We start from the raw sequence: 131671 nt of genomic DNA on the forward strand, positions 1-131671 counted from the left end.
GAAAAAGTCCAAAACAAAAGTTGTTTCTAAAGACAAAACCTTCAATTTGAGACGGAGAACGGTGATCTAACTCAATTTTCAAAAATGGGTACATGAGCCCTCATAATAAGAGGATTTTGGCTGAAATTTTTTTTGCTAACATCTTTAAAAAGCTCCTGTACATCGGAAACGCAAAATTTAGAAAAAGTCCAAAACAAAAGTTGTTTCTAAAGACAAAACCTTCAATTTGAGACGGAGAACGGTGATCTAACTCAATTTTCAAAAATGGGTACATGAGCCCTCATAATAAGAGGATTTTGGCTGAAATTTTTTTTGCTAACATCTTTAAAAAGCTCCTGTACATCGGAAACGCAAAATTTAGAAAAAGTCCAAAACAAAAGTTGTTTCTAAAGACAAAACCTTCAATTTGAGACGGAGAACCGTGATCTAACTCAATTTTCAAAAATGGGTACATGAGCCCTCATAATAAGAGGATTTTGGCTGAAATTTTTTTTGCTAACATCTTTAAAAAGCTCCTGTACATCGGAAACGCAAAATTTAGAAAAAGTCCAAAACAAAAGTTGTTTCTAAAGACAAAACCTTCAATTTGAGACGGAGAACGGTGATCTAACTCAATTTTCAAAAATGGGTACATGAGCCCTCATAATAAGAGGATTTTGGCTGAAATTTTTTTTGCTAACATCTTTAAAAAGCTCCTGTACATCGGAAACGCAAAATTTAGAAAAAGTCCAAAACAAAAGTTGTTTCTAAAGACAAAACCTTCAATTTGAGACGGAGAACGGTGATCTAACTCAATTTTCAAAAATGGGTACATGAGCCCTCATAATAAGAGGATTTTGGCTGAAATTTTTTTTGCTAACATCTTTAAAAAGCTCCTGTACATCGGAAACGCAAAATTTAGAAAAAGTCCAAAACAAAAGTTGTTTCTAAAGACAAAACCTTCAATTTGAGACGGAGAACGGTGATCTAACTCAATTTTCAAAAATGGGTACATGAGCCCTCATAATAAGAGGATTTTGGCTGAAATTTTTTTTGCTAACATCTTTAAAAAGCTCCTGTACATCGGAAACGCAAAATTTAGAAAAAGTCCAAAACAAAAGTTGTTTCTAAAGACAAAACCTTCAATTTGAGACGGAGAACCGTGATCTAACTCAATTTTCAAAAATGGGTACATGAGCCCTCATAATAAGAGGATTTTGGCTGAAATTTTTTTTGCTAACATCTTTAAAAAGCTCCTGTACATCGGAAACGCAAAATTTAGAAAAAGTCCAAAACAAAAGTTGTTTCTAAAGACAAAACCTTCAATTTGAGACGGAGAACCGTGATCTAACTCAATTTTCAAAAATGGGTACATGAGCCCTCATAATAAGAGGATTTTGGCTGAAATTTTTTTTGCTAACATCTTTAAAAAGCTCCTGTACATCGGAAACGCAAAATTTAGAAAAAGTCCAAAACAAAAGTTGTTTCTAAAGACAAAACCTTCAATTTGAGACGGAGAACCGTGATCTAACTCAATTTTCAAAAATGGGTACATGAGCCCTCATAATAAGAGGATTTTGGCTGAAATTTTTTTTGATCAATTTTTTTTGCTAACATCTTTAAAAAGCTCCTGTACATCGGAAACGCAAAATTTAGAAAAAGTCCAAAACAAAAGTTGTTTCTAAAGACAAAACCTTCAATTTGAGACGGAGAACGGTGATCTAACTCAATTTTCAAAAATGGGTACATGAGCCCTCATAATAAGAGGATTTTGGCTGAAATTTTTTTTGCTAACATCTTTAAAAAGCTCCTGTACATCGGAAACGCAAAATTTAGAAAAAGTCCAAAACAAAAGTTGTTTCTAAAGACAAAACCTTCAATTTGAGACGGAGAACCGTGATCTAACTCAATTTTCAAAAATGGGTACATGAGCCCTCATAATAAGAGGATTTTGGCTGAAATTTTTTTTGCTAACATCTTTAAAAAGCTCCTGTACATCGGAAACGCAAAATTTAGAAAAAGTCCAAAACAAAAGTTGTTTCTAAAGACAAAACCTTCAATTTGAGACGGAGAACCGTGATCTAACTCAATTTTCAAAAATGGGTACATGAGCCCTCATAATAAGAGGATTTTGGCTGAAATTTTTTTTGCTAACATCTTTAAAAAGCTCCTGTACATCGGAAACGCAAAATTTAGAAAAAGTCCAAAACAAAAGTTGTTTCTAAAGACAAAACCTTCAATTTGAGACGGAGAACGGTGATCTAACTCAATTTTCAAAAATGGGTACATGAGCCCTCATAATAAGAGGATTTTGGCTGAAATTTTTTTTGCTAACATCTTTAAAAAGCTCCTGTACATCGGAAACGCAAAATTTAGAAAAAGTCCAAAACAAAAGTTGTTTCTAAAGACAAAACCTTCAATTTGAGACGGAGAACGGTGATCTAACTCAATTTTCAAAAATGGGTACATGAGCCCTCATAATAAGAGGATTTTGGCTGAAATTTTTTTTGCTAACATCTTTAAAAAGCTCCTGTACATCGGAAACGCAAAATTTAGAAAAAGTCCAAAACAAAAGTTGTTTCTAAAGACAAAACCTTCAATTTGAGACGGAGAACCGTGATCTAACTCAATTTTCAAAAATGGGTACATGAGCCCTCATAATAAGAGGATTTTGGCTGAAATTTTTTTTGATCAATTTTTTTTGCTAACATCTTTAAAAAGCTCCTGTACATCGGAAACGCAAAATTTAGAAAAAGTCCAAAACAAAAGTTGTTTCTAAAGACAAAACCTTCAATTTGAGACGGAGAACCGTGATCTAACTCAATTTTCAAAAATGGGTACATGAGCCCTCATAATAAGAGGATTTTGGCTGAAATTTTTTTTGCTAACATCTTTAAAAAGCTCCTGTACATCGGAAACGCAAAATTTAGAAAAAGTCCAAAACAAAAGTTGTTTCTAAAGACAAAACCTTCAATTTGAGACGGAGAACGGTGATCTAACTCAATTTTCAAAAATGGGTACATGAGCCCTCATAATAAGAGGATTTTGGCTGAAATTTTTTTTGCTAACATCTTTAAAAAGCTCCTGTACATCGGAAACGCAAAATTTAGAAAAAGTCCAAAACAAAAGTTGTTTCTAAAGACAAAACCTTCAATTTGAGACGGAGAACCGTGATCTAACTCAATTTTCAAAAATGGGTACATGAGCCCTCATAATAAGAGGATTTTGGCTGAAATTTTTTTTGATAATTTTTTTTTGCTAACATCTTTAAAAAGCTCCTGTACATCGGAAACGCAAAATTTAGAAAAAGTCCAAAACAAAAGTTGTTTCTAAAGACAAAACCTTCAATTTGAGACGGAGAACGGTGATCTAACTCAATTTTCAAAAATGGGTACATGAGCCCTCATAATAAGAGGATTTTGGCTGAAATTTTTTTTGCTAACATCTTTAAAAAGCTCCTGTACATCGGAAACGCAAAATTTAGAAAAAGTCCAAAACAAAAGTTGTTTCTAAAGACAAAACCTTCAATTTGAGACGGAGAACGGTGATCTAACTCAATTTTCAAAAATGGGTACATGAGCCCTCATAATAAGAGGATTTTGGCTGAAATTTTTTTTGCTAACATCTTTAAAAAGCTCCTGTACATCGGAAACGCAAAATTTAGAAAAAGTCCAAAACAAAAGTTGTTTCTAAAGACAAAACCTTCAATTTGAGACGGAGAACCGTGATCTAACTCAATTTTCAAAAATGGGTACATGAGCCCTCATAATAAGAGGATTTTGGCTGAAATTTTTTTTGCTAACATCTTTAAAAAGCTCCTGTACATCGGAAACGCAAAATTTAGAAAAAGTCCAAAACAAAAGTTGTTTCTAAAGACAAAACCTTCAATTTGAGACGGAGAACGGTGATCTAACTCAATTTTCAAAAATGGGTACATGAGCCCTCATAATAAGAGGATTTTGGCTGAAATTTTTTTTGCTAACATCTTTAAAAAGCTCCTGTACATCGGAAACGCAAAATTTAGAAAAAGTCCAAAACAAAAGTTGTTTCTAAAGACAAAACCTTCAATTTGAGACGGAGAACGGTGATCTAACTCAATTTTCAAAAATGGGTACATGAGCCCTCATAATAAGAGGATTTTGGCTGAAATTTTTTTTGCTAACATCTTTAAAAAGCTCCTGTACATCGGAAACGCAAAATTTAGAAAAAGTCCAAAACAAAAGTTGTTTCTAAAGACAAAACCTTCAATTTGAGACGGAGAACCGTGATCTAACTCAATTTTCAAAAATGGGTACATGAGCCCTCATAATAAGAGGATTTTGGCTGAAATTTTTTTTGCTAACATCTTTAAAAAGCTCCTGTACATCGGAAACGCAAAATTTAGAAAAAGTCCAAAACAAAAGTTGTTTCTAAAGACAAAACCTTCAATTTGAGACGGAGAACCGTGATCTAACTCAATTTTCAAAAATGGGTACATGAGCCCTCATAATAAGAGGATTTTGGCTGAAATTTTTTTTGCTAACATCTTTAAAAAGCTCCTGTACATCGGAAACGCAAAATTTAGAAAAAGTCCAAAACAAAAGTTGTTTCTAAAGACAAAACCTTCAATTTGAGACGGAGAACCGTGATCTAACTCAATTTTCAAAAATGGGTACATGAGCCCTCATAATAAGAGGATTTTGGCTGAAATTTTTTTTGATCAATTTTTTTTGCTAACATCTTTAAAAAGCTCCTGTACATCGGAAACGCAAAATTTAGAAAAAGTCCAAAACAAAAGTTGTTTCTAAAGACAAAACCTTCAATTTGAGACGGAGAACGGTGATCTAACTCAATTTTCAAAAATGGGTACATGAGCCCTCATAATAAGAGGATTTTGGCTGAAATTTTTTTTGCTAACATCTTTAAAAAGCTCCTGTACATCGGAAACGCAAAATTTAGAAAAAGTCCAAAACAAAAGTTGTTTCTAAAGACAAAACCTTCAATTTGAGACGGAGAACCGTGATCTAACTCAATTTTCAAAAATGGGTACATGAGCCCTCATAATAAGAGGATTTTGGCTGAAATTTTTTTTGCTAACATCTTTAAAAAGCTCCTGTACATCGGAAACGCAAAATTTAGAAAAAGTCCAAAACAAAAGTTGTTTCTAAAGACAAAACCTTCAATTTGAGACGGAGAACCGTGATCTAACTCAATTTTCAAAAATGGGTACATGAGCCCTCATAATAAGAGGATTTTGGCTGAAATTTTTTTTGCTAACATCTTTAAAAAGCTCCTGTACATCGGAAACGCAAAATTTAGAAAAAGTCCAAAACAAAAGTTGTTTCTAAAGACAAAACCTTCAATTTGAGACGGAGAACCGTGATCTAACTCAATTTTCAAAAATGGGTACATGAGCCCTCATAATAAGAGGATTTTGGCTGAAATTTTTTTTGCTAACATCTTTAAAAAGCTCCTGTACATCGGAAACGCAAAATTTAGAAAAAGTCCAAAACAAAAGTTGTTTCTAAAGACAAAACCTTCAATTTGAGACGGAGAACCGTGATCTAACTCAATTTTCAAAAATGGGTACATGAGCCCTCATAATAAGAGGATTTTGGCTGAAATTTTTTTTGCTAACATCTTTAAAAAGCTCCTGTACATCGGAAACGCAAAATTTAGAAAAAGTCCAAAACAAAAGTTGTTTCTAAAGACAAAACCTTCAATTTGAGACGGAGAACCGTGATCTAACTCAATTTTCAAAAATGGGTACATGAGCCCTCATAATAAGAGGATTTTGGCTGAAATTTTTTTTGCTAACATCTTTAAAAAGCTCCTGTACATCGGAAACGCAAAATTTAGAAAAAGTCCAAAACAAAAGTTGTTTCTAAAGACAAAACCTTCAATTTGAGACGGAGAACGGTGATCTAACTCAATTTTCAAAAATGGGTACATGAGCCCTCATAATAAGAGGATTTTGGCTGAAATTTTTTTTGCTAACATCTTTAAAAAGCTCCTGTACATCGGAAACGCAAAATTTAGAAAAAGTCCAAAACAAAAGTTGTTTCTAAAGACAAAACCTTCAATTTGAGACGGAGAACCGTGATCTAACTCAATTTTCAAAAATGGGTACATGAGCCCTCATAATAAGAGGATTTTGGCTGAAATTTTTTTTGCTAACATCTTTAAAAAGCTCCTGTACATCGGAAACGCAAAATTTAGAAAAAGTCCAAAACAAAAGTTGTTTCTAAAGACAAAACCTTCAATTTGAGACGGAGAACCGTGATCTAACTCAATTTTCAAAAATGGGTACATGAGCCCTCATAATAAGAGGATTTTGGCTGAAATTTTTTTTGCTAACATCTTTAAAAAGCTCCTGTACATCGGAAACGCAAAATTTAGAAAAAGTCCAAAACAAAAGTTGTTTCTAAAGACAAAACCTTCAATTTGAGACGGAGAACGGTGATCTAACTCAATTTTCAAAAATGGGTACATGAGCCCTCATAATAAGAGGATTTTGGCTGAAATTTTTTTTGCTAACATCTTTAAAAAGCTCCTGTACATCGGAAACGCAAAATTTAGAAAAAGTCCAAAACAAAAGTTGTTTCTAAAGACAAAACCTTCAATTTGAGACGGAGAACCGTGATCTAACTCAATTTTCAAAAATGGGTACATGAGCCCTCATAATAAGAGGATTTTGGCTGAAATTTTTTTTGCTAACATCTTTAAAAAGCTCCTGTACATCGGAAACGCAAAATTTAGAAAAAGTCCAAAACAAAAGTTGTTTCTAAAGACAAAACCTTCAATTTGAGACGGAGAACCGTGATCTAACTCAATTTTCAAAAATGGGTACATGAGCCCTCATAATAAGAGGATTTTGGCTGAAATTTTTTTTGCTAACATCTTTAAAAAGCTCCTGTACATCGGAAACGCAAAATTTAGAAAAAGTCCAAAACAAAAGTTGTTTCTAAAGACAAAACCTTCAATTTGAGACGGAGAACCGTGATCTAACTCAATTTTCAAAAATGGGTACATGAGCCCTCATAATAAGAGGATTTTGGCTGAAATTTTTTTTGCTAACATCTTTAAAAAGCTCCTGTACATCGGAAACGCAAAATTTAGAAAAAGTCCAAAACAAAAGTTGTTTCTAAAGACAAAACCTTCAATTTGAGACGGAGAACGGTGATCTAACTCAATTTTCAAAAATGGGTACATGAGCCCTCATAATAAGAGGATTTTGGCTGAAATTTTTTTTGCTAACATCTTTAAAAAGCTCCTGTACATCGGAAACGCAAAATTTAGAAAAAGTCCAAAACAAAAGTTGTTTCTAAAGACAAAACCTTCAATTTGAGACGGAGAACCGTGATCTAACTCAATTTTCAAAAATGGGTACATGAGCCCTCATAATAAGAGGATTTTGGCTGAAATTTTTTTTGCTAACATCTTTAAAAAGCTCCTGTACATCGGAAACGCAAAATTTAGAAAAAGTCCAAAACAAAAGTTGTTTCTAAAGACAAAACCTTCAATTTGAGACGGAGAACCGTGATCTAACTCAATTTTCAAAAATGGGTACATGAGCCCTCATAATAAGAGGATTTTGGCTGAAATTTTTTTTGCTAACATCTTTAAAAAGCTCCTGTACATCGGAAACGCAAAATTTAGAAAAAGTCCAAAACAAAAGTTGTTTCTAAAGACAAAACCTTCAATTTGAGACGGAGAACCGTGATCTAACTCAATTTTCAAAAATGGGTACATGAGCCCTCATAATAAGAGGATTTTGGCTGAAATTTTTTTTGCTAACATCTTTAAAAAGCTCCTGTACATCGGAAACGCAAAATTTAGAAAAAGTCCAAAACAAAAGTTGTTTCTAAAGACAAAACCTTCAATTTGAGACGGAGAACCGTGATCTAACTCAATTTTCAAAAATGGGTACATGAGCCCTCATAATAAGAGGATTTTGGCTGAAATTTTTTTTGCTAACATCTTTAAAAAGCTCCTGTACATCGGAAACGCAAAATTTAGAAAAAGTCCAAAACAAAAGTTGTTTCTAAAGACAAAACCTTCAATTTGAGACGGAGAACCGTGATCTAACTCAATTTTCAAAAATGGGTACATGAGCCCTCATAATAAGAGGATTTTGGCTGAAATTTTTTTTGCTAACATCTTTAAAAAGCTCCTGTACATCGGAAACGCAAAATTTAGAAAAAGTCCAAAACAAAAGTTGTTTCTAAAGACAAAACCTTCAATTTGAGACGGAGAACCGTGATCTAACTCAATTTTCAAAAATGGGTACATGAGCCCTCATAATAAGAGGATTTTGGCTGAAATTTTTTTTGCTAACATCTTTAAAAAGCTCCTGTACATCGGAAACGCAAAATTTAGAAAAAGTCCAAAACAAAAGTTGTTTCTAAAGACAAAACCTTCAATTTGAGACGGAGAACCGTGATCTAACTCAATTTTCAAAAATGGGTACATGAGCCCTCATAATAAGAGGATTTTGGCTGAAATTTTTTTTGCTAACATCTTTAAAAAGCTCCTGTACATCGGAAACGCAAAATTTAGAAAAAGTCCAAAACAAAAGTTGTTTCTAAAGACAAAACCTTCAATTTGAGACGGAGAACCGTGATCTAACTCAATTTTCAAAAATGGGTACATGAGCCCTCATAATAAGAGGATTTTGGCTGAAATTTTTTTTGATCAATTTTTTTTGCTAACATCTTTAAAAAGCTCCTGTACATCGGAAACGCAAAATTTAGAAAAAGTCCAAAACAAAAGTTGTTTCTAAAGACAAAACCTTCAATTTGAGACGGAGAACCGTGATCTAACTCAATTTTCAAAAATGGGTACATGAGCCCTCATAATAAGAGGATTTTGGCTGAAATTTTTTTTGCTAACATCTTTAAAAAGCTCCTGTACATCGGAAACGCAAAATTTAGAAAAAGTCCAAAACAAAAGTTGTTTCTAAAGACAAAACCTTCAATTTGAGACGGAGAACCGTGATCTAACTCAATTTTCAAAAATGGGTACATGAGCCCTCATAATAAGAGGATTTTGGCTGAAATTTTTTTTGCTAACATCTTTAAAAAGCTCCTGTACATCGGAAACGCAAAATTTAGAAAAAGTCCAAAACAAAAGTTGTTTCTAAAGACAAAACCTTCAATTTGAGACGGAGAACCGTGATCTAACTCAATTTTCAAAAATGGGTACATGAGCCCTCATAATAAGAGGATTTTGGCTGAAATTTTTTTTGCTAACATCTTTAAAAAGCTCCTGTACATCGGAAACGCAAAATTTAGAAAAAGTCCAAAACAAAAGTTGTTTCTAAAGACAAAACCTTCAATTTGACAAAACCTTCAATTTGAGACGGAGAACCGTGATCTAACTCAATTTTCAAAAATGGGTACATGAGCCCTCATAATAAGAGGATTTTGGCTGAAATTTTTTTTGCTAACATCTTTAAAAAGCTCCTGTACATCGGAAACGCAAAATTTAGAAAAAGTCCAAAACAAAAGTTGTTTCTAAAGACAAAACCTTCAATTTGAGACGGAGAACCGTGATCTAACTCAATTTTCAAAAATGGGTACATGAGCCCTCATAATAAGAGGATTTTGGCTGAAATTTTTTTTGCTAACATCTTTAAAAAGCTCCTGTACATCGGAAACGCAAAATTTAGAAAAAGTCCAAAACAAAAGTTGTTTCTAAAGACAAAACCTTCAATTTGAGACGGAGAACCGTGATCTAACTCAATTTTCAAAAATGGGTACATGAGCCCTCATAATAAGAGGATTTTGGCTGAAATTTTTTTTGCTAACATCTTTAAAAAGCTCCTGTACATCGAAAACAAAATTTAGAAAAAGTCCAAAACAAAAGTTGTTTCTAAAGACAAAACCTTCAATTTGAGACGGAGAACCGTGATCTAACTCAATTTTCAAAAATGGGTACATGAGCCCTCATAATAAGAGGATTTTGGCTGAAATTTTTTTTGATCAATTTTTTTTGCTAACATCTTTAAAAAGCTCCTGTACACCGGAAACGCAAAATTTAGAAAAAGTCCAAAACAAAAGTTGTTTCTAAAGACAAAACCTTCAATTTGAGACGGAGAACCGTGATCTAACTCAATTTTCAAAATTTGGTAAGAGAGTCTTACTATGAAATTAAAAAAGTTAAAAATAGGTCAAAAATAGGAGTTTTTGAGCGTTCCAAAAATCAAAATATATATAAAATGGTATCACTTTGACAGAATTTTTATATATTCTGAGCTTTTAGACTTTAATTTAGAGCAAGAAATTTATGAAAAAATAATGTTTGTTTTTTTTTTTTGGAAAATAAAAGAAAAATGGATGAGTGAACACATAAAAACTTATTTGACTTTTGACTTAATATTAAGCTCAAGCCTAAGATAAGTCAATTAAAATGTTTTGACTTAAGCTTTTACTTGAGCAAAAGTCTAAAGTTTTTACTTAATAAGCTTTTTACTTAAGCTTAAGTCAAAAGTAAAATTCATTTTGACTTAAGTTTAAGTTTAAGTCAAACTTTTTTAAAAGCTTAGAAGTTTAAGATTAAGTCACTTAAGTTTTTGAAGCTTAAGTTTAAGTCATAAGTTTTTGCAGCCCTGGTAAGAAGATCGTATTTTACAAAATTAAAAAAAATATATATAAAAATATTACAAAGTCGTGAAATTTAATGAAATTTTCCAAAAATATTGAAATTTACAAAAAAAAAAGATTTTTTGAACAAATTAAACGACTCGGAAAACATTTTTAAAAATTGTAACGTCCTGATCTTCATTTCAAAAATGTAAATAAAGAACTTATTCCCGCTTAATCCTGTAAATTTCGAATTTTAGACGTATTACTTGTAATATTATCCTCAAAAACTCGTGAAACTTGCAGAAAAATATATTTTCAATCAAAAATGGATCCCATTCTAGCTGCCATAGAATCAGAAAATGTAAAATTAATGAAAGTTTGTGAATTTCAAAATTTGCATTCATTTTTTACAGATTTTTCTTTTATTTGCAGGAATTGATTACCTCACCAGACATCATTGAGGGAATTTGGTCTTTGCCTTTGCCTCTAAAGCAGAAATGCTTTTTACTTTACCTCAAAAATGAAGATCATATGAACGATTTACACGAAATTTGAAATAAAACTTCATTTTTTCAACACTTACAAGAATATATTTTTATATTTTGCAATTTTCAGAAGGAAAAAGTACATTTTTTTTAAATCTCTTTCTTGTCACTTTTCGCTACATCTATTTGAATCCATCTAACACTACAATCAAAATACTTTTATTTATTTTTATTTTAATTACAATTTGGTATTTTTTTTTATAAGTTAATTTTTTTTTGTTTTTTTTTTCAATCACAAGAGTTTACATTAAATATTTTTTTTTTTGCTTTCTTTTTGTCATTTTTAGCGACTCATGATGTGTTTAACTAGAAGATATTAGGAACGAAAGGAAAAAAATTGACAAAAATCATCTTAAAAGCACGTTTTTCGCACAGGACTTCGTTATGTGCGAACAAAGTGAAAACCGAAGCTTTATAAGTACATTTAACAACCTTTTTAAAATTGAAGATTATCGATATTTTTATATTTTTACTGATAAAATGACTATTTTTTCATCATTAATTGGCTGGCTGGCACATTTTTTCATTTTTTTTTAGTTCGGTGCATTTAATTTAATCGATGATAGTCTTCGTTCAACGCTAAAATTTAAAAAAAATATTAAATTTCGTTAAAAATTCGGGAATTTCTTACATTTTGAAGCATTCATCGACATCCTGAAAGAGTTCGCCGAGCCAAGCGATGGCAATACAGTAATGCTGGAAGAGCTGCACCAGCAATTCTCCCTCATCGAGCATCTCGAGTTTCTCAATTCGCTGTCGTTCTTGCGCCGGTATGCTATTGTAGACTTTTACCATGTCCCAGGCCCGTGCGCCGGTCCAATTTGAGCTGAGGAAGCGCGCAACTTGCGTATCGAGCGTCAGACATGCCTCGACGCCCGCCAAACTGCATCCGCGACTCCGTAAATTTTGCAACATTACTTCGCCGAAGCGATCGTTCATGTTAACTTGTTCGTAGTTGACGAAAACGGCAGACTTGAAGTTCGAGGCGATCCACGTGAGCAGGTTGGAAGAATTTTGTGGTTCAATGTACACGAGCACGCATTCGGCGAGGAAAATTGTTGGCACAGCAAAGTCAATTTCGGATTGTTGCAACTTGTTGGCGAGCTCGTCGATGTTTCGCAAGTCGACGCCGACAATGTGGTAGTTGCCCGCATGCAAATCTGTCGACGATAAGCGAACTTCGTCATCTAAAAGTTACGAAAAAAATTAAATTTTCATAAAAATCATTAAAAAAAATCATTTTCAGACCTTCACTGTGAATTTTTTCCAACAAGGATTTGTTCCGTTTTATCTGATAGCACTTTCGTGAGGTGACCGATGGGAAATCTACTTCTACGAAATTCTGTATGGCATGTCCAGCATCCCTCAATCGGAAGAAAAGTGTGTCGAAGCCGCATCCCAAGTTAATAAATTGACACTTGTCTCCAGTTTTCTGCGGAAAAAAAAGGGAAAATTCAACGCACATATCACACACAACATGCAAGAGAGATGATAATAAGAGGTCAAGGTGATGTCACACGACACGCGACGACCATGGACTACTCACCTTCAGGAAACGCTCGATGCACATTTCGACACCTTTGACGCGCGCATAATAGCCTCTGTTGATTTCGGGCGCCTTCCGATCCGGATTTTTCACGAAATAACTGATGTACTCGTCGCGATAGTAGCCACGGAAAACGGCGGATTTTTTGCATTCTGACGCGTCGTCATTCGTGTTCATGACACCCTCATCTTGTCCCATGAACGAAGAGTGCTCCATAATTGAACAAAGCGGATTTCTGTGGATTTTGCAGGTGATTCGGGGACCTTTTTATCTCAAGGGGCACTGATTGTTTTGATTTTTTTCAGTCTAACTGTCTTGCGGCGATGCAAAAACTCCGTGTTTGACGTTGTTTTCTGCGGAAAAATTCGAGACGACTGAAAATGACGAAACATTGATTGAAAAAAAAACATACCAAGTCTGTTTTCCTCTGCATTTTCTACGAATTTTCGCGTGATTTAAGTCAAAATTGCCAATAAAACCCGTAAATTATGTTGCGACTAGCGAAATGCAGCCAAAATCTGTCAAAATCCGGTCTAATCGGCATCTTAAATGCGCCAAATTTGCGGATTTCGGGTGAGAAATTTTTTTCAGCCTCGCTCATTAGCAATGTTGACATTTGTTTTGTAATCAAGTAATCATTTGAAATTTTTTCGCCCGGCTTTCTTGCAGGAACCGTGACAAAACGAACCTTTCTCGTGAGTAGCACAGACTGCAGCAAACGAAAAAAGGTAAGCACTGACCTGAATCAAAGTGTGCTCGAGCAGAGAGATGACATCGGTGTGTCTTGCAAAAAATCTCCCGTGTGTAATGACCCAAAATCGGCAAAATCAAGTCCTAATTTGCACTTTCAAGCACCCAATATGACTTTAAACAAAAATTCCAATCCAAATCTTGATGAAAAAATTTGTGTTCCGGATAAGGTTTTTGAATTTTTCTGTAAAAAATTAAAATTTAATGATTTTTTTCATGTTTTTTAGCCTTTTGACGGAACAAACTACAATAAGGAAGTTTTAAAGTCCCATACAACAACTACCTCATGTCATCCCGTACGTGAATTATCATCACAACCGCCCTCAGGGCACGACGACAATAAATCAAAGTACTTGTTAGCTGCTTTAGTTGCCGGTATTGGAGGTATAGGGCTCGCTTATTACCTCAATGGAGATGATTCGACATCGACAACGACTCCCGTGTCCGGCGCCAAGACTGATATTCCAGCAGTGAAACGCGTGCCTGCCTCTCCCGACGACATTCCGAAGGAAGTTCCGTATCTCCTCATTGGCGGCGGCACTGCGAGCTTCACGGCATTCCGTGCAATCAAATCGAACGAGCCAAAGGCAAAAGTGCTCGTAATTTCGAACGAAGCTGCCATGCCATACATGCGCCCGCCTCTCTCGAAGGAGATGTGGTTCAATAATGATCCCGCCGTCAGCGAAAAATTACGTTTTAAGCAATGGAATGGCGCCGAACGCAGTTTATTCTACGAACCCGATGACTTTTATGTCGATCCAAAGGCATTGATGACACAGGAAAATGGCGGAGTTGCCGTTTGTCGCGGATATCAAGTTGTTAAATTAGATATTCCGGCGCACAAAGCGATTTTGGATGACGGCACGGAGATTCGGTATGGAAAAGTACTGATTGCGACAGGAGCTCGTCCTCGTAACTTGGAAGTTTTCGAAAAAGCATCACCGGCGGTCAAACAAAAGCTCAGTTATTACAAAAGTGTCTCGGATTTCAAGAATTTGCAGAAAATTGTCGACAAATCGAGCAGTATTGCCGTTATTGGAGGCGGATTTCTCGGAAGCGAATTGTCTGTTGCGCTCTCTCATTACGGAAAAAGCAAAAAATTGAATGTGCATCAAGTTTTTACGGAAAAAGGAAATATGGGAAAAGTCCTGCCCGAATATCTAAGTCAATGGACAACGGAACGCGTGAAAGAAGAAGGAGTTGATGTACTTGCGAGCACGGAGATCAAGTCAGTTGAGGTTCAGGACAAGAAATTAAAAATTGAATTGAATAATGGACGAACGCTAATCGTGGATCATGTAAGAAAATTATTATTTTTTTATTTTTTGATCTAAAATTTAAATTTTTTTTCGATTTTTTGTTCTATAAATTTTATTTTTTTTTTTCAAATATTTCTAAAATTTTAATTTTTTTAATTTTTTTTTTTGTTTAATTTGATTTTTCTCATATTTTTTTTTAATTTTATAAAATTTGAATTTCTTCATATTTTTTTCTAATTTTCTAAAATTTGATTTTTTTCAAATTTTTTTTCTTTAATTTTTTTTTTTTTTTTAAAATTTTATTTTTTTTTATAAAATTTTAATTTTTTTTCTTAAATTTTTATTTTTTTTTTTTTATTTTTTTTTCAATTTTTCTAACTTTTGTCTAAGGTATTTCTTCACGCTTTTTGATTTTTTTTCAAATTTTTAATTTTTTTTTCTTAAAAATTTTTTTTTTCAAATTTTGTTTTCTAAAATTTGGATTTTTTTCAAATATTATTTCTAAAATTTATTTTTTTCTCTAAATTTTTATTTTTAGGCAATTGTTGCTGTCGGTTCGGAGCCTAATACAGACTTGGCAAAGTCCTCAGGACTCGAAGTCGATAAAACTCAAGGCGGATTCGTGGTAAATGCTGAATTGGAAGCCCGTCATGACGTTTTTGTCGCGGGAGACGCTTCATGCTTCTACGATATGAAGTTGGGACGACGAAGGGTTGAACATCACGATCATGCCGTTGTATCGGGAAGACTTGCGGGAGAGAATATGGTTGGATTGCGTAAGAATTTTAAACTTTTTATTAAATTTTTTGATGTTTTAATTAATTTTTTGATATTTTAGACAAACCATTCACGCACCAAAGCATGTTCTGGTCAGATTTGGGACCAAAAGTCGGCTACGAAGCAATTGGCATTTGCGACGCTTCGTTACCAACGACAGGCGTTTTTGCCAGAGAAAGCCCTTCTGATACTCCAGCAGCTGCAAATATGGAAGATAAATTACAGTAAGCTCAATTTTTAATTATTTTTAAAAATTTCATCAAAAATTTCACATTTTAGAGCAACGACGGAACAATCGGATAAACCAACAACGGACAAAAAACCTGAAGCAACTCCCGCTAAATCAACGACGCAAGAAAAACCCGCGGAAAAAGACGATTTCGGTAAAGGAGTAATTTTCTACTTGAATGAAAATGATCGTGTCGTTGGTATTTTACTGTGGAACGTATTTAATCGCATCAGCATCGCACGAAAAATTCTCGCACAAGACACGAAATACGACGACTTGAACGAAGTGGCAAAACTCTTCGATTTGTATGATATTCAGGATCAAGGAACGCAATAAATTTAGCATTTATTTCATGGAAACCCATTTTTTATGTTTATATTTACCCCAAAATTAACATGCGCTTATGTAATAATTCGAGATTTTTTTATTTGTTGAAGCAGCTTGAGAAAAAAAAAATTATTTGCAGACGATGTACTCTAATAAAATGAATAAAATTAATAATTTGTACACATTTAACATTTTTTTTGTTGATAATTAAAAATTTGTAATAGATTTTAGAAGTTAATAAAGAAACAATGTAGTTAAATCGTAATTTTTGATTTTTTAAGGCCGCTCCAAATTTTTTTTGAACTTTTTGTCCCATGCCCCATTTCAAAAGCCGAAAATCCAATGGGGCAAAATAAAAAAAAAGTTAAAAATTTCATAAAAATTGACCATTTTTTGGCATATTTTTATGATTTTACAAGAAACTTTCAAATGAATATTTAAATTTTTTAACCTTTTTGTATTGAACATGATATTTCATCAAGAATTTTTTTTTCTAAAAATTTTTTTCAAAAATTAGGGAACTGATGTTTTCAAAATTTTTTTAATTTTTTTTTTTTTTTTTTTTTGTAAAAAATTATTTTTCAAGGTTTTAGTAATTGCTCTGAAATTCATTTTAAATAAGGAATTCTCAATAAAGATACGTTAAAAAAAAATTATTGGTAAACGGACAAAAATTCATTGAATATTTGTCATTTTGCATGAAAAAGTATTTCAAATTTTTTTTTTTGGCTTCCCCCATTTTGAAAAACAGAGTTTTTAACAAAAAGTTCGAAATAAATTTGGAGCAGCCTAAATGAAATTGGAAAAAAATTGAAAAATTGTAATGTCCTTATTCCCTTATCATTTGTCAGTCAAATGTGAAATTTTGGAGGCAAAAAGTGTTTTTATTGTGAAATCGCGTAGAAAAATTAAGAAATTCAGAAAAAAACTGATAAAAAATCGATAAATGATGGATTCATCACTCTTAGATCGGATTTTCGGGAGACTGAACCAACGATTTGAAAATGAAAGATTACAATCCATAAACGAAACCATACAATCTGGAGACGCTAAAGCAGTCGAGGTTAGCATTTTTTAATAATTTTTTTTAAAATTATTCTCACCGATTTCAATAAAACTTTAATTTTTAGAAATTATTGGAAAGTCCTGAGGACGAATTTATGACGAAAGTAACAGAACTCGCAATAAAATCCGAAAATCTCGTAATAATTGACACTGTCTTTGGTTTCTACGAACAACAAATTCTTCGTGAAAGATTCAATAGAATCCAATTTTTCGAACATACTCTGTCATTGGAAGTGAATCCGGATAAAAAATGGGAAATAATACAAATTATTTTACGTTACACACTCGCAGTACATCCGGATAGCGCTTCCATGTACCCAATTACGTATATTTTCTACGTGATTTTGTGTTGCTGTTTGAATCAAAAAGAATTGCTGACAAAATTCTTCGACATTTATTACCAGGAAGAGCGAAACAGTCTCTTTCCATTCATGAAAAGCCTCGAAGAAACTGTTGATGGATCTCATTTTATTACAATTTTGCTCCATGAGGACCTTGATCTGTCAAAAATTGCAGATGGCTTACCTTTGCGTACTGTGGTTAAAATGATCTCTTACATTACTCGACATATAAAACGAATTTTTGAGACTTTTATGAAGTTAATTCAAAAAAACACAAAAGAAAGTATGGAATTGGCGGTAATGGCATTTAAAGAACTTCTTTTCAAAGATTTTTACAAATATTACGTTTTAAATTCTATGTACGATTTGGGAAAATTACCTCGAATAATGGAGGATCCGTTGACCAAAAAATTATGTTTCCAATTCATCTATTATTTGATGGAGGTAGAATGGCAAGATGACGTTTACAAATTGATCAAATTTTGGTTAAGAGAATGTTACCCTGAAACGAAATTTTATCGCCATGTTTTCGAAATTATACGTCCTTTTGTGCAAAAACCGAGTCCTGTGGAAAATTTGTTGGAAAATAATGATTCGGAAGAGGAAAAAAGTGAAGATGATCAAGACGAAGAAGACGAATTTAATCCATTTGACGATGAAGAATCAATTTCAAGCAAGAAAATTAAACTTGAAAACGATGAATGTCAAATTCGATCCTTGCAAGAGCTCTGTCGGGATACAATTCGTTCTAAAATTGCTAAAAACGTTGCAGATATGAAGACTTTTTTCGATAATATTTGGTCATTGAACATACCAAGCTCCGTCAAATGTAGCTTGCTTTACATTCCAGATGCCAGTTGGATGAATGATTTATTCGAATTTTGACTTTAATAAATATTTTTTGAGAAAATAAAGAAATTTTGATGTAACATGAAACGTTTTTGATACTTGGAATGTCCTAAGTTCCGTTGTTTCTTATCAGTTGAGAGTCAAATTTGGAGGCAAAAGAGTTTTTGTTATGAAATCTCAAATAAAAATTAAGAATTTTAGCAAAAATCGGACAAAATAATCAAAAAAATCGTTAAATATGGAAGCAAACGAGGAAAATTTGGACGAAGTTAATCAAAACTCGAGAGATGCGGTAATTCAAAGTGTTAAGGAAGTCATAAAATTCGGAAATGTAATTGCTCTTCAGGTTAGATTTTTTTTTCTAATTAATTTTTTAATTATTTAAATTAAATTTTACTTTTAGAAATTATTAAAATCGAATGAAGAAAACATTTTTATGGAAATAATAGAACCAGCAATAGCTTCAGGAAAACTCGAAATAGTTTCAACTGTCTTGGATTTCTACAGCAAACAAATTTTTAACGATAGCAGCCTCAATAAAATGGAATTTTTTGAACAAATCCTGTCGTTGCACGTGGATCCCGATGAAAAATGGTTTATTTTACAGGCGATTTTATATTACACGTTTCCGCAACATCGCCCCCTCATGTACCGAATTATGGATATTTTCTATCTAATTTTGAGCTCTTGTCTCAGACAAAAACAGTTGCTGAAGAAATTTTTCAACATTTATTACAAGGAGGAGCACAACAGTCTCTTTCCGCTCATGAAACGCCTCGAAAAAGCTGTTGATGGCTCCCGCTTCATTTCTGTCTTGCTTCACGATGACATTTATCTTTTCAGAATCATGAGTTTCGTACACACCGATTCCATTTCCAAAATGAAATTTTATGTTGCTCGACATGTAAAACGAATTTTCGAGACTTTTGTGAAATTGCTTCGGAAAAACACGAAAGAAAGTATGGAATTAGCTGTTGAGACGTTCAAAGAACTTATTAAGAAGGATTTTTACTCTTATGTTGTCAATACTTACAATACCAATCATTTCGGAGACTTGACAGTGACCTTGAACGATCCGCTGACCAAAAAATTGTGCTTCCAATTCCTCTATTATTTGCAAGAGGGTGATTGGCAAAGTGAGGTGTATACTTTAATCTTGTATTTTTTGGATTGTTGTCCGTCGAATTTGAAAATATTTTATGAAATTGCCGAGATTACACTTCCATTTGTACAAAAAATAAGTTTTCTGGATAAGGAAGACCCGGAAGATGCTGATCAGAGTGAAGCAGAAGAAAATGACCAAGATGATGACGAGTGGAGTGATATAGAAGACGAAGATTGGAATGATACAGATGAGGAAGAGGAAATTGTTCAAGATTACGGACAAGTTCAATCGTTATTGGAGATCTGTCGGGATGCAATTCGTTCGATTGTTGCTAAAAACGTTGATGATATGAAGTCATTTATGGATGAAATTTGGGCTTTTAATGTTCCACAGACCGTTAAATGTAACTTGCTTTACATTCCAGATGCCAGTTGGATGAATGATTTATAAAAATGTTGCCTTAAAGAATATTTTTTGAGAAAATAAAGGAATTTCGATTGAAACTTACGTGATAAGAAGCATCTTTGATGATCGATTTCTGAAGAAGATTTCCATTCATATTTGGTCAATTTTCGATCAAATAAAATTTAACTCGATTTTATCTTATGCTCACTTAAAATTGAGTTTTTCTCAACAAGTAAATTTTTGATCGATTTCAAGCCTAAAATTGAATTAAAAGTCATTCTGAAGATGATTTCGGTCAATTTTCGATCAAATAAAATTTAACTCGATTTTATCTTATGCTCACTTAAAATCGAGTTTTTCTCAGCAAATCAATTTTTGATCGATTTCAAGCCTAAAATTGAATTAAAAGTCATTCTGAAGATGATTTCCATTCATATTTGGTCAATTTTCGATCAAATAAAATTTAACTCGATTTTATCTCATGCTCACTTAAAATCGAGTTTTTTTCAGCAAGTCAATTTTTGATCGATTTCAAGCCTAAAATTGAATTAAAAGTCATTCTAAAGATGATTTCCATTCATATTTGGTCAATTTTCGATCAAATAAAATTTAACTCGATTTTATCTTATGCTCACTTAAAATCGAGTTTTTTTCAGCAAGTCAATTTTTGATCGATTTCAAGCCTAAAATTGAATAAAAAGTCATTCTGAAGATGATTTCCATTCATATCTTGTCAATTTTCAAATAAATAATTTTGAGTCTATCAAATAATTTTAATTAACTAGGTATTTCAACTTTTATTTTGAGCTATTAAAACTCAATTAACATTCAAATGAAATTAAATCCAATTATTCAAAAATTTAATTTAACATTTTTAACTTAAAAGTTTCGTCCTTATTCGCCACCGTAACTCCGAATGATCATTTTCGCCCGGAATATGTTGCTTATGTCTTTCCCATTCTCTGGCATATTTATGATACAACTCCACGGGATCATTTTTGTGATTCATTGGCTTCGGTCTCGTTGTGCGAATCCCTAAAAAAATATTTTTTTTTAAATTTTTCTTGAATTTTACCCAAAATATTTCAAAAATACTTACACATTTTACACCGTTCTTCGTTATCAGTTTTGACATCGTAAGTTGCCTTTGACGAAGTTCTCGAACACGGTCTTGAAATGTTTTCTTTGTTGATTGGAGGAGGTTCAGGAGTTGGTTGAGATTTTTTATTCTCATCAATTTCCTTGACTTTGATGTGATCGGTGCTCACTCCTCTTGAAACTCTCTTGGGCGAGCTTTTTTTCTCGATTGGTTTTTCCGCATTTTTTGTTACTTTTTGTTGATTTTCTTTCGAAGAGTCACTCGGATATTCCGGAATTTGAACGTTTGCATCTTTTTTCGCTCCGGCAGTCAAAGAGTGGACACATTCCTGGACAAAATTCCGATTTGGCCTTTCACATTTGGCTATTTGCGCTTCATATTTGATCAATTTGTGCAGATCTGGAACACGAAAAATATGGAAATTAGATTATTGAATCAAAACCTTGAACTAAAAACATTGCCATGGTGTTCGTCAAACATTCCAAAAAACAAGAACTGACCTTTCATAAATTCTTTCAATTGTAGCGCCGTGATGTTTCGGTATCCCAACTGGTTGAGGTAGGACAAAACGACGCGAGGATCGATTTCCATTATTTTTGATTGTTTAACTAATGAAATGCGTTAAAAATTAGAAGAAAGGAGATGTTTGACGACTTTTTTGTTCGTTGTTTATATTACTCGTTAACCCTTAGTTTCACAATATCCAAATAAATTTTGAAAATTAAAAAAAAAATATGTTTTTTGATTTTTTTGTTTTAAAAATTTAGAAGGAAAACTTTTAATTTTTACATAGAAAATGACGGAAATAGTCAAAAAATTGTCAGAAAATTAATAAAAATAAGTATAAAACGATAAACAAAATGAAGTACTGAGGGTTAAAAATGCTAAAGGAATTATTCACTGGGATACCGTCTGATTGGTTGAATGTCTTCATTCTCATTGGTTAAAAATTCAAATAATATTTTAAGGATTTTTGATGAAATATCGTTAAAATCGACAATTTTGTTATAAATTTAATTAAAAATTTAATCCAATTTATTTTATTTAAAATGCTTAAAAACAAATCTTTAGAGATCTAATTAAAGTTTGTTCAATTTTTTAATTCTATTCTAACATTTTTTTTAATTCTATTCTGTCGAATAAAATAAAATAAATAAATAAAATAAAATAAAATATAAAAATAAAAATAAAAATAAAAATAAAAATAAAAATAAAAATAAAAATAAAAATAAAAATAAAAATAAAAATAAAAACAAAAATAAAAAAATAAATAAAATAAAATAAAATAAATAAAAATAAAAATAAAAATGAAAATGAAAATGAAAATGAAAATAAAAATAAAAAAAAAAATAAAAATAAAAATAAAAATAAAAATAAAAATAAAAATAAAAAAATAAGAAAAAGAATAAGAATTAAAATATAAATGAAAAAAAAAATAAAAATTTAATTGAAAAAATAAATTATAATCAAATAATTAAAAAATTAATTTTATTAAATAAACAAAAAAACAATTAATTTAATAAATAAAAAATTTTTCTCTTTACAAAATTTGTTATTGTTTATTTTTTTCAATATTTTACCGGCTTTATCACACATTTATTATTTACCATAAAAAGGTGTAACCAAAAATAAATGCAAATAAATATTTGTGCATCCAAATATCCATCTAACAAAAACTGGTATCTTTGTCAATTCTTGTAGTCATTTCTTCTTTTATACTCTTCAATATTGTTGTCATTATTTAACAGTAAACACTAAAGTTCGTGTCTCGAATGCCAATTAGCGATGTTTTAATAAAATTCTCCGAGTAAAACTCAGTTTGCGATTGAATTTCTTTCGAAACGCACCAAAATGTCTCTCGATTTTTTAATTCCATTAATTATCAGCTTTTTCACCGGACTTTTCGTCATTGCTGGACTGTACATCGCTTACGTTCGTTTTTATTGTCACACTTTTTGGACGAAACGCTACCAAGTGCCTCAAGTAGTACCATGCAACATTTTCGGGAATTACGGAAAAGTGCTTTTTCGAAAGAGAAATCTGAAGGAACAACTCAAAATATTTTACGAAAATATTCCTCATCCATTCATTGGAACGTATTTCTGTGCAAATCCAGTGTTAATAGTGCGAGATCCCGAATTTTTCGATTTCGATGACGATGAATTGTTTGAAATTCCACTCGAATCGTCGCAAAATTTGAAATTACGTGCAGTTTTGCGACAACTTTCGTCATTTTGTACGCCAAAAACTCTCGAAGGAATGCACAAAACTTTGCAAAAAACGGTCTCGAATCTCATAACTTGGCTCGACACTGAAATTAACGGAAATTTAAACAACAAAATTTTTGCCAAAGACGTCATTTCGCGATACAGTGTCGATTTTGTGGGAAATATAATTTTCGGGTCAGAAATGCATTCAATTTTTAACAATGACGCTACTTTTTACAAGATGACAAGGAAATTGATGAAAATTCATGAGCAGAAAAAATTGGCGGAATATTCGAAATTAAGTGATTTCTGGTTCATAAGCGACGAACATCAAGTTCAAGAGTATTTTGAGTCGTTTGTGAAGCTTGTCACGAGTCACAGAGAGAAAAATCGTGTCGAGAGAATGGATTTGTTGCAAATTTTGCTGCAACTGAGAAATGGAAATAAACTTCAAGATGGTCGATGGAAATTGACTGTGGAACAAAAAGGTAAGAAAGTTAATTTTTTATGATTTTATATCTGAAAAATAAAAAATAATTATTTTTTTTAGAAGAAAACAAAAATCTGTCCGTTAAGGAGATGACAGTAGTTTTAAAGGACATTACAAAGGCAGTTTTGGATCAAATTACGTCGTCGTTAATTGCATGTATAGTTGAACTTGAGCGTCATCCTTTTGAACAACGGCAGATACAAAATTTATTGAGGACTGGAAATGGAAGTTATGAAGATTTGAACAAAATTGAAGTTTTAGATAAATTTGTTAGAGGTAATTTTATGAATTTTTGGCAATTGGGAAATTTCGACCTTTTTTGCAAATTTTTCAATTTTTCTTAATTTTTTCGAACATCACTTTTTTAAGTTTTCTCGAAAAAAAAAATAATAAAAAACTAAGAAATCTGTTAAGAAAATCTTTTCGACAGACTTTAAAAAATTTCTCAATTTTGAAAAAAAATTCTAAAATATTTTTTTTTTTTTACAGAAACCCTTAGACTTCATCCTCCTTTGTCACACATTGAACGTAAAACACGTGTCCCGTTTGTCCTTCCCGGCACTTCTGGAAGACCATTACCACAGGGAACGACCATATTTGTTCCTGTTGCTGCGATAAATCGTGATCCGAAATACTATGAAACTCCTGATGAGTTTATTTTAAAACGAGAAAAGGCTCCTTTCGAGTTTTCGGCGTATGGTAGAAAATTATCATTTTTAGAAAAATTAATAGAAATGAATATAAAAACAGTATTGAGTGAGATTTTAAAGAAATTTGAAATGAAAAACAATATTTTTGATCCAAATAGGTCCCCGATCCGCGGTGAAGTCACTTTTAAACCTAATCTGACCTATAAATGAAGATTTTTATTCTTAAATTTGTTTTTAATTTTTGAATTAAAACTTAAAATAATTAAAATTAAAAAAAAAATCCCAACGTTTTTTTTTAATTTTAAACTATAACCCTAACTCCAAAAATAACGGTAGTCATAGCAACAATTTAACGAAAATAAATAAAAATAAAACAACAGTAATGTTTACATAACAAACAAAATGTTGCGACAAGGATCAGAGTCTCAAATCGAAAGTCAAATTAAATTAATTTCCGAACGCGTAAAAAATATCGAAAAATTTTCCTCGCAACTTCGAACAGCTTTTGCAGAAATTGCCCATCTCGAAGCTGAAATACGCGACAAATACGATGAAGTGTCTCGAATAAGCAAGGATTTGGCAGAAACGGAAGTCCTTGACCTTTCTTTGGTAACAGCACTTCATGCGGTCTCCAATACCTTCACGATTCTCGCCGATAACAAAAATCTCGAGGCCCAACGTTTGGTCGTACATGTCGAATCGGAATTCGCTCAATATGGCAACATTTGTAAGAAAATAAAGGAAAGCTTGAAGGAATGTAACAAAGAGCCAATTGTACCACGCGTTCAACGTAGAACCGGAATGGAAATGGCAACGGTAGATTCGAAGCTCATCAAGTCGAGTGTTGATCAAAAAAGGATTCTAAATGAACTTTGCGACACCTTTGAGACTTTTGAGCAACGAAAGGTTCAGGACTTTAAAAGTATTCTGCATAATTTGTTGTTGATTTTGTTGAAGGCGAATACGTCATCGATCGATCCTTTGACGTACAGCACGAAAAGTGTCTTGGATGTCGATGAGGCACTGGATTTGAAAAAGTTGAAGGAAAGCTTTCAGAAACAAATTCCAGGAGGAAATACTCTTGCGAGACAGACACGTTTTCGATCGAGATCGATGAGTGCATTGTCTTCCATTTTTAAGACGGGAAAGAAACCAATGTTGACTCAAAGTACAACTTCCATTAATTCAAGTGAAATGTCGCGACACCCGGGAAGTGGAGGACGAAACCAAATGATGGAAAAGGATCGACATTATGGCGGGATGGAAGATGACGATGACGAAGATGAGGAGTCTGAAACGGAAACCTCTGTTAGTTCGGAACCAGAGGAGAGAAGCAGAACTCCCGTTAGAGGTAACATGATTGAAAAGGGACATATGAAATTTATGTAAGGAGCTCATAACTTGAAGTAAGAGAAGAATAAAGTATATTTATTTAAGTAGAAGAAATACCCAACGAATTTTTAATTCAAAAATAACAACGATAAAAAACGATAAGTTTTTAGTGAATGAAAGTGCGTGTAAATAACTTGCGCGCATTTTGCTTTTACTTTGACTCTGAATTTAAAATTTTTTCTCCTGTCGACTTTGTTAAGATTTCTATTGGTCACACTTTTTGTATTTTAATTTTTTCCTAATTCATTAATTTTAAAAAATTATTAAAGAACTATTTTTAAATAATATTTTTTTTATAAACAACTGTGAAAAAAACTAAATGCTTTATCAAAGTACCTCGATCGTCCTTTAAGGAACTAAAAATTTTGTTCTTTATTTCGGTTTTTATTCGATTTGTCAGATCAAAAAAGGCCATATCGGGCCATATAGTTTGAGTTATTATTGAGTATATCAATGAAGAGAATGTGCTTGCATATTTTTTTTTTGCAAAAAAGACTTCTTAATAGGACCGGAACAATCTTACTTGTCGCTAAGCTTTCTAATGCGATAATGGCACATGTCAGAAAATTGTATAATAGGATATTCGCCGGACATCCAAGTTTCACAAAGTCTGCTTTTCGAAACACCTTTAAAAGAGTTGCGACAGATGGTAGGTCGACGGTATTCCGGTAGTTGTTCAATTTGGGTGGGAAATGAGTAGTCTTAAGACCTCATGATAACAAGCATGGCCCCTTTTTTACCATTTTTATTTTATTTTCTTGCTTTTATCAAGGAGTTGAAGAATCAAAGTTATGTGCAAAAACTGAAAATAATTTTTTTCAAAGTTAAATTATTTTCAAGTCAAATTGTTGAAATACTTAAATATTTACGAAAAATGTTCAGCAACTTCCTCAGACAGACATTTAACTTTTGAAGACCAATTTTCCATCAAAACGCCTTTCAAGTTCCAACTGACTGGTCACTCACGTGAAACACTGTTGCTAGTTGTCGTGGTCTGTCGTTACGATGAACTTTATATATTCTATAAAAGGGAGTGGTGACCCGGCAAATTCGGCATGTCGATTAACACCTGTCGTCATGTGATAGAAAAAGTATGTCAATTAAACCCTGAAAGGAAAAAAAAATAAACAAAAGAAATAAATTTTACAATATCTTTCAATTAAATGCAACAAATTTCGAAGAAATACCAAAAGTAACCTTAAGTCAAGTTGAGTAACAACGACGAACGTTGAGTGAGTTTCTCATTCTTCCCACACCATTCTCCATTCATTCACATCGTAACTTCAATAACTTGCATTTGGGTACTTCTTGCGTATGAATTTCTGTATAATACGCGACTTTAACGTCGCAGTAAGTCGCTCGTTTCGTTGCCTCATCAAAAAATATTTGTTCAGTTTGTTTCTGTTTGTCGTGTCTATCGGTCGAATACTACTGTGACTCTCTGTGTTAATATAAAAAATTATAAAAAAATTCAAAGCAAGATGTTCTGGAAGCAACTTCTCGGATTAGGTTTACTTTTGGTGGCTGTCGAATGCCAAAAGGTGAGTTCAAATTAAAATAATAGTTTCACAACTCCCTTGAAGTTTAATAATGATAAAATTAAAGCTTTAATTACTCCGCGTTAATAAGTCATTGAAAACAAAAATAATTATGTGCAAAAAATTATCTTAAATCATCGCGAAAAATTATGTGGGAATATTTTTAAAGCTTTCTAATGTTAATAAAAAAATTAAGCTCTTAACCGGCTCTTTAATTGCCCGCAAGGTAGTAGACAGTCTCAATGAAGACTTAATAAAAGTGTCAAAAAACTTGTTTGAATAAAATGAAGTTTTTTCGGTGGAAACAGGTTCATGAAATAATCTTTGTTTGTCTTTTATTGTTATTTTGACCATCATGCGCTTGTACAGACATAAATTAGCTCGTCTCTTAGATACATGATGAGAAACAATTTCTCGGTAATAAAAAAAATATTACACGATTTATTTTTTTGAGAGTGTGTGTGGTGCGTTTCTGTGAACGTTTGTTGCATATAAAGTAGACGACCGCGGGTCAACAAAGTTCATTTGTGTCCAATTTCTTTAAGATTTTTAACGGATCAGATGAAAGTTTTGTTTCTTTCTTTTAGGGCGTCTCCTCGTTCATTTACTTTTCAAAATTTATCGGTAACTTTGTTTATTTTAAAAGTTCGTGCTTTAATGGTAATTTTTCACTCAAACGTGTTAATCAAATGAATGCAAATTGTTAGTGTTTCAATTGTTTTTTACACCCAACAACAATGTTTCTCATTCATCATCATTATTTGAAAAAAAAATAACAAAATGCTTGTCTCATAATATTTTAAATAAAAACAAGAAAAAAAATGAGTCATGTAATTGTTTGTCATCATTCTAATATTCAATCATTCAGCTGTGATAAACCACGATTGTTTTCCGATGATTGGTGTTGATTTTTTTTATTTTTTGCAAAAATGACTTTGAAAAGCGAGAGTTGAAAATATCAATCTGTCAAGCGTTATATTGAAAGTTTATTCCGGCAAAAAAAAAAATAATAAAAATAATTTGACGAAAATCGTCGAAAATATGCATAATTTGAGCGCATTTTAATTTAATTATTTATTTTTTTAATTTTAAGTTTTTAATTTTTATTATTTTTTTAAATTTATTTGACGTTTTTATTTATTCTTTAATTTAATAGATTTTTAGAATTATTTTGAAACATTTTTGATTATTTTTCATTTTTTTTTTAAATTAAAATTAAAAAAATTATAAATAAAAAAAATTATAAAAATTAAATTAAATTAAAAATTAAATTAAATTAAATAATTAAATTTAATTTAAAATTTAATTAAAATAATTAAATAATTAAGTTTAAAAAAAAAATTATAAAATTAAAATTAAAATTAAATTAAATGTATTAAATTAAATTAAATTCTTTTTTAAATTTAATTTTTTTTATATGGTATTCATATAATTTTTAAAAAATTTATCAAATAATATTTTGATAATTTTATATTCAGACAATCATTTCAAAAAGATTTTTTGACCCAAAAAATCAAACCTTATCTTAAAATAAAAAAATCTAATAAAATCAGAAAAACTAATAAAAGAAACAGGAAAGGAAGAAAAAAAAACAAACTTGTTTATGAAATCATCGCGAATCTCATTGATAAAGTCTGTGAGATAATTCGTTAAATAATATTCTGCTTATATGTATATAAACATTTCAAGTTCTGAGAAAAAAAAATGCACATAAACTTATAATTTGTATTCAGTACGAAAATCTATCGATATTGATCGACATCTCTTCACAAAGCATCTTGTAGGGACTAATGCAGTATAGGTGAGGTAGGTCTCTCTTGTATAATTAACTAACGATCGATTCCTAAATAAATACTGGTTTCGAAGCATAAAATGCATACCAATAATGAGACGTTGAACGTTCTACCGACATTCGCTAAAAATACCTCATAATAAAGCATTCGCGAATATATTTAGGATTAAAAATGTCTGCGAAAGGAAAAAACTGCTGTTTAGTATTCGACAATAATAATATGAAAAAAAAAAATAAAATGAATTGACTAAAACTCCTAAAATAAATGTCTGTTGCATATTTTTGGTTTTTTGTGCAAGTTTGTTTTTAGGTTTTTACGAATGGTGATGTCATGATGTTTGTTTGTTTTTTTTAAGGTGCCGCGCTTCTTTTTGTGCACCTTCTTAACTCCTTACAACGACGACTACAACAAGTTTTTGCAATAAAATCATGTATCAATTTATGTTTTTTAATCATGTGCCATTTTGCAAGACAATACCTTGGAATTGTTTAATGTTTTGCTACCAATGAGCTAGACAATAAATTTTTTATTGTAATAAAATAAATATTAATATTCAGGTATTATAGTGGCAAATGATGATGACGATGGCAATTGTCGTTACATAATATGTCTTTTTGTTTCGTGCGGTGTAAAATAAAATAATTGTTTTTACCACGACGTTTTTACTGTTGATTTGCCGCAAATATTTATTGAAGAGAAAAAGTTCTTGACGTTTTTTATTTATTTTTAATTTAGCATTAAATGTGAGGCTAGACGATTTTTCTATAAGCGTATTTTCAAAAATCGATTAAAAATGTTATTAAGAATTATTTATTAATTCACTTTTTATTAATTTTTTTTATAAAAGCAATTGATATGAATTGTGTTAATTTTTTTAATTGATATTAGAGAAATTCTTAGTAAGATATTAAATTCAAGGATGAAATAAAACCTTAATTGTACGCTTAATTGACTAAGTGACATCATTTTTATATTAAACTTCGTAAAAGTTAAATTTTAAATTAATAGGAAATTATTAATTGCCATATTTCCTCAGAACTTATTTTTTTTTCTTTCGACTAATTTAAAAGAAAAAATTAAACTTATTCAGACAGAGCCACAATTTTTCTCTTTTCTAACTGTTCTAATAAAACATACAAAACACCTTGTTAACTTTTGCATTGTCTTTTGTTTCTCAGAACTCAAAAGAATAGAAGTTCTTTGGCATAAAACTGTAAAAAAAATGTGCATAACATTAGCAACAAGACTAATTTAATTCATAAAAGTTCTGAAAACAAAACGTAATTTACATTTACTTGTACATTTTTATTGCATGACCAGTGAAAAAAGGTGATATTATAAGTATACGTTTATAAAAATATTAAATCTTCATCTAACGACATAATGATAACGCTTAAACTTATTATTATTTATCTATTCCATCATTAACAATGCCGGTCTGGAGATTTTTTCTTATCAAGATTTTATTTTTTTTATTTCAATGAAACTTTGTTTTTCAACGTCGAGACTTTGAATTTATTAAAGAATGTTAATGTAATTGTCCTTCTTTTGTAAGGACTTGAACGACCTTTCTTTGACACAATTTTCACTTTTCTTTCTCCTCTTTCGTTCCAAATAGTGGCTAATAAAAGTGTAAAACTGTTTTTAACACGACACTCACGAAAAAAAAACACAAAGGCATAAAATTACAATAAAATTGTGGCAATAAATAAAAGTGTGCCTCGTACAAATGTTTTCTTATCCTTTAGGTCGTTGCAAAAATTGATTTAAGTTTTTTGTTCTTTCCCCATAAATTTGAAGAGTGAGATTAATTGACATTTTAATGGTCATGAAAGATGGAAGTTTTTACGAATGTACGTTCAATTGACTAATATATAAAAATTCCCAAAAAATGAAAAATTCAAAGCCTTGTAGTAAGTCAGGATATTGCAGAGGGCATCAGGTTGACGATGTCGTTTATGTCGCCATCATATCTCAGTAATGGGCAATTGGACAAAATATAATTCATTGTTTGTCGAGCTTCTCTGCATTCGCAAGCTGGAGTGTTTTTAATCTTCGATTTGAACAGCATATCGGCTTCCAGTCAAAATTGCATTTTGTGGAGATGTTATTTAAAAAACGATTGATAAAAACGAATCAAAGCCAGTGCGCCAAGTGTTCAATTAAATTTGATTAGGACTTAATTACAAGGACTAAGAGTCAGAGTTGTTGATACATATATGTATTGCTTTTCTGGAATTATATGGATTTTGGATTTTTTTTAACATTGAAAGATGATTTTACCATATATTCTTTGTCAAAATCAACTATCATAAAGAGAAGACATATTTCCATTTTTTTTTACCCAGTTTGCGGAAAATTCGTGTTGAACTGTTAAATTTCTTAATTTACGTGTGGCAATTAAACCATCTAGATTTTTCATAATACTTTGTCTTCTGTTGTAACTTTTCACAATATGATTTCACAATACGATTCTTTAGACGGAATAGATTGTTAGCAAAGAATGTAGCGATTTAATATTCAGTTTGATAAAATTTTCACTACCTTCGATCAAATTTTGCATCAAGTATTTACTGATTAATATTCCGCTTTATTTGTTTTTATTTTTATGACTTTTGTCAACTTTTTGTTATTAACTTCAGTTTGACCTTCGCTTCAACAAAAGTTAGAAATTTATTTCATTGTTGATGGAAATATCTCCCTATTAATAATTTGCATACATATTTCCCTCCCCCAAAAAAATTCTAAATATTTATGAAAAATTTGCAACGGCCTTTTTACGCCGTTTTTATAGCCAAATTTCACAACATAAAAGGATATTTATGTAAAATTTTTCTCGACCTTAATTTCGCCTTATCTTGATTTTTGATTTAATTTTTGTGTCAAACGGACTGGACTCACGAAGACCTTATGTCAAGACAGTCTGTCTATTACACAAAAAAAAACTAAATTACTATATTTAGAAGTACATATAATTCAGCACTACATAATGAGCGAAACACGTTTTAGAAAGCAAAAACAGCGAGTATTTATCACCAACACGGCATTTTGCACCAAGTCGAAGAAAACTATTTCAGGTTTTGTGTTGATGCTATAATTTTGATAACATTGCACTCGGTTGTGCAATAATAAGGTAGTAGCTTGTTTCTGACTGAAAAAGGGAGTGTAATGGGTCGATGAACCACTTTCTACTTTTTTCCTAACAAAAATGTTCACATTACCAATTAACAACTTTTTCTTTGTTTTTTCTTCCAGTTGCCCGTTCAAGTTTACTACGAATCACTTTGCCCGGATAGCGCTAAATTCATCAACACCCAATTGGCGCCCATCGCGAAAGATCTCTTGCAATACGTAGAATTGATGCTTATCCCGTACGGCAAATCGAGTCACATCACCCAAGGCTCCGACGTTATCTTCACCTGCCATCACGGACCCAACGAGTGCTACGGCAACAAAATCCACGCTTGTGTCGTCGAAAATGTCAAAACTGACTCGTTCCGCAACGAAACGCAAGACGAACTCGTCCTGAACTACGTTGACTGCTTGATGAGTTTGTCGCGTCGTGATGCTGCCTTCCCCATTGAAAAATGCGCCAAATCTGTGCAATATAAGATGTGGGAAAATATCGAGGAATGCGCCAATTCGACAATGGGCAGCAAAATTTTGCAAAAATTCGGCGAAGAAACGATGCAATTCCAAAGTCCCTTGAAGAGTGTCCCGACTGTCGTTTTTGACAAATCCTATTCGGAAGAATTGCAGAACAAGGGTGTTGAAGATTTCCGCATGACTTTGTGTGCACAACTCCATAAGAAGAATGTTCATGCCAAGGAATGTCACGATCACTCAGCTGCTCCCGCAACAACTTTCAGCATGGTCTCCATCGTGTTTACCACACTTTTGGCCATCTTCTACCATTAAAAAGAGAGAAAAAATGATGATCTGCGAAAAATGAGTCCGTCCGTACAAAAAAAAAACTTAAATTAGATGCTAAGAAGAAGTTACTGTGCTTAGAATGTTAACGAAAAATGTTCTTTTATTAAGAAATAAATAGATGACGCTCCATTTGTGACGTAAAATTCATTAATGTTTTATTTAATTTTTTTTCTTCGAATCCTAAGATCGTTTCTCAAATTTAAAATATTAATTTTTTCAGAAAAAAAAATTATTTCATTCATATATTTTTCAAAAGAATTTAGACTGATTCTAAAACCCCAAAAACTTTGTTCAAAATTTAAAAAAAATTATTAGAAATTGCGGTAAAGCCAAATGACTGAAGTGTTAATTTTTTCAAAATTTTCTTCTGAAAAAAATAATAAAAAAAAAACAAAAATTGTTACAAAAAAAAAAAATTAAGTAAAAAAAAAATCATAAAAATTTTTTAACAAATAGGTATTTGAATTTTTTTTTTGAAGAAAAAAACTAGTCAAAAAAGTAAAAAACAAACGCAATTTTTGCTAAATTTTGAGATTACATTTTTTTTAGATCTTCACTTTTTTCATCTAAAATCGTAAAAAAATTTGTAAAATTAAATTTTTTTTTTAAATTAATTTTAATTTTAAAAAATTAAAATTTTTTGATTTGCTTGTTTAAATTTTATTTTATTTAAATTTTAATTGATTTTTAAAAAAAATTTTTTTTCAGCCCAGTTTAATTTTTAAGAGAAAATCAGATAATATGAAATGAAATTTTTCGTTAAAACTCGTTGGATTTTTTAAAAACTATTGGATTTTATTTTTAAGCATGAAAGTTTAAAAATTTCCCCATTTTTCCATTAAATTGTTTTTTTTTTTCTTTTAAGATCTTCGAAATGTTGTTAAAAAATTCCTTGAAATTGAATTTCTTTGTTCTGAAAATTATTCCACAATTTCTCAAAACTCTAATTTTATTAATTTAATCCACTTTTATTGCAAAAAAATTCTCTAAACTAACATCAACGACACCCCCTTCTACATGATAACGCACAAAGTCCCATCAATATCCGAAGAAGGCGGAATTTCTCCCTTCATTTCTCGCGACTTCATGTACAAATAAGATTTTTCATAGTCCTTGGAGATCGCCTCTGGCAACGGAGCACTCCAATTTTCCGGCGGTTTATCACGTCTGGTCCACACATCGTTCGCATAATGTCCCTTAAAGCGTTCTCGTCTTCGTTCTTTTTCACTTTCGATCAGTGCACGAGCTGCCTTCAGATCTTTCGACTTTAGGAATTTGGTGCAATTGTCATAATCGCGTCGCCATGGCATGCAATCTGTGGGTTCGCCATGCACAAAATATTGCTGAAAACGGGCTTTGATGCTCTTGCAGTCCTTGTATTCTTCGTAATAAACGTCACATGGTCGAATCTGAAAAGCGGTGAAGAAATTTTTTTTTTCTGAATTTTCATAGGGATTTTTTACTTACCTGCCACGTTTCCGGTAGTTCTGACACAAAAGTGTCACTCGAACTAATTTCTGGCATTTTTGGGAGGTGCCAAGTCTTAAATTCAATGAAAAATTAGAAAAATTTCGGGATTATCTAATTGGAAATTGATGTAAACAAAAGTACCGAAAATTCTGAATTAGCGTGTTGGCAATTTTAGAGTCCAATCTGTCAAAACATTCGAAAAAAAAACAAACAAAAAAGAGCTCCGGGAGGATAAATCATCAAAATCTCGACTAAAATGTATTAAATCAGTGGAAAAAAATGGACTCAACACCGGAAAATCCAGCAAAAAAGTGCCGAATTTGTCTGCAAGAGACATTCACAGGCATAATCTCGCTCCAAACGCCCGTTCCCTGCGAGACAGGCACTTATGCGGAGCTCTATGAGACTGTAACTGGCCTGACACCCGATCGGGGATCCCAATTCCTGTGCAAAACATGTACGGAAGACCTCCTCAGTTCGTACGAGTTCAAAAAACGCGTCGAGCACTGCGAAAAAGTCTGGGGCGTCGACATAAAATTGGAAGAAGTCGAGCCAAAAGTCACAGAAATTGAAGTGAAACCCGATGCAGAAGCTTTAGTCTTTGTTTCTACCCTGATTTCGGAAGCAGAAACAATTCCAGCTGTCAAAAGTGAGAGAATTCCCAACGAAAATGACTTTTCGTGGCAAGAAGACAGTTCCGACGAAACTTCTACGAAAAATTTCGACGATGAGGAAACTTGTCCGTACTGCAATGGCACGTTTAATGCCTCAAAATTACTGAAACACTGCAAAAATGTCCACAAAGGCGCAAAAATGAGTTGTCTCGATTGCCCGAAAGAATTCACAATTCCGTCACAGCTCGCGAAACATCGTCGTAAGAAACACGGAAGCAGCGATATTGACGGCAAATACGAATTAACGTTCCCCAATCGACGCGAATCTCCCCCACGAAGTACTGTCAAGCGAGAAAAACCAAAAACGTACGAATGTCCCTTTTGTTCGGAGATTTTTAACGTGAAACATCGGCTCGTGCAACACAAAAAACAGAAACATCCGGGTCAGAAACCCTCGAAGAGAGATCCGAATGAGCAAACAATCTGCCCGGAATGCGGAATTATGGTTTTTGTGCGTGCCCTGGAGCGACATCGACGCACGGCACACGATGCTAGTCCCCGAGAAACGTTCATTTGTGATTTGTGTGGCGCCAAACTCGTGTCCAAGGTAGGCATGAATATCCATATGCAGCTGAAACACTTGAATACGACGTTCTTTTGTCGACATTGCACGGAAAATTTTCCGACGCCGGGCATCAGGAGGACGCACGAGATTCGTTTTCACACGAAAAATTACAAGCATTTGTGCCATTTGTGCGATAAGAAGTTTATCACGGGCGTTCATTTGCGGAAACATTTGAATTCACACACGGGCGAGAAGAAATTTCCATGTGAGCAGTGCGGGATGAGGCTTTCCACGAAGGATGGGCTGAAAAGGCATGCAGCTACGCATTCAGGTGAGGTTCTGAAATACACGAAAATTATTTTTTTATTGACACAAGTTGAAATTTGTCTAAAACTTTTTTTGAGAAATTAATTTTTAGATTTGAAAGTAAAAAAAAAACAAAAAATTAGAGAATTTTAAAAAAAATTCATTCATATTTTTGTGGTTTTTGAAAATTTTAAAAATTAAATTTTTTCAAAAAATTATTCATAAGATAAGAAAAAAAATTATTTTATTAAAATTTGTATTTTTATAAACATTTTCCTAAAACTCATATTAATAATTTTATTTAAATTTTTTAAATATTTTTTTAATTTTTTTTTTTATTTTTTCAATTTTTTTTGTTATTTTTTTTTAATTTTTAAAATTTTTTAATATTTTTTAACAATTTTTTTTTTAATTTTAAAATTTTTCTTTTTACAAAGAAATTTTTTAATCTTTTTCTCATTGTAGAAATTTTCTCCAAAATTCTTACTTGAAAGCTTTTTTTACAAGTTAAAAAAAAATGGTTGGAAAGAAATTTTTAATTTAAATTTTAATTTCATTTTTAATTTTTTAAAAATATTTTTTTTTTCAATGAATTTTAAATCATTTGTTAAAAAAACAGAAGACATTCCAAATTAAAATATTTTTTTTTAATTAAATTTTCTTTGAAATTTTGTTTTAAATTTTGATTTTTCAAAAAAAATGACAAAAAATTTTAAAAATATTTTTTGTTCTAATTCATCAAATTTTAATTAAAAATTTAAAATTTTGAATTGATTTCGAAGATCAAAATTTAAAAATTTTATTTGGAAAAACTTATTAAAAAATGCTTTAAAAAAATGTGGAAACTGGTTTGAAAACTTTGACATTTAATTATGAAATTTATCCAAAGATTTTTATAAAAATTCTCTTAAAATAAAAAAATTTATTAAAAATTAATTTTATTTTTCTTTTTTTCCAGATGAACGTCCTTTCGCATGCGAAATCTGCGGATTGGGCTTCAAAACCGCTCATGTCATGCGAATGCACATGAAAAGTCACAAAGAATGGGATTACGGTAAAATTTTCCTCATTTTTCCCTTTTTTCCATTAAAAATTTTCATCTCCAACTCTCTTGTAGAATGTCCCGTTTGTGGCCAAAAATTCCTGGTAAACCAAGCACTTCGTATCCACGTGACACGAAATCATCCGGAATACCAACTTCCTCCGCCGGGCACCGTCATGAACAAAAGCGCCCTCAAACGCATCCAAGAAATCAAGGAAAAATACGGAACGGATAACGTCACAGTCGCCATGCTGGGCACAAATCGCGGCAATCGACGAAATCCGACGACGACGAATAATCAGTCACATCAAACTTCTACATCACAAAATACTTAAAAAAAATTAATAATAAAAAATATTTTTTTTATTTTATTTCTCGTGCACTTTCATGTGCGAATTTAGATAATTTTTAGTTTTGAACGTTGATTCGCAAATGGAACATTTAAAGGGACGATTGTCAGTGTGGATGTACATGTGATTTTTCAAGATGTATCGCCGTTTAAACTTTTTCTCACAAATGGCACACTGGAAATTGGCTTCTCCCGTATGCGTGGCAAAGTGATCCCTTAAATTTGTCGGATTGAAACACCTTAAGCCGCAAATGGAGCACACATGCTTGAACTCTGTGTGGGTTTTTATTTCGTGATATCGTCGCGAACCGACATTCGGGAACATTTGGTCGCAATGACGACACTTTATGGGCTTCCGTTCCATGTGCGCATACTTGATGTGGTTCGTTATGGAAATTTTTGTGGAATAATTGTTGCCGCAAATGTCACAAATGAAGCAGCCAGCAGCGAATTTCGAGTGTACGAGCTCGATGTGGATCTTTAACGAGGAAACTTTCATCGATTTGCCGCATTGGGGACACAATGTCGTCTCCTTGAGATGCGGATCCTTCTTGTTAACCGGCATCGGGATGCCATATTCCTCGAATTGATGTTTCCCCAGTTGACCACGTGTCTTGAAAATTTTGTTGCATTTCAGACATTGATGCAAAAGTCCCGTGCGACCATCGAGACGGCGCGTTACGATTCTTTTGTAGGTTTTGTGAGCGTTTTTGAGATGTCTCGCGATCTGGTAGTCGAAAAAGTAGGTGATATCACAACCCTCATGTGGGCAATTTTTCTCCTGATCCTTATGCGTTTCGTTACAATGCCCAACGAGAGCCATGCCATAACCGGAAAAATCGCGACAAAACGGACAAAGCATGGTTTTTACGGAATTTTTGCTGTGACATTTGATTTTGTGTTTGTACATTTGGAATTGCAACTCACATCTGAACCGGCAATCCTCCTCGTCGCATTCCATCTTTCTTCCGTCGTGTTCGTGATGAATGTGATCGATGATACTTCCAATAGTTTTGAAGATTTCCGTGCAAAAGGGACATTTAAATTTGTCACCTTCGATCGGATCCCAGGTATTTTGGCTCAAAAGTTCGTCTAATTTCTTTTTTCGTTCTTCATCTTCTTCCGATTTCGGTTCTTCTTCATTTTCCGACATTCTCTCGTCCTTCACGTCGTCAACTTCGTCGCTGCTGACCGAGTCACGATCATCATTTTCGCTGAAAAAGCTCTTCTTTTTTCATCGAATCCTCGTCCATGAACTCGGGAACGCAAATAATTGTGCTCGGCATTTGTGGTTCCTCTTCTTTTTCCCAAAATTTCTCTTCCGGCTCGTTTTGTTGCTCTTCGGCGACTTCCTTTTTCACTCCCGTGGGAAATCTTTCGTAGACTTTTTCGCTGCGCAGACATTTTTTCTTGAAATCAAATGCCACGGAAAGGTCAATGGAGCAAACGCGACACAAAAATTGAGGACCGCTCTCCAAAACTCGATGAAATCCCGTCACGTACTGATAAATGTCGGCATAGGAAATTCTGCCGAAAGGAACTCGTTCTCTCAGTGAAACGACATCTTTTTTGGCTTCTCGTCGACAAATTCTGCACTTTATGGCAGTGCCGACTTGCATTTCGAGCGGTTTTTACTGGAGTTTTACTGAATTAAATTATTTTTTGGGGTTCTGGGTTTTGTTTGTCAACAAATAAATGAATTATTAAGACAGGTAAGCAAAATTTAAAATATTTTAGTACTTTTCGTTAAAATTGCTTACAGGCGAAATGAACATAAAAATGCTTTCAGTTCAAGCAATTTTCAAATTCTGCAAATTTTTTATATTAATTTTATTTAATTTTTTATTTTATTTTAGGCCGCTCCAAATTTTTTTTAATTTTTTAAAAATTTAAACAAAAAAAAAATTTCAAAAACTGAAATTTTTGAAAAATAATTTTTTTTAAGAATAAATTTTCAAAAAAAATTCATTTTTATAAAAAATTCTTAACTTTTTTAAAAAATTAAAATTTCTTAAAAAAAAAAAACAAAAACATTGAAAATTTTTATTTTCCTTAAAAAAAAATCTGACCTTTTTTGAAATAATTTTTAAATTTTGCTTAAAAAAATATTTTTTAAAGTCTTAATTGAATGTTTTCCTTATTTTGACCTTAAAATTATTTTTATTTTCCTTAAAAAAAATTTTTTTTCATTAACGCTAAGTAATTTTTCATTTACAGATTGTTAACTGGTTCATGATATTTGCCTTAAAAACTTAAAAAAAAAGTTTCAAATTAATTGCCACTCAAACTGGGTGCCATTGAAAAAACCTCGTAATCCAGAATATTAAAATTATATTCGCCCAACAGACTGTTTTCACCGTTTAAACTGCTATAAGTGTGTCCCAGATTCGAGTACGAGTCTGTATTCAAGTTGCATTTATCGCTGATGTACAAATCAGCTCCTGCTCCAAAAATCGGTCCGCATCCGATGTGATAGCAAATCGCATAAAGTTTCTTCGCGATGTCATATTTCTTCGCCTGGCTGTTTTCATTGCAACTAAATAAAAATGCGTGATCCGAATAAATATATCCGCCTTTTTTGTTCGAAAATGGAACATCCGTAAATCCGCCGCACACAGATTTATCGTTTCCCTAAAAAAAAATTTTTTAATTTAACAAATTTTCTTTAAAAATTAATGAAAAAAAATTTTTACCATCACGATAATGTAAATCGGTGCAATTCCGTCGCACATTTTATGAAACATCGAGGCAGAAAAATCGTGTTGCGACGCTTTGTAAATTAGCTGCCAGTTTTGCTTTGGAGTTCCGAACCATTCGTTCAACGTGATTTGCAGCGGAAGTTTGTCATTTTTCAGAATTGTTGAATTTTGAAAAAAGTTGATGCTCATGCGAGCCCGTAACCGGTCACCTTCGGTAAAATTGCTGCTTGGATTGTTGCTTGAAGCGGTTTTACTTGCATTTAAAGCGGCGTGACGATAACGTTCCAGCACAAATTCCATGGGAACTGCTCCCGTGGGCTCAACTTCTTCAGCGAAAACTTTGCCTTTTTCGGAAATTGAGAAAATTAGGAAATAATTTTATGGAAATGACGAAATTTATACATACTGTCAATTAAAAGTAAGCGAATGTAACTCATCACTGGAGATAATTGTTGGCAAACTCGATGTCTTTCCTCGGCAGTCCAGTGAGCAAGTGGTTGGGTAACGCCAGCATTGTATTTTGCCCATCTTAAAACGCTCCTAAAATTAAAAATTTTAAATTGATCAAAAATCAAACTCTAAAATATTTTGAGAATTCCGGTTCAATGAATTTTTTAAAGTATTTTGGTCAAAAGCTGATTTTTTTTGCAGTTTCAATTTTTTAGCAGTTTTGAGTTATAAAATGATTAAAAATGATAAGTTAGAGACCCCTGACAAATTTTTATCCATTTAGAGCAAGATTTGACAAAAATTGCTTTGACACAGTTTTTGACATAGTTTTTGACACAGTTTTGCTCTTGATTTAGTTTTCAAATCAAAACTGTTTTTTAAAGTTATAAAATGATTAAAAAATTTTTATCCATTTGGAGCAAAATTTGATTTTTTTCAGTTTCAATTTTTTAGCAGTTTTAAGTTATAAAATGATTAAAAATGATAAATTAGAGCCCTCTGACAAATTTTTATCCATTTGGAGCAAAATTTGACAAAAATTGCTTTGACACAGTTTTTGACACAGTTTTTTTGCTCTTGATTTAGTTTTTAAAACAAAACTGTGTCAAAGAAAAAATTTTTTTTCAGTTTCAATTTTTTAGCAGTTTTGAGTTATAAAATGATTAAAAATGATAAATTAGAGCCCTCTGATAAATTTTTATCCATTTGGAGCAAAATTTGACAAAAATTGCTTTGACACAGTTTTTGACACAGTTTTTTTGCTCTTGATTTAGTTTTTAAAACAAAACTGTGTCAAAGAAAAAATTTTTTTTTCAGTTTCAATTTTTTAGCAGTTTTAAGTTATAAAATGATTAAAAATGATAAATTAGAGCCCTCTGACAAATTTTTATCCATTTGGAGCAAAATTTGACAAAAATTGCTTTGACACAGTTTTTTTGCTCTTGATTTAGTTTTTAAAACAAAACTGTGTCAAAGAAAAAAAAATTTTTCAGTTTCAATTTTTTAGCAGTTTTGAGTTATAAAATGATTAAAAATGATAAATTAGAGCCCTCTGACAAATTTTTATCCATTTGGAGCAAAATTTGACAGTTTTTTTGCTCTTGATTTAGTTTTTAAAACAAAACTATGTCAAAGAAAAAAATTTTTTTCAGTTTCAATTTTTTAGCAGTTTTGAGTTATAAAATGATTAAAAATGATAAATTAGAGCCCTCTGACAAATTTTTATCCATTTGGAGCAAAATTTGACAAAAATTGCTTTGACACAGTTTTTGACACAGTTTTGCTCTTGATTTAGTTTTTAAAACAAAACTGTGTCAAAGAAAAAATTTTTTTTCAGTTTCAATTTTTTAGCAGTTTTGAGTTATAAAATGATTAAAAATGATAAATTAGAGCCCTCTGACAAATTTTTATCCATTTGGAGCAAAATTTGACAAAAATTGCTTTGACACAGTTTTGCTCTTGATTTAGTTTTTAAAACAAAACTATGTCAAAGAAATTTTTTTTTTCATTTTCAATATTTTGGCAGTTTTGAGTTATAAATCGATTAAAAATGATAAATTAGAGCCCCTGTGTAAATTTATAAAACTACCTGAAAACATCTGCTTCATCCATAGCAAAATCGTCCGATGAAATAACTTTAATTAAAGTCTCTTTTTTACAATTGAGAAATGAATTACTTTTCACGCATTCAACGGCATTTTCTTCAATAAAATTTATACATTTTTCCATGAAAACAGAGTTGGAAAGTTTATTTGAAACCTACAAATATCGAAAATAAATAAAAATAATTTTAAAAATAACAGACAAAAATTTACCTCCATTGCAGCTTCAAACAACAAAAATGCATTGTGGACTGATAAGGTTGAGATAACGTATTCCTGAAAGAAAAAAAAATAAATTTTAGAAAAAAATTTAAATTAAAGGTTTTAATGATAAGTACCTCACATGCATCCTTTAGCTCATCAACTCCAAAATCTTGAGCACATGCCATCATTTCGAATACTTTTGAGTCTTGCAACCTAAAAAAAGGATGAAATTTTATTTAATTTTCTTAAAAATTGAATTTTAATGAAAAATATCAAAGAATCGTTTTAAAAAAATGTTTGCAAAAAAAAAATAAGAAATTGAATTTTTAGAGAAAAATTTAGAAAACTTTGGTTTAAAAATATTTAAAAAAAAAAATTCCAAAAAAGCCTAAAAAGAAGTAACTGAGGTTCTTTTAAGTGAATCACCTCTATAATACTCACATTATTTTCGCAGTGTAAACATATAAAATAAACTGCTTGAAAATGTCCGAAGTAATATGAGGCAATCTGATGCTAATTATGTTGTTATTAGCAATCGACACTGTACATCCTGCAAGAAAAAAAATCACGTATGCTCATCAAAAATTTTACATCCAAAAATATTTTTACCTGGTATTTTGCAAATTTCTGTTCTTTTTGTCGTTTGGAAGCTCTTGCATCTGGCTTGCATGATGATTTTGTGAGCATAAATTTTTTCCACAGATTCCTCTTCTCCCAATAGAAATACTGGAATTTAATCGAAAGTTAGGAGAAATTACGTGAATTTACGATGTAAAATTACCAATGTCTCCCGTTTTCTCCGCTGTTTCACTTAAACGACGAAAATCCTCGATTAATTTTAGTTGTGGACTTCCCACAACTTTGTCATTGATTCGAGGTCCCATTTTTGCACCGAAAAAGGATGAGTTTTTATATTTTTATTTTATTTTTTTATTAAATAAATGTGGAGTTGATGTTTGTGGTCCAAACAAATAATTCGCTTGTGTTTAGATGAATGAAGTATTCTTGTTCATTCTTTATTACATTTTACAAAAACCGGTTTTCTCACAAAGCGTAAAAGTGAACAGAATTTCAGCAGGTACCACAGAGATAAAAAAATAACCACAGAGTAACAGGTTGAATTTGAATAAAAAAAAAATAATTAAATTAAAGTTTTTTTTTAAAGATTTAAATTTTTATTTAATTCAATTTAAATATTTTCTTTAATAAGGTTTTGGCCTTGAGCAAAAATGTTTCAATATTTTTTTTTTATTTTCTGGACAAATATTGTTAAAAAATTACTAATATTTCAATAAAAATTTGTTAAAATAATTTTTAATATTTTAAAAAAATTTTCAATAAAATTTTAAATTAATTTTTATAGAATTTATATTGTATTTGCCCAAAAATATCCGTTCTCACGCGTTTTCGCAAAAACTATGCGTTTCCGAGCATATGTTTCATGGAGAAAAGTGATTCTTATGACTCAAGGAATGTTACATTACTCCTTCTTTCTTTACCACTAAAAATTTGTCAGCAGTTATATTTTTTATAGTTTTTGAAAACCGTGCTTAGCACTATAAAGTATGAAATAAAAAAAGATACATAAAAAAATAAAAAAAAAAAAATATTAAAAAAATATTAAAAAAATATAAAAAATAAAAAAATAATATTAAAAAATGTATCGTTTGAAGTTTTCAACTTCTAAAACAAATTTATATTGAAAAAAAAAAATAAAAAAAAACAAACTATAAAGTATGAAACAAGTTATTTAAGAGAGGGAGTTATATCAAACTTTGAATTTCTTGCTAAGTTCGTCAAACTTTTAGGGTCAAGATTTAAATATACCCCTGATTAAAATAATATAAATTTTGGGCAACAGACATTAAAATAACATAACATTTATTCGGAAAAGAGATTAATTCATATTCAACACAATTGCCCAAAATTTATATTATTTTAATCAGGGGTATATTTTAATCTTGACCCTAAAAGTTTGACGAACTTAGCAAGAAATTCAAAGTTTGATATAACTCCCTCTCTTAAAGAACTTGTTTCATGCTTTATATAACGTCCGAAGTTTTCAAAATAAAGTCGACCAACTCCGCGCTAAACTCCAATTTTTTGAAGTCGACTCTATCAAAACTCATGGAAATCATCTTCAGAATGACTTTTTATTCAGTTTCAAGCTTAAAATTGCTCAAAAATTGACTTGGTACAAAAAACTCGATTTTTTGTCAGCATGAGGAAGAATCGTGAAAAATTTTATTTGACTTGCAAAATTTATCACGATTTTAATTCAGCATGAGGAAGAATCGTTTGAAAAAAAATTCACGATTTTAATTCTTGAAAAATTTTATTTGTTCGATAATTGGCAAAATATGAATGGAAATCATCTTCTGAATGACTTTTTATTCAGTTTCAAGCTTAAAATTGCTCAAAAATTTACTTGGTACATTTTTTGTCAGATTTCAGGAAAATCGTGAAAAATTTTATTTGTTTGTCGAAAATTGAGAAAATATTTATTTGTTCGAATGGAAATCATCTTCAGAATGACTTTTTATTCAGTTTCAAGTTTAAAATTGCTCAAAAATTTACTTGGTACAAAAAACTCGATTTTTTGTCAGCATGAGGAAGAATCGTGAAAAATTTTATTTGTTTTGAGAAAATTTTATAAATCATCTTCAAAATTCATTTTTAAAATTTTTTTTTGTTTTAGCAAGGAAGAATTTGAAAAATTTTATTTGTTCGAAAATTGAGAAAATATGAATGGAAATCATCTTCAGAATGACTTTTTATTCAGTTTCAAGTTTAAAATTGCTCAAAAATTTACTTGGTACAAAAAACTCGATTTTTTGTCAGCATGAGGAAGAATCGTGAAAAATTTTATTTGACTTGCAAAATTTATCACGATTTTAATTCAGCATGAGGAAGAATCGTGAAAAATTTTATTTGTTCGAAAATTGAGAAAATATGAATGGAAATCAAAATTGCTCAAAAATTGACTTGGTACAAAAAACTCGATTTTTTGTCAGCATGAGGAAGAATCGTGAAAAATTTTATTTGACTTGCAAAATTTATCACGATTTTAATTCAGCATGAGAAAGAATCATGAAAAATTGAGAAAATATGAATGGAAATCATCTTCAGAATGACTTTTTATTCAGTTTCAAGTTTAAAATTGCTCAAAAATTTACTTGGTACAAAAAACTCGATTTTTTGTCAGCATGAGGAAGAATCGTGAAAAATTTTATTTGACTTGCAAAATTTATCACGATTTTAATTCAGCATGAGGAAGAATCGTGAAAAATTTTATTTGTTCGAAAATTGAGAAAATATGAATGGAAATCATCTTCAGAATGACTTTTTATTCAGTTTCAAGCTTAAAATTGCTCAAAAATTGACTTGGTACAAAAAACTCGATTTTTTGTCAGCATGAGGAAGAATCGAGCTAAATTTTATTTGTTCGAAAATTGACAAAATATGAATGAAAATCATCTTCAAAACGACTTTTTATTCAGTTTCAAGCTTAAAATTGCTCAAAAATTGACTTGGTACAAAAAACTCGATTTTTTGTCAGCATGAGGAAGAAGAAAGAATCGTGAAAAATTTTATTTGTTCGAAAATTGAGAAAATATGAATGGAAATCATCTTCAGAATGACTTTTTATTCAGTTTCAAGCTTAAAATTGCTCAAAAATTGACTTGGTACAAAAAACTCGATTTTTTGTCAGCATGAGGAAGAATCGTGAAAAATTTTATTTTACTTGCAAAATTTATCACGATTTTAATTCAGCATGAGGAAGAATCGTGAAAAATTTTATTTGTTCGAAAATTGAGAAAATATGAATGGAAATCATCTTCAGAATGACTTTTTATTCAGTTTCAAGTTTAAAATTGCTCAAAAATTTACTTGGTACAAAAAACTCGATTTTTTGTCAGCATGAGGAAGAATCGTGAAAAATTTTATTTGACTTGCAAAATTTATCACGATTTTAATTCAGCATGAGGAAGAATCGTGAAAAATTTTATTTGTTCGAAAATTGAGAAAATATGAATAAAAATCATCTTCAAAACGACTTTTTATTCAGTTTCAAGCTTAAAATTGCTCAAAAATTGACTTGGTACAAAAAACTCGATTTTTTGTCAGCATGAGGAAGAATCGTGAAAAATTTTATTTGACTTGCAAAATTTATCACGATTTTAAAGCATTCGTGAAAAATTTTATTTGTTCGAAAATTGAGAAAATATTAATGGAAATCATCTTCAGAATGACTTTTTATTCAGTTTCAAGCTTAAAATTGCTCAAAAATTGACTTGGTACAAAAAACTCGATTTTTTGTCAGCATGAGGAAGAATCGTGAAAAATTTTATTTGACTTGCAAAATTTATCACGATTTTAATTCAGCATGAGGAAGAATCGTGAAAAATTTTATTTGTTCGAAAATTGAGAAAATATGAATGGAAATCATCTTCAGAATGACTTTTTATTCAGTTTCAAGCTTAAAATTGCTCAAAAATTGACTTGGTACAAAAAACTCGATTTTTTGTCAGCATGAGGAAGAATCGTGAAAAATTTTATTTGACTTGCAAAATTTATCACGATTTGAATTCAGCATGAGGAAGAATCGTGAAAAAATTTATTTGTTCGAAAATTGAGAAATTATGAATGGAAATCATCTTCAGAATGACTTTTTATTCAGTTTCAAGCTTAAAATTGCTCAAAAATTGACTTGGTACAAAAAACTCGATTTTTTGTCAGCATGAGGAAGAATCGTGAAAAATTTTATTTGAATTGCAAAATTTATCACGATTTTAATTCAGCATGAGGAAGAATCGTGAAAAATTTTATTTGTTCGAAAATTGAGAAAATATTAATGGAAATCATCTTCAGAATGACTTTTTATTCAGTTTCAAGCTTAAAATTGCTCAAAAATTGACTTGGTACAAAAAACTCGATTTTTTGTCAGCATGAGGAAGAATCGTGAAAAATTTTATTTGACTTGCAAAATTTTCACGATTTTAATTCAGCATGAGGAAGAATCGTGAAAAATTTTATTTGTTCGAAAATTGAGAAAATATGAATGGAAATCATCTTCAGAATGACTTTTTATTCAGTTTCAAGCTTAAAATTGCTCAAAAATTGACTTGGTACAAAAAACTCGATTTTTTGTCAGCATGAGGAAGAATCGTGAAAAATTTTATTTGACTTGCAAAATTTATCACGATTTTAATTCAGCATGAGGAAGAATCGTGAAAAATTTTATTTGTTCGAAAATTGAGAAAATATTAATGGAAATCATCTTCATAATGACTTTTTATTCAGTTTCAAGCTTAAAATTGCTCAAAAATTGACTTGGTACAAAAAACTCGATTTTTTGTCAGCATGAGGAAGAATCGTGAAAAATTTTATTTGACTTGCAAAATTTATCACGATTTTAATTCAGAATGAGAAAGAATCGTGAAAAATTTTATTTGTTCGAAAATTGAGAAAATATGAATGGAAATCATCTTCAGAATGACTTTTTATTCAGTTTCAAGCTTAAAATTGCTCAAAAATTGACTTGGTACAAAAAACTCGATTTTTTGTCAGCATGAGGAAGAATCGTGAAAAATTTTATTTGACTTGCAAAATTTATCACGATTTTAAATGAGGAAGAATCGTGAAAAATTTTATTTGTTCGAAAATTGAGAAAATATGAATGGAAATCATCTTCAGAATGACTTTTTATTCAGTTTCAAGCTTAAAATTGCTCAAAAATTGACTTGGTACAAAAAACTCGATTTTTTGTCAGCATGAGGAAGAATCGTGAAAAATTTTATTTGACTTGCAAAATTTATCACGATTTTAATTCAGCATGAGGAAGAATCGTGAAAAATTTTAAAAATTTGGAGTTCGATAGAGCAGACTCAACTCTACTCAAATAATTATTAGAATCGACTCGGAGCAAACTATGAAAACTCCGGACGTTAGCTTTATAGTTTGTTTTGTTTTCACTCTCTTCGGTTTTACTTGTTTCATACTTTATAGTTTGTTTTTTTTTTATTTTTTTTTCAATATAAATTTGTTTTAGAAGTTTAAGACTTAAGTTTAAGTTTAATATTATTTTTTTATTTTTTTTATTTTTTTTAATATTTTTTAAAAAAATATTTTAATAAAATTTTTTTAAATTAAATTAATTTTTTAAAACAATTAATTTAAATAAATATTTTTGATTAATTTTTGGCTTAGCTTTCAATCGGTTAAATAAATATGAAAAATATAATAAAATATTTTTTCAAAATTTTAAAATTTTTGGTAAATTTTGATAAAAAAAAAATTAATTTTTAACTTAATGCAGTTTTTTTTTATTTTTTTAGATTAATTTAAAACTATGAAATAGTAAAATTTTTACAAAATAACGAATATAAAAATTTTTGAAACATTTTTGCCTAACACATTTGTCTAAAAAATAAGAATTAATGCTTTTTATTTTTTTTTTAGGATTGACTGACAACTTCTACAGGATCCTCAACACTCAAATTCTCCGTCAAATTACTCAACATATCAATCTTATTCGGCAACAAATGCTGCAACGGCTCCAAAATTTGTTTTTGTCTCAAATAAGTGAGACTTTCCTTTTGCAACTGCAACACATTGATGCCCAAATTCGTTGCCAGCACGTTTGGCGGAAAAATGAAGTGAATGCACCTCTGGATGTACGGCACGAGATCGTAGGCAAAACTCGTAATCAGCATGAAAAAGTGATCGCGTTCCGTTGGAGTAAACGCCTGCTGTTCCTGCTTATAAAAATTCAAAATATTCCTCGCCACCGTTTCGAGAGACACTTGCATGGTTTTCGTGACGGAATCTGCAATCGCGATCGGCGAACAAACCCGTAAATCGTTGAAAATTGTCAGCAGTCCATTCGTGTAAATGCCAAGTGGATAAAAATCGAGCAAAGTTTCCGGCGGTTGGTTCCCTTCCATCGTTTCTGTGGATGTTTTTCGTCGTCGCATCGCTCCTGCCGGCTTATTGATCAACGTATAAGCTTCAATATCCGCTTCAAACTGCTTCGTACAATGAAAAACGGCATCCGTGAATTTTTTGGTGATGGTCCGAATAAATATCGAAGCCATTAATCCACGAAAATCGGCTCCTACGCGACTTAGGGAGAGGCCAAAGTACATGCATTGACCTAAACAAGTCTCTAAGGAAGCAACTCCGCGAGCTAAATCCTGTTCTAGCGTCACAAGAAACTCGTCAATCTTTTCATGGAGCCACGAATGGAAGATTTTACTGGATTCGACATTTACTGTTGCTGCATCTGACTTCGTCAAAGGCTCATCTTCCAAGAAAATCGCTCGATATTGCGTGATAATGTTAAAAAGACAAACTCTGGTCACTTCCACAGTCCGTAAAAGATGCTGTTGGGGGTCATTTGTGGGAATTGCGTATAAAACTTCCTTCAAATAAGCATCTCGCAGTTGAAGGAACTTTAATTTTAGCTCAGCTTCCGTGAAGGCTTGCATTCGTTTGATGTAACCGATGATCTGTAGGCATTTCGGTAACTGAATATCCGTTTTTAGTTGTCCCAGCATCTGAGTGAGCATCGTATACCAAGATTCCTCAACCGCTGACACAATTTCCTACAAAGAAAATTTATGAAAAACGTAAAATTTTGAAAAATTCGTGAAATTTACATTAATAATTGGAATGTTGGAGCATTTCATTCCCATTCGTTGAACGTACGCCGACAAATCCAGCGCTTCCTCGTACTTTTCGTCGCGAATGCAGCTGTTCATGAGTTGCGGCAACTCCAAAATCTCCAATAACTGCGCGTTATTTTTGAGTGTCAGGCCATTAATGCGTCTCGCTTCCGTAATTTCCTTCGAGACATTCACAAATTTATCGCATTTTTCTTGAAATTCTGGGAGTTTTGCCAATAATTTGTCCAGTTTTTCTGTCGTTTGTTGGAATCCTTTGTGGATATCTCGCGAACACTCGGAAGCTTTGATGAAAGTTTTGTAATTGGAGATTGCAATGTCCTCTGTTTGGCTCACAATTTGCTGAGTTCCGTCTTCCAAAGAGGCTCTTTCCTTCTTCAATTGCGACAAAGACATCGAGCAAAGTTTCTGAAGGTATTCATGGTTCTCTGACGTGTCTGAAAAATATTTGCGAATAAAATTTTCGGCTTTTTAGGAGAAAATTTTGAGCTCACCGTCAAATTGACCCTCGGGAAGCTTTAAAATCTGCAGGACTCGATCGTTGTTATAATTTAAATCCATCTTACGTGGAGATTTTTGGGAATCAAAATAAAAACAGAGCTCGAAATGAATGATTTTGAGCTGTCAAATAAGTGTCAATTTCGAAAACAAAAAAAAATCTCGACAGTTTGAATTTATTAAGGCAAGTGCAATTTCAATTTCAAAGTACATTTGAGAAAATTTGAAAAACGTATATTTTATGATTCTTAAGCTTGAAATTGAACAAAAGTTATGAAAAATGCCTTTGGATGTCTTTTGGATGGTTCTTAAGCTTGAATATTGAAAAAATAAAAATAAAAAATACGTAATTTTCACTTTGAAAGCATATTTGATGATTTTTAAGCTTGAAATTGAACAAAAGTTATGAAAAATGCCTTTGGATGTCTTTTGGATGGTTCTTAAGCTTGAATATTGACAAATAAAAAATACGTAATTTTCATTTTGAAAGCATATTTGATGATTTTTGAGCTTGAAATCGATCAAAAATTACGTAACTTTGCTTTGGATGTATTTTGGATGGTTCTCAAGCTTGAAAAATAAAAAATACGTAAAAAATACGTAAAAAATACGTAATTTTCATTTTGAGAGCCCATTTGATAATTTTTAAGCTTGAAATTGAACAAAAGTTATGAAAATACGTGGTTCTTAAGCTTGAATATTGACAAATAAAAAATGTAATTTTTATTTTGAAAGCCCATTTGATACTTTTTAAGCTTGAAATTGATCAAAAGTTATGGAAAAGTGGCTTGGATGTCTTTTGATGGTTCTTAAGCTTGAATATCAAAAAATAAAAAAATACGTAAAAATACGTAATTTTTTTTATTTGAAAGCTTGAAATTGATTGCCTTTGATTTTTAGGCTTGAAATTGAACAAAAGTTATGAAAAATGCCTTTGGATGTCTTTTGGATGAGCCAAATAAATTTAAAAAAAATTATTAAAATATTTTTTTAACAAAAAAAAAATTAAAAAAAAAAAATAATTGAGTATATTGGGGTTGAATAAAATTGAATATAAGGAATTGAATAAAAAAAATAAATTAAGAAAAAAACACTTTCGGTTTGAATTCATTTAAAACTAAAATTTATTGATCAGTGATTAAATTTACTTCCAGTACACATTTAAAATTTTTCCTTACGATTTACAAGAGTCGAATGCGACATTTGGCGGAACCGCATTCGCAGTAGAGAATTTTGCCGTCGATGCTGCCAACCTCGTAGTTGTAGTCCCACGTGAGCTCCGTTCCTGCTTTTATGTAGCGCGACGAGAAGAACGCCACCCAGGGAAACCGCAAATCGTGCGTATCCACAAAAACGTTCTGCACAAACATGTTCGGATCGCAGCTGTGATTGAAATATCTCCCAATGTTTCCGCAGATTTTGGCATCCATCACGTAAACGGACTCATTTTTGCCGTACAACTTCCGCAGCGACGTGTACTTCGAGTTGACATTTTCTTCCGCATCCGGATCACTGTTCGGCATGAGACTGATTTTCTCACGCGAATCTTCGTCATCAGACCCAGAACGTGATGCAGGTTTACTATTATCTTTGACCTTTGCTCGTTCCATGAGTTGATCGACATTTTTAGAGCTGCGAGTACTGCGCACGGATCGCGTATTACCCGAAGAAACGCCATTCGACGGTCTAAAATCGCGATCGCCATCCATGGAATCCTCATTGGGGTCGTAATCGGATTCGGGATCTGTCATTTCAGGTGCGTCAGATTCATAGCCGTTCTTTAGCTGCTCCACGAGTTCGATATAATCCAAATCGGCGAAATATTCGTCGCCGTTATCGGTGTTGGCTTTTTCGTCGGTGAGCAAATAACCGGCGTAGATGCAGATAAAAGTCCCCTTGGGAATGTCTGTGGTAGCACGAAGGCCCCAACCCATGTTGAAAGTCTTAAACAACTCGATGCGGTTCTGAATGGGATGCTGGACCACACGATTGAGACACGTTTTTTTGCTGCACTTGCAATTCGGGTTGCATTCGTAGATGCCGGCGGCAATTTGTTCGTACAGACGTTTGTACTGGTAGCCCACTTGTTCAATTGGCGTCGTCGGATTGCTCCAACGGGCTCCAGCGAGTGTGAGATTCTGACAGGCGCACTTTTCCTTGTCGATACAGTCGTTCGTGCAATCACAACCGCACATAAACTCCGGGTCGGTGTTCAAGTTGACGCCTTCTGTCGGAATCCGGTTGGCAGAATATTCGCACGGAGGCGGTTTTGTCTCGTCATAACTGTTGACACACGGAATTGGCATGCCTTCACGCCCTTCACTGATATCCGGATTGTAATAAAATTTCTTGTTCGTTTGATATTCAGCCAAACAATGCAATTTCTCATCAAAGTCAAAACACTCGATGCCAAGCCGACATTTTGTCATCTTCAAATATTGATAGACTTCGTTGATGTTCCGCAATCGACGCCCGCATGGCGCTGTATACATAACAGTTCGTTTCAACTTTTGCTTGACTAGTTGGCGGTCCCAAGCGCAAATCAGCGGTTTTGCTGTCGGACTGTATTTCATCATGTTATGCGAAACCTTCAACAGACAATCGGGCGAACACGTGTGCGGTCGAAACGGTTGCTTTTCGAAATTTTTATTCACGGCAAAGTACACGACACGTCCCTTTTCCTCGGCATCGTCGTCCAAAATGATCGTATTCGAGTTCATAAATTTGATGTTTCGTTGTTCCTGGCGTTGCTTTTGCAGCTGCTGGATTTGCTGTTCGGTACGTGTGACGGTGTTGGAGGGCGGGCGAGCGGCGGAGCTCTTGCGGGCAACAGCTCGTTTTACGGGAGGCTCAGATCCGTCGGAGGGGGGAGGCGCAGGACGACGAGCGGAAGCGTCGTTCGATTCGTTCATGGAAACGTACTCGATGGAAGGGTCGTGCGAACGTTTCTTTGTCGCGGATTCGCGTTGCTTGAATAACGGCGCTAAACGCGTCGAGCCACGATAAATCCATTCCGTTTTCTTGGCATCGTGAAAGTAAACGCGAATGAGACTGGCATCGACTTCGAGGACTTTGGCGTATTCCCATTTGCCCTTGAATTCCGTGTTGATTTTTTGATTCGGTTTGGCTTGGACCTGAAAATTTAATGAAAAAACAAAATTATTATTTTATTTGATTTTCAAGGATTTAGCAAAAAATTGAATTGTTGAAATATTTTTCGAAAAAAATTTTAACAAATTTTTTATTTTTTAGAAATCTTTTAGACAAGATTTAATTATTTTAAAAGCGGTTGGGATAAAAAATTCGAAATTTCGAAAATTTGAAATATTTTTTCGAAAATTTAAAACATTTCTACAACGATTTTTACGAAAGAAAAATTGCTTGAAAATTTTTGAAAACCTGAAATGTTTCTTCGAAAATTTAATAATTTCCGAGAATTCATAAAAATTTTTTGAGTAATTTTTTGATAATTTTTAACACATTTTTTCGAAAATCCAAACCATTTTTCTTAAACATCAATTATTTTGTAAAAAAAAATTTTCCATAAATTAGGTGTTTTCAAAAATTTGAGAAAAATCTTGAACATTTTTTTTTTTAATTTAAGAGTTTCAATGAAATACCTTTATTAAGTTTAATAATTTTTTCGAACATTTTCGAAAATTTGAAAACTATCTTTTTATTACCTATTCATTAAATAATTTTCCAAAATTTAAGATCTTTTAGAAATTTTTTTCGAAAATTCAATCAAACTTTGCATTTTTTGTTAATTGGAGATTTTATTAAAAGAATTTTCGAAAATTCTAAACTTGAAACAGTTTTTCGAAAATCTTTTGAAAATTTATTGAAAATTTTCGATTTTTAAAGTTTTTCAAATATTTTTCCGAACTATTGAGAAATTTTTTAAAAAATTTGAAACATTTTTTTTAAAATTTTAAAATTTCCTAAGCTCGTAAGTTAAAAAAATTCTTTGAAGATTTTCGAAAATTTGAAAAAAATCTAGATCATTTTCGAAAATATTATTTTTTTTGCTATTTCGAAAAAATTTAAAATTTTCGAAGGATATTTTAAATTTTTGAAGGTTTTTAAGTTCTTTAAGGATTTTTCAGGTAAATTTTTGAATTTTCCTTTGATTTTTTACTTGAAAATAGCACCAAAAAATTCTTACCATAGGTCTCTCTTTCTTATAGGTCTGCAAATAGTTTTGAATAAATTCCTTCGAATGCGGATGTACATCTTCCCACACCGTCTCCGACACATCGTAGACCAATCTCACGTCTTGCGGCGTCACGTACTGCGCATATCCATCGTCGAAAAAGATCAAATATCTAAACATGTTGTACGGTTGCAGCGGTTCCGCAATAATTCCCGGATAAAAGTGACTCTGATGCGTGCCGCCGCCCATGGGTTTCGCACTCGGATTCATGTTAAAGTGCGCAATGACTCGCTCGCCCACAGATAATCGCGTCGTCGGTGGATGACTGTAAGCAATTTGCTTCGGCGAGACAACACGAACGTTATTCACCTTGCTATCGATGAACTGCACGCGAAAATGATGCGCTTTTGAGGCGTCTTCGATGACATCGAGTACTTTGCATTGACACCACGTCGAAAGGAGACGTTGTTTGACGGCATAATAAACGGATGACAGTGTGATGGGTGGTCGGAATGTCGGTCCCGGCAAAGGAAGATGATTTTTTTCCGTATACATGCGCCCGTCATTGGTTGACATGATTTCCAGTGCGGGCACGTTGTGATACTGCACCTCGTTCACGGCATACAGCTTGCGGTACATTGTCGTCGCCTGTTGCTCGAGCGCTTGTATCAACTTGTCATTCTCCTCGACGATTTTTTGATTGTTTTCCACTTGGGCGCGCATTATTTGCACCGACCAGTCGATTTGTTGCGAGGCTTTGACCTTTTCGAGGACGTCAGAGAGCGTTTTTTCCAGTTCGGAGCTCAGCAAGTCGAGCGTTTCCTGCGGAAGGGGTTCCTCGTCGGATGAATTTTCGTCATTGCTGTCGTCTTCGCCGTCACTCAGCAGCTCAACGACTTCCTCGTGCTTTGGCATTTCCATCAGCAGCAGCGGCTGTTGTTCCAGGAGCGTTTCCGTGTATCCGCGATACTTTTCGACAGCGAAATCGTAACAGGATGCGCACACAAATTGCTTCTTTTTCAGTTTCTCACTATTTTGTCGGAAATAATTAACAATCACCTTACGGGCACGCTGAAATTCGTTCGAACGCCGATCACAATTGGGATTTACGCATTCGTGATCGCGAGCTGGCTTAACTTCTTCCGCCTCTTTTGTCGTTTCTTCCGTTTCAGCGTTCTCCGGAGCTGGCGGCGGGGCATCTTCGTCATCATCCAAGAGCTCAACAACTTCATTTGTCGCCGTTTTTGGAGTTTCCGTGGAAGTTTCGTCTTGTTTCTTGGCTTTTTCAAGTGCAGCCAGGATTTGAGACGTCAAATTTGTGCTGAAACTATTTTCTTCTGTTTCCATTGGCTCTGTGGCGGGGACTGTGGGTTCCGTAAATGACACTTCAGACGGCGTTTCGATAGTAATTGCTTCATTTTCTGTCGTTTCTGATGGAATTTCTTTGTCTTTTTCGGCATTTTCGACTATTGGAGTGTCTTCAGATGGATTAATTTCAACTTCACTCGTTTCCATTTTCGATTCTTCGATCGTAAGTGACTCGTCAATGAGCGTAGTTGGCGTTTCTGGCTCCTTTTCTGCCTCATCCGGAGAAAGTTGCAGTGGTTCGAGGTCATCATCGTCGATTGTCATGATTTCGGACTCTTTTTCGTCCATTTCTTCCTCTTTTTCGACCAATTCTGGCTCTTTTTCGGGAAAAATGTCTGACATATCCTCCGTTGCAGCTGTTTCAACATCATTTTCAGCTTCAGGTTTTGCAATTTCTATCAATTCGGGCTCAGAATTGTTTAATTCTGACAAAATGGGTACCGAAGCGTCCTCTATTGTCATGCTTTCTGCCTCTTTTTCCTCAATTTCCAGATTTTCTGGCTTTATTGGTGAAAGTTCTGCTGGAATTGGCTCAGTGTTGTCCAATAACTTCTCTTCTTCCGCCGATGTATTGATTGAACTCTCCAAATCTATCACTTCCATCGATTCTTGCTCCTTTTCAGTCGCGTTTGGAGGATCCTGGCTGCCGGTTATCTCGTCAAGTACCAAATAATCGCCGCCACTGAGCTCGTTGACGTCAAATTCGCTTTCTATTTCGGGATTTTCCTCCTTTTTCTCGGAAATTGTCTCGTTTTGACCTGAAATTGGCGCATTAATGAGAAAAAATGTTTGGATTTTTAGCAAAGCACAACAAACCGGAATCTGTCTTTTGCGAATTTTCGTCCTCCATGATGGCTCCTCGATGAATAAATGCTTCTTTTGCTGCCTAATTTGCTAAATTTATCTATAACTATGCGATTTTACGATAAAATTTCGGATTTTTAGTTATTTTTCCATAAAATACAGAGAATTGCGATTTTTTTGTGGGAGCCCAATATCGCGCTTTTTTGACGTTTATTTGTTTACAAACACCAAACCGGGGGAAACGTCAAACTCAAAATCGGCAAAAAATTCTGTGTCTGTGTCGTCCCCGAAATCCGCGAAAAAGATGAGTTTTCCGTGGGATTTTAGTAAACCGCCGCCCGGATTTCCGTCTGTGCCGCACGTCGATCCAGCGCAGGCGACAGATTACGCACAAAATCCGTATTATTCGTATCAAAGCTACCCAGGATATGCTCCGGCACCGTATAACATGGGCTATCCAGAACCGTATTACGCTCCCACAGACTACCAAATTCCTCCGCCGCCGCCGCCAGGAACGTCACAGCTGCCACAAAGTGTTCCGTATCACGACAGAGGACGATCAGATCGCCCGGAGCGAGACTATAGGAGAGATCGGGAGAGTCATAGTCGCGATTATCGTTCGCAATCTAGAAGTCACAAGCCATCGTGAGTAATTTTTAAGAAATTTTCAAGCAAAAAATGATAAAAATTAATTTTTTAGGTACGAAAGAGACAGTCGATCACGCTCACATCGAGATGACGGGTACAGAGATTCAAGATATTCGACTGATCGAAGTCGACATTCCCCGAGATCTTCCTCGTATCGTGACCGAGACTCCAGAAGAGACAGAGAATCTTCATCTTCGAGGTCAAAAGATGTTAGAGATGATTCTTACAGGCATCGGGATCGTTCGAGGGGTGCTTCCATTGTCAGTAGTTCAGGAAAATCATCGGAAAATAAACCAGTAAGTATTGTTTTTCAACGATTTTGGTTGATAAAAAAATTATTTCAAAATTTTTGTTCATTAAAAACGTGGGATAGATTTTTTTAAAACTTAAAATTTCGTTAAAAATTTCTAATTATTTTTTGATAATTTTTTAAAAGATTTAAAAGAAATAAATTTTATTTAATTTCCACATTTTAATTGAAGAAATTTTGTTTAATTTCCAAATTTAAATTAAAAAAATTTTGTTCAATTTCCATATTTTTATTAAATGAATTTTATTTGTTTTCCACATTTTAATTGAAGAAATTTTGTTTAATTTTAAAATTTTTATTGAAGAAATTTTGTTTAATTTACTCATTTTTATTAAATGAATTTCATTTATTTTCCACATTTTAATTAAAGAAATTTTGTTCATTTTCCAAATTTAATTAAATAAATTTTGTTAAGTTTTCACTTTTTACTTAAATAAATTTTATTTATTTTCCACATTTTAATTGAAGAAATTTTGATTAATTTTCACATTTTTATTAAATAAATTTTGTTTAATTTCCGCATTTTTATTAAATAAATTTTATTTATTTTTCACATTTTAATTGAAGAAATTTTGTTTAATTTTCACATTTTAATTGTAGAAATTTTATTTAATTTTCACATTTTAATTAAATTAATTTTGTTTAGTTTTCACATTTTAATTAAAAAAATTTTATTTAATTTCCACATTTTTATTAAATAAATTTTATTTATTTTCCACATTTTAATTGAAGAAATTTTGTTTAATTTCCACATTTTAATTGTAGAAATTTTATTTAATTTTCACATTTTAATTAAATTAATTTCGTTTAATTTTCACATTTTAATTAAATAAATTTTATTTAATCTCCACATTTAAATTGAAGAATTTTTTTTTCTAATTTCCACATTTTTTTAATTTTTAAATTTTATTTTCTTGAAAATTTATCATTTTTTTTTTCATTTCAAACAGCAAACAGAACGCGATCGCATCCTCGCCAACTGGCGCAAAAATTTCTGCGAAACGGAAGACGACATCACACGAAAATTGAGCGAACTCTCCCAAATCACGAACGCCAAAGAAACGTGGATTCGCTCCTCTCCCGCCGACGTCTACTACAAACGCGTCAACGACAAAGAAGTCACCGCCACGCCGCGCCTCGAAGCCCTTTGCGACCTTTTCGAAGAAGAGCTGAGCAAACGCAGTGCCAAAGCGCGCGAAAAAATGGAGCCATATGTGCCGCAACCCCGCAAACGTGTCATAAAAGTTTGTCGTCACAAATCCGAAAAATGCTCGTCGTCCGATGACAGCGACAGTGACATCGACGAAATCGAAGATGATTGCACGATGGAGGAACTTTCGCGTAAAATTCAACATCCCTACCGCCTGCATCCAGATTTGTGGCATAACGAGCCGTTGGAAATGAACGATGGACCGCTTTGTCGTTGCAGCGCCAAGTCACGTCGCACCGGAATCCGTCACGGAATTTATCCGGGGGAAGTTAGTTACCCGAAATGCGATCCCAATTCCAATAACGCACACAAATTGCATCATTATCGCATCACAATTAGTCCTCCCACGAATTTTCTGACCAAAACGCCGACAATTATCAAGTACGACATGCACGAATTTTTATTTGAAGGATTTTCCTTGTTGTCTCACGAGCCAATTGACGAGTTGCCTACTTGCAAGGTCATCCGTTTCAACATCGAATACACAATTTTGTACGTGGAAGAACAAATGCCGGAAAATTTCACGATTCGCCAACTGGATCTCTTCGCCGATTACGTTTTCCAGGAATTATTGGAGCTCGTTGACTTTTCTCTGATGCCATCAAGTGCCACGCCGGAGAATTCGTGTCCTGCTTACCATTTTTTGCCGCGTTACGTGAGAGATTTGCCCGACAACGGCAAAGAAATTCTCGCCATGAGTGAAGTTATGCGATATTTACTCGACTCGGCGACGCCTCTCATCGATCACGCCACTCTCAACGACATGAACAACTTGAATCAGCACGAATGGCAGGATTATGTTGATTACGTGAAAGGAATGGTTGTTACGCGTCCCGGGATGCGCCCTTGCAGTATTCGTGTCGATCAAATTGATCGAAATGTCTCCGATTTGCCGGAAGTTGCGAAATCCGATGATGGGGTTCCGTTTCCGGTGGTTGTGCATTTCGGGATTAGACCACCGCAACTCAGTTACGCGGGAAACACGGAATATCAGAAAGCGTGGCGGGAGTATGTGAAATTTAGACATTTGATTGCGAACATGTCGAAGCCAAGCTTTGAGGATAAGAGAAAATTGGAGGCGAAGGAGAATAAATTGCAGGTAATTTTTATTTTTAATTTCAAATATTTTTAAAAATTTTGAGACAATTTTTTGAAGCAAAAAGAAAGTATTCTAATTTTTAATTTTTTTTAAGGCCGCTCCAAAAATTCCGTTTCAAAAGTCGAAAAATAAATATGCCCTATTTCAAAAAATATTTGCTGAAAATTTTTCAAAAAAAAAAAATTTTTTTTTTTTATTTTTAGAATTTTTTTTACTGAAAATCGTATTTAAATATAAATTTTCTTCTCTAAAAATATTTTTCATAAAATTACTTTTTTAAAATTTTATCAAATTTTTATTTTTAAAGTTGATATGGTCTGAAATCTCTTATAAATTTGAAAATCTCAAATTAAAAAACTACAAAAATAATTAAATAGGTTATCGACGGTCAAAAACTATTAAAAAATTATTTTGAATTTTTTTTTGTTTTATTTTTTTAAATTTAAAAACTTTGGATTTAATTCTTAATTTTCGTTCGAAATACTTTTTCACATAAAAATCATGCCAAAAAATGTGTCCAAAAAATATGATTTTTTAAAATGCTTTTAAATTTAAAAATTAAGAATTTTCCAATTTTTTTCTCTAAAAAAAAATTTAAATTTAAAAAAAAAAAATTTTATTTATTTTTTTAGGCCGCTCCAAATGAAACTAAAAAAAAATTAATTAAAATTGAAAAAAAAATGAATATCATAAAAATAACTGTCAATTTTTTTTTTTTGATAAAAAATATTCTTTAATTTTCATGAAATTATTTTTTAAAGAAAATTGAATGTCGAAATACGATTTTCAATACAAAAATTACTAAAAATTGAAAAATTTTCTTAAAAAAATTATGAAATTTTTAATTTTTATGATTTTTTATGGATTTTCGAATTCAAAATGGGGCATCGGACAAAAGTATTGAGTTTCATTTGGAGCGGCCTAATTTAAAAAAAAAAATATTTTTTTTTAACTTTGAGAATTTTTTTCATCGTATTGTAATCGTATTTTAATAATATAAATTTTCTTCTATAAAAATAATATTTATAAAATTACTTTTTCAAAATGTTTATTTTTAAGATGATATGGTCTGAAATCACTTATAAATTTGAAAGTCTAAAATTAAAAAACAACAAAAATAATTAAATAATCGGCGATCAAAAATTATAAAAAAATATTTTGAAAAATTTTTTTTTTAAATTAAAAATTTTGGATTTTGTTCTTGATTTTTGTTCGAAATACTTTTTCACATAAAAATCATGCCAAAAAAAATTGTCCAAAAATTTTCTCTAAAAAAAAATTTAATTTTTTTTTTATTTTCTTCAAATTTTTTTTTTATTTTTTTAAATTTTTAATTTATATATAAATTTACCGTAAATTATTTAATTACAGGAAATGCGAACCCAAGGAAGGATGAAACGCAATATAACGGTCGTTGTGACATCAAAAGGCTTCTATCGCACGGGAATTATGTGTGACATGGTGCAACATGCGATGCTGGTGCCTGTTCTCTCTGGTCATTTGCGTTTCCATCGATCTCTGAACATTCTCGAGGAGTCCATCGGATACAAATTCAAAAATCGCTACCTTCTCCAGCTGGCTCTCACACACCCGTCATACAAGGAAAATTTCGGCACAAATCCCGATCACGCACGCAACAGTCTCACCAACTGCGGCATCCGTCAACCCGAATACGGCGATCGCAAAATCCATTACATGAACACGCGAAAACGCGGCATCAACACTCTCATCAATATCATGTCGCGCTTCGGCAAGGAATACGAAACTGACAGCAATATCACGCACAACGAACGTCTGGAATTTCTCGGGGATGCAGTTGTGGAATTTTTGACGTCAATTCATCTGTTTCACATGTTCCCGGATTTGGAGGAAGGCGGTTTGGCGACTTATCGTGCGGCAATTGTGCAAAATCAGCATTTGGCGGTGCTGGCGAAAAAACTGCATCTCGAGGAGTACATGTTGTATGCACACGGATCGGATTTGTGTCACGAACTGGAGTTGCGACATGCGATGGCGAATTGTTTCGAAGCTCTAATGGGCGCTTTGTTGCTCGATGGCGGCATTAAAGTCGCCGATAAGGTCTTTTCGTTCGCTCTTTTTATGGAAAATGACGAATTACGAGCCACGTGGGAGAATTATCCGCCGCATCCGTTGCAGGAACAAGAACCGCTGGGCGATCGACAGTGGATAGAGTCCTATGAAATGTTGAAAAACCTCACGAAATTCGAAGATTCAATCGGAATTCAATTCAGACACATTCGATTGTTGGCACGAGCTTTCACGGATCGCAGTATCGGCTACACTCACTTGACATTGGGCTCGAATCAGCGTCTGGAGTTCCTCGGCGACACAGTTTTGCAATTAATTTGCTCGGAATATCTGTATCGGCATTTTCCGGAGCATCATGAGGGACATTTGTCGTTGTTGCGCAGCAGTTTGGTCAATAACAAGACGCAAGCGGTCGTCTGTGACGATCTCGGAATGACCCAATATGCCGTTTATTCGAACCCGAAAGCGGATCTCAAGACGAAAGATCGCGCGGATTTGCTGGAAGCCTTTTTGGGAGCACTTTATGTTGATAAGGATCTCGAGTACTGTGAGACTTTTTGTCATGTGTGCCTGTTTCCGCGATTGCAGGACTTTATTATGAACCAAGACTGGAACGATCCGAAATCAAAGTTGCAACAATGCTGTTTGACGCTTCGCACAATGGATGGAGGCGAGCCAGATATTCCCGTTTATAAGGTGACGGAATGTAGTGGACCTACGAATACCCGAGTTTACACTGTGGCGGTTTATTTCAGGTAATTTAATTTTTAAAAAATGTAAAAATGCCGTTTTATAGCCTATTTTTAATTTTTTTTTTTAAATTTTCAATTTTTTTAATTTTCATTTTTTTTTAAATTGAGAGACGTAATCTCTTTAAATTACTGAACTTATTTTTTTAAATTTTTAATCAGTAAATCTCAATAAAAGTTTAAAAAAAAAATTAAATAAATTTAGAGAAAAAATTTTATTAATTTTTGAATTTATTTATTTTTTTTATATAAAAAAAAAAAAAAATAATATTATACTCAAAAATAATTAAATTAAAAAAAAAATCCTTAAAATAAATTTTTAAAATTCATAAAAATGTTCTTAAAAAAATAATTCATTTTCATTTAATTTTTTTTTTTTATCTAAAAATATTTTTTTTTTAAATTTATATTTTTTTTTAAATTTAATTTTTCAATTTCAAAATTTTACCATTTTTAGGGGAAAACGTTTGGCATCCGCTACGGGCCACAGTATCCAACAAGCTGAGATGAATGCCGCTAAACAAGCACTTGAAGACTCCAAAGGTCTCTTCCCGCAACTGGATCATCAAAAACGTGTCATTGCACGAAGCATGAGGAAGCAAAAAGTCCCGATCGAAAATGACACGAAAGAAGACAAAAAAGATCATCGGGACAATTCATCAAATGACGAATCCAGCAAACTTCCCATGCAATATCGCAAACGTGCTCAAACTTCCTCCGATGACAGTGACAAAAGTGAAAAATCTGACGCCTCGTCGGTGAAATCAGTGAAAAAACGGAGCAAACGCAAAAAACGTCGAATAAGATCGCCAAAAATTCGTGTCACGCCACCAAATGCGCCCTCCGACTCGCACAAAATGGAGAGTTACAGCTCGTTGTCGGACAATAGTTTGCCATCAGCAGACGATGACGACGACATGTCCATCAAGAAGAGCGACATAAAGCAAATGGAAAAGGATTTGTGTGAATTGAATGACAGCACGAGCAATGTGGCAATTGGAAAAGTTGAAGGCACGGAAGAATTGTCCTCAGATGCGGAGTCGGGAGAAATTTTTTAGTGAATAACTAACATTTAGTAGATCAATAAAAGCAATTTTAGTCTTAAAATTGAGAGTGAAAGAGAGTAAAAATAAAAAGTGAAGTTTTAACAAACTTTTGATGGGTTTCAAAGCTAAAAGTTAATAAATATTCATTCTAAAGTTGATTTTCATTGATATCTGATCGATTTTTGATGAAATAAAAAAACAACGATTTTATCATATGAGGAGCAAAAACCGTTGTTTTTTCTCAAGTCAATTTTCAACCAACTTTTGATGGGTTTCAAAGCTAAAAGTTAATAAATATTCATTCTAAAGTTGATTTTCATTGATATCTGATCATTCTAAAAAAAAGTACGATTTTATCATATGATTTTTTTTTCATGATGGGTTTCATAAAAGTTAATAAATATTCATTCTAAAGTTGATTTTCATTTATGATCGATTTTTGAAAATAAAAAAAAGTACGATTTTATCATATGAGGAGCAAAAATCGTACTTTTTTTCTCAAGTCAATTTTCAACCAACTTTTGATGGGTTTCAAAGCTAAAATTGAATAATTATTCATTCTAAAGATGATTTCCATTGATATCTGATCGATTTTTGATCAAATAAAAAAAAGTACGATTTTATCATATGAGGATCAAAAATCTTACTTTTTTTCTCAAGTCAATTTTCAACCAACTTTTGATGGATTTCAAAGCTAAAATTTAATAATTATGCATTCTAAAGATGATTTCCATGCATATCTGGTCAATTTTTGAAGAAATAAAAAAAAACGTCACAATGATTTTAAGTCAATTTTCAACCAACTTTTGATGGATTTCAAAGCAAATGAGGAGCAAAAATTTCCATGCGTAAAAAAAACAACGATTTTTATCAAGTCAATTTTCAACCAACTTTTGATGGATTTCAAAGCTAAAATTGAATAATTATGCATTCTAAAGATGATTTCCATGCATATCTGGTCAATTTTTGAAGAAATAAAAAAAACAACGATTTTTCATATGAGGAGCAAAAACCGTTGTTTTTTTCTCAAGTCAATTTTCAACCAACTTTTGATGGGTTTCAAAGCTAAAATTGAATAATTATGCATTCTAAAGATGATTTCCATGCATATCTGGTCAATCTTTGAAGAAATAAAAAAACAACGATTTTTCATATGAGGAGCAAAAACCGTTGTTTTTTCTCAAGTCAATTTTCAACCAACTTTTGATGGGTTTCAAAGCTAAAATTGAATAATTATGCATTCTAAAGATGATTTCCATGCATATCTGGTCAATTTTTGAAGAAATAAAAAAAACAACGATTTTTCATATGAGGAGCAAAAACCGTTGTTTTTTCTCAAGTCACTTTTCAACCAACTTTTGATGGATTTCAAAGCTAAAATTGAATAATTATGCATTCTAAAGATGATTTCCATGCATATCTGGTCAATTTTTGAAGAAATAAAAAAAACAACGATTTTTCATATGAGGAGCAAAAACCGTTGTTTTTTCTCAAGTCACTTTTCAACCAACTTTTGATGGATTTCAAAGCTAAAATTGAATAATTATGCATTCTAAAGATGATTTCCATGCATATCTGGTCAATTTTTGAAGAAATAAAAAAAAACAACGATTTTTCATATGAGGAGCAAAAACCGTTGTTTTTTTCTCAAGTCAATTTTCAACCAACTTTTGATGGGTTTCAAAGCTAAAATTTAATAATTATGCATTCTAAAGATGATTTCCATGCATATCTGGTCAATTTTTGAAGAAATAAAAAAAACAACGATTTTATCATATGAGGAGCAAAAACCGTTGTTTTTTCTCAAGTCAATTTTTAACCCATATTTGATGGATTTCAAAGCTAAAATTTAATAAATATGCATTCTAAAGATAATTTCCATGCATATCTGGTCGATTTTTGAAGAAATAAAAAAAACAACGATTTTATCATATGAGGAGCAAAAACCGTTGTTTTTTCTCAAGTCAATTTTCAACCAACTTTTGATGGGTTTCAAAGCTAAAATTGAATAATTATGCATTCTAAAGATGATTTCCATGCATATCTGGTCGATTTTTGATGAAATAAAAAAAACAACGATTTTTTCATATGAGGAGCAAAAACCGTTGTTTTTTCTCAAGTCAATTTTCAACCAACTTTTGATGGGTTTCAAGAATAAAAGTTAATAAATATGCATTCTAAAGATGCATATCTTTGAAGAAATAAAAAAAACAACGATTTTTCATCGATTTTTGAAAGAAAAAAAAATATGCATAACGGTTGTTTCTCAAAAACCGTTGTTTTTTCTCATTTTGATGAAGCTAAAATTGAATAAATATGCCACAAAATTAACATTTCGAATAAAGTGAAACTTTTTGCAATAGCCTTACCAATATTTTATTAAATAAATAAATATTTATCGAGCCTGAATTGATTTTTAACAATATTAATATTTTCTTTATTTATTTCGATCTTTTCCGTTTTTTTTAAGTGTTGTCTCCCTTAATAAGTGTCCGAAAAAAAAAATTGCAAAATATTAAAAAAAAAAGTACATAAATAGTTGTAATAATTAATTAATAACAGATAATTCATAAGAGAAGAAAAGCTTATTGTTCGAGAACTACTGTGACTTCAATATTTGGTATGAATCGCCAAACATGCGTTGCTGAGTTACTTGCTGAATTATTTGCCGCAAACGCTCCCATGATAAGAGGCACTGCGGTATGAGATGCAGAGGTAGACGAAGCCGAACGACATTGAATGTCTGCCTTAAATCGTCCTGGCGTAAAGAAAATTAGGGAGCACTCGTACGATGCCTTTGAATTTTGTTGTAAATGGGGAATTTCGATGCTAAAAAAATATTTTTTCATAAAAATTATGATTTTTTCAGGAGAATTGCAACTTACAAGTTAGGTCCAGACATAATAACTCTCGTTTCCAGTCGATAATTTTGCATGTTATTCTGATAATCCTGGAAAAATTGTATGGAGAGAGTCAGTTGTTCCAACGTACTTGACGAGACATTGCAAATTTGGATGGCAAGTGGCACGGATTGACCTACAACGCACGTTACTTCGTTTTGTGGTGCCACAGATTGATTGTTAATTGACACATCTGCGATTTAAAAAACAAAAATTAAAGAAATGTTAATAAAAATTCCTGTTTTAAGCACTTACCCCATTGAAGAGGAGCTAAAGTAATTAAATCCAGCATGTGATGTGACAAAGAAATGCCTTTTAACGTTGCCACTCCAGTCACATCGGCACCCGATAAGGTCCATTTAAGGTTCACCGCGTTAGAAATATGAGTCGCGCACAATTTTTCCGGCAAATCTACTTCAGAAAGACCATTTTGCATCATTTGTGCTGCAATTTTAACAAAAAAAAAATTAATTAAAAATTTCAAAATTTAATTTTAATGCAAAAAACTCACTAATTCTCTCTTCATTTTGTTCCTTGTGCTCGGCAAGAATCTTTTCCAGGTCACATCGCTCAACAGGCACCGGAACTCGACAACTTTCCTTCGCTTCAATCAAAATGGTCTTGTTATCGGTGTAATTTAGGGTCATTTCCTGCACCGTCAAGTTCGTAACGTCAAGCACCAAGTAGAATTGAGAACCACTAAAAAGGCAAAATTATGTTAAAAAGTTCAATTTTCTTGGAAAATTCTTACGTTTCTGCTGGAAGAACATCCCAATTTGAGATTTGCGCACTTGGGATCAGCTCTAGATGAAGATTTGTTGAACATTCTCTGCAAAAACCGGCTTTTAATGCTGCAGATCCCGAATAACTGAATCGTAACTGAGCTTCAATCTGCCGCGGAACATTTCCAGTTATCGTGTTTAGACTCATTGTGTTCAAAGATGACTGACCAGAGTGGGTTGATCTAAAAAAAATAGAATTTTAGGAAAATTTTCATTAAAAATAGTTGAAAAACTTTAATATTTCGTCAAATTTTTAAGTAATTTAGCTCGATCAAATAAAAAAAATTAAAAATAAAAAAATTGTAGAGCAAAAAGTAAAATTTAAAAAAAAGATCGATTTTTATGATACTTTAATAAACGGACTACATTTTTAACTAAATTGGTTTTTTTTTCATATTTTGTACAAATTGATTTCAAATTTAATATTCAAAGTCAATTATTTTTTTCAAAAGAAAGAAATAACATAAATTCAGTAAAAAAAAATTAATGAAATAAAATCAAAATCAAAAATTAATTTTTAAAAATCTCAGAATAAAAAAAAATAATTAAATAAAAAATTATAAAAAAAATATTTTAAAAAGATGCTTTTTTATTTGGGGCCCTAAAAAGTTGAAAATAAATGAGAGTTTTTCAAAATTTAAGCAAAAGAAAAAAGACATTCGAAATAATTTTATTTCAAATTTTCACTAAATTTGAAGTTATTCTCACTTATTTTGGCCTCGCATGCTTTTTTCTTTTGCTTAAATTTTGAAAAACTTTCATTTATTTTCAACTTTTTAGGGCCCCAAATAAAAAAGCATCTTTTTAAAATATTTTTTTTATAATTTTTTATTTTATTCTTTTTAGTTATTACAAAAAATGTAATTTTTTCTTAAAATTTTATGAGGTTATAAAAAATTTTCGTAGATTCTATGAAGTTTCTCGAACATTCTTTGAACATTCAATGAAGTTTCAAAAACATTCTATGAAGTTTCGAGAACAAAGTTTCGAGAAAAAAAAACATTTATTTCAGTTTTCGAACATTCAATGAAACGTAATGCACATTCTAAAACCTTTTGAACATTCTAAAATTTTGCCCCAATGCACATTCTAAAACTTTGTCCCAATGCACATTCTAAAACTTTGCCCCAATGCACATTCTAAAACTTTGCCCCAATGCACATTCTAAAACCTTGTCCCAATGCACATTCTAAAACTTTGCCCCAATGCACATTCTAAAACTTTGCCCCAATGCACATTCTAAAACCTTGTCCCAATGCACATTCTAAAACTTTGCCCCAATGCACATTCTAAAACTTTGCCCCAATGCACATTCTAAAACCTCGCCCCAATGCACAATCTCTCTCGGAATTACCAATGGGCACGCTACCTAAATGCACTGTAAAGTAACAACGCCATCTTGTGGGAAATAGAGAACTAAAAGCGTGACACCAAGACAGAATGACAGACAGACACCATTGGAATTTAAATAAAAAAGCATATAATAAAAAATAAGAACAAAAAATAAATAAAAAAATATTAAAAAAAATAATTTTTGTTGATCCAAATTTTTTAAAAAACATTTTAGCTAAATATTTTTATATTAACAAAAATTGAAAAAAAAAAAATATTTTTTTAGAACATTCAATTTTTAAACTTTTTCTTTATAAAATTAAATATTTAAGAACATAAAAATTAAAAAAAAAAATAATTTTTGTTGATCCAAATTTTTTAAAAAACATTTTAGCTAAATATTTTTATATCAACAAAAATTGAAAAAAAACAAATATTTTTTTCGAACATTCAATTTTTAAATTTTTTCTTTATAAAATTAAATATTTAAGAACAAAAAAATTAAAAAAAAATAATTTTTGTTGATCCAAATTTTTTAAAAAACATTTTAGCTAAATATTTTTATATTAACAAAAATTGAAAAAAAAAAAATATTTTTTTCGAACATTCAATTTTTAAATTTTTTCTTTATAAAATTAAAATTTAAAAAAAAAGTAACGTGAAAATTTTTTTGGTCGAAATTGTAAGAATGTAAACCAAGTTCTATTAATTTTTAAATTATTTGAAGGTAAACTGACAATTTTGTTTTTAATCAAAAAATGTTAAAATTTTTTCATATTTTTTACAAAATCGAAGAAAGTGAAAAAAAAATCCATTAGAATTAACTTTCTTCACTTACCTAAAGCTGGATGTCAATTCCGTCCTCCGTGGCGTACTCGTGGGCGAACTAGTCCTACTCGGATCCGAATTAAAAACTGACAACGTGTTACTGTGAATCGGCAAACTTTGCGGCCCGTCATTCATGGAATTTGCCGGAAGCGAAACCGGTCCCACGAAATCCGCTTCCCCAAATACCGTGACAACAAATTCCGCACTTTGGTCCGGCAATAATGGCAACTTTGCTTGCAAATCCTCGGGAGAAAAGCTAAAAATCCGTTTCAACAACGTCGGTTCAATACTCGATGTAATTTTGCAGTCGAGATGTTCGATCGGGACTTTGCTCGTATTTTTGAGCGTAACTGTGATTTCTTGCGTCTCCCCGTTGTACATCGTTAACGAAGCGCTTGCAACAACATCGGAACTACTTGCGCTCGGCGTGAAAGTCGACGGCGACAAACTCGTTGACGTTTGAATTTGAAGTCGTGGCAACGCCGGAATCACATTTATGGCAAATTCTTGCGGAAATTGACGATCTCGCATATCTTTCAGTTCACAATTTGATTTCACGCCCAACGTATGAGTGCTGTAGCCGCGCACAATTAATTCGCCCACCTCCAGGGGTGTCCCTTGCAATGTGACAGTCGTCGTGTGATTCGGTTGCAGAATAATCGTTTGCGGTAAGGATTCAAAGACAATTCCGTCAGTCAAGAGTCGCATATCGGACACGGGCAACTCGAATGGCAGCGGATTCGCAAGTTGCAGCGTTACTTCGCACAAATCATGCTGAATCCAGTCAAAGGAACAGTTTCGTTCGTTTTTATTGGCGCGTCGACTGCCTCTCGCACGACGATCCATCGACCCGAAATTGATGGGCGTGAAAATAAATGGCCCAAAATCCGTTTTAGTGATTGCCAGTTTGTGAGATCGCGCACTCGGAGGCAATTCTTTCAACTGCAAACTATGACAATATGGCAGATCCGTTAAATTCGCTGGCGGAATTGTCGTTCCGTTCTCCAGATTTAACGCGACGGGCGAACCTTCGCATTGCGCACTCAAATTTTGCAGCTGGAGCGCCATTTCGCGTTGTTCCGTGGGCGTTAGATGGCGCCACATTGTTTGCAGCAAAAAAGTCATGTGTCTCGTTGCAAGTGCAGATTGCCCAAGACGTCTTGCGGCACCTACCAATTGTTGCAACAGGTCAATTTGAAGTACGGGCCATCCAATATTCTTCGTTAGCACTTCCGTGGGCTCCAGAGACAACTTGTGACCCGGAAAACTTTCGAGCATGAGTTTGTAACTCGCATTCCAATTGGGATTGGGGTTGCTTTGGGCGACATGTCGCCATGCCGCGAGTCGTTGACAAAATGCCGCTTTGCGATTGTAGCCAATTACTTTGTACATTTCGGTCAAAACCTCGAAACGGCGCACTCGTTCCTGCTCGCTCATGTTTAAATTGATATACAGGACATTTTGAAGGAACATCGCTACATTTAGTTTTTGATTTTGTTCGATGCAGATGCGAGCTGCTTTGAGAGCCGCTTCCGTCTCAATGATTCCCGCGTGCTTGTACTTGCTGTAATTGATGATGGCATCACGATATCGTGCCACGAACTCATCCGGCGTCAATATGCTTGACGGATATTGCACTTCGCCGCTGTTTCGATTGTTCGAATTCGCATTTTCCGTGGAGCTGGATGAATCTGTGCCATTCGAAACGGACGATGTGATGCTCGAACTGCTTGAAACGGAAGAAGTTGTCGAATTTTGTTCCGATCCGGGCGTTTCTGGGTCAATTTGAAGCGATTTTCTGTTCGATAATCGTCTTTTGTTGTTTACAACATCGTCGATTTCGCCATTTCCCGTCTTCGGATGTCGTAAATTTGGATAAAGTAAGATGGCGGAGGCGGAACACATGCCTTCGTATGCCGCCCCCAGCCATAAAGAGTCTCCAATGGCACGTAAAGTCTCGCTCGCGGCATTAAAAAGATTCAAACTCTCCGCTACGAGTCCCGCTTGCAACGTCAAGTCACCCAAATGCTTCGAAGCGCGTCCCATGCAGCGTTTTTTGTTGTTCCTGCTTTCCATGTCGAGTCCTACAAAGTCTTTGATCTCGAATGGCGCCGTCAACAAGGCGATTTTATCGATTTTTTCACGTGTCTTCTCCAATCGCTTCGACTCGAGTATCCAGAAAAGGCCGTTTATGAATTCGTGCATATTGCTTTCGAGGTCGTCGCACGGATCGTCAGCTTCGTAGAAAATTGCGCGACTTTTGAAGTTGGACGGTGTCGTGAAACGATCCTTTAGGGGTCTCGTGTCATTCTCATCCGCGATAATCTCGCCATTATTGCTTTCCTTTGCGGATTTCGCGTCGTCTTGCTTGTTCGTGATGCCACTGTCAGCACTATCGCCGCTATTTAGCGACAAGGAACCCGAAATTAGCGAATCGTCGTCGAAAGTTTCTTCAAGCACGACGCCTTTCTTCGACGGACCGAACAAGATGCAACGCGAATCGTACAGAGTATTGGTATATTTCACTTTTAGTGACTCATGAATACGGCACAGTTCATTTAATTCAACTTGAGTATCGAATTTTCCCACAGTTATCAGTCCCAAGAGGCGACGGTGCGTCTGAAAATCGCCCCAATCGTTATTTTCGACTGGATGATCCTGGATGTAGCGCACCCAAATGTCACGAGGCTGTTGAACGGAGTCTAAAAAGACAGGAAATTAAACGCCCATTCGATGAATTTTAGGAAAAAATCAAAAAATTTACCTGTTACACAAATATTATTTACATCTTGGATCCGTTCGAAGACACGCTGCAGCGATTTGGACTTGTTCGGGCCAATGCCGCGCGTCAAAACCAACAAACTCCCGTGATCGTGACTCGTTTGCTGGTAATCTGGATGAGACATTTCAGGCTCCCTTCCAGACTCACTTAGCATGTAGCTGACGGAAGATCTCATTTAGAGTACGGATTGTACGGAGGGGGGTCAGCGATAATTGGTGCAGGTCAATTCCGTTGTCATTGATTAAATATAATTAACCCGAATTTGTCGACTCAATGCAGTAATTGCTCCTTAACATAATTTTTTTTTCTCTTTCTCTTTGTACGAAGACGACGTGTATTGTTTTTAATGTGAACAAAAAACTGCGGATTCTTTGTGGGATTGTTGATACGTGACTCAGTTGACGGTTTATTTAGCTACTTTTATTACTAGTCAGTTTCTTAATTGGTCATTTTAGGCTTCAACTAATGAGATTTCTAGTTTCTGGGTGATTTGTTGATATTTTTTTTTGCTTCGAAATCGACGAATTTGCTAATTCGGGGAGACGAATGAAATTGATAATGGAAATCTTGGCAATTTCAGTAGTCATGTCAAAAGCAAATATTTAATCTGAATATTCATTCGGAAAATTTTGAGTAATTTTTTTCTAAAAATTAATAAAAAAAAACTCAGACTTTGGTTAACTTATGAAAATTCGAAACTCATTTTAAAATTTTTTGACTTTGAAAAATTTTCTCATCGATTGTTTTTAGTTAAGGTTGTAAAGAATCTTGCGAGTTAATTTAGGGCCGAAATAATCAAAAGATTTGCAAAAGAGTTTCATATTTAAATATCTTAAATTTACCAATCGTTACCTTTAATAAGAATTGAATGACAAGTTTTCACAAGTTCGTTTTGAAAATTAAATTCTTCACATAAACAAAAATGTTCGTTTATTTTCATCATCGTCATTGTCACTATATTTCATTTCAACAAATTCATCTTATAAAGAATCTGCATTTATAACAAAAACTCCGTTATATCGAGGTTTCTTAAAGTAATTTTCCGTGTTTTTATGGAGTTTATGTCAAGTCTCTAATGCATCCTCACTGTAGTATCTAGGATCATACGGGAAATTTCTTGCAATTTGCGGTCCGTGTAATGATACTCTATGTATTCTCAAGCGAAGTTGTGCCCATTCAAATGTTTTATATTAGTTTTTATTTGAATCGCTTCCATATTGTTCTAAATAACTTATGATACATAGTCTTATGATATTGCGCTTAAAAATTTCGCCAAACGGGTAACAAAAATTGGATCAATTCCCAAACAATTAGAAAATTTTTCTGACTCATTACAGGCATTCCACGGAGATTTTGAAAAATCGAAAATTTCGAAATGATTTTTTTGGACTTTTTAATAAATAATTTTAAAAACAAAATATGTAGGCATCATTAGATTGCGAAGATCTTTCACTATAAAATATTCGTTTGCGTCTCAAGATGCATTATCATCATTTTAATTCGAACAGAAAATTTACGATTTTGCCAAAAACGTGGATTTCAAACACTGGTTTTTGGACAATAAGTCCCTTTAAATTCAACAAATATCGGGGTCTGTATATGTAATACTCAAATTTGGTATCTTTAAGGACACTTACAATCACTAATTTTGGTTTAACATTTTTAGTTAAGAAGAAATTTAAAATTAAATTTTGTTTGAAAAAAAATTCGTAAACGCCGCGTGGATTTCAAACATCTTTGAATAACTCTTTAAACATTTTTAAATGGTTGGATTTGTCAAAATATTATGAAAATAGATCCTCATGGCCATGGAAAATTCAATGAGAAATTCAAATTTAATTTATAAAAATCCGAGAAAAATAACTTTGAAATTATTTCAAACGCTGTTTTTGTGGATTTCAAACGCTGGAATGCCTGATTAAATAATTTTTTGAAAACTCCGCCTGTACTAGTTTTGCCATATCCTCGTACAACTTGGTAGACTTTTATCTTCTGATTTGAATCTTTCACAAGTGTAAAGTATTTCTCGCCAGAAGAAAGAATCCTCGCCAGCATAAAATCCCTTGCTAGTGAGCATAAATTCCTTTGCTCTTCGAGGTATCTAAGTGAATCATGTGTGTGGTTTGCTGTCTTTAAGCATTCGAAATATGTTGATTATAGGAAAATTCTTGATAGCTCGACGTTTTCAATGTTAATATGTAGTAATGGGGAAAAACTTGCCTTTAATGAATAGATTCTGAAATTAATTTAATACATACAGTGAAAATTCTATCATAGGGCAATTCTGAGTTAGGGCATATTCTCTAATAGGGCACATCGATTTTCTATAGAATTTCAATCGAAATCTCAAATTTTGGGTTTATTTTAACTATTTTCAATGGAAAAAAGTTTCAAATTGTCTAAAATATGATAATTAAGGAAGAAAAACTTCAAAAAGTTAAAAATTAAAAAAAAATCAAAAAAATTCATTATTTTGAATTTTTTCAATAAATTTCCAAATTTTTAAATAATTTTGGATCAAAACAGTAAAAACTTAGTTTAATGATCAAAAATATTTATAAATTCATAATTTTTTACAAATTTTCTTTAAAAAATGTATAGATTTCTGAATATTCATATGCCCTATTAGAGAATACATATTCTCTTATTGGTACACTTATTTGAATTTTTGGTGCCCTATGATAGAATTTTCACTGTATTCTCTTTTTTTTAATTTAAATTATAATTATTTCGTTATTGTCAATTCCTTCAACGACTTTGTATCAAGTAATAAAAAAACGTTAGAAAAAATATAAATAAATAAAATACAAATACAAAATTTTTCAAATTTCCCAAATTTTGAAATATAAAAAATATTTCGAAAATTGCAAAATACTCACCCTTGACATCCCTACTTGGAAAAATTTAAAATTGAGACGAATGAAAGTGATTTCCGACTGAAATGTAAACAAACAAATCGTCACCAATAAAAAAAGTTAAAAAATCACCAAAAATTAAGCCGAAACTCCGATGTTACGCCAACAGTGAATGTAAAATATGAAATTTATCAACGTGTCCGATGTACTTAGGAAGTTAAAACGTACCGATGGCGCGTCACGTCGCTTATTCTTCGGATTATTCGGTGTAGCCATATTTTTGCTTTACTTCGGCCCTTCCGTTTTGCGATGGATCTTCTCGTCATCCAGTCGTGTGAACATTCATGATCCCCTTTTGCGGTGTATTGACGATCGGTGAGTTTTGAATTTCCTTGAGAAAATAAAAAAAAAATTAAATTTTACGTTTTTTTCAGACTTACTCCTTATTATTCGCTTTTTCACGATAACGACGCGTACATCCATTACCCAAAGACAGAGCATTCGCCGACAGAACATTCCTTCATCCCGTATGTCGGCAACGGATTTTTTGGCTTGACCATCGAGAAAGATGCCCATTTGACGATAAAACAAGGACGAAGTCTCGAACTCGACGTGAATTTCCATCCGGTAGTGTCAGTGCTGCCGAAAAATAACAAAGAAAATCACGAGGAAACTTTTGTGACGGATTATTACAAAGGAATTGTCAAGAGATTTACCTGTTATCGCGGTTTTTATGCGAATTTCGAGTATTATGCGCATCGAAATTTCAAGGAACTCTTTTTGCAAAGTATTGTCATCACGAATACTTTGAACGACGTGATCGATGTAGAGCTCGTGTTACCTCGCGTGTCAGATTGGACCGCCAATAAGAACATTATTAAGCTTCAGGCGGGGGCTTATGCGCAAGATTTTCAAGTGATGACTGGCATGATTGACATTCCGAACACCAAAAAGTCGAAAATTGTCTCGATCGTGTATCGGAATGTGCCTCGGATTCTCACACTGAAGAAACGGGGAGTCACCAAAGTTGATCTCTTCACGACAATTTCATATTCGGACCCCATCGACAAGGCCCAGTACAACCACTTGAAGGACCCAATCGAGAAAGACGCCGTCGAAAAGATGAAAAACGTGCTGGAGGAATTTTATCAAAGTGAATCAAGTGAATTTACCTTTAAACGATCGCACACGGATGTCTGGAAAAACATTTGGTTCACGGGATTTCAAATTTCGCCGTCAAAAGCGGAAAATGCCCTCAACGGAGACCGCATTAACCACACGATGTACATTATTTTGTCGCAGGTGAGGGCATTCGAGTCGGAACAATCGATCACGCCCGTGAAGAGACAAGAAATTTTCAACGCTTTGTCGTACAGCGAAAATTGTTATGCCCATTATCCGACCTTGCAAGCGGAAAATTTGTGGAAAAGTCTCACCTCGTTGGAAGAAATCAACAATTTGGTTCGTATTTGGTTGTTAACACTCGAAAAAAATGGTTGTCATAATCTGTTGAAGGCTGGCGCCTCTGGTTTGATTCAAGCAATGGTCCTCAGTTTCGGTGGTTTTCGTTTTAGCAACAACCATCTTGAATTTAACATCCATCCAAAGCATTTGCATCGCGATTATCACTTCCGTCGCTTGAATTACGGCAACTTGACGCACGTAAATGTCTCGGTTTCCGTCAATTCCGAGAACAAAGCGGTACTTTTCGTGTCTGTGGATCGTGCAGAGGATAAATTACCGTATTACGCATGTGATGGCGGATGCTTAGACGAACCAGTTCCATTGACGCACACTCCCAAAGAGATGCCAGTTAAGCTAACGGAGCCATTGACGTCGTTGCTGTACATTGCAACCGATAAGGATCACATTGATGACTTGAAACATGCGTTGCATGTGAAGGAAATTATTGAAGGTAAAATTTTTCTAAGAATTTTAAGCGATTTTTATTGAATTTTATTTTTTTTTTGCAGCTCCTGCTCACCAATCTCACATTTTGAATCTACATAAACACGGACACAGTAATTTGGGAGGACTACCGACGCTGTTTTGGTTCTCCATTTGTGCAATCATCCTAATTTTCCACGTTTTTCTCTTTAGACTTATCATTAAGGAGTATTGCGGCGATGGAGGCAGTGAAAAAATCAAATATCGTTATTTGAAACCGTAAAAAATTATGTTTCCATGCCGTTTTCCCCTTTGTTGAGTGATAGAAAGTACTAATAAACTAATAACAATAAATAATTTAATGAATAAAATTATAAATAAATACATACGAGAATTAAATTAAAAATTAAATTGAGATTTTTTTTAAATTCATCTTAAGTGTGGCTAAAACAGAGTTAAAATAATATTTTCTACCTATTTTTTTTTTTTTTGACAAAGATTCAAATGTAAAAATATGTCAAAGAGCAAGATTTGACAAAAATGGCTTTGACACAGTTTTTGACACAGTTTTTGATTTAGTTTTTCTCTTGATATAGTTTTCAAAACAAAACTATGTCAAAGAAAATTTTTTTTTTCAGTTTCAATTTTTTGGCAGTTTTGAGTCATTAAATGATTAAAAATGATAAATTAGAGCCCTCTGACAAATTTTTATCCATTTGGAGCAAGATTTGACAAAAATTGCTTTGACACAGTTTTTGACACAGTTTTTGCTCTTGATTTAGTTTTCAAAACAAAACTATGTCAAAGTAATTTTTTTTTTCAGTTTCAATTTTTTGGCAGTTTTGAGTCATTAAATGATTAAAAATGATAAATTAGAGCCTCTCTGATAAATTTTTATCCATTTGGAGCAAGATTTGACAAAAATTGCTTTGACACAGTTTTTGACACAGTTTTTGCTCTTGATTTAGTTTTCAAAACAAAACTATGTCAAAGGAAAAAAATTTTTTCAGTTTCAATTTTTTGGCGGTTTTGAGTTGTAAAATAATTAAAAATGATAAATTAGAGCCCTCTGACAAATTTTTATCCATTTGGAGCAAGATTTGACAAAAATTGCTTTGACACAGTTTTTGACACAGTTTTTTGCTCTTGATTTAGTTTTTAAAACAAAACTATGTCAAAGTAAAAATTTTTTTTCAGTTTCAATTTTTTGGCAGTTTTGAGTTTAAAATGATTAAAAATGATTTAGAGCCCTCTGAAAATTTTTATCCAAAAGATACAAAAATGTTTGACAAAGTAATTTATTTTTTTCAGTTTCAATTTTTTGGCAGTTTTGAGTTATTAAACGATTAAAAATGATAAATTAGAGGCATCTGACAAATTTTTATCCATTTGGAGCAAGATTTGACAAAAATTGCTTTGACACAGTTTTTGACACAGTTTTTTTGCTCTTGATTTAGTTTTAAAAACAAAACTATGTCAAAGGAAAAAAATTTTTTCAGTTTCAATTTTTTGGCAATTTTGAGTTATAAAATGATTAAAAATGATAAATTAGAGCCTCTCTGATAAATTTTTATCCATTTGGAGCAAGATTTGACAAAAATTGCTTTGACACAGTTTTTGACACAGTTTTTTTGCTCTTGATTTAGTTTTCAAAACAAAACTATGTCAAAGAAAAAAATTTTTTTCAGTTTCTATTTTTTGGCAATTTTGAGTTATAAAATGATTAAAAATGATAAATTAGAGCCTCTCTGATAAATTTTTATCCATTTGGAGCAAGATTTGACAAAAATTGCTTTGACACAGTTTTTGACACAGTTTTTGCTCTTGATTTAGTTTTCAAAACAAAACTATGTCAAAGGAAAAAAATTTTTTCAGTTTCAATTTTTTGGCAGTTTTGAGTTATAAAATAATTAAAAATGATAAATTAGAGCCCTCTGACAAATTTTTATCCATTTGGAGCAAGATTTGACAAAAATGGCTTTGACACAGTTTTTGATTTAGTTTTGCTCTTGATTTGGTTTTTAAAACAAAACTATGTCAAAGAAAAAATTTTTTTTCGGTTTCAATTTTTTGGCAGTTTTGGGTTATAAAATGATTAAAAATGATAAATTTGAGCCCTCTGACAAATTTTTATCCATTTGGAGCAAGATTTGTCAAAAATTGCTTTGACACAGTTTTTGACACAGTTTTTTTGCTCTTGAAAACAAAACTATGTCAAAGGAAAAATTTTTTTTCAGTTTCTATTTTTTGGCAATTTTGAGTTATAAAATGATTAAAAATGATAAATTAGAGCCCTCTGACAAATTTTTATCCATTTGGAGCAAGATTTGTCAAAAATTGCTTTGACACAGTTTTTGACACAGTTTTTTTGCTCTTGAAAACAAAACTATGTCAAAGGAAAAATTTTTTTTCAGTTTCTATTTTTTGGCAATTTTGAGTTAAAAAATGATTAAAAATGATAAATTAGAGCCCTCTGACAAATTTTTATCCATTTGGAGCAAGATTTGTCAAAAATTGCTTTGACACAGTTTTTGACACAGTTTTTTTGCTCTTGATTTAGTTTTCAAAACAAAACTATGTCAAAGGAAAAATTTTTTTTCAGTTTCTATTTTTTGGCAATTTTGAGTTATAAAATGATTAAAAATGATAAATTAGAGCCCTCTGACAAATTTTTATCCATTTGGAGCAAGATTTGTCAAAAATGACTTTGACACAGTTTTTGACACAGTTTTTTTGCTCTTGATTTAGTTTTCAAAACAAAACTATGTCAAAGAAAAAAATTTTTTTCAGTTTCTATTTTTTGGCAATTTTGAGTTATAAAATGATTAAAAATGATAAATTAGAGCCCTCTGACAAATTTTTATCCATTTGGAGCAAGATTTGACAAAAATTGCTTTGACACAGTTTTTTTGCTCTTGAAAACAAAACTATGTCAAAGGAAAAATTTTTTTTCAGTTTCTATTTTTTGGCAATTTTGAGTTAAAAAATGATTAAAAATGATAAATTAGAGCCCTCTGACAAATCTTTATCCATTTGGAGCAAGATTTGTCAAAAATTGCTTTGACACAGTTTTTGACACAGTTTTTTTGCTCTTGAAAACAAAACTATGTCAAAGGAAAAATTTTTTTTCAGTTTCTATTTTTTGGCAATTTTGAGTTATAAAATGATTAAAAATGATAAATTAGAGCCCTCTGACAAATTTTTATCCATTTGGAGCAAGATTTGACAAAAATTGCTTTGACACAGTTTTTTTGCTCTTGAAAACAAAACTATGTCAAAGGAAAAATTTTTTTTCAGTTTCTATTTTTTGGCAATTTTGAGTTATAAAATGATTAAAAATGATAAATTAGAGCCCTCTGACAAATTTTTATCCATTTGGAGCAAGATTTTGGACTTTGACACAGTTTTTTTGCTCTTGATTTAGTTTTTAAAACAAAACTATGTCAAAGGAAAAATTTTTTTTCAGTTTCTATTTTTTGGCAATTTTGAGTTATAAAATAATTAAAAATGATAAATTAGAGCCCTCTGACAAATGTTTATCCATTTGGAGCCAAGATTTGTCAAAAATTGCTTTGACACAGTTTTTGACACAGTTTTTTTGCTCTTGAAAACAAAACTATGTCAAAGGAAAAATTTTTTTTCAGTTTCTATTTTTTGGCAATTTTGAGTTAAAAAATGATTAAAAATGATAAATTAGAGCCCTCTGACAAATCTTTATCCATTTGGAGCAAGATTTGTCAAAAATTGCTTTGACACAGTTTTTGACACAGTTTTTTTGCTCTTGAAAAAACAAAACTATGTCAAAGGAAAAATTTTTTTTCAGTTTCTATTTTTTGGCAATTTTGAGTTATAAAATGATTAAAAATGATAAATTAGAGCCCTCTGACAAATTTTTATCCATTTGGAGCAAGATTTGTCAAAAATGACTTTGACACAGTTTTTGATTTAGTTTTGCTCTTGATTTAGTTTTCAAAACAAAACTATGCAAAGGATTTTTTTCAGTTTCTATTTTTGGCAATTTTGAGTTATAAAATGATTAAAAATGATAAATTAGAGCCCTCTGACAAATTTTTATCCATTTGGAGCAAGATTTGACAAAAATTGCTTTGACACAGTTTTTGACACAGTTTTTTTGCTCTTGAAAACAAAACTATGTCAAAGGAAAAATTTTTTTTCAGTTTCTATTTTTTGGCAATTTTGAGTTAAAAAATGATTAAAAATGATAAATTAGAGCCCTCTGACAAATCTTTATCCATTTGGAGCAAGATTTGTCAAAAATTGCTTTGACACAGTTTTTGACACAGTTTTTTTGCTCTTGATTTAGTTTTCAAAACAAAACTATGTCAAAGGAAAAATTTTTTTTCAGTTTCTATTTTTTGGCAATTTTGAGTTATAAAATGATTAAAAATGATAAATTAGAGTCCCTCTGACAAATTTTTATCCATTTAGAGCAAGATTTGACAAAAATTGCTTTGACACAGTTTTTTTGCTCTTGATTTAGTTTTTAAAACAAAACTATGTCAAAGGAAAAATTTTTTTTCAGTTTCTATTTTTTTGGCAATTTTGAGTTATAAAATGATTAAAAATGATAAATTAGAGCCCTCTGACAAATCTTTATCCATTTGGAGCAAGATTTGTCAAAAATTGCTTTGACACAGTTTTTGACACAGTTTTTTTGCTCTTGATTTAGTTTTCAAAACAAAACTATGTCAAAGGAAAAATTTTTTTTCAGTTTCTATTTTTTGGCAATTTTGAGTTATAAAATGATTAAAAATGATAAATTAGAGTCCCTCTGACAAATTTTTATCCATTTAGAGCAAGATTTAACAAAAATGGCTTTGACACAGTTTTTTTGCTCTTGAAAACAAAACTATGTCAAAGGAAAAATTTTTTTTCAGTTTCTATTTTTTGGCAATTTTGAGTTATAAAATGATTAAAAATGATAAATTAGAGTCCCTCTGACAAATTTTTATCCATTTAGAGCAAGATTTAACAAAAATGGCTTTGACACAGTTTTTTTGCTCTTGAAAACAAAACTATGTCAAAGGAAAAATTTTTTTTCAGTTTCTATTTTTTGGCAATTTTGAGTTATAAAATGATTAAAAATGATAAATTAGAGCCCTCTGACAAATTTTTATCCATTTGGAGCAAGATTTGTCAAAAATTGCTTTGACACAGTTTTTGACACAGTTTTTTTGCTCTTGATTTAGTTTTCAAAACAAAACTATGTCAAAGGAAAAATTTTTTTTAGTTTCTATTTTTTGGCAATTTTGAGTTATAAAATGATTAAAAATGATAAATTAGAGTCCCTCTGACAAATTTTTATCCATTTAGAGCAAGATTTAACAAAAATGGCTTTGACACAGTTTTTGACACAGTTTTTTTGCTCTTGAAAACAAAACTATGTCAAAGGAAAAATTTTTTTTCAGTTTCTATTTTTTGGCAATTTTGAGTTATAAAATGATTAAAAATGATAAATTAGAGCCCTCTGACAAATTTTTATTCATTCGGAGCAAGATTTGATGGTGATTTTTGATAAAAATGATGGGGGAGGAAACGCTAAACAGAAAACGGTCTTGGAACACCCTAATTAAATTTAATATTTTTTTAATTTTAATATTTAAAACATTTTAAGAAAATTTAAGTTTTAAGATATTTCAGTTACATATGTCATATGAGTCATTTATGGACCTTCTGGTTGACTCGAACCTCTTTTTTTTAGTATAAAACCCGAGTTCGTGTGACAAATGTTTATCATTCAAAGACCGTACGTTGAACAATTCAGTCACAAAAAGAAAATAAAATGGAGGAAAAACTAAAAAATTGTGCAAACAAGCTAAAAATGTTATGCAACATCTGCGCTCTCTACACTCCAAAAGCATCAACTCGCACATTTTCGCCCACAGCAAAGGAAATTTTCTTCAAATTGTACAACCAACATCCCGTACTTGACAAAGATTACGCACCAAGCATAATTTGCAAAAGTTGCTACAACATGTTGATTGACAACAAAAATATCTTCGAAAATAAAACGAAAACTCGTCCTACACTCACAAGTCCAATGATTTGGCGGGAGCCTGATGCAGCTCATGAAAAGTGTTACGCTTGCTTGATTCCGTCAATGGTGCGATACACTTTAGCAACGCGAAGAAACGTGGAATATCCAACGCAAGATGAAATTGTTTCGATATTGCCTCGTTTGCCGAACTCCAGACAGGCCAGAGATAGATCACCTCATCCCGAACGAAAATCATCTGAAAAATATTGTAAACCGTTGTCTCAAGAAGACTTTAACTTTATTTGTAACACTTACAATTTGGATTTGGAAACTATCAAAGGAATTGGAAAATTTTTCGTTAGTAAAGGAATTTTGGAAATTGATGTAGAGGAATAAGAATTAAAATAATTAAATAAATAAAATTATAAAAGTTAATTTTCTCAATGTTTTTTTTATTTCCCATTAATTTCAAGGAAATTTGAAATTTTTTCAATCGAAAATTTTTTTATGCATTTGAAGTTTTTTTTCGCAAATACTGAAAGCAGATAATTTGTAGGTAAAGATTTATATAAAAGACTTTTTTTTAAATTTTTTAAGCTAAACTTAACATTTTATTTGTAATTTATCGCTAATTTTTCCTTAGTACAGAAAATAAATTATTTAATTCTAATTTTAATTAAATTTAAGAAATTTAAGAAGAGATCACAAATTATTTACAAAGGAACTTATGGGGAACAAATGCTTAGTCTACTTCTTCAACTGTGGGTCCGGATCTGCCTCCGAAGCCGCCAGCTTGTTGTCCGCAACTCGCTTGAGGGCCTCCGCCGTGCATTTTCGTCATGATTGGCGAGCAAACTTGTTGGAGTTCCTTCATTTTGTGCTCAAACTCCTCCTTGTCGGCCAAAGTGTTGGCATCCAACCAGCGAATTGTCTCCTCGCAGCGATCCTTGACGGTTTGTTTCTCCTGATCCGTCAATTTGTCGCCTGCCTGTTCGACAGCTTGTTTCAAACTGAAGCAATATCCCTCGAGTTGGTTTCGCGCTGCGACTTTTTCGCGTTGTTTGTCATCCTCGTCCTTGTAACGTTCCGCTTCCGCCAACATTCGATCGATTTCGGCTTGCGACAAGCGTCCTTTGTCGTTCTTGATCTGAATATTTTTGGCATTTCCGGTGCTCATCTCCTTCGCGCTGACATTGAGGATTCCGTTGGCATCCAAATCGAATGTGACTTCAATCTGGGGCACGCCTCGAGGTGCTGGCGGAATGCCCGAGAGATCGAATTGTCCGAGCATGTTGTTGTCGCGAGTCATGGCGCGTTCGCCCTCAAACACTTGGATCGAGACACCGGGTTGATTGTCGGCGTAAGTTGAGAAGGTTTTCGTTTGTTTGCACGGAATGCGAGAATTGCGTTCGATGAGTTTCGTCATGACGCCGCCAGCAGTTTCGATGCCGAGAGACAAGGGAGCCACATCGACGAGTAAGACGTCTTGAATTTTGGAGTCTTGTTCGCCCGAGAGAATGGCAGCTTGAACTGCAGCTCCGTAGGCAACAGCTTCGTCGGGATTGATGGACAAATTGAGGGATTTTCCGTTGAAGAAGTCTTGCAACAATTTCTGCACTTTTGGAATGCGAGTACTGCCGCCGACAAGCACAATGTCGTGAATACTGGATTTGTCCATTTTGGCGTCGCGCAATGCCTTCTCGACTGGCTCCAATGTTCCGCGGAAGAGATCGGCGCAAAGTTCCTCGAAACGAGCACGAGAGACTTTTGTGTAGAAATCGATGCCGTCGATCAACGAGTCGACTTCGATGCTGGCTTCTGTGCTCGATGAGAGAGTTCTCTTGGCGCGTTCGCAGGCAGTTCTGAGACGACGAAGGGCTCTCGGATTGGATTTGACGTCTTTCTTGTATTTGCGTTGGAATTCCTGACACAAATGATCCACGAGACGATTATCGAAGTCTTCGCCGCCCAAATGTGTGTCGCCTGCCGTGCTGCGTACTTCGAACAAACTTCCTTCGTCGATCGTGAGAATGCTGACGTCGAAGGTGCCGCCGCCCAAATCGAAGACCAAAATGTTCTTCTCGCCCTTCAAGTTCTTGTCGAGGCCGTAGGCGAGAGCTGCTGCTGTGGGCTCATTGATGATTCGTTTGACATTCAGTCCGGCAATGGCTCCTGCATCTTTCGTCGCTTGACGTTGGCTGTCGTTGAAGTAGGCGGGCACCGTGATAACGGCATCAGTTACTTGTTGTCCCAAGAATGCTTCGGCAGTTTCCTTCATTTTCGTCAGGACCATCGACGAAATCTCCTCGGGAGCGAAGCGTTTGCGTTCTCCCTTGAATTCGATCGAGATTTTGGGTTTTCCATTTTCTTGCACGACGGCAAAGGGCCAGTGTTTGATGTCTTCCTGGATTTTGGGATCGTCGTATTTGCGCCCGATGAGACGTTTGGCGTCGAAAACTGTGTTTTTGGGATTCATGGCAACTTGGTTCTTCGCAGCGTCGCCAATCAAGCGTTCTGTGTCTGTGAAGGCGACATACGAGGGAGTTGTGCGATTGCCTTGGTCGTTGGCGATAATCTCAACTTTGCCATGCTGCCACACTCCGACGCAGCTGTAAGTTGTTCCCAAATCAATTCCAATTGCAGGCATTTTTATTTCTTGAATTTTTTTGACTTTTCACTTGAAAATTTACTTTTTCACAAATTTTTACTTTTTTACTTTGATTTGTTTTTTTTTAGTTTCAGAATTTCTTCTTCACTTGAAGTTTTTCTTTGCTTTCGCTTGTTGTTGATTGTTCGCTTTCAGATTTTATTCTGACTCAACTGCTCTTCCAACATCACTATTTATACGAAAAATACGCGCTCTCGAACCTTCCACAGACTTCCATTCGTTCGAAATAATTTGTAACGTTCCATTTGTGTGTGGAAACTTCTCGAACAGTGGAGAATCGTCCATTCGTACATTCGAGAGAGATACGGAATTGACGTGTTCTTCATTTTGTACGAGGAATGGAAGAGGAACCTTACAATTTATTTTTTGTGCACTTGGAAACCTTTCAGTTTTGTGGGAAATTTAAAATGTTTTTGACCGTTATTTAATATTTAGCAATTAAAGTCGCTCGAAAAAGAAATTAAAATTTGTTCCTCGTTCAATTTGAAAATTCTAAGCTAAAGGAGTTGTGTGGTATTGTATTGAAAATTTCTCATTTACATATTTATTTTCAGCAGTCGTGAAAAAAGTGCGGGGAAAGTACAAAAATCATAGAGAAAATTCACATTATTTTTCGAGAAAAATTATTAAAATTGGAAAAATTTACAATTTTAAAATATTTTTTAAAAAATGTATAAAATTTAATTAATTTACAATTTTTTCATTATTTTGGAGTAAAAAATTATAAATTTATTGTTAGGAAATGAGTTTGGATCTCACGAAAATATAAACTTGGATTGAAAAAAATCAAGAAGAGTAAATAATTTAGTCAAATTGGAGTAAATTTTAACATTTTCAATCTTCTAAAGAATATATTTCTATAATTTTTTGCTTACGTTTGTGATTTTTCATTTATCAAAGTGAATTGCGCTTGAAAAATTTAAATTGAAATCTGTCAGTGACGATATGACAGCTCCATATGAGTTCCTCTTGTTTGTTTACAAATATTTCATTGTGCACTAAATTGCCGGCTCTAATATTTTTTTTTAAATTTACACTTTAAAAACATTTAATATTATTTTTTGTACAATAAAAAATAAAAAATTAGTTTTAGTGAAAAACAAACTGAAGATCCTACTGAATTAAATGGTGAAAAATTATTTGAATTTAAAGAGCGTGCAAAACTGATTAAATTTTTTCCTAAAATTCTGTAAATTTTTGAACGAAAACTTTTTTTTACAGAGAATTGATTGCTTCAGATAATTAACAGTAAACGCTATAATGACAAATTTGAGTGAGTAAAAAACTTAAATAAAATTAAAATTAATTCAATGAATATTTCTTACAGATGTTGCCGGTTCCCCACTCACTTTGTTAGAGTTGCCCGATGATTGCTTGCTCCACATTTTTGACTTCTTCGATATTTATGAGCTTTTGGATATTCGGCAAATTTGTCAACGTTTTAATGAACTGGCAGATCGTTGTCGTCACAAATATGAAAACTTAGATTTCAAATGTTACAATGAGGACGAGCATATCTCTATCCTAAAATTTTTGGGTCCTTCCTTAAAAGTGCTTAATTTGCATCAGTACGAAAATTTATTGGACAAAGTACTGGAATTTTGTCCAAATATTGAAAAGTTGATGATTGAATACTGTCAACTTACAAACTGGGAAATTATGAGAGACATCGTGAAAAATGTGAAATACTTGAGTTTGATAAATTGCGAGTTTACCGACAACTTGGGTAAATGTTTTGGTAACGCATCAAAATTAGAATCATTAGAAATTCTAGCAAATGAAGAAATCACAGCTGATTTTTTTCACAAAATTAAAGGCTTAAAATGTCTAAAAGTTGTTGAATGTCCATGTATTGGCGACAAATTTGCACAAATTCTCAAAAATAACTCAACTTTAGAGGAACTCGAAATAAGTACATACTATGAAAAAAGTCTTATTGATGTCGTCAAACACGTTTCTGCTTTAAAAAAATTAAAAATCGGACCGAATTTCGAACCGAAAGAACAATCTTTAACATGTTTGTCAGAATTGCATGAATTGGAAAGCCTTAAATTGGTCTTTGCCGTTGTAGGAAATGTTTTTTTCGATGAGATTAATTCATTAATAGACAAACTGAGCACCAAAAATACGATTGAAGAGCTCGAAATTTTATATGAAGATAAACTAAACATGACTAAATTGGCGAGGCTAACAAATTTGAAAAGTTTAAGTCTGAAAGAAGTTGAAAATGCTGAATTGATAAAATTACAAAGTCTACAAAAGCTAGAAAAACTGAACTTGTTTTGTGATAATTTGACGGAAATTTCCGTTTTTCATTTGATAAAGTGTTTGCGGAACTTGAAGGAAGTAAATTGCTTCTGTTTTGATGTATCTTTTAAATTTGTAAAGGACCTAATAGAAATGCTAAAGGAAAAAGCAGAAAATCATTCAAAATTGTTGATGAAAGTTAGATTTATACTCGATGAAAATCTAGATATATCTGAGCTACAGATGGTTCTAACAGAAAATCGAAAAATTCTTAAGTTACATTACAGATGTTTAAACCAGTTTAAAGTAATGTGATGACAGTTACAATTAAAATTTTTATTTTTAGTGCAAAATTTATTAATTTTTAGAAAATAAATAATAACATTTATATGCTTATTAAATAAAATAAATAAATTAAAAAAATAAAAAATACATTAAAATAAAATAAAAAAAAAAAAAAAAAAAAAAAAAAAAAATAAAAATTTAAAAAAATAAAATAAAAATGAAATACATTTTTTATAAAAAATTCCAAAATTTAAACATTGAACAACATTAAATAGGGTTCTTAAAAATGAAACTTCAATAATTTTTTAAAAATATTTTTAGAAAAGAAAAATCTTTAAATCTGAAAAATAATTTATGAAAATTTCAACTTTTTTTTTGCCCCACACACAATTTTAATTAGACTAATTCATTTTTATTCATATAAAATTTTTAAATTCCCTAAAAAAAAGTTCCCGTGCACAAAAAAATAAATTGTAAGGTTCCTCTTCCATTCCTCGTACAAAATGAAGAACACGTCAATTCCGTATCTCTCTCGAATGTACGAATGGACGATTCTCCACTGTTCGAGAAGTTTCCACACACAAATGGAACGTTACAAATTATTTCGAACGAATGGAAGTCTGTGGAAGGTTCGAGAGCGCGTATTTTTCGTATAAATAGTGATGTTGGAAGAGCAGTTGAGTCAGAATAAAATCTGAAAGCGAACAATCAACAACAAGCGAAAGCAAAGAAAAACTTCAAGTGAAGAAGAAATTCTGAAACTAAACAAAAACAAATCAAAGTAATCAAAGAGAAAAAAGTAAAAATTTGTGAAAAAGTAAATTTTCAAGTGAAAAGTCAAAAAAAAAAAAATTCAAGAAATAAAAATGCCTGCAATTGGAATTGATTTGGGAACAACTTACAGCTGCGTCGGAGTGTGGCAGCATGGCAAAGTTGAGATTATCGCCAACGACCAAGGCAATCGCACAACTCCCTCGTATGTCGCCTTCACAGACACAGAACGCTTGATTGGCGACGCTGCGAAGAACCAAGTTGCCATGAATCCCAAAAACACAGTTTTCGACGCCAAACGTCTCATCGGGCGCAAATACGACGATCCCAAAATCCAGGAAGACATCAAACACTGGCCCTTTGCCGTCGTGCAAGAAAATGGAAAACCCAAAATCTCGATCGAATTCAAGGGAGAACGCAAACGCTTCGCTCCCGAGGAGATTTCGTCGATGGTCCTGACGAAAATGAAGGAAACTGCCGAAGCATTCTTGGGACAACAAGTAACTGATGCCGTTATCACGGTGCCCGCCTACTTCAACGACAGCCAACGTCAAGCGACGAAAGATGCAGGAGCCATTGCCGGACTGAATGTCAAACGAATCATCAATGAGCCCACAGCAGCAGCTCTCGCCTACGGCCTCGACAAGAACTTGAAGGGCGAGAAGAACATTTTGGTCTTCGATTTGGGCGGCGGCACCTTCGACGTCAGCATTCTCACGATCGACGAAGGAAGTTTGTTCGAAGTACGCAGCACGGCAGGCGACACACATTTGGGCGGCGAAGACTTCGATAATCGTCTCGTGGATCATTTGTGTCAGGAATTCCAACGCAAATACAAGAAAGACGTCAAATCCAATCCGAGAGCCCTTCGTCGTCTCAGAACTGCCTGCGAACGCGCCAAGAGAACTCTCTCATCGAGCACGGAAGCCAGCATCGAAGTCGACTCGTTGATCGACGGCATCGATTTCTACACAAAAGTCTCTCGTGCTCGTTTCGAGGAACTTTGCGCCGATCTCTTCCGCGGAACATTGGAGCCAGTCGAGAAGGCATTGCGCGACGCCAAAATGGACAAATCCAGTATTCACGACATTGTGCTTGTCGGCGGCAGTACTCGCATTCCAAAAGTGCAGAAATTGTTGCAAGACTTCTTCAACGGAAAATCCCTCAATTTGTCCATCAATCCCGACGAAGCTGTTGCCTACGGAGCTGCAGTTCAAGCTGCCATTCTCTCGGGCGAACAAGACTCCAAAATTCAAGACGTGTTGCTCGTCGATGTGGCTCCCTTGTCTCTCGGCATCGAAACTGCTGGCGGCGTCATGACGAAACTCATCGAACGCAATTCTCGCATTCCGTGCAAACAAACGAAAACCTTCTCAACTTACTCCGACAATCAACCCGGTGTCTCGATCCAAGTGTTTGAGGGCGAACGCGCCATGACTCGCGACAACAACATGCTGGGACAATTCGATCTCTCGGGCATTCCGCCAGCACCTCGAGGCGTGCCCCAGATTGAAGTCACATTCGATTTGGATGCCAACGGAATCCTCAATGTCAGCGCGAAGGAGATGAGCACCGGAAATGCCAAAAATATTCAGATCAAGAACGACAAAGGACGCTTGTCGCAAGCCGAAATCGATCGAATGTTGGCGGAAGCGGAACGTTACAAGGACGAGGACGACAAACAACGCGAAAAAGTCGCAGCGCGAAACCAACTCGAGGGATATTGCTTCAGTTTGAAACAAGCTGTCGAACAGGCAGGCGACAAATTGACGGATCAGGAGAAACAAACCGTCAAGGATCGCTGCGAGGAGACAATTCGCTGGTTGGATGCCAACACTTTGGCCGACAAGGAGGAGTTTGAGCACAAAATGAAGGAACTCCAACAAGTTTGCTCGCCAATCATGACGAAAATGCACGGCGGAGGCCCTCAAGCGAGTTGCGGACAACAAGCTGGCGGCTTCGGAGGCAGATCCGGACCCACAGTTGAAGAAGTAGACTAAGCATTTGTTCCCCATAAGTTCCTTTGTAAATAATTTGTGATCTCTTGTTAAATTTCTTAAATTAAATTAGAATTAGAATTAATTTATTTTTTGTACTTAAGAAAAATTAGCGATAAATTACAAATAAAATGTTAAGTTTAGCTTAAAAAATTTAAAAAAAATTCTTTTATTTAAATCTTTACTTATAAATTATCTGCTTTCACTATTTTCAAAAAAAAAAAAACTTTGGAAAAAATTATAAAAAAAATTCAATCTTGCTGAAAAAAAATCTAAATTTTAAAAAATTAAGTAGAAATGTTAATTTTTTAATCAAAAATACAAATTTTTTAAGATTTTCTTAGAAAAATCATTTTTAAAATTTTTATTAATTTAATTTTATTTTTTGTCAAACGCCTTCAAAAACGATTTTCATAAGAAAAAATGCTTACAGACCTTTTAATTTTTTTTTATTTTTTTATTAAAATTCTTTTCTTGAGTTTTTTAAGTGAACAAATTTTCAATAAAAAAATTTTAGTCAGTACTTCGTTCACTAAACAACAAATTTATAGCTGCTTCCAGATCACCATTGCTCACAATCAAAGCTCGAATGCACAAATTCGGGTCCGTCAAGCCCATTTCTCGCATGATTTGCAACTCATTTGCGTACAAAGCGGATTGTGCGCTATTTATTTCCTCAGATCTTGGTTCTGGCGACGAATTTCTCGGTTCGGTTCGTTCAGTTTGAACAGAGCTTCTTGTCGCATTCGTATTTCGAGTGCTTCGTATGACTTCAGACAATGCATTCAAAAACATCGACGATGTAATGCGATTTGGTGGTGTTCCAACATTTTCTCCCGATCTATTGGGATTTTCTGAATTGGCAGCGTTATTTGCATCTGAGGTACCAGACAAAACTTGACCCAAAGCTTGAGCCAGTTGTGTCGATGTAATAGAACGCGATCCCGAATTTTGATCTTCGGAACTTGAACTTGAATCTAAATCTGGATCTTCATAAGAAGTTGAGGTAGATGGTTTTTTCTGCAATTGTTCCACAACACTCTTGGAAACGTCAATCAGCTCACGATTTCCCTCAGCTAATCTTCGAACCGTATCGGGATTTCCTAAGGTCGCCAAGAGAATTGGGTCTTTGATGATTGAAACGGCATTGAGATTGCCAAAAAGCGCGGGGAACATTTTTAAAATCTTCTCCAAAAAATCGGGACGAGATGCTTTGTGGTACATGCTAGGTGATATTTTGCGAAAAGACCAAATTATTTCTTGGACTTGTTGTTCTGTCAAAGTTTCTTTTTCTTTCGACGTTTGTGGCTCTTTTTTCGGAATAACTTGTATTACTGATCCGCTTTTAATTCCTTGACTTTTCAAATTTAAATCATTTTTTAATAATTTTCCTCGAAAAATAAACGCAACATTACTGCTCTCGATGTTTTTAGATACTTTCGATACCTATTAAAAAAAAAAATTAAATTCAAAGTTGGTAAAAAATATTTTTTTTACTCACCAAATCTTTAACAAAAAGCGAATCAAGCGATTCTTTTACAGAAATTATTTGATGATTTGACGATCGAAGTACTAATTGCACATTTTCTTCATTATTTTTCATCATGATTGATTGTTTTCTACTACTTTTTATTAAATATCTTTTAAATGACTGGCAAATTCTAGACCTTTATTCTTTGTTTACTTTAAGTACTTGTTTAAAGAAAGTATTTTTATAAATACATCTGTCCTTCACAAAATTTATCGGAAGGGTCGAGATTGGTATTTATATTTATTATGAATAACAAAAAATCACAAGTTTCATAAAATTAAAAGAAAACAATTAAAATTCATAAATAACATCAATGGATCAAAAGAAATTTCTTGAAGAAGCAGAAAACGAATTCAAAGATCGTTTTACAAAAAATGACAAAACATTCGAAAAGTATACCGCAAAGCCGAATAACACACCACCAATTCTGGATAACGATGACAACTATAAACGCTCTAATAACTATAATAATTACAGAAATAATGACAGACGTTATTAAATTTTAATTCTATAAAAATAAAATTAAAAATAATAAAAAAAATAATTTAGTTTTTAATTAAATATTTAAAAGAATTAATTGTTTCATTTTTATCGTTCTTTTTTTTTATTATTCATCTAATTTATCATTTTTAATCATTTTACAACTTAAAACTGCTAAAAAATTGAAACTGAAAAAAATTTTTCTTTGATTTTTGTTTTTAATTTATCATTTTTAATCATTTTATAACTCAAAACTGCAAAAAAATTGAAACTGAAAAAAAAAATTTCCTTTGACATAGTTTTGTTTTAAAAACTAAATCAAGAGCAAAAAAAACTGTGTCAAAAACTGTGTCAAAGCCATTTTTGTCAAATCTTGCTCCAAATGGATAAAAATTTGTCAGAGGGCTCTAATTTATCATTTTTAATCATTTTATAACTCAAAACTGCTAAAAATTGAAACTGAAAAAAAATTTTTTCTTTGACATAGTTTTGTTTTGAAAACTAAATCAAGAGCAAAACTGTGTCAAAAACTATGTCAAAAACTGTGTCAAAGCTATTTTTGACAAATCTTGCTCTAAATGGATAAAAATTTGTCAGAGGGCTCTAATTTATCATTTTTAATCATTTTATAACTCAAAACTGCCAAAAAATTGAAACTGAAAAAAAAATTTTTTCTTTGACATAGTTTTGTTTTGAAAACTAAATCAAGAGCAAAACTGTGTCAAAAACTGTGTCAAAGCCATTTTTGTCAAATCTTGCTCCAAATGGATAAAAATTTGTCAGAGGGCTCTAATTTATCATTTTTAATCATTTTATAACTCAAAACTGCCAAAAAATTGAAACTGAAAAAAAAATTTTTCTTTGACATAGTTTTGTTTTGAAAACTAAATCAAGAGCAAAACTATGTCAAAAACTGTGTCAAAGCCATTTTTGTCAAATCTTGCTCCAAATGGATAAAAATTTGTCAGAGGGCTCTAATTTATCATTTTTAATCATTTTATAACTCAAAACTGCCAAAAAATTGAAACTGAAAAAAAAATTTTTCTTTGACATAGTTTTGTTTTAAAAACTAAATCAAGAGCAAAAAAAACTGTGTCAAAAACTGTGTCAAAGCTATTTTTGACAAATCTTGCTCCAAATGGATAAAAATTTGTCAGAGGGCTCTAATTTATCATATTCATTCATTTTATAACTCAAAACTGCCAAAAAATTGAAACTGAAAAAAAATTTTTTCTTTGACATAGTTTTGTTTTGAAAACTAAATCAAGAGCAAAACTAAAAACTGTGTCAAAAACTGTGTCAAAGCCATTTTTGTCAAATCTTGCTCCAAATGGATAAAAATTTGTCAGAGGGCTCTAATTTATCATTTTTAATCATTTTATAACTCAAAACTGCCAAAAAATTGAAACTGAAAAAAAATTTTTTCTTTGACATAGTTTTGTTTTGATAACTAAATCAAGAGCAAAACCAAATCAAAAACTGTGTCAAAGCCATTTTTGACAAATCTTGCTCCAAATGGATAAAAATTTGTCAGAGGGCTCTAATTTATCATTTTTAATCATTTTATAACTCAAAACTGCCAAAAAATTGAAACTGAAAAAAAATTTTTTCTTTGACATAGTTTTGTTTTGAAAACTAAATCAAGAGCAAAACCAAATCAAAAACTGTGTCAAAAACTGTGTCAAAGCTATTTTTGACAAATCTTGCTCTAAATGGATAAAAATTTGTCAGAGGGCTCTAATTTATCATTTTTAATCATTTTGCAACTCAAAACTGCCAAAAAATTGAAACTGAAAAAAATGTTTTTCTTTGACATAGTTTTGTTTTGAAAACTAAATCAAGAGCAAAACTGTGTCAAAAACTATGTCAAAGCAATTTTTGTCAAATCTTGCTCCAAATGGATAAAAATTTGTCAGAGGGCTCTAATTTATCATTTTTAATCATTTTATAACTCAAAACTGCCAAAAAATTGAAACTGAAAAAAAATTTTTTCTTTGACATAGTTTTGTTTTGAAAACTAAATCAAGAGCAAAACTAAATCAAAAACTGTGTCAAAGCAATTTTTGTCAAATCTTGCTCCAAATGGATAAAAATTTGTCAGAGGGCTCTAATTTATCATTTTTAATCATTTTGCAACTCAAAAAAATACATTCGACTGAAATATTTGTCTTAAGGGATAAGTATTTATTTAATTTTTTTAGTTGTGTAGGGTACTTGATAAATTTTGTATTTGAATTAGCATGTAACACATTTTGCTCGTACTCTAAAAAAAACAACATTGATATTTTTTACGAGCCGAAAAATGTCTTTTTTACTGAGAAATATTCGTTCGCCAATAAATCAAATCAATTCACTTTTTAAATCGTCACTAACTAGGTAATTTAGTAAAATTTCGGAAGTCAATTATTCTGAATATTATTAAAATTTTGTGTATTTTTAGTGGTGCTCTCAATCAAAACATCGCTCGTTTTCACATTTCACCTGCAAATCAAAAACTACTGGATTTTTTCGATGACAACAAAAACTGGGGCGAAAACGAAGTCAAACACGGTCGAGCATGGCTAAAACCCGAATTGCGAATAAAATCAAACGCTGATCTTCATAAATTATGGTATATTTTGCTAAAAGAACGTAATATGCTGATGACCATGGAACATGAATGTGACCGACTTGGTCGATTTTTTCCGAGTCCCGAGAGAAGGGATAAAGTCAAAATTAGCATGGAAAATCTCGAATCCGTTATTCAAGAAAGAAATAAAGCATATTACGAATTGGAGGTAGGAGAACCTGTTTATATTCGAGAAAACCAAGAAATTTCGACAGAGCTTGGAGTCACTGCTGAATATCTAACAAAGGAGCATACGATAGAAAAAGCACAGAATGAGGAATGGAAAAAGGGTCGAAGGTTTCATGGAAGTCATGCGGTTTCCAAATTTTTACGATACTATCGAGAGAAATATGTTTTGGAAAAATACAGAGCCAAGAATCGCGATAGAAATGAAGTTATTAAACTATTGAATCGTTTTCCGAATATTGATAGAAATTTATTGCGAGAGAGGTTTAATGTCGATGTTGATAAAATTATAAAACAAAATGCTGCTCGAGGGCATCATATTCAAAAAGTAGAGTCAATCGACAATTAATTTGAATCGACTTTTATTTAGAGAGAATAAAAATTAACCAAAATTAAATAATTGTGTTGATTTTTGACTAAAAATTAATTTGTTTTAATCTGCAACAACTTATAAAGTTAAAATTATTTGAATTGAGCGAATAATTTTAATATTTTCATTTTTTGTCCCGGGGGAAATAAAAAAATATTTTTTTTTGAATTTTTTGTTTTAATTATTCTTAACATTAAGGCCGCTCCAAGCGAAATTCAAAAATAAAGTCCGATGCTCCATTTTAAAAGTCAAAAATCCAATAGGGCAAAATAAAAATAAAAAGTTAAAAATTTCATCAAAATTGATCGTTTTTTGTTGTATTTTCATAATTTTTCAAGACATTTTCAAAAAAAAATTATAAAAAATTTTCAATTATTTTAATTTTTGTTTTAAAAATCATATTTTAACTTGAATTTTTTCTTCTAAAATATTTCTCATAAAATTACTAAATTTTTTTTTCAAATTTTTTTTAACAGTTATTTTTTATGAAATTTTAACTTTTCAATTTTTAACTTAAAACGATCTAAAATCAATTTTTAATCAATTTCAATTTAAAAATTAAAAAAAAAAATTATTAAAAAACTAAATAATTATATTGCTAAAATTCTGTCATTTTGTATGAAATTAAGTATTTCAAATTTTTTTTTTTATTTTGCCCCCCCCCATTTTATTTTCAAAAATTTTGGACTTTATTTTTGATTTTCCTAAATTATTTTTTTTAATATCATTTTCAAATTTGAACTCAAAAGTGGAAAAAAATCTAAAAAAAATTTCCCAAAATAAATATATTTGAAAAAAAATTTTTTTTTTGATCACGTGACCAAAATTAATTTTTTTTTTCAATATTCTGGGAGATTTTGATTAATTTGTTTGAGTTCAAATTTAAAAATAATGTAAACTTAGCAAATTTTTAAGAATCAAGGTTTTAGGTCCAAAAACGTTAAAAAAATACAAAAATTAGCAAAAATATTTATTTTTTTAATTTTCTCCCCTTCTCCTCATGAAAGTCCTTATGGAAAAAATCAAAAATAAGAAAATGTGTTTTTTTTTTAAATTTTTTATATAATTTTTTGATTATTTGTCTTTATTTTTCATTCAAAACTTGTCCACAATTTTCAGGTTCCAACAATCCGTAACTTCTGAGAATTATTGCCAAACCTTTTGTCAAATATTTGTTCATACCCATAGCATCACACATGACATCGAACTCTTTCTGAGACAATGGCTTGCCAGCAGGTCTTTTTGGACCTCTCAACAACGTACAAAGCGATGGTTGATTCTCATCATATTTTATTGGCAGTTTCGCTGTAATTTGATCCTGTTTTGGGTACTGCACATTTTTTCGAGTCGCAAACGTGAATCCTTGCAAAGTTGGTATCAAGCAAGCGTAGCATTTTGTGTGAAATTTATCTGGTTCGTGCCACTGCATCGGACTTCCGAGAAGATTTTTGGTATTTTTGGGTTTTCCTTCGGTTTCAAGTAAATGTTTGTTTCCCATCAACATTTTGTAGCACGATTTGCAGATGCTTTTTGGTGCAAAGTCCTCGTAAAGTACTGCATGAAAGAAGTAAAGCTTGAAGAAAATCTCTTGTGCTGTTTCGGTGAAATTTCTCATGGAAGTTTTTGGGGTAAATAAACCGCAAACGTGGCACAACAACGGAAGATTTGTGCATTTTACTTGAGTTTGTCCCATTTTTTAGTTTTGTTCAAGTACTAGCTCGACTGATGGAGGTATTGTTGTTCTCGTGAGCTTTTATACTTGAAATAATTGTCAGTGAGCTGATTTAAAATGGTCAAAAGTGACTCATATGCTTTGATTAGTGACCTATCTTTATAACCTACAACCGACAGAAGAAGCGTTGAGCTGAAAATTAAAAGTTGAAGTAATATTTTAACACAAACGCATGCAAAAAATAATTTAATTTTGCAATTTTTTTACCTTTTTTAAGGAATTTTTAAAATAATTTAGTCCATAAAATCACGAAAAAAACAAAACACACGAGGGTTAAATGCTAAAAATCCTTTGTTCGTTGCCAGCTGATGTTACGGTGACTTGATATGCGATTCGGGACTTGAAAAAATCAGTCTTGTAACTTAAAATGGGCCTAATGAGGGCATTTAAATTGTCTTTTAATTTTAAATATTTTTTGAGATCGGAAATATCTGACTGAATTTAATTTCATTTTTACCTGATTTTTTTTCTTAAAAAACTTTTAAAGATTTTTTTTTATTTTAGAAAAAAATTATCAATATTTAAATTAAATCAAATTAAATAAAATCAATAATTATAGTTGTGTGTGAATTTTAAGCATATTGACTAAATTTTAAATAAAAATTTTTGTCCGATGCCCCATTTTAAGAATTGGGGCAAAATTTAAAAATTTTTTTTACCGATTTTTGGTGTCTTTTAAATAAATAAAACTTTCAAGAAAATTTTTCAATTTTTAGTTAAAAATTGTATTGAATAATTTTGTTTCAATTTTAAAATTTTCTTTTAAAAAAATTTTTAAAAAAATTATAAAATTTAAAAATATTTTGACAGTTATTTTTTGATATTCATTTTTTTTCAATTTTAATTAAAAATTTTTTAAATCAATTTTTAATACACAAATATCAATGTAAAAAAACTCAAAACAACAAAAATATTAATTAAAAATCAAAAATTTTTAAAAAATTTGGCATTTTGTATAAAAAAAAGTATTTCAATTTTTTTATTTTTTTTGCTCATTTTTATTTCAAAAATTTTGGACAAAATCTATTTTAGCATTTGGAGCGGCCTAAAAAAAATAAAAATCAGTTGAAAAATAAATTAAAATATTTTCTTTTTATTTAAATGTTTTTTTTGTAATATTTATTTTAAAAAATGCATGCGGTTAAATAAGTAATAATATGGGTTAAATATTAAAAAAAATTAATTTTACTAAATTTTGAATTCAAGAAAATTGTTCAAAATTATGAAATTTAACCAATTTCAGGAAGAGATTTTTTTAAAATTTTAATAGTTTTAATAGTTCTGTCCGATGCCCCATTTAAAAATACAAAAAAAAATTATTATTTTATTCAATTACAGTCAAAAAGGGCTATTTTTATTAAATGTCAAGAAATGTTTTAATTTTTCTTTCAATTTATCAAAATTTTTGTATTAAAAATCGTATTTTAGCATAATTTTTTTTCTCAAAAAATATTTTTCATAAAAATAATTGAAATTAATTTTGAAAAAAATTTGACAGTTAATTTTTTTATGATATTCATTTCCCGGACGAAAAGGATAAATCGCACAAGTAACATTTTTAACAAACTGAGAAAAATCGATTTAAAGTTTTTTACGGTTTTTGAGCTGTAAAAATTTTTTTAAAAACTATTTCTTCATTTTCAAGCTCACAAAAGTAAATGATTGGCCTATAAAAACGATTTCTGTGCAGAAAATTTTTTTATCTAATCTCTAAGGGGTAGTTTTGGGAAATTTTTTATTGAGAAAAAGGATAAATCGCACAATTGCACAAAATTTCATATAAAAAATATTTTATTTTCCAATTTTGTTATTTTTCTTTGTTGGTTCAAGTTGAAATTTTAAAATAATATAAACAAAAAAATTTTTAAATGTTAAGAATTTTCATCAACGTTTAACCTTTTCGTCTAAAAACGTTAAAAAATTAAAAAGAAAAAAATGTCAAAAATATCTATTTTTTTACATTTTCTCATTCTTAAAAATTTTGGGACAAAAAGTTGAAAATCCTTAAATTTATTTAAAATAGTATTAAATCAATTTTAAATATACAAATTAACGTAAAAAAAACTTTAAACTACAAAAATATTGATTCACAAAAATATAGTTTGGAAGTTCAAACTCTGATTTTTTTAAAAAGTCATTTTTTGACCATTTTTAAGCCTAAAATTGAATAAATATTCATTCTAAAGATGATTTCTGATCATATTGGGTCGATATTTGACGAAACAAAAAATCACAGTTTTCAGTTTGTTTTTTCTTAATAATTCCCAAACATTTAAATCTCGATTCAATAATTAATTTATTTTCCTTTTTTTAAAAAAAGTCATTAAATTCAAGTTTAACGCCCCTCAATCAAATAAATATCCACTAAAAAATTATTATTGTCGCAACCATTAAAAAACGAAAAAAGTAATAAAAAAATAAAATATATCGCCAACTAAGAAAGACTTGAACATTTACCGCTCATGAGCGACGAACCTCTTCACTGCAACAATGTCTTCATCGCACTGTTTGTTTACATCCTTCTAAATATTTATTCAGCATGTGATTCATCAAACTTCTTTCCTGCTTGTTTAACACAAACACACAGACACACAGCTTTAATTGATAACCACCTGTTTGTTTGTTGGTCTTTGTGTTTCTTGCTGAATTGAATTTTTTTTTTAATGTTATTCGTTTCTGCCGGACAAGCACTCACACCACGAAACGCACGACCAAAACAAATTCAATGAGAACGAAGAAATGCAAGAGATTTTTACGTTGGTGTTGGTGCTTCGTGTAGAACAAGATCATTTCACCACACAAAGTGAATTTAGTCTTGATTCACGTCGCGAGCAGTTCGGTCCTTGTTAATCTGCGACGCTGCCGTTCCATTAAATGCGGGTTTTTGTACGGGGCCCGTAGCACGTACGGAGCATCATAAAGAAGAGTTCGACGATGGACGATGAAAGAATTCCATTTTTACGTCGCAAGCAAAAAATATTGTAACGTCTTGTGTCATATATGTTTCAACTAGATTTATTATCACGTTTTTTTTTGTGTGTAAAAAGCAATTTTTATTGCACTCGAACAATAAAATTGACAATGTTAAATGTGTGGTAAGTTCAAATATTTGTTCGACACAAAATCTAATGTTACAAGAAGAAGAAATAAAAAAAAAAGTCTACGTTCCTACCTACAACATGCATACCTGTCTCTATACGAGGGACATACAAGTGCACATAGAGACATTGGAATTTTTGTTCGAAAAAAGTCCGTACAAAAGAAAGAAGAAAAAGAATTTCATCTCAAAAGTGATGCGTTTACGTCCCGAGATTCATCATAACCAAAAGAACAACAAACAAGACGACGACGACGAATGATGATGTTGTTGTCGAAAAATATTTGATGGTCCAAAAAATTATTTTTATTTGTTTCTCGGTTTGTGAAGCAAAGCAAAACAACACGAAGAAAGGATATTTCTTAGAAACCCGAAAACAGAACCAGAACCGACTGCAATACATAAATGGTGTTTAAAGAATCATATATTCGCTAATTATTATTTTTCTTTCCTTTTTGACGACTCGCAATTTTTTTTCGTTAAAACACGTTTCGCGTTCAACGTTCCTACGAGAGAGTACAGCGTGTAATAGTTAATTGTACAAAATATTTAAATTATAATTTACCTGCGTGCACTCGTAATATTTTACGTTCGTTCGTCTGGTTCAACGAAATATTCATGCTTTAAAAGTGTATCAAGAAGAAGGAATGTTTTTTTTAGTGATGTGTCGTTTTTTTTTTTTAATTTAATGTTAATGAAGAGACTTGCTTGAGAAAGGTAAAAATAAGTTGTATGAAGACATAAATGAAGGTTGACCAGGAATTGAAGTGATATGATAGTTAATGCGCAAAGTGATAAAAAAATTTGGTTTTTGTAAAAAAAAATAAAAGAAATTAAGTGTTTTTAAAAGGAGCTTTTAATGGATGGAAAAAAAATTAAAAAAATAATTATGCAAAGAAATGATAAGAAATTTAAGGATTTTTGAAGATAATTTTTTTGGTGGTTTGAATCGTAAAACTTAACGACGTAAAATAAAGTGAATCATAAAAATTAACAAAGTAAATTTAGATGGAAGCCCTAAAAGTCAAGAATTAAAAAAAATAAAAAGGAATCAATCAATTGAAAAATATGAGAAAAAAATTTCTGAAACGATCAAGAAAGAAAGAAATTAAAATAAGTTTAAACGAAATTTAATTTTTTTTTAAACTTAAAAAAAAAATAATTAAAATAAATTAATATTTTAAAAATAAAATAAAAAAAAATATTTTATGTCGAAAATTAGTGAAAAAATAAAAATAAATAAATGAATGAAAATAAAATAAAAAAAAATTAAAAATAAAATAAAAATATTTAATTGAACGAATATTTTATATTGAAAATTAGTAAAAATTTTAAGAAAAATATTTGATTCTAAAAAAAAAAATTATAAAAATTAATTTAAATAATGATAAAATTTCTCAAAAATCAACTTTCCTTAAAAATTATAAATTTTAAATTAAAATTATCAATTAAAATGAATTATTATTTTATCATAAATTGTCAAAAAATTACAAAAATTCAATAAAAATATTGAAAATAAAAAGTTTCTTGCTTCTGAAGCAATTTAATTTCTTCGAAAATTTAATCAGTGACCCCATTGAGATATTTCATTGATGAATTTTTATCATATGCTAAAAAAATAAATATTTTACATGAAAATTTAAAGATTTTCCTCAGAATTTAGTATAAAATGTAAAAATTTCGTTTTAAAATTGTTTATTTGACAAATTAGTAACTGGTCATTTTTCATTTAAATTTTAATTGAGATACAATGATAAATTTTCTAACTTTTTGAAATGAAACATAGATAAAAGCATTTGATAAAATTAAAATTGATTGATTGATTTAGACCTTTTAAGGATTTTAAATTCTATTCGTTTAGATAGAATTTTGTTAAAAAAGGCACCGGTTGATATTTTTATTATCTAAATACAATTATTGGTAATTTTTCATTAATTTGAGATTCTAGACACGATATCAAAATATTAGTTCGATCTATTTTTTTTTTAAATTCTAAAATTATCATGGTGAAAAAAAATGTCATTGCTCCCTAAAGTTAATTTCATATTTTTTTTCTACACAAAAAAGCAACAAATTCCTACTTTTCTTGCCACCATAAAGCCTGACTTCTTGTAATATTTCTTTAAAAAGCTATATTTCTTCTTGTCCCGTCTTCTTTTTGCTCGCTACATCGATAGCAGCACTACTTACTACTCTATTCCCTTCGTTAAATGCCTCACTAGCTGTTCGCTGCCTTTATACCTTTTTTATCTAAAAATGTCCATTCTGATTTCATCGTGCGTTTAACTTTTTTGTTCTTCCGTGTCTACATACTTATTCCTCCACTCCATTTACTTTGCCTGCCTGCCTGCTTTGCTACAGTCAACGCCAACATACACAGATTCCGCCGGACTGACTATTCAAAAACGTCGAAGGTACGCACGCACATGGCTCTGGTGTGTGATGTGTGGTACACTCACATGTTAGTAAAGTTAATAGCGTCGTCGTCGTCGTCAACTTCTTTCCTCTTTATAACTTCTTTGCTCTCTCTCTTTCTACACTCTTTCGATATAAACATTTTTTAACGCGTTTTGAAGAAATAAACGTTTTTTCTTAACTGAGAAATTCAAGAAGTCTGTTGTCAAAAATAATTTTTTTTTTTTAGAAATTTTACAGATTTTCAAAAAAAAAAACTAAAATTAACCAAAAAACTTAGAAAATTAAGGCAAAATCAAGAAAATTTTTGGGATTTGTTAAAATTTTATTTTGTTTGAGCATTTTAATTCTGAATTTTATCAGTACGAAAAATTTTAGAATTTTTAAAAATTATTTATTAATTAAAAAAATTAAATATTTTTTATGGGCTTTTTTTAAAGGCCTAAAATGAAAAATTAAACAATAAAATTCGAAAAAGAAAGAAAAAATTGAAAAAAAAAATTAAAAGTAAAATTTAGAATTTATTTTGAAAAAAAAATATAAAAAAGAGATTTTGAAAGTTTTTTAAATAAAAAGTATTAATAAAATAAAATTTAAATAAACAATTTTTAAAAAAAATAAAATAAAATAAAAATGATATAAAATTATCAATTAAATTAAAATTAAAAAAAAAAATATATTAAATATTTTTGATTTATAAATTTAAAATATTTTTACCTAACGTTAAAAAAATAAAAATATCATAAAATTTTAAAATTAATTTTCTTTTAAAATCCTTTTGAGTCAAAAAATAAAATTAATTAATTCTTTAGTATAATAGTAATAAACAAAAGTTAACTTTAAATTAATTAAGTCGCCAAAGTTAATTTTAAATATTTTTTTAGAAGTTTTTTAAAATTATGAAAATAATTGAAAAAAATTGAAAAAGAAAAAGTCAAATAATTCCAAATATTTTAATTAATTAAGAGATTAATTTATTAAAATCAATAACAAATTCTCAAAAAACTTTGTTAAAAAAAAAACTAAAAATTCATAGGTACCTATATTTTTTTGAATTTGAAGACAATTTTCTGAATTTTGAAAAAATCATGAAATATTATAAAATTTAAATTAAATTTTTGTGAAATTAAACGATTTAAAAATCATAAAAACCCACAAAATGCAAATACGCTAAAGTTCCATCCAACCCGACAACTATTCAAATCTCACTTTATTATTACTGTAACATATCTCTGCCGCGCGTGTGTATGTGTGTTAACATTATATCTACAACATACACACACACACACACACAGTGTTTAAAAAACATTTTTCTTTCTTATTTTTATTATTATTCCTCGTCTCCGTCTCTATAAAATGTGAAATGAAACACACAAACGAACCAAGTACTCAACTTATGTCCACAAGCTATTCAATTTTATGAAGCTATGAAAAATATTTTAAAAATATATGTAGGTATGCATGATGGTGGAACACTGAAACAGCAACTTTTAAACGTAACAAGAGTGTAAAATTTGAAAAAGCAAAAAAAAAATCACTTCATTTATTTAATATTATTATTTTTTTTTTAAAAGTTCCAACTAAACATCGCTTAAGATAAATTATGTAAAGTTATGATATTTGTATTGAATTTTAACATAATTATTATTATTATATTTGTACACACTTAAAATTAACAGTTCTTTTTATTTTTCGTTTCAGAATGTCCGACAACGAGCAGAAAATTAAGAGGAATATTTAAAAAAATGATGATAATGAATAAAATAAAAAATAATATTAGTATGAAGAAAGAAACAAAGCACAAAATGTTAATGAAAAAGTTGATAAAAGTGTCGTGAAAAAGATAAAGAATGTGTATCATCAATAAAAAAGAATAAAAATGAGTTGATGAGATAGTGAATAACAAGAAAAAGCAAAAAAAAAATTGACAAGGACTAAGAAAAGAATCTTTAAACAAAATACATATTAAAAAATATTTATAAAGAAAAAAAAATCTACAAAACGAGATAAAGCCAGGCAGAATCATGTTATATCATCAACAAATTAGTGTTATATTATTATTTATTACTTGGCTTCCTTTAATAGTAATTGCTCATGGCCCTGGGCCAGGAATGCAATTTTATGCGCAACGTCGTCGCTCGTCGTCGTCGTCCAACGACTCGAGCGCAATGCAATCGCGATCTGTCGATACAACGGCCGAGTTTGAAATTGCCGAAGGTGAACCAAAGAACACACTTGTCGGTTATATTCCAACGAAACCCGGGTTCAAGTACCGCTTTAACGAGCCACGCAAAGAATTCTCCCTGGATGCAGTTACGGGCGAAATTCGCACACTCGTCGAATTGGATCGCGAGCAAAATGACCACTATGATTTGGTGATTTTGTCGTCGCAACCCACATATCCGATCGAAGTACGCATCATAGTCACGGATATTAACGATAATTCCCCCGAATTTCCCGAACCAATGATCAATGTGACATTTTCCGAAGCGACTCCAATACAAAGAATTTTACTAGATGTCGCCCGGGACAAAGACATCGGCTCGAACAGCATCTCCGATGACTACAAAATAATCGGCGGCAACGAAGAAGGAAGATTTCAATTGGCGGTCACTACAAATCCGAGTGGCGACATCACCTATCTCCATCTTGAAACGACAAATTCACTTGATCGGGAGACTTGTGGCATGTACATGTTAAATATTTCCGCCAGAGACAATGGCATCCCTCAACGTTATGGATACCTGCAAGTTAATGTGACAGTCCTCGATGTCAACGACAATCCGCCAATTTTCGATCACAGCGATTATATTGTCACTTTGAACGATTCGACGCCGCCAAACACCAAAATTCTCGAAGTTCATGCCTCGGACATTGATTTAGGGATAAATGCCAAAATAAATTACTATCTCCCGAACACGGAATACCAATTCAGCATCGATCCGGATACAGGTGCCATTTACACGACAGACAAACTTTCCTGTCCCCGACGACAGGATTGCAACGAATTCGCCCGAAATCCCGGGCAGTGTCATCGTAGTTGCGTTTTTACCGTTTATGCGCAGGATTTTGGGAGTCCCCGTCAAAACGGGCGAACTTATGTCACTGTCAACCTTTTAGACTCCAACGATCACGATCCGATAATAAAATTTCAATTTTTCCCCTCGACTAGTAAAGTTGCCACAGTTGATGAAAACGCCGTTAACGGCACAGTTGTCGCTGCAATTTCCGTTTTAGACATGGATGAAGGCACGGATGGTCGAACTTCGTTGAAAATTATTGCTGGCAACGAATTGGATCACTTTCGCTTGGAATGGGCAACCAGTTTTTACCTCATGCGCGTCAACAGTGTCTTGGATCGTGAGGAAATTAGCAAGTACAATGTCACAATTGTCGCTACAGACTCGGGAAAACCGCCGCGCTCGTCCATGGCATACCTGATTATTGAAGTAAATGACGAAAATGACTACGAACCAGTTTTTGAAAAGTCTGAATATCAAATTACCTTGTCGGAAGCGGCTCCGATCAACAGTTACATTTTGGTGACATTAGCTAAAGACGAAGATACGGGCGTAAATGCGGAAATTTCGTATGATTTTGTGTCGGGGAATCAACGACAATGGTTCAAAATTGATCCAAAAACGGGATTAATTACGACAAACTCGATTCTGGACCGCGAAATTCAAGATACGATCGTTTTGAATGTCTCGGCGCATGATGGCGGTCCAAATCCCAAGTACGCTTATAGTTTGGTGAAAATTGTGTTACTCGACGAGAACGATGAATATCCGAAATTTGTGAAAAATGAAGTTAACGTGACATTTCCGGAAAATAATCAACCGAATACGCTGATAACGACACTGACAGCGGTCGATTTAGATCAAGGCACGAACGGGAGTGTCGTTTATTCCTTACATCCGATCGATTCGTACAAATATTCCAAAATTTTCGCAATTGACAGCATTTCCGGGAGACTTGTTGCTAAAATTAAACTCGATCGGGAGATCGCTTCGAGCTACAAACTTCGAATTATTGCCCAGGATCAAGGTGTTCCGTCGTTAAGTAGCGAAGCGGTTGTTCACGTGACCATTAACGACATCAACGATAACTTCCCGATAATTTATCCGACCCAAATTTTCATCATTTTAGACGAATACACGCCGATTGGAACGCAAGTGGCTCAAGTAACAGCTACGGATGCCGATACCGGCTCAAATGGCGTTGTGAGTTACAGTTTCGAGAAATCCGACTTGTTTAACCTGGATTCCAAAACGGGAGCGATTTTCGTGAAAAATAGCGTAAAAAACTATTTGGGACAGTCGCAAAAGTTTAAAGTTCACGCCTCAGATGGAGGCAACAAATACGCTCAAACACCCGCTACAATTCAAATAATGAAGAAAAATGACGTGAAAAACGTGAATTTCGCCCAAAACGAGTACAATTTCGAGCTCGTGGAAGATAACGGTAACTTACCTCCCGTTTTAGGACGAAAAGTCGGGCAAGTAAAAGTTGAAAACCGTGGATTGCAAAACTTTATCGCAGAAAGTCTTGAATTTTTCATCGTCGATGGCGATCCAAACGGAAATTTCAAGGTCGATTCAAGGTCAGGGGTCATTTCCACGGCAAAAGCGATCGATCGTGAGCTGATTCAACAGTATTCGTTGACAATTGTTTGTTACACGGGCGTCGTTTACGGCAAAGTGACCGTAAATATAGATATTTTGGATGTAAATGACCAAAGTCCCACTTTTGACAGCAGTTGGGATGAAATTTTACTTGACGAAGACACGCCCGTGGGTAAAGATATCTACATTTCGCGCGTCAAAGACCTCGATGAACACAAAAGTGCGCAAGAAATGATCTTCAATTTGCTGGAAAACCCTCATGAAGTGTTTTACATATCGCAACAAGGTGTCCTGTACCTCAATAAAACGCTGCAACTTGAACCGGGAACAGTTGTTTATGTCAAAATTCAGGTTCAGGACTCATCGGATGCGACTTTGGCTTCTACAATGACTCTCAAAATCACAATAAATGACGTAAATAATCACTCACCGGTCTTTGACTTTACCTCGTACGAGACTTCGTTGTCGGAAGGTACTCCCCTCAACACGAGATTCTTCCTTCTAAAGGCCTCCGATGTCGATTTGAACGAAAATGGTCGCATAATTTACGAAATTTCCGATGGAAATGAAAATGACAAGTTCGGCGTGTTCCCCGATGGCTATTTATACGTCAAAAATCAGCTGGATCGTGAAGAACGGAACTATTACTCGCTTTATGTGACGATCCGGGACAATGGAGTGCCTGTTCGGAAGTCTACAGTACCAATTGTGATCCACGTCAAAGACGAAAACGACAATAAACCATATTTCACGAACAATACTTTCACGTATACCATTTCGGCGGGCGAGCCAAAGAACTCTTTCATCGGAAATTTGCAAGCCAACGACAAAGATATCGGTCGAAATGCCGAATTAATTTACGCAATTCTCACAAATCAGGATGATTTCGAGGTAGATGCTCGTACGGGCTTCATTAAAACCTTGAAACCGCTGAAAAATGCCGGGCAAGAGATCCGTTTCGAGGTTTCCGTGTCAGATAACGGCGAAAAAGTGCGTTGGAGTGACAAAGCAACTGTCGTGGTGACTGTGAAAGATGTCCAGAACAAAGCCCCGGAATTTGCGAGAGAAATTTATTCGGTTAATGTCTTGGAAAATGCGAATATTGGAGCAGTTATTTACACAATTCATGCCTCCGATGCCGATTCGTATCACTTAATCTCTGGAAACGAGCTTGGATTTTTCAAAATTCAAAAAGAAAGTGGCGTAATTTCTCTTGTGAAAGGTCTCGATCGGGAAATGCAAGATTTTTACGAATTAAAAATATTTGCTGAGAACGGAATTAAGCTCAATAGTACTGCAATTGTTAAAATTCACGTTCAAGATGTCAATGACAATCGCCCAGAGGTGACGACAAAATCTTTTTCCTCGTCGATTGAAGAAAATGCCGTTTCTGGCACGAAAATTGCCCAATTTTACTGTAACGATGCCGATTTAAATGAAAAATTAACATTTTCCATCACGCATGGGAACAAAAGAGATCTTTTCCGCATCACAGAAGACACGGGAATTCTTCTTCTTCATAAAACTTTGGATTATGAGGACACTCCGATGCATCAAATTAACGTCACATGCTCGGATAGTGGCACTCCATCCCTCGCGACAACGATTTTGTACAAAATTTTTGTCATCGACATCAACGATAATCGTCCCAGCTTCCCAAATACCGCCGTTATTCGTCAAATTAAGGAAGGCCTGCCGATAAATAGTAAAATTCTAACGTTACTTGCTGAAGATTTGGATTCCGGTAACAATGGCAAGATAAAATACAGCATCGTCAATGAAAGTCCCAAATTTGACGGGTATCCGTTTTTTGCGATAAACGACACAACGGGCGTCATTCGAACGTTACGCGAAATCGACCGTGAAATTATCGACAATTTCAAGCTGACGATCAAGGCAACGGATCAAGCAAGTGATCCCATGAAACGACTCGCCTCCGAGAAGCTCGTGACCGTTATCGTCGAAGATGTGAACGATAATGCGCCGGAATTTATCTCCATGAATGCCGTTATCAAGTCTCTCGATGATGTCCGTGACGGGGTTTTGATGAAAATTAAAGCGCGTGACATTGATGCCTCGACAAATGGCGAAGTTTCGTACTCGTTGGTCCATCAAGCGCAAAATACGGAAAATTTATTTCAAATTAACCGGAATACGGGAGCATTATCGATGAAACAATCGATTAACAAATCGATGAAACAACGTTTGATGATACGTGCGACAGATGAAGCAGCTCAAAATGAACGAAAAAGTACGGATTCGTATTTGACGATCATTCTGGCGGACAAAGAAAATGGCCCGGTGTTTGATAAAACGGAGTTAGTTGGAAGTGTTTACGAAAATGAACCAACTGGCACGAGTATTTTGAAAATTAGTGCGAAGCCAACCTCAAATAATGGGGGAAATGTTGAATATTATGTGACTAATGTCACGAAAGATGATGATGAAATCGCCGATAGATTATTTGATGTCGATCCAAAGACGGGAATTTTGTCGACAGCAAGTGTTTTGGACAGAGAAGGTGGCAATGACTTCTACATGGTCGAAGTAACAGCGATTGAAATGCAAAAAAGTTCCATCAAAGCGTCATCGTTGAAGGTAAGAACTTAGAAATTTGTTAAAAATATCAGACAAAAAGTTTTTTTTTTCGCATTTTTAAATCCACTTCGTTCGCGCATATTTTAATAAAAATAATAATATAATCGGAAATGTGTCTGCGTTCCTGAATTTTATCACACTTTTTGTACTTTTATAATGTTTTATATGCATTGATTTAATAAAAATTCGCTTAATGGATCGTCCTGTTCTCTTCACATTTTTATCTCATATAATATAATAATATTTAAGCAAAAGCGAAAAAAAAATGCATTCTTCATGCTTTATAATAGTTGTTGATTCACCGTTTACGTTTTACGTGCTGCAAACGACAACAACAACAAGAACAACGCACAAGAGACATGTCCCATGTATAAAAATATATTTTTACCTACATAAATATATGTTTAATGAATATTAAATGGCAGACACAAAATGTATGACAAAGAAAAATGCACGAACATTTTAATTAGCTTTCAATGTTTTAATATTGAAGATAGCGTGAATGAAAAACTTTTTGTACAAAAAAAAAAACGAGAGAGATTCACAAGAGACTTGACTGGTTTGGATTTTTTTACCTTCTTCTTCAAAGAGCTGGAAAAAAACGAAGGCAGATGAAGGCCAATCACTTTTTCAACGAAGATGAATTACACGCGCTTTTTTTAGAAATGTTCTAAGAAGAAGAAATATTTTTTGCTTCTTTTTTTCTCTTTTGACAAAGATGATTAAACTCTGCGAAAACGATTTAATGTTGATAAAAAGAAATATTTAAGCAGAAGTGTCACCGAAAATAAATAAATTTTAACACTATTTTCTATGACGTTTTTTGTAAATAGAAAATGTGATTTGAGCTACGTTTTGGTATTGAGAGTCTGTCTGTTTATTTTGTGACATGACATAAAGAAGATGAATGAAAAATTTAGACACTTTTAATTTCTAATGTTACTTTTTTGCATTTCTAGCATGTAAACAAGAACTTTACTTCATAATGAAATTTTTGTAAAAGACAAGTGATATTTCGTCATCTTAATATTAATCAAACAATAATTGGGATCTATTTATTATTTTGAGTAGCGTTGTGTTGTTTATTTCTTTAACGCTTGCCGGCACAGTTTTCCAAAGAAAATCAAAAATTTTTAAAAAATTCTTCACTTTAAACATTTTAAGTTTGGCTTTTATTCATCAAATTTTTTTACAGCTCAAACTTCCCGTCTTAAAATTTTCAGATAATTATTTAATTGAATTTACAAAATTTGCTACTTACTTTTGTGCATACTTAAGCCGCTTTTATTTTCACTTTAAATTTTCATGGTTTAAACATAGCAAAAAATCATTTTGAACAATAAAACAAAAAAAATCTTTTATTCACTAAAAATCAAATTTTTGTAAATGTAAAAATATTGTAAAATTTTATATTCTTACCTTCTGCCCATTATTTTCTTCACATAAGTTAACTTTTGTTTTCACCTGTGAAGATTAAAAAAAACCCCCCTTAACTAAATTTCATCAAAGTTTAGACCTTTTGTAACATTCTTTGGAAACTTACCACATTTTTTCAATTTGTTATCTTTTGACTTTAAGCCGCTATTAGGTTTAATTCGCTGTCATTTAATAAATTTTTGGAGTAAAGTCTCCTTTTTCACCCTAATGTAACACGGCTACAGCCAACAATGCCCGTCTTACCATTTTCAGTTATTTTAAGTAGAATCCATATCAATTATATTTGCTGACTTACTGAGAACTTATCGGTCAAGTCTTGGCTATGCTCTTTTCAGTTTTACTTTCGTTGCCGATATTCTGTTAAAATCATGCTCTCTAGTTTTCGGCACTATATTTTCATGGTACTTGCGACAACATTAGGTTACAAAATATCATTTGTATTTTCTATTACAACTGAACAATTCAATAAAAGCGAATTTAGACTGAATTGTTTTCCTGCAAATAAAAAAAAATTAATAAATGTAAAAATATTGTAAAAAATTATAAATTCTTACCTTCTGAGCCTTAAAAATACTTTTAGATTAAAATTCATTAGTTTTCTTCACATAAGGCAAATTAAAAAAAAAAAGTTAAAAATTTCATCAAAAATGTGTATTTTTATAATTTTTCAAGAAAATTTTTCAATTTTTTGTATTGAAAATCGTATTTCGACATTAAATTTTCTTTAAAAAAAAATATCATGAAAATTATTGATTTTTTTTTTCAAAAAAAAATTTTTACTAATTTTAATTAAAATGTTTTTAAATCAATTTTTAATACACAAATATCAATGTAAAAAACTCAAAAGAACAAAAAATTGATTAACGATCAAAAATTTTATAAAAATTTGGCATTTTGTATGAAAAACAGTATTTCGGCATTTTTTACTTTTTTTTGCCCCCCCTCCATTTTTATTTCAAAAATTTTGAACAAAACTATTGAGTTTTATTTGGATTGGCCTAACTATAAAAATTTAAATTTATCATTTAAAAATGCGCTCAAGTCCATAAAATATTCAACATTAACCCACACACTTTTACTAAAATATTTTTTTGACTCGAAATACCGAATGACCGTTATAATAATGTTCTTTATAAATTTTTAGATTATGTATTTATTCACACTGTAACCTGTTTCGCAGGCTGCTAACTATATATGATTTCTGTAACCGATAAAATGTGTATCTATCGTTTGCTTAGTTCATATTCTAATAAAGCACATATTTTGTCTCTTCTGTTTTGCTAATAAAATTCCAGATTAAATTTTTGAATATTTCTTAATTTTTATCTTATTATGAAATAAAGTCTTTCACTGCTTAGTATGGAAGTATTTTTTAAAAGACAACAAAAAAAAATGAATTTAAAAACTTGATGTGAAAGACCGTAAGCAGGCTTATTGCTTGTGTAAACTAACTAATCAAAATAGACACACCTTACTATTAAAAGAGAAGAGAAAAAAAAAAATAAAATTCAAAAATGGTAATCAAGAGTGATTTACAATGAGTTTATTTCCCAAATGCTTCGAGTTAGTGCTTTTTGAATAGAACATTAAAAAGTTTATGTATGTGGTCATTTCCAGCGCACCACGAGAAATTCACACAGAGCGAGTTGAGTCATAAATTTCAAGCTTTAGAAGGGAATGTTGGTCTCTGGGCGTTATTTTTTTTCTTTTATTCTGTTTAATTTTAATGAAACATGTCTGAGAAATCACTTACTTTCGAGTCTTATCATTATTTCCTTTTGGCAAATTGTTTTAAATTGTAATGATTTTTATTTTTAATTTCAGGTTCGCATCAACATTCTCGACAAAAATGATTCCCCGCCAAAAATTGATGAACCCATCAAATTTAGTGTGTCAGAAAATGAAGATGTTGGTTTCGTTATAGGTAATTTTTTAAATTTTTTTCACTATTTTAAATATTTTTTAATAAAAAAAAATTTTTCATGTAGGAAAAATTTCCGCTACCGACGCTGACTTAACAGGCCATCTCCAATATCTGTCGGAAGACAACAAATATTTCAAAATTGACAAAGATTCCGGCGAAATTCGGGTCACAAGTCCCTTGGATCGTGAAAAAATCGACAAATTCGAGCTCGCTGTGCAAGTTACCGACGAAATTCAACACACAAATTCTACCGTTGAAATTGACGTAAGCAAATTGAATGCTTTGTGAAAGATTTCTTGCCGTTAACGAGATATTTTTATTCACAGGTCATCGATGTTAATGATAATGCACCCGAGTTTCTCAAGTTATATTCGTTTGATGTGCCAGAAAATGTTACTTTTGGCTATGAAGTTGGTCAAATTGAGTCTGTCGATAGTGATCTCGGTCAAAATGCACAAATAAAATATAGCATTGTGTCAAATTGGGCGAATGATATCTTCAATTTGGACAGTAATACGGGAATTTTGACTGTAACTGGGAAATTAGATTATGAAGAGGTGAGGAATTTTGTTTGAAAAAATTTTTTTTGACAAAAATTAATATTTTTTTGTTAAATTTTAGACACAACATTACATTTTAATTGTGCAAGCAGAAGATAAAGGAGAGCCATTGAGTTTGAGCAGCACCACAACTGTTTATTGCAACGTTATTGACTTGAACGACAATGCGCCGTACTTTGTTGCGAAACATTATAGCGCTGCGATTCTTGAAAATGTTGCTGTTGGCACGAAAGTCATGTCTGTCGAAGCTTTGGATGAGGATTCAGGTGATTTTTCTTAAATTTTTTAGTTTTAATAACAGAAATTAATTCGAAATTCCTTATTTTTAGGCGAAAATGGTCGAATTACGTACTCAATTGAGTCAGGAAATGACAAAGGAGCCTTCGAAATCAACAATTCAGGAGAGCTTTACACAAAAACTTTGCTAGATCGAGAAGAAACCCAAATGTACACGTTAAATATCAAAATTGAGGATAATGCGAGACTCGTTTCTGAGAGACTTTCTGCCACAACTCAGGTTAGAATAATTTTTCAACCTCAAAAAATTAGTTTTTATCTAAAAAAAATATTTTTTTAGGTCATAATTTACCTAAAAGACGTCAACGACGAAGCTCCAAATTTCGTTAGTCCAAACCACACGACCGTAATGGAGAACAGCATTGTCAATTCCATCGTTATGAGCGTAAAAGCTGTCGATCGTGACGAAGGAAATAACGGATTGATCAAATACAGCCTTTATTCCGACAAATCTGTGCCATTTACGCTCGGCAGCAATGACGGTGTCTTGAAAGTTTCGGGTCCCATCGATCACGAATTGCAGAAGGAGTATTATTTGTACGTCACGGCGCACGATCACGGCAATCCAAGTCTCTCGACTGCGATGAATCTCACGGTAGAGGTCTTAGATGAAAATGACAATTCGCCAGTTTTTGATCCGAAACACTATTCGGCGTCGATTGCGGAAAATGCGAGTATTGGAACGAGTGTTTTGCAGGTAAAAAATTTTTTAAAACATTTTTTTTTTAATTTTTCGTCTCCAGAACTGTTTTTAATTTTCTATGAGAAAATATTAAAAAATAATTAATTTAAAATTTAATTATAATTTTAAATAAATTTTTTACGTTCTCAAAAATTTTTAAGATTTTTTAATAATTTTTAAATGATTTTTTTTTATTTATTTTCGTTTTTAAATTAAAAAAAAAATTAACTTTTATCAATTTTTTTCATTTTTTAATTTTTTTATTTAAAAAAATTTAAATTTTTTAAAATAAAAAAAGGTTTTTTTTTTTTCAAATGATTTTTTTTTATTTATTTTCGTTTTTAAATTAAAAAAAAATATAAAATAAAAAAAATTATTTTCAATTTTTTTCATACAATTTTTAATTTTTTTTTTGTGATAAATTTTCTCATTATATTTTTTTTATGTTTGATTTAATTTATTTTGACAAATTTTAATTAATTTTGATTTTTATGCTAAATTAAAAATTTTTTAATCCACAGAAAATAATTTGATTAATTAGTTGAGAGACAAAAATTTTATATGAAAAAAAAAATAAATAAAATTCGAGTTCTATAAATTTTTTTTTATTATTTTCATATTAAATTTTTTATGATGAAATTCAAAAATTTTTTATTTTATTTAATTTTAATTTTTGATTATTTTAAAAATCTGTAAAATGATACAAAAAAAAGGACCAAAAAATTGAAAAAAAAAATTTTTTAAAAAAAAAAATTATTTTTAACAATTTTTTTCCTTTTCACAGGTTTCTGCAACCGACACCGACGAAGGCTACAACGGCGAAGTCCGTTACTCAATCATCTCGGGCGACGTCAACGAAGATTTTTCCATCAGCGAAGACACCGGAGTCGTTCGTGTCGCCAAAAACTTAAACTACGAACGAAAAAAGCAGTACAATCTCATTGTCAAGGCCGAAGATCGCAGCAAGGACATCAATCTGGCAGATGCTCGTTTCGACACTGCTGACTTGAGGATCACCATCAAAAATATCAACGACAACATCCCGCTATTTCTGGATTCGCCATACGTCGTTTCCATCATGGAGGAGACAATTTTACCGAATGACGGATACTTTTTGACGGTAAAAGCGTTCGATGCCGACTACGGCACGGATTCGCAGAAACATTTACGTTACTTTTTAAAGGAAGGCAGTGCCGACCTCTTTTCCATTAGTTCCACGGGTGACATTTCACTGCGTACTGTTCTCGATAGGGAAAAGGAAGCAAAACACACGTTAACTATAATCGCCATTGACTCGGACATTCAAACGTTTACGGGAACAGGAACAGTTCACGTGCATGTTCAAGACATTAACGACCACGCGCCAATTTTTGAGCAACAAACTTATTTCGCGACTGTTGAGGAAAATCGCCCAAATAGCGTTGTTGCTCAGGTAAAAGCGTTCGACGAGGACTTTGGGTTAAATTCTCTCATAAAATACACCTTGGAAGGTCCCTTTTCCGATCGATTTGACATCGATTCCTTCACCGGAGAGGTTCGATCTTTAGTTAGCTTCGACAGAGAAGAGTTGCCATATTATTATTTTAATGTCTACGCCACGGACCAATCGCCAATCAATCCGCGAACGACTAAAGCGAATCTTACGATCAAAATTTTGGATGAAAATGACAACGCTCCAACATTCAATCGTGAGTTTTATAACATTTATTTGCCGGAAAACCTCGAAAAAGATCAATTTATCTTCGGAGCACTTGCTACTGACACTGATGAGGGTCCCAATGGCATGATCGAATACACCTTAGAAGGCAATGATGCCGATTTGTTCTCAATTGACCCGATTACAGGCATTGTTCAGACCCGAGTTGACCTTCGCGACATCCATGACTACAAATTTTCCATCAAAGCCGAAGACATGTCCGAAGAAGAAGAACGAAAATTCTCCGTTTGTACCGTTATTGTGTCTATTAAACCTTCGAAACTCTTTCCGAAATTCATTTCCAACAAAAATGACTTCAGTTTCAATGAAAACGTCGCCAAAGGACAACTTTTTGCGACAATGCAAGCCACTTCTCCCAAAACAGGTCGTGCTTCGACCATAAAATACTCAATAGCAAGCGGAAATGCCGTCGCCATTAACGAAACCACGGGAGCTTTGTCCATAAGTGACATCGGACTCGATTACGAAAGTTCAAGCGAGTACAAAATTTGGGTCGCTGCAACAGATTCTGACTCACCGCCACTCACGACGACACAAATGATCAAAATTAACGTCAAAGATGTCAACGACAATGCTCCAGTAGCGTCAAAGGACCTTTACGAAGTCACAGTTATGGAAGAAGAATATCCGCCAGTTCGAATTGTCACGATTGAAGCAACTGACAAAGATACCGAGAAAAATGCCGAGTTTCGGTTCTTTTTGAACGATTCGATCGACGAAAGTTTCGAAATCTCCGAAGAAACTGGCGAAATTCGAACTTTAAAGAAACTCGATCGCGAACAACGTTCCAGTTACGAATTGAAGGTGAAAATTGTCGATATGGGATCGCCAGCGATGACGGGATCGACAACGGTGAAAGTTAACGTTCTCGATAAAAATGACAATCCGCCACGATTTACGCGACTTTTTAACGTAAATGTCACAGAAAATGCAGAAATTGGATTTTTCGTCATTCGTGTGACTTCTATCGACTTGGATGTAGGCGAAAATGCGAATGTCACGTATTTGCTGTCAGAAAATCCGGGAAATAAGTTCAAAATTGATCCGTTGTCGGGTAATGTAACAGTTGCTGGTCACTTGGATCGCGAGCAAGAAGAAGAGTACATTTTGAAAGTTGTAGCGACTGATGGAGCTTGGCGTTCTGAAACAACTCTCTCGATTACCATTCAAGATGTCAACGATTGTGCTCCGATATTTGAACACAGCTATTATAGCTTTAATTTTCCCGAATTTCAGAAGAAACGGGCTTTCGTGGGACAAGTTGTAGCCAATGACCTTGACAAAGGTGGTCCAAATTCGATAATTTCCTACTCACTTCAACGACCTTCCGATATTTTCACTATTGATCCAGCCTCAGGTGAGATTTTCAGTAAGAGAATTTTGCATTATAAACAAACAAAGTTCTCGCCCGAGAATATTTATTCGTTTGTGGTGTTGGCGACGGACAATGGCAAGCCTCCGATGTACTCCGAATGCGTTGTGAACATCAATATCATCGATGCCAACAACAATAGTCCGAAATTCCTGCAAAGTACGTACATTAAACCGGTACTTCAACACACGAAATACGGACAACAAATAATTCAAGTGGAGGCGGTTGATACTTTAGACTTTGGCATCAATGCGGAAGTTTCTTATACGATTACCGGCGGAAATGGCTCGCACTTTTTCAATATCAACCATAATGATGGCTGGATTTCGACAAGTCGTCAAATAATCGATGAAATTAATCAAGTGTTTGTACTTCAGGTTAAAGCTCAGGATCGTGGCATCCCTCCGCAGTCGGATGAGGCTCTTGTGAAAATCATCGTGAGTGGTCAGAATAAAAATACGCCAGTTTTTACAGCTCTCAGCTATCAAGTGATCGTTCCGGAAAACGAACCTGTAGGTTCAACAATTCTAACGATCAGTGCCACGGATTCCGATGACGGATTAAACGGAAAAATTGTTTATTCCATCTCGGGCGGCAATGATCGCAATGAATTTTCGATAGATCCAAACACAGGAGCAGTTAAAATCACAAAGCCATTAGATTATGAAGTTGTTTCAAACTATCAGCTGAACATCACGGCACAAGATCTTGGTTTCATCTCTCACAGTTCAGTGGCAATGTTGAAAGTGATTGTCACAGATATCAATGATAATGTTCCGTTTTTCGAAAAAGACGAGTATCACGCTTATTTGGCGGAAAACAGTCCCATTGGAAGTTTTGTCAACTTTGTTGAACCTTTGGTTGCAAAAGATCGCGATTCTTCCAAGTTTGCTGTCATTGAATATTCACTGTTGTCAGGAAATGGCAAAGATTTGTTCACTATTGACGCAACAACGGCTCAAATTAAGTCAAAAGTCGTATTTGATTTTGAAGAAGAAGATTCATATGAGCTCATAATCGCTGTACGGAACCCAAATAGCAAGTCATTCAACAAAACCAAGTTGAAAATTCACATCACAGGCATTAATGAGTTTGTTCCGAAATTTGTGCAGCAAGTTTTCCACTTTGACGTTCCTGAATCTAAAGAAATTGGAACCGTTATTGGTACAGTAAAGGCCACAGATCGTGATTCTGGTCCCGATGGTGAAGTTTTCTACCATTTGGTTGGAAATCACGACAAGGGTTTCATGATTAACAAAAATAAAGGCGAAATTAAGGTTGTTCGCCCGCTAGATCGGGAGTCACAAAGTCGGATAATTCTCACAATAATGGCGAAAAATGCTGGAAGTATTCGAGGCAATGACACTGATGAAGCGCAAGTTGTTATCTCCATCCAAGATGGCAATGATGCCCCTGAATTCGAAGAGAAATATTATGATTTTACAATTTCGGAAGATGTGAATCCAGAAAGCTTCGTCGGAATGGTCAAAGCTACCGATAAAGACATAAAACCGCAAAATAATCAGTTTAGCTATTTGATCCTCGATGGAAATGTGAATCAATCTTTTACCATTGATGGGCAAACGGGTAAAATTTTCACGCAATATCGCTTGGATCGGGAGACACTGGCGCAGTACGAGTTGAAAGTCGGAGCGATTGACACTGGAATTCCGCCGCAAACGGGAACTACAGTTGTTAGTGTGACGTTATCTGATATTAATGACTCTGGGCCGAGGTTTGAAAGTGGCAGCTTGATTGGATATGTGATGGAAAACGAGCCACCGAGCACAAGTGTGATGACTTTATCTGCAATTGATGATGATCTACCGCCAAATGGAGCTCCCTTTACGTATACGATGATAACTGCGGGACGTCAAAATTACTTTGCGGTCGATAAGTTAACAGGAGTTGTTCGTACCACTCGAAGTATCGATCGTGAAATGACCCCGGAGCTGAAATTCGTTGTTGAAGTCGAAGATAACGGTAGTCCAAAGATAAAAACGCAACACACAGTCATCGTACAAGTGCTCGATAAGAACGACAACCCATCACTGCCACGGAAAATCCATCTTGAAGTCTTGTTGTACAAAGGACACATTTTACCAAACACGCTAATCGGTAATGTTCGTCCTACAGATCCTGATTTAACGGGAAATTATCGTTGTACCTTGTTAAATGTTGAAACAAGCGGATCCAAGGGTTCGAACAATGAGTTTGCCTTCAACAAGGATTGTCTTCTAGTCACTACTGAACAAACACGCCTACAAAATTACACGTTGACCATAAAAGGTAACGATGGATTGCATCCTGACGTGCCGGTGTCTGTTTATGTCTACTTCCAAAAGTTCAATGATGAAACAATTCAAAATTTGATATCGATTTACGTCGCCAATACCACAATTGAGGATTATTTCTCGAAAAATCATGAAAAGTTCAGGGATATCATCAAAGCAAGTGTTTCCAAAGAAGCGACTTTGAAAATTTTCAGCATCAATACCAAAAATGAAAGCATTGAAATTATCGCTGGCATAGATGATGCCGGAAAACTCAAATCTGCTGATTTCACAAAGCGTCTTTTGATGAACAAAATGGACTTGCTTTCATCTCTTTTCCAAAGAAAAGTTGTAGTTGGATATTCGCCGTGTCAAGACGTTGCATGCGAAAATGGCGGCACTTGCAAGAGCAAACTTCAGGTGAGCGCACATCAAAGTGTTGCGGAAACAGAAAACTATGTCCTCGCATCACCCATGATAACAAACGATTACGAATGTGTCTGCATGGAGGGCTACTTAGGAGATCAATGCAAAAATTTGAAGAATGTTTGCACACCAAACCCGTGTCAAGCGGGCGGAAAGTGTCGACGACAGGGTTTCGACTTTCAATGTTTCTGCCCCATGGATCGCGAAGGAAAATATTGCGAACTGGAAAAGGGTGATTTGTGTTCGCAAGTAACTTGCCAGAATGGAGGAACATGCAAAGTTAATTCTGATGGCGTAACATCGTTCTGTATTTGTCGCCCGGGTTATCGTGGTGCAAACTGCGAACAAATTATTGACACATGTCGACCTAACCCATGTCAAAATGGAGGAAGTTGTATTCCGCTGAAGCCTGGATACAAGTGCACATGTCCGAACGGATATTTCGGAATTAATTGTGAAAACTCCTCTTTTGGCTTTGGTGAGTTATCATACATGCTGTTCCCCGAACTCGATGCAACAACAAACGATATTTCCATAATTTTTGCAACAACAAAACCAAATTCGCTTTTGATTTATAACTACGGATTGCAAATCGGAGGACGTTCAGATTTCATTGCTCTCGAAATAATTGCTGGAAAGATCGTTTTCTCATTCGGTGGTTCACAAACTGCGATAACATCCTTAGTGATGGGCAGCAATCATCGCAGTGTCGCTGATGGTAATTGGTATAAAGTGATAGCTACGCGAAATGGTCGCGTTATGTCCTTGAGTGTTTCGAATTGCACAGATAATGGGGAGACTTGTGAAAAATGTCAAGTTGGAGATTCAAATTGTTACACAGATGACATTGGACCAACTTCAGCATTGAACTTCAATAAAAACTCCTTGTTAGTCGGCGGAATTATGAATGAAGATTCGATCTTTAATCGACCCGGGCAAGTTCATACAGATGACTTTATTGGATGCATTCACAGCATCATGATCAATGGTCGTCCTTTGAACTTGAACAGTTCGATTAAGTCAAGTAATGTTCAACCACGTTGCAATCGTGTCAATGGTTTATGTAGCAAAAGTTCAAAGCTCAATACTTGTGATAAAGCATCACCTACCTCATGTATCGACCATTGGGATCAAGTAATGTGTGCCTGTCATGATAACATCTTTGCTCGCGACTGCGAAACTTCATTCCAACCTATTTCACTCACTGAAGGAGCTTATGTCGAAGTTGTGATTGGCAATAAATTCCGTCGAACGCAACTTTTGCCTTCGTTTTACATCGGAAAACATGCCTGGTATAGCAAACTTAACACAAGAAGACGCGAAATCAAAGCAAATAGCATGACAGCATTCCAACTTGGCGAGTTTCAACTTAGCCCTCCGCGATTCGTCAGCATTTCCTTCAAAACTGTCAATCCGAATGGTTTACTCTTGTTCTCCAACACAAATTCGAACAAATATTATTCAATAGTTGAACTACGAGATGGTCAAATAGTCTACACATCATTCAAGGGAACAAAAGTTACCTTAATGAGCAAGCAACCAACATACTTTGCCGATGGTGAATGGCATACAGTTCGCATAACGATCGATTCAAAAGTCGTTAAGATGACCGTCGATTCTCAATCGATCTATGAAGAGCTCTACGTGTCCGAACTTCATGACATTCTCGATCCGTATTTGACGGAAATGTTCATCGGTGGCATTGCAGAAAGTTTTGTCCCATCAGACGTAATGTTCAAGAGCTTCGAAGGATGTCTCGCAAACTTCACAGTGAATGATGAAGTTCAATCCTTAAGTGGAAATGGAGGAATTTTCACCAACGTCAAGAAACATGGAAAAGTTTTCAAGAATTGTTATGACTTGGCAAAGTTGGGAGGCGCGCAAGTTGCTGATCCATTAAGTATTGGATTGTCGCTCGTCATTGGGTTCATTGTGATATTGCTGATTGCTACAGCGGTTTCTTTTGTCTTTTTCCGTTTCCATAAGCAACAGAAGGAAAAGTCAGGCATTCCTCCAATCACCCCAACTTCAATGCCTTCAAAGCAAGGCGGAAGTACTGTGATTCTTGGAAGAGCTTCGAATGAAATGCCGATCGGGTATCATGGGGATAATAATGATCTCCTTCGAAGAAAAGGAAGTCACTATACTGGGCAAGAACCGATTACGAAAAAGATGAAAGATCGCGAAATCAGTGGCATTGATAGTACTCAAAGATCCCAAAGACCAGACATCATTGAACGAGAAGTTGTAAAAACCTCTTCGTTGCAAAGAGATGATCCTCACCAATCGTTATCGATGCATGAGCATAATTCCAACTTAGAACTTGAAGAATTCGGACATAATTATGACATGGATAACAATAGCTCAATTGCGCCTTACCATTACAAAGGTTTCCGTGATGGCGTTCGCAAGTTCAGAGCAAGTCCTTTGTCAATGCCTGGATATCACAAACATCAACAGCAACATCGGCATTCACCACATCACGCTCCGCATCATGCCCCATTTGTGCCGCGAGTTACGCCAACCAACAATCAACAGGGTTTGGCAAATACTACGCGACAACATCAAACGACTCCTTTAGCGCGACTTTCTCCAAGTTCCGAACTAAGTTCACAACATCCAAGGATTCTAACCTTGCACGATATTTCCGGTAAGCCACTTCAAAGTGCTTTACTTGCGACAACTTCAAGCTCCGGAGGCGTTGGAAAAGACGTGCTTCATAGCAATAGTGAGCGAAGTCTCAATTCTCCTGTGATGTCCCAACTTTCAGCTCAAAGCTCTTCCGCTAGTCGCAAAAATCTCATGTCCCATTCACAAAAACCAAACATTCCAACGATCAATAATGACGCGTTAGGTCTAACCACGGACGAAATTGAACGATTAAACGCTCGTCAACGCACTTCGAGTCTCGTGTCGACACTCGATGCTGTCTCTGTGGTTAGCAGTAGTGAGCCACGTGTCGCCAATACACATTTACCGCATCTGCATCACGCACAAAACGATGCAATTAGCTCGACATCATCCGACGAAAGTGGAAACGATAGTTTCACCTGCTCCGAAATTGAATATGATAATAACTCGATTGTCGGAGACGAAAAATACCACAATCCAACCGCAGATGTGGCCAAAAATGACGTTACCGATAGTGTAAATAAGCCGGAATCAACGTTTGACGGCACTTATGATTCGTCGTTTCGCGGATCTCTCAGTACCGTGGCGTCAGACGATGATTTGTCGTCGCACATAGGGAATATTTATAGGCAACCGACAGCGCATTGGGACTATCTTCTCAATTGGGGTCCCAATTTCGAGAATTTAGTGGGGGTCTTTAAAGATATTGCCGAATTGCCAGATTCGGCAAATGGAGGCACAATGCGTTTACCCAATAGTATACAAAAACCGTCCGAAGAATACGTGTAAAAAAAAACAGAATTATAGTTAACAATAAATTAAATTTAAAAAAAATCTCTTCTTGCCATGACGTGCCACACAGATATTTCATCTTGTATCAAGATGAGCTTTTATGTACAATAAATGTTTTATAGATAAAGAAATGTCACCAGTGAGAACCATTTTTGTAAAATAGTACACAATAAGTTGCATTTATAGCTCTGTAGAAACTAAAAAATGTCATAAATTGCCCATTTTATCATAAGTACTAACTCAAAACTTATAGATAAACAAAAAGACTGTTTAATAAATAATAATTTTAATTGAAAAAAGTTGTAGATTTGTTAAGTATAAGGAATAGTTAGGAGTATTTTAGACGATTTTTATATGAAATTTAATTAATAATAAATGATTGAAAATATCTAATGTTTTTTTTTTGTTCTGATGAGCTATCTAAGGAAGTATAGTTATGAAAATTTTATTGAATGAAGAGTTTAAAGGATATATAAAAAAATTTATTTGGATAATTTTTACATGGCTTCAAATTTACGATACATATTCATTTAGAATTCATGTGCATTGAATATTGAAAATCAGGTGAGCATTTTTATGTTATGTATTATGCTGTTATTAATTTTTTACTATTATTTCTCCCCAAAAATGACAATTTCTTGATAATTTTCTCCATATAAAAAAAATTATCTAGATTAGAAACCCCAAAAAATATTTTGTTGCTTCTTGTTTTGAAACTCAGTGACTTGTTACAAAAATCAGCGTTTGAACCTCGAAAGGCTTGACAAAATTTTTTTTAAGAAAATAAAATACGTAAAAAATACGTATTATTTTAGCCTTAAATTTGTCGAAGCTTGGCATGCAAAAATTATCAGATTTTTTGTTTTTTCAAATATCGACCCAATATGAACAGAAATGAACTTTAGAATGAATATTTATTCAATTTTAGGCTTAAAAGTGATCAAAAAATGACTTGCAAAAAAAATCAGAGTTTGAACCTCCAAACTCTGATTTTTTTGTTTCGTCAAATATCGACCCAATATGAACAGAAATCAACTTCAGAATGAATATTTATTCAATTTTAGGCTTAAAAGTGATCAAAAAATGACTTGTAAAAAAATCAGCGTTTTTACTTCCAAACGCTGATTTTTTTGTTTCGTCAAATATCGACCCAATATGAACAGAAATCAACTTTAGAATGAATATTTATTCAATTTTAGGCTTAAAAGTGATCAAAAAATGACTTGCAAAAAAAAATCAGAGTTTGAACCTCCAAACTCTGATTTTTTTGTTTCGTCAAATATCGACCCAATATGAACAGAAATCAACTTTAGAATGAATATTTATTCAATTTTAGGCTTAAAAGTGATCAAAAAATGACTTGCAAAAAAAATCAGAGTTTGAACCTCCAAACTCTGATTTTTTTGTTTCGTCAAATATCGACCCAATATGAACAGAAATGAACTTTAGAATGAATATTTATTCAATTTTAGGCTTAAAAGTGATCAAAAAATGACTTGCAAAAAAATCAGCGTTTTTACTTCCAAACGCTGATTTTTTTGTTTCGTCAAATATCGACCTAATATGAACAGAAATGAACTTTAGAATGAATATTTATTCAATTTTAGGCTTAAAAGTGATCAAAAAATGACTTGCAAAAAAAATCAGAGTTTGAACCTCCAAACTCTGATTTTTTTGTTTCGTCAAATATCGACCCAATATGAACAGAAATGAACTTTAGAATGAATATTTATTCAATTTTAGGCTTAAAAGTGATCAAAAAATGACTTGTAAAAAAATCAGCGTTTTTACTTCCAAACGCTGATTTTTTTGTTTCGTCAAATATCGACCCAATATGAACAGAAATCAACTTTAGAATGAATATTTATTCAATTTTAGGCTTAAAAGTGATCAAAAAATGACATGTAAAAAAATCAGCGTTTTTACTTCCAAACGCTGATTTTTTTGTTTCGTCAAATATCGACCTAATATGAACAGAAATCAACTTTAGAATGAATATTTATTCAATTTTAGGCTTAAAAGTGATCAAAAAATGACTTGCAAAAAAATCAGCGTTTTTACTTCCAAACGCTGATTTTTTTGTTTCGTCAAATATCGACCTAATATGAACAGAAATGAACTTTAGAATGAATATTTATTCAATTTTAGGCTTAAAAGTGATCAAAAAATGACATGTAAAAAAATCAGCGTTTTTACTTCCAAACGCTGATTTTTTTGTTTCGTCAAATATCGACCCAATATGAACTAAAATCAACTTTAGAATGAATATTTATTCAATTTTAGGCTTTAAAGTGATCAAAAAATGACTTGTAAAAAAATCAGCGTTTGAACTTCAAAACGCTGATTTTTTTGTTTCGTCAAATATCGACCCAATATGAACAGAAATCAACTTTAGAATGAATATTTATTCAATTTTAGGCTTAAAAGTGATCAAAAAATGACTTGCAAAAAAATCAGCGTTTTTACTTCCAAACGCTGATTTTTTTGTTTCGTCAAATATCGACCTAATATGAACAGAAATCAACTTTAGAATGAATATTTATTCAATTTTAGGCTTAAAAGTGATCAAAAAATGACATGTAAAAAAATCAGCGTTTTTACTTCCAAACGCTGATTTTTTTGTTTCGTCAAATATCGACCTAATATGAACAGAAATCAACTTCAGAATGAATATTTATTCAATTTTAGGCTTAAAAGTGATCAAAAAATGACTTGCAAAAAAATCAGCGTTTTTACTTCCAAACGCTGATTTTTTTGTTTCGTCAAATATCGACCTAATATGAACAGAAATCAACTTTAGAATGAATATTTATTCAATTTTAGGCTTAAAAGTGATCAAAAAATGACTTGTAAAAAAATCAGCGTTTTTACTTCCAAACGCTGATTTTTTTGTTTCGTCAAATATCGACCCAATATGAACAGAAATCAACTTTAGAATGAATATTTATTCAATTTTAGGCTTAAAAGTGATCAAAAAATGACATGTAAAAAAATCAGCGTTTTTACTTCCAAACGCTGATTTTTTTGTTTCGTCAAATATCGACCTAATATGAACAGAAATCAACTTTAGAATGAATATTTATTCAATTTTAGGCTTAAAAGTGATCAAAAAATGACTTGTAAAAAAATCAGCGTTTTTACTTCCAAACGCTGATTTTTTTGTTTCGTCAAATATCGACCTAATATGAACAGAAATCAACTTTAGAATGAATATTTATTCAATTTTAGGCTTAAAAGTGATCAAAAAATGACTTGTAAAAAAATCAGCGTTTTTACTTCCAAACGCTGATTTTTTTGTTTCGTCAAATATCGACCTAATATGAACAGAAATCAACTTCAGAATGAATATTTATTCAATTTTAGGCTTAAAACTGGTCAAAAAATGACATGTAAAAAAATCAGCGTTTTTACTTCCAAACGCTGATTTTTTTGTTTCGTCAAATATCGACCTAATATGAACAGAAATCAACTTCAGAATGAATATTTATTCAATTTTAGGCTTAAAAGTGATCAAAAAATGACACGTAAAAAAATCAGCGTTTTTACTTCCAAACGCTGATTTTTTTGTTTCGTCAAATATCGACCCAATATGAACAGAAATCAACTTTAGAATGAATATTTATTCAATTTTAGGCTTAAAAGTGATCAAAAAATGACATGTAAAAAAATCAGCGTTTTTACTTCCAAACGCTGATTTTTTTGTTTCGTCAAATATCGACCTAATATGAACAGAAATCAACTTTAGAATGAATATTTATTCAATTTTAGGCTTTAAAGTGATCAAAAAATGACTTGTAAAAAAATCAGCGTTTTTACTTCCAAACGCTGATTTTTTTGTTTCGTCAAATATCGACCCAATATGAACAGAAATCAACTTTAGAATGAATATTTATTCAATTTTAGGCTTAAAAGTGATCAAAAAATGACATGTAAAAAAATCAGCGTTTTTACTTCCAAACGCTGATTTTTTTGTTTCGTCAAATATCGACCCAATATGAACAGAAATCAACTTTAGAATGAATATTTATTCAATTTTAGGCTTAAAAGTGATCAAAAAATGACTTGCAAAAAAATCAGCGTTTTTACTTCCAAACGCTGATTTTTTTGTTTCGTCAAATATCGACCTAATATGAACAGAAATCAACTTTAGAATGAATATTTATTCAATTTTAGGCTTAAAAGTGATCAAAAAATGACTTGTAAAAAATCAGCGTTTTTATTTCCAAACGCTGATTTTTTTGTTTCGTCAAATATCGACCCAATATGAACAGAAATCATCTTTAGAATTAATTTTTATTCAATTTTAGGCTTAAAACTCAAAAAATGACTGTAAACGCTGATAAATCAGAAATCAACTTTAGAATGAATATTTATTCAATTTTAGGCTTAAAAGTGATCAAAAAATGACTTGCAAAAAAATCAGCGTTTTTACTTCCAAACGCTGATTTTTTTGTTTCGTCAAATATCGACCTAATATGAACAGAAATCAACTTCAGAATGAATATTTATTCAATTTTAGGCTTAAAAGTGATCAAAAAATGACATGTAAAAAAATCAGCGTTTTTACTTCCAAACGCTGATTTTTTTGTTTCGTCAAATATCGACCCAATATGAACAGAAATCAACTTTAGAATGAATATTTATTCAATTTTAGGCTTAAAAGTGATCAAAAAATGACATGTAAAAAAATCAGCGTTTTTACTTCCAAAATCAACTTTAGAATGAATATTTATTCAATTTTAGGCTTGAAGTGAACTCGTGCGTTGTCTCTCTCACTCTCTCTCTACTTAGTGCAATACATAAACATAAATAATCTCTTAGTCAATAATAGCAAATAATTTTAGGCTTAAAATTACAAATAAAGTAAGAAAAAATCAGACGAAGAAAAAAAAACATGTTTTCTCGTATGAAACAATTATCTCTATTTCATGTCGATGGAACGCCCGAAGCGAACAGCGATGCGTCCTCGACGTCGTCCATTGTGCCATACACGCGACCCTGCGCAATTTACGAACGCTGAAAGCCGATTTTTTGGCACCTTGACAACATAATTGTTCACAACACACCGAAGTCTCCCCTGCGTAACCGTTAAATTCCATTGCAGCGGCAGGCAGTGCTTTAGTTGCTGTTTATTTCTCGAGGCGATAACTTTAAATAGTTCCTTGAAGTGAACTCGTGCGTTGTCTCTCTCACTCTCTCTACATAAATAATCTCTTAGTCAATAATAGCAAATAATTATAAGAAGAATAAAATTACAATATAAAGTAAGAAGAAGACGAAGAAAAAAAAAATGTTTTCTCGTATGAAACAATTATCGCGATTTCATGTCGATGGAACGCCCGAAGCGAACAGCGATGCGTCCTCGACGTCGTCCATTGTGCCATACACGCGAAATTACTCGAACGAAAAGTACCAAAAGGGTTTGCAAGTGCTCCAGCTGACACCCGTGTGGGAGCATATAATCCGGACGCGCCAACTGCCCGCCGACATCAATGTCGCCGAAGTGTTTGACGAAATGAACGAACGCTTGCACGACCCCGAATGGCAGGTGCGGCAACACGCGTTACGGGTGCTCGTTGACCTACTGATTGTAATTGGCGACGATGCAGACATGTATTTTTCACCCTTAATTGCGCCATTAGTGGAAAATCTGGGTCACGATGCACCGGCGATAAGAAAGGCAGCACTCGATTCCCTTCGTATCTACATCGCCAACACAAATCTCCCCGAGACAATTATGCTGGAGATTCTCGAGGCAGGGCTGGAGCGCGAAAGTGCCGTTGCGCCAGGGCCTCGTTACGTGATCGGAGTCATTTTGAGTATTCCGTCGTTGATTCAACCGGTTTTGCTTACCAGTAAACGTTCTTTTATCCTGAGAACCGTCTTCAACGTCTTGGAAAATAAAATGCTTCAGATCCAGTATCAGGAAATTGTGTTAAAAGTCCTTATGAAAATACGCGAAATGATTGGCGAACGAGAATTTGACGCGACTTTGCCAATTTTGATGAAACGTGACTTTGATTTGTTGTGCAAAGTGTACCAATTGCAAGACACAAAGACCAAAAGTGATTCAAAATGCCTAAGTTACATGGTTGAAGGATCTCCGGCGCCATCATATAGCATAGTGCCATCTCCCCCACTCTCGGTTATGCCGTCGCCGCGCCATTTTCACAATTATCCCACGTATTCGCGTCGCGAAAGTAACGAAAAAACGTTCAACGTACTGCCGCCGGAAGATTGCAATCGCAATACGCGAGCACCGAGCTTCGAAGTGATTGACGAGCCACACAAAAAATTCAATAACGCACCCAAGCAACAATTTAGCAGCAACGGCACTTGTTTTGAAAGCGAAAGTTTCACACAAATCGATAAAAATTTTAATAAAATTTGCGAAAATAACAATAAAAGTGTAGTTGCGAGTGCATGTCAGCAACGTAGTCAATCAATGCACGTCTACAATGTGCATGCGGAAAAACTCGAAGAACAGCGAAAATATTTTTCGCTCGATCAGCCAGAATGTAGCGCCAAACAGCATGAATGTCATCCAAAAGTGCATACATATACCGTGGAAAGCGGCGGCGGAAATTACGAGAAAAATCACGAAGCGGCATTCCAAACACTTCCCGAAATAGACAATAATAAAACGAGTTACACGTACGGCATCAGTGCCGATGGACTGCAAAAAAAGCAACGATGTGCCTCGGCTGCCACCTCGAATGCGAACAAAATTGTCGAAGAACGGAAATTGCGACCTTCGAGTCACACGTCGCACATTTTCGAGTTGTCAAGCAAAGACGAGGACGGACACGGCAAAGTAATAATG

At 32.7% G+C, this 131671-nt stretch overlaps 20 protein-coding genes across 21 annotated transcripts; 10 read left to right on the top strand and 10 right to left on the bottom strand.

The window, feature by feature from the left end:
- Positions 1–11191: 11191 nt before the first annotated feature.
- Positions 11192–12935, bottom strand: LOC134831103 (leucine carboxyl methyltransferase 1). The gene is made up of 4 exons (XM_063844751.1): positions 12636–12935; positions 12338–12521; positions 11721–12276; positions 11192–11668 (listed from the first exon to the last, which is right to left on the bottom strand). Exons 1-4 carry the CDS (start codon positions 12849–12851, stop codon positions 11623–11625), a joined length of 1002 nt encoding a protein of 333 aa, XP_063700821.1. The 5' UTR covers positions 12852–12935; the 3' UTR covers positions 11192–11622.
- A 105-nt stretch (positions 12936–13040) lies between these two features.
- LOC134829250 (apoptosis-inducing factor 1, mitochondrial) lies at positions 13041–16154 on the top strand. Its single transcript, XM_063842254.1, has 6 exons — positions 13041–13208; positions 13305–13363; positions 13613–14683; positions 15183–15420; positions 15483–15645; positions 15701–16154. The coding sequence occupies exons 1-6, from the start codon at positions 13124–13126 to the stop codon at positions 15984–15986; spliced, it is 1902 nt and encodes a 633-aa protein (XP_063698324.1). The 5' UTR covers positions 13041–13123; the 3' UTR covers positions 15987–16154.
- A 672-nt stretch (positions 16155–16826) lies between these two features.
- Positions 16827–19850, top strand: LOC134829251 (uncharacterized). Of its 2 annotated transcripts, XM_063842256.1 has the most exons (3): positions 16827–17040; positions 17108–18578; positions 18636–19850. In XM_063842256.1, the coding sequence occupies exons 2-3, from the start codon at positions 18471–18473 to the stop codon at positions 19785–19787; spliced, it is 1260 nt and encodes a 419-aa protein (XP_063698326.1). In that variant the 5' UTR covers positions 16827–17040; positions 17108–18470; the 3' UTR covers positions 19788–19850. The 2 variants fall into 2 exon arrangements, with proteins under 2 accessions (XP_063698326.1, XP_063698325.1); XM_063842255.1 differs by lacking the exon at positions 18636–19850 and having other exon boundaries at positions 17108–18331.
- Positions 19851–20529: 679 nt separating this feature from the next.
- On the bottom strand, positions 20530–21527 carry LOC134831617 (uncharacterized). Its single transcript, XM_063845404.1, has 3 exons — positions 21342–21527; positions 20842–21240; positions 20530–20777 (listed from the first exon to the last, which is right to left on the bottom strand). Exons 1-3 carry the CDS (start codon positions 21430–21432, stop codon positions 20617–20619), a joined length of 651 nt encoding a protein of 216 aa, XP_063701474.1. The 5' UTR covers positions 21433–21527; the 3' UTR covers positions 20530–20616.
- Positions 21528–26979: 5452 nt separating this feature from the next.
- LOC134830164 (GILT-like protein 1) lies at positions 26980–32989 on the top strand. The gene is made up of 2 exons (XM_063843554.1): positions 26980–27121; positions 32167–32989. Exons 1-2 carry the CDS (start codon positions 27062–27064, stop codon positions 32827–32829), a joined length of 723 nt encoding a protein of 240 aa, XP_063699624.1. The 5' UTR covers positions 26980–27061; the 3' UTR covers positions 32830–32989.
- Positions 32990–33629: 640 nt separating this feature from the next.
- Positions 33630–34450, bottom strand: LOC134831135 (synaptic plasticity regulator PANTS). The gene is made up of 2 exons (XM_063844792.1): positions 34312–34450; positions 33630–34253 (listed from the first exon to the last, which is right to left on the bottom strand). The coding sequence occupies exons 1-2, from the start codon at positions 34366–34368 to the stop codon at positions 33858–33860; spliced, it is 453 nt and encodes a 150-aa protein (XP_063700862.1). The 5' UTR covers positions 34369–34450; the 3' UTR covers positions 33630–33857.
- Positions 34451–34520: 70 nt separating this feature from the next.
- Positions 34521–37317, top strand: LOC134831133 (zinc finger protein 571-like). Its single transcript, XM_063844790.1, has 3 exons — positions 34521–35824; positions 36758–36853; positions 36917–37317. The coding sequence occupies exons 1-3, from the start codon at positions 34594–34596 to the stop codon at positions 37174–37176; spliced, it is 1587 nt and encodes a 528-aa protein (XP_063700860.1). The 5' UTR covers positions 34521–34593; the 3' UTR covers positions 37177–37317.
- Positions 37183–38482, bottom strand: LOC134831134 (zinc finger protein 816-like). The gene has a single exon (XM_063844791.1). It carries the CDS (start codon positions 38341–38343, stop codon positions 37210–37212), a length of 1134 nt encoding a protein of 377 aa, XP_063700861.1. The 5' UTR covers positions 38344–38482; the 3' UTR covers positions 37183–37209.
- Positions 38483–39389: 907 nt separating this feature from the next.
- Positions 39390–43028, bottom strand: LOC134828497 (uncharacterized). Its single transcript, XM_063841476.1, has 9 exons — positions 42926–43028; positions 42754–42870; positions 42586–42694; positions 42279–42357; positions 42154–42216; positions 41928–42097; positions 40296–40429; positions 39884–40233; positions 39390–39821 (listed from the first exon to the last, which is right to left on the bottom strand). The coding sequence occupies exons 1-9, from the start codon at positions 43026–43028 to the stop codon at positions 39462–39464; spliced, it is 1485 nt and encodes a 494-aa protein (XP_063697546.1). The 3' UTR covers positions 39390–39461.
- Positions 43029–48352: 5324 nt separating this feature from the next.
- On the bottom strand, positions 48353–50444 carry LOC134829832 (conserved oligomeric Golgi complex subunit 8). Its single transcript, XM_063843106.1, has 3 exons — positions 50324–50444; positions 49806–50266; positions 48353–49751 (listed from the first exon to the last, which is right to left on the bottom strand). Exons 1-3 carry the CDS (start codon positions 50388–50390, stop codon positions 48603–48605), a joined length of 1677 nt encoding a protein of 558 aa, XP_063699176.1. The 5' UTR covers positions 50391–50444; the 3' UTR covers positions 48353–48602.
- Positions 50445–51463: 1019 nt separating this feature from the next.
- On the bottom strand, positions 51464–56803 carry LOC134831914 (histone-lysine N-methyltransferase eggless). Its single transcript, XM_063845753.1, has 3 exons — positions 56665–56803; positions 54493–56606; positions 51464–53461 (listed from the first exon to the last, which is right to left on the bottom strand). Exons 1-3 carry the CDS (start codon positions 56696–56698, stop codon positions 51509–51511), a joined length of 4101 nt encoding a protein of 1366 aa, XP_063701823.1. The 5' UTR covers positions 56699–56803; the 3' UTR covers positions 51464–51508.
- Positions 56804–56920: 117 nt separating this feature from the next.
- On the top strand, positions 56921–63852 carry LOC134831111 (ribonuclease 3). The gene is made up of 5 exons (XM_063844763.1): positions 56921–57297; positions 57353–57596; positions 58561–59919; positions 61291–62723; positions 63175–63852. Exons 1-5 carry the CDS (start codon positions 56957–56959, stop codon positions 63773–63775), a joined length of 3978 nt encoding a protein of 1325 aa, XP_063700833.1. The 5' UTR covers positions 56921–56956; the 3' UTR covers positions 63776–63852.
- A 2363-nt stretch (positions 63853–66215) lies between these two features.
- LOC134829273 (protein brunelleschi) lies at positions 66216–72897 on the bottom strand. Its single transcript, XM_063842290.1, has 7 exons — positions 72370–72897; positions 69616–72307; positions 67415–67627; positions 67175–67362; positions 66919–67107; positions 66649–66856; positions 66216–66592 (listed from the first exon to the last, which is right to left on the bottom strand). Exons 1-7 carry the CDS (start codon positions 72560–72562, stop codon positions 66349–66351), a joined length of 3927 nt encoding a protein of 1308 aa, XP_063698360.1. The 5' UTR covers positions 72563–72897; the 3' UTR covers positions 66216–66348.
- A 2415-nt stretch (positions 72898–75312) lies between these two features.
- LOC134829950 (uncharacterized protein KIAA2013 homolog) lies at positions 75313–77534 on the top strand. The gene is made up of 3 exons (XM_063843270.1): positions 75313–75617; positions 75677–77157; positions 77216–77534. The coding sequence occupies exons 1-3, from the start codon at positions 75424–75426 to the stop codon at positions 77410–77412; spliced, it is 1872 nt and encodes a 623-aa protein (XP_063699340.1). The 5' UTR covers positions 75313–75423; the 3' UTR covers positions 77413–77534.
- A 6227-nt stretch (positions 77535–83761) lies between these two features.
- Positions 83762–85913, bottom strand: LOC134830700 (heat shock protein 70 B2-like). The gene has a single exon (XM_063844257.1). It carries the CDS (start codon positions 85772–85774, stop codon positions 83870–83872), a length of 1905 nt encoding a protein of 634 aa, XP_063700327.1. The 5' UTR covers positions 85775–85913; the 3' UTR covers positions 83762–83869.
- Positions 85914–86792: 879 nt separating this feature from the next.
- Positions 86793–88384, top strand: LOC134831562 (uncharacterized). The gene is made up of 3 exons (XM_063845317.1): positions 86793–86923; positions 87017–87068; positions 87123–88384. The coding sequence occupies exons 2-3, from the start codon at positions 87056–87058 to the stop codon at positions 88355–88357; spliced, it is 1248 nt and encodes a 415-aa protein (XP_063701387.1). The 5' UTR covers positions 86793–86923; positions 87017–87055; the 3' UTR covers positions 88358–88384.
- Positions 88385–89031: 647 nt separating this feature from the next.
- LOC134832818 (heat shock protein 70 B2-like) lies at positions 89032–91229 on the top strand. The gene has a single exon (XM_063846993.1). The coding sequence runs from the start codon at positions 89194–89196 to the stop codon at positions 91096–91098; it is 1905 nt and encodes a 634-aa protein (XP_063703063.1). The 5' UTR covers positions 89032–89193; the 3' UTR covers positions 91099–91229.
- A 168-nt stretch (positions 91230–91397) lies between these two features.
- LOC134830668 (uncharacterized) lies at positions 91398–92756 on the bottom strand. The gene is made up of 2 exons (XM_063844221.1): positions 92597–92756; positions 91398–92541 (listed from the first exon to the last, which is right to left on the bottom strand). Exons 1-2 carry the CDS (start codon positions 92699–92701, stop codon positions 91609–91611), a joined length of 1038 nt encoding a protein of 345 aa, XP_063700291.1. The 5' UTR covers positions 92702–92756; the 3' UTR covers positions 91398–91608.
- Positions 92757–95340: 2584 nt separating this feature from the next.
- LOC134830623 (large ribosomal subunit protein uL29m) lies at positions 95341–96426 on the top strand. Its single transcript, XM_063844167.1, has 2 exons — positions 95341–95482; positions 95547–96426. The coding sequence occupies exons 1-2, from the start codon at positions 95409–95411 to the stop codon at positions 96247–96249; spliced, it is 777 nt and encodes a 258-aa protein (XP_063700237.1). The 5' UTR covers positions 95341–95408; the 3' UTR covers positions 96250–96426.
- A 9256-nt stretch (positions 96427–105682) lies between these two features.
- LOC134828498 (cadherin-related tumor suppressor) lies at positions 105683–124845 on the top strand. The gene is made up of 8 exons (XM_063841477.1): positions 105683–110737; positions 113999–114098; positions 114163–114362; positions 114425–114655; positions 114720–114924; positions 114988–115175; positions 115236–115652; positions 116422–124845. The coding sequence occupies exons 1-8, from the start codon at positions 105683–105685 to the stop codon at positions 124843–124845; spliced, it is 14820 nt and encodes a 4939-aa protein (XP_063697547.1).
- The last annotated feature ends 6826 nt before the right edge of the window (positions 124846–131671 follow it).

The sequence above is a fragment of the Culicoides brevitarsis genome, chromosome 2, assembly GCF_036172545.1.
Source record: "Culicoides brevitarsis isolate CSIRO-B50_1 chromosome 2, AGI_CSIRO_Cbre_v1, whole genome shotgun sequence".
Lineage (NCBI taxonomy): Eukaryota > Metazoa > Arthropoda > Insecta > Diptera > Ceratopogonidae > Culicoides > Culicoides brevitarsis.

What these genes read in the sequence shown, in the direction of transcription:
- LOC134831103 (XM_063844751.1), bottom strand. Translation starts at nt 12,851, where the DNA reads ATGGAGCACTCTTCGTTCATGGGACAAGATGAGGGTGTCATGAACACG. An exon ending in GCATCGAGCGTTTCCTGAAG is followed by an intron (nt 12,522 to 12,635) that starts GTGAGTAGTCCA and finishes TTTTTTCCGCAG; the next exon opens with AAAACTGGAGACAAGTGTCA. An exon ending in GGAAAAAATTCACAGTGAAG is followed by an intron (nt 12,277 to 12,337) that starts GTCTGAAAATGA and finishes CGTAACTTTTAG; the next exon opens with ATGACGAAGTTCGCTTATCG.
- LOC134829250 (XM_063842254.1), top strand. Translation starts at nt 13,124, where the DNA reads ATGTTGCGACTAGCGAAATGCAGCCAAAATCTGTCAAAATCCGGTCTA. An exon ending in ACTGCAGCAAACGAAAAAAG is followed by an intron (nt 13,364 to 13,612) that starts GTAAGCACTGAC and finishes CATGTTTTTTAG; the next exon opens with CCTTTTGACGGAACAAACTA. An exon ending in GAACGCTAATCGTGGATCAT is followed by an intron (nt 14,684 to 15,182) that starts GTAAGAAAATTA and finishes TTTTATTTTTAG; the next exon opens with GCAATTGTTGCTGTCGGTTC.
- LOC134829251 (XM_063842255.1), top strand. Translation starts at nt 16,924, where the DNA reads ATGATGGATTCATCACTCTTAGATCGGATTTTCGGGAGACTGAACCAA. An exon ending in GAGACGCTAAAGCAGTCGAG is followed by an intron (nt 17,041 to 17,107) that starts GTTAGCATTTTT and finishes TTTAATTTTTAG; the next exon opens with AAATTATTGGAAAGTCCTGA.
- LOC134831617 (XM_063845404.1), bottom strand. Translation starts at nt 21,432, where the DNA reads ATGGAAATCGATCCTCGCGTCGTTTTGTCCTACCTCAACCAGTTGGGA. An exon ending in ATTGAAAGAATTTATGAAAG is followed by an intron (nt 21,241 to 21,341) that starts GTCAGTTCTTGT and finishes TTCGTGTTCCAG; the next exon opens with ATCTGCACAAATTGATCAAA. An exon ending in CGAAGAACGGTGTAAAATGT is followed by an intron (nt 20,778 to 20,841) that starts GTAAGTATTTTT and finishes ATATTTTTTTAG; the next exon opens with GGATTCGCACAACGAGACCG.
- LOC134830164 (XM_063843554.1), top strand. Translation starts at nt 27,062, where the DNA reads ATGTTCTGGAAGCAACTTCTCGGATTAGGTTTACTTTTGGTGGCTGTC. An exon ending in TGGCTGTCGAATGCCAAAAG is followed by an intron (nt 27,122 to 32,166) that starts GTGAGTTCAAAT and finishes TTTTTCTTCCAG; the next exon opens with TTGCCCGTTCAAGTTTACTA.
- LOC134831135 (XM_063844792.1), bottom strand. Translation starts at nt 34,368, where the DNA reads ATGCCAGAAATTAGTTCGAGTGACACTTTTGTGTCAGAACTACCGGAA. An exon ending in AACTACCGGAAACGTGGCAG is followed by an intron (nt 34,254 to 34,311) that starts GTAAGTAAAAAA and finishes ACCGCTTTTCAG; the next exon opens with ATTCGACCATGTGACGTTTA.
- LOC134831133 (XM_063844790.1), top strand. Translation starts at nt 34,594, where the DNA reads ATGGACTCAACACCGGAAAATCCAGCAAAAAAGTGCCGAATTTGTCTG. An exon ending in GCATGCAGCTACGCATTCAG is followed by an intron (nt 35,825 to 36,757) that starts GTGAGGTTCTGA and finishes CTTTTTTTCCAG; the next exon opens with ATGAACGTCCTTTCGCATGC. An exon ending in TCACAAAGAATGGGATTACG is followed by an intron (nt 36,854 to 36,916) that starts GTAAAATTTTCC and finishes ACTCTCTTGTAG; the next exon opens with AATGTCCCGTTTGTGGCCAA.
- LOC134831134 (XM_063844791.1), bottom strand. Translation starts at nt 38,343, where the DNA reads ATGTCGGAAAATGAAGAAGAACCGAAATCGGAAGAAGATGAAGAACGA.
- LOC134828497 (XM_063841476.1), bottom strand. Translation starts at nt 43,028, where the DNA reads ATGGGACCTCGAATCAATGACAAAGTTGTGGGAAGTCCACAACTAAAA. An exon ending in GGAGAAAACGGGAGACATTG is followed by an intron (nt 42,871 to 42,925) that starts GTAATTTTACAT and finishes ATTAAATTCCAG; the next exon opens with TATTTCTATTGGGAGAAGAG. An exon ending in TGTTTGAAGCTGCAATGGAG is followed by an intron (nt 42,098 to 42,153) that starts GTAAATTTTTGT and finishes CGATATTTGTAG; the next exon opens with GTTTCAAATAAACTTTCCAA.
- LOC134829832 (XM_063843106.1), bottom strand. Translation starts at nt 50,390, where the DNA reads ATGGATTTAAATTATAACAACGATCGAGTCCTGCAGATTTTAAAGCTT. An exon ending in TCCCGAGGGTCAATTTGACG is followed by an intron (nt 50,267 to 50,323) that starts GTGAGCTCAAAA and finishes AATATTTTTCAG; the next exon opens with ACACGTCAGAGAACCATGAA. An exon ending in CCAACATTCCAATTATTAAT is followed by an intron (nt 49,752 to 49,805) that starts GTAAATTTCACG and finishes TTTTCTTTGTAG; the next exon opens with GAAATTGTGTCAGCGGTTGA.
- LOC134831914 (XM_063845753.1), bottom strand. Translation starts at nt 56,698, where the DNA reads ATGGAGGACGAAAATTCGCAAAAGACAGATTCCG. An exon ending in TTCGCAAAAGACAGATTCCG is followed by an intron (nt 56,607 to 56,664) that starts GTTTGTTGTGCT and finishes CGCCAATTTCAG; the next exon opens with GTCAAAACGAGACAATTTCC. An exon ending in ATAAGAAAGAGAGACCTATG is followed by an intron (nt 53,462 to 54,492) that starts GTAAGAATTTTT and finishes TTAAATTTTCAG; the next exon opens with GTCCAAGCCAAACCGAATCA.
- LOC134831111 (XM_063844763.1), top strand. Translation starts at nt 56,957, where the DNA reads ATGAGTTTTCCGTGGGATTTTAGTAAACCGCCGCCCGGATTTCCGTCT. An exon ending in TCTAGAAGTCACAAGCCATC is followed by an intron (nt 57,298 to 57,352) that starts GTGAGTAATTTT and finishes TTAATTTTTTAG; the next exon opens with GTACGAAAGAGACAGTCGAT. An exon ending in AATCATCGGAAAATAAACCA is followed by an intron (nt 57,597 to 58,560) that starts GTAAGTATTGTT and finishes CATTTCAAACAG; the next exon opens with CAAACAGAACGCGATCGCAT.
- LOC134829273 (XM_063842290.1), bottom strand. Translation starts at nt 72,562, where the DNA reads ATGAGATCTTCCGTCAGCTACATGCTAAGTGAGTCTGGAAGGGAGCCT. An exon ending in GAATTGACATCCAGCTTTAG is followed by an intron (nt 67,628 to 69,615) that starts GTAAGTGAAGAA and finishes TATTTTTTTTAG; the next exon opens with ATCAACCCACTCTGGTCAGT. An exon ending in ACAAAATGAAGAGAGAATTA is followed by an intron (nt 67,108 to 67,174) that starts GTGAGTTTTTTG and finishes TTAAAATTGCAG; the next exon opens with CACAAATGATGCAAAATGGT.
- LOC134829950 (XM_063843270.1), top strand. Translation starts at nt 75,424, where the DNA reads ATGAAATTTATCAACGTGTCCGATGTACTTAGGAAGTTAAAACGTACC. An exon ending in TTGCGGTGTATTGACGATCG is followed by an intron (nt 75,618 to 75,676) that starts GTGAGTTTTGAA and finishes CGTTTTTTTCAG; the next exon opens with ACTTACTCCTTATTATTCGC. An exon ending in TGTGAAGGAAATTATTGAAG is followed by an intron (nt 77,158 to 77,215) that starts GTAAAATTTTTC and finishes TTTTTTTTGCAG; the next exon opens with CTCCTGCTCACCAATCTCAC.
- LOC134830700 (XM_063844257.1), bottom strand. Translation starts at nt 85,774, where the DNA reads ATGCCTGCAATTGGAATTGATTTGGGAACAACTTACAGCTGCGTCGGA.
- LOC134832818 (XM_063846993.1), top strand. Translation starts at nt 89,194, where the DNA reads ATGCCTGCAATTGGAATTGATTTGGGAACAACTTACAGCTGCGTCGGA.
- LOC134830668 (XM_063844221.1), bottom strand. Translation starts at nt 92,701, where the DNA reads ATGATGAAAAATAATGAAGAAAATGTGCAATTAGTACTTCGATCGTCA. An exon ending in CGCTTTTTGTTAAAGATTTG is followed by an intron (nt 92,542 to 92,596) that starts GTGAGTAAAAAA and finishes TTTTTTTAATAG; the next exon opens with GTATCGAAAGTATCTAAAAA.
- LOC134830623 (XM_063844167.1), top strand. Translation starts at nt 95,409, where the DNA reads ATGTCTTTTTTACTGAGAAATATTCGTTCGCCAATAAATCAAATCAAT. An exon ending in TTTAAATCGTCACTAACTAG is followed by an intron (nt 95,483 to 95,546) that starts GTAATTTAGTAA and finishes GTGTATTTTTAG; the next exon opens with TGGTGCTCTCAATCAAAACA.
- LOC134828498 (XM_063841477.1), top strand. Translation starts at nt 105,683, where the DNA reads ATGCAATCGCGATCTGTCGATACAACGGCCGAGTTTGAAATTGCCGAA. An exon ending in TCAAAGCGTCATCGTTGAAG is followed by an intron (nt 110,738 to 113,998) that starts GTAAGAACTTAG and finishes TTTTAATTTCAG; the next exon opens with GTTCGCATCAACATTCTCGA. An exon ending in GACTTTCTGCCACAACTCAG is followed by an intron (nt 115,176 to 115,235) that starts GTTAGAATAATT and finishes ATATTTTTTTAG; the next exon opens with GTCATAATTTACCTAAAAGA.